The sequence below is a fragment of the Pagrus major genome, chromosome 22 (assembly GCF_040436345.1).
Source record: "Pagrus major chromosome 22, Pma_NU_1.0".
In the NCBI taxonomy this organism is placed as follows: Eukaryota; Metazoa; Chordata; class Actinopteri; order Spariformes; family Sparidae; genus Pagrus; species Pagrus major.
In genome coordinates, this window is record NC_133236.1 from 7,616,976 (window position 1) to 7,761,154 (window position 144,179).

The following is a 144,179-nucleotide window of genomic DNA, read 5'->3' on the forward strand; positions in this document are numbered from 1 at the left end:
TCCCAGATGGACTCTCAGCATAGTACTTCCTGTTTGTTGTTTTTGGAGAAGATGATCAATTTACATTATTGTGTTAGAAAGACAAATATTTGTCTTACTTTTCTAGTTGTATTCTCATGTTCTCCGTCCCTCCTCCGTCTGTTCCAGAGAGCAGATAAAGCCAGAGAGTACGACCTGTTCGTCCTGAAGATTTCGAAGCTGGAGAAGCTGTGTAATATCCTCCAAAAGGAGAGGGTTGTCCTCTATGCCAAGATCAAGCAAGTCCGCACCGCCAACTCCAACATCCCATCAAAGGTGTTTGGCAGCTCCAACCCCGATGACGTCCCTGACGCTGAAAGTTCTGAGTCCACCCTGCTGACCCCTGTGGAGCTCCAGGAGATCCAGGAAGAGGACCCAGTCCTGACAGAGGACATGAGCCGTCTGAGGGAGCAGCAAACCAAGCTGCAGGAGTTTGCCGACTCCTTGTTGGCTGCCAGCAGTGACAATGATGATGAAAAGGATAAGGATGATTTAGACCCTGAAGAAGATCTGATGGCTTCTGCGTTCACCCAGTTCAAAACCAAAATCCAGGTCAAGGAGGAGGTGGTCTCAGTCGCTGAGCAGGTGGTGGAAGTAAAACCAGAGGCCACAGAACCAGTTCTCTCACAGCCGGAGGTCCCAAAGCCAGCCGTGCCTGTGGAGAACACTTCTGAAATGATGCCCGCAGACATAAAAAAAGAAGCAGTAGAAGTTCATCCCCAGGTGGAGGAGAAAAAGGTGGAACCCGTGAAACCAGTTGAGGAGATCCAGCAGCAACCTTCTGTAGCAATATCAGAGCCTGAGAGAGTCGAGACCAATCCACCAACCGACCTGAAGCCAGAAGCAGCAGAGGCTGAGGTATCGGTCGAGACTGGTGAGGTCAAACCAGTGATCCCAGTGGAAGAAGAGAAGGTCCAGGCTGAACCAGCACAAGCAGCAGAAGAAGCACAAACCAAGACAGAGTCGGAAAACTCACCTGAAACGACTGCCTCCTCCAATGCCAACTCTTCTAAGAAGCAAACACCAAAGAAGAAGAAGAAGAGGACCGCCAAGAATGCAAGCTAAAGTTAAGGACGTGCAGGAGGTGTGTGTGTGGTGTTATTTGAGAATAGCGTGTGTGGTTGTGTAGCTGAAACTGTGTGGTGCTTTTGTGCCTTTTATAACGGTTTAAATCTTTAGTTTGTCCCGACTGGTGCAGCTGAAGTTTTCAATGTTGTTTCCTCAAGATTCAGTGTCACCAGATGAGGACGGACAAATAAAGCAACTGTATTTTCCAGTTTAAACTTCTGAATGAACAGAGTCTCAATGAAGTCTAAATGAAAGAGAAGTAACACTAAAAGTTTCTGCCAGAAAACTTTCAACAAAAGTGTCATACGGAGTAAAAGTGCTCAAAATACCAAAACAAATCACTGCTTGTATCTATGGAGTGAACCCATGATGCATTATAGCAACTCCAATAAAGTGATTTTTTGACAATTTTACATTTTTGGCATTTGTTATTTTATTTTGTATATAGAATGATATAATATATGAACATGTTTCTTAGTGCCGTACTTGTGAGGACCCTTAATGATGCACGATCTGATATCACTTTATTGTGTATAATTAATGTTACTCCAGGTTCATCACTGCCACTCAACAATCACGTTTTTGTAACCTCATAGCTCTGTGACTTGGGAAAAAGACGTCAAAACACTCCTGGGAGAGGTTGTCCTTTCTACCACGTAGTAAAGGGGAGTATTTTAACCCAAAGCATCTTTTCCTAAACCTACATAACATTTTCTCCTGAAATTTCCTCTTTTTTTTTGCTTGGTTTCACAGATGAAAAGGTTCTCCTGAAAACTCCTTTCACTCAGTTTTATTAATGAACATTTTAGTTTTTTCCCCCTGAAATAAAAAATAAAAATAATTCACTCTAATTCATACATGGTCAAAATGAGTATTACAATAACAAACACCAACAATAAAAAGAAACCTTTTTTTTCACTGTTTCACACATCAAACTTTTTTTTTAAGTATTAAGACCTGTACTGTCAAAAGCTTGAAAATATATTCCTGATGATCCAGTACAACATTATGTCCACTAGATGGAGCTGTTTTCACGTACAGGTGAAGGGTTTTACACCTGTCTGTTATTCCATTCAGACTGCAGTACAATCTTACAGCCACTAGATGGAGACATTATTCTTCATATCATATCTGTACTACATGATGCAGGTTTGGAGGTTTCTCATTGATTTTCAGGGAATTTCTGGACAATTTCAAGGTTTTGGACACATTTAATGCTGAATCAGTTTTATTTTTATCATGAGGTTACAGGAACTGAAACACCACTGAATAACAATGAATCCTGCCACCATGGCAGTATTCACTCATTTTGTGAATATCTATAAATATATATAACTTACTTACAAACACATACTCTATACTAATACCTCTATGTTGGTGGTTAATAAGATGAATTGAATTTTTTTGTAGATGTTAATATGAAGGCAGTTTAGCTGCTAGCGTATCCCCTGACCTTCACCAGCAGGCGACATCTAGTCTGTTGTTATTTAATGCAGATGCTCCAATTTTCATTTGAAGGTCTTCTCCGGATGACTGCATCTGCTGATGAAGATCATATGATATCATCAACGGTTCCACAACAGCCACTAAATGAACCTCAGATGAGGCGCATTTTCATACTTAGCACCTTGGTCAGGGAATAACTTGCAAAGAGATCTTAAATTAGACACATTTATGTGCATTGATGAATTTAACGACATCATTAGGAATGTGGTAAAGGAGGCACATGGTTGTTTTTATGGAGAGGCCACTGTGTTTGAATAGTTGCTCTTCCATTTTATTGTGGACTACTTCACAAGTAGCCCAATTATGCGGGAAAACCATGGACCTGGCAACCCTGATTGACAGTCTACAATGTGGTGCCCATATACAGTAAATCATTTTTTAAAACTATGATAGTCAATTTTCTGTCATTTGACGCAACACTTTGATTAGAGATGTACCGACACCATTTTCTCTTTCCGAATTACGATAATGCTAGCTAGATAACGCTTATAGATGTGCTATAACCATGTATCACCAGTAGAACGTGCCAGAGCACACTAACTGTGCATCACACCAGTCTATTTAAATAAATGAAAATTACTCTGCTTGGAACAGTATTGTTTGTCTGATATGGTTTTTCCACACAAAACTATAATTACCACATTAAAATGACCCTCATTAATAACTCAAGAAGTTTTGCAAACACAAATTCCCAGAGCCCTGCTTGTCAAACCATCAGTCCAAAACCTAAAGACTCTTCATTTACCATCATAAATGACAAGAAGAACAGCAGCAAAAAAAATATATTCAAGAAGCTGGAAACAGCAATTTCTCGACATTTTAGCTTCAAACAAATTCATCACTCCTGATTTCTTCAATGATGGCTCTCTCAAAACTGAGAGTTCATTCTGTCCTGTATCAGATGTTCCTTTAAACACAGCAGCACCCTGCACATGTTCTGGTACTGCTGCATCTAGTGATGCTACAAAATCCACCAGTCCTCTGAAAACACCCAGATCTTCTGAGCGTACACTTTCATCATGGTCACGCAGGGCTAGCTCAAACGCACCACAGAACATTACAGTCTATTATTTTAGACAACATGTGCCTGTTTTTGTCAACCTCCTCGATGTCTTCAGATCCCTAACCCACAACTCACTCTATCACACAAGGCTTCTCCAACTCTCTACGAACTTCTACGACATCTGCTCCTACATCAACTCCTTTTTGCACTGTTTGTCGCGGCCTTGGGGTGGTGAAAGTCAGCGCCCAGTGAGCTCCTATGTCTTGTATTATAGCGAGTGAAGTGAGCATGTACAACTTAAAACAAGGAGCTATGGTCAAAGACTTTTGTGCCCGGGTCACCTCTCAGTAACTTTACACAACTTAGAACTTAGTTACTCACTAACTGTATAATATTAAGGTTGCTCAATTGAAAATATCAAGTCTTATTCAATGATTCAATGAATTATATGATTCTTCTTCATGTGGGACAGTAGGGGCGGCGCCCTAGCATCCCCTATTGATGAGGGTTAGGTAAGTAGCAGGGTACCGTTTCTAATAGATACGTTTTTTGTGGATCGGACCGATGTGTGGACTTGTGGATAAATTTGCTGGATTATTATTTGTACTTTTCAGAATTTTAGTAAACAATTGTTTTGCTGTCAATAAATCTCTTTTCCACTGGTCGTAGTTAACTTTTCAGGTGAAACACTGAACTGTAAAACGTGTAAAATTTAAATACCTATATTAAATAATGAATGTGTTTGTGTGCTGCCAGGCAAACTAATACAGAAGCATAATTTAGCTTTCAAAGAATGAATGTGTATATACTGTATATATAAGGTTATTATTGCATTTTTAAATAGGTCAAATGTTCATTCAGAGCCACTGGTGTGGTTTTTATTTCTGGCGCTAAGCTGCAGATCTGATCCAGAGTGACTCAAATGAGTTTAACAGTGGAAAAATCTTTAATTTCTTAACAATAACTGAGTGCAGGGGTCAGAGGTTACTCTCACACAGGAGAAAAGGAAGGGAGGTGTTTTTCAGACGTTTTGAGCGAGAAAAAAGAAAGTGGAGTATTACAAGAAACAGTTGAGAGGAGAAGTACAAAGGATTTTAAAAATGTAAGATAAGCGCCTAATAGAGGGAGGAGGAAAGGGGGACAGAGATATGAGAGGGGGATTTGATTCGAGGCAGAAGCAAAGAGTTTTTTTGAAGTGTTTCGACCTTGTGACAGAAGATAAGAGTGACTTAATGAGCCTGTGTGGATCTACGAGGCATCTGAGCAGAGACACTCTGATTTCCATGTTAGAGGTTAGTTAAGGAATAATCTTAAATAAAGTTTGTCATGTTGAGGTCCAAAGGTGCAATGTGTAAGAATTGGAATATTGTCGAATTCATACTCATAACAAATACAGGGCAGCATATCAACAGAATAACCTGTAACTGCTGCTATCTTTAGCTACTGTTAGCCTGTTAGCTCAGTTAGCCATGCAGCTACTGGTCCAGCCTGGGAGCTTGGGGCACCGGGGTACTGTTTTACACTGCTTGCACAGAAGCTTTGGACTGAGACCGTCCAAGCATGCTAACGTCAGTCTCTGCAACTAAATGCATGCATGTCATAATAGCACAACTGTTATTACTTCACCTTCTGCTGATAATTTTAGTTAATTCGTACTAAAGTTAGTACTAAGTTAAGTAAGAAATGGCCAGAATTCAAAAGTAGCTCCAAAACTACGCTAACTGCTGCTCGCTATACTATACTCTAATCTACTATTAGCTGCCTGGTTAGCCACGGGTCATGGGGGAGGTCACTGTGGGGAACGGGCCGGCCTCCCAGTGAACACGTCTGGAGAGCAGACCGGGACTGAACACAGCCTCTGAGAGTGACGGAGGTCAGTTTGAAGACAGGGGATGCAGTACAGAGGTGATTTACAGCAGCTCTGACCATGAGTATGACTCCGGGGATGAGAAGACACGGCAGGCGGGGACAGGAGGGCCATGAAGCAGCAGAGGAGAGAGAGAGAGAGAGAGAGAGTCGGACATCAGCTGCAGGTGAAAACGCCTATAGAGCCGGAATATTTTCACATGTGACAGTTGATTTAGTTTATGTCCAGTTTGAATGAAGTGTGTTTTACATTGACTTAGCGAGGCAATTAAGCTCGTAAAATAAACTTGAATTCAGACGGTGTATGGTTGTATTTTTCCGTTTAGTGAGGAAAATAGGTGTAAAAGTATTTACTTTCTTGACATTTTGTGAGTTTCTTGTTCGACTAAGTAGAGAACTCTCTGATGGATACATTCCCCAGCTGAAACTACTACCACCATCAGATGATTGCCTATTGAAGTACAAAGTTGTATCACGAGATAGGACGGGCCATGGCTAGCTGCTTAGCATGCTAATATGACATACTGTAACATTCATTTTCATGTTTTAAACTAAATTCTGGCCATATCTTTAACTTTTAATCTGATGACAGACATTCTTGTAACTGGATGCCACGTTCTTGTAAATGTGGCCATTGGACATTAACTACCAATATTTTTGCATTTAGGTAAAATAAAGGTCAACTTTTGCAGCAGTTACAGCTGCAGCTCATTTCAAGGAGGATTCAGCTTCAAAAATGGCTAGTGGAAAATGGAAAGCAGTCCTGAATCTCAAACACACTCCTGCCTATCTGCAGGAAACATGCATGACGCCTGCCTCCATGCAGGAGGAAAGTTTCTTCGGTGCAGGTGATTAAACTAAGCTGAGCTGCATTTTTCGCTGTCATGAGCCTGAAACATGCACGTGGGAAATTACAGTGACGGAGGGAGACATTAATGTTCTACCTGCTAACCTCTCTTTAATCCACCCGGCATCAAAGTCTTAAACAGACAGACACATTAGCTCTCGTCTGCTGGTGGAGGCCGCCATCGGCAAACCGTCCTATATCTGTGAAAATAACCAGCTTTACTTACACCACATAGCCAGAAGTATGTGGATTAAAACACACAGACACACCCAGCACATCAAAACGTCTTTTTTGAACGAGCACTGCTACTGAACCAGGAATAACTTGCTGGAAGCTAAATCACTGTGCAAATTAGTGTTGTCAGAAATATTGATGTATCAATACATCACAATTAAGAATATTTGAAATGGTTTCCACTCATTTTCTGCTGTATTGATTTACCAATACAATGGACACATACAGTACACTATTTTTAAAGGCCTAATCTAAAGACAAAACTGGAGTGGCACTCGGTAGAGCGCATACCTCTGCGAAGGTCATATATACCAGCCACCAAAATATGCAAAGATTTTTCATTTTCATCAAGATCCATGCATTAATCCCTGAGAAATTAAGCAAAATGTTAAAAAAATGTCCTCGCAATGTTCAAGAAAGTGAGAAAAGGTTCCTGGACCTGTCCCTTTATCTCGATCTGCACCAAAAGTTAATGAGGTCAATTGTGGGCTGAGACCCATCGTTCATCCAAGTTTGGTGGAAGTCTGTGAAGTGGCTTTTGTGTAATCCTGCTGTCAATCCAACAAACAAGCACACGGGTGAAACCATTACCTCCTTCGTAGAGGTAGAAATGAGTGAATGTTTCCTGTAGTATCAAATATGGTAATGAACATCGATATTTTTCAAGGTCAAGTATCAATAACCAAAATCCAGCATCGTGACAAGACTAGTGCAAATAAACTGCTTGTTAACAAAGACTTCATGACAAAGCAGCCCAGTCGCCAGAATAAAATGTTGGTCTTGTACAACAGCGCTGACTTCAATGTCATGAGGGGGAGGGGATTGTAGTGGAGAAACCGCCAAGTAAGATAGCTGCCAAGCCAGAGACCACTGTTCAAGAGGGGGATTGTAAGTGTGAAACCATTTGATTATTTTGACAAGACGTTAGGACATTTCCAGCTGTGTTTGTAACGACAAAGGTACAAAACAAGGTACTTTAAGGAAGATAGCTGCCAAGCCAGAGACCGCTGTTCGAGCTGATGTTTCAACATTTGTAAGTGTGAAACCAGAGGATGTTTTTAAGAGATGTCAGAGAGAGAGAGATTTCAAGATGTGTTTGTGGCAACAAAACCAGGTAAGCCAAAACATGTTCAGGTGCCTAAACCTGACCAGGTAAGACAGCTGCCAAGCCAGAGACCACTATTGGAGATGGCGATTGTAAGTGTGAAGCCACTGGATAATTTTGACAAGACGTGAGAACATTTTCCAGCCATGTTTGTGGCTGCAAAAGTAGGTATTTTAACAGGTTAGCTGCAAAGCCAGAGACCGCTGTTTGAGATGACGTTTCAACATTTGCATGTGTGAAACCACTGGATGTTTTTAAAAGATTTTAAGAGATTTCCAGCCTTGTTTGTGGCAACAAAACCAGGGAAGCTGAAACATGATCTAGTGCCTTAATCTGACCAGAGACTACTGTTTAAGATGGCCTTATTACATTGTAAGCATGAAACCGCTGGATATTTAAGTGAGACGTCAGGGCATTTCCATCCATGTTTGTAGCAACAAAGCCAGGTATGTTAAATGAGATGGCTGCCAAGCCAGAGACCACTGTCCAAGACAGCGTTTCAACATTATTAAGCATGAAACCACTGGATATTTTTAACAGAACATTAGCAGCAGTGTCTGTGGCAACAAAATCAGACCATGTCACATCCTGAAAATGAAAACTAAGCATTATGAAATGTAAAGTTTCAAAATATCTGCAGTTTTCAGAAACATACAAAGCCAACAATTACTCTGGCCACTGAGTTTAACAAAGAACTGAGTTAAACCAACATTTAGACAATTAAACATCTCTGTGTTTAATTACTTTTAAACATGTTATAGAGGTCAGGATTATAGATCTAAAGGGAAGAAGCACTGAATGATATTAGAGCAGTGAATCATGGGCTTGTGGATGACTCAGTGTCAGCTTCCATCCTGAGAGCTCAGAGCTCAACTACAGTTCCAGCATAAACAGACTTCAGGGTATTTCTCTCTCTGACTGCTCCCTTTGTTTATTAAAAAATCAACATGCGTGCTTCCGCCCAATAAAATCAACTCGAGGCATTCAAACAGCCTTTTGAAGAAGTCCCAAAATATCCCCACTCTACGATAATGTCCTCCACTATTGAGGTCCAACACTCTGCTTCATCTATTTGTGCAAAAGCAGCTGTTTCATGTGCTTTACATTCATTAATCTTTCTTCCATCCAGCGTGTTACTGTACAGCAGCACGGTCCGTGGATGACAGCGGAGCTGTGTGTGGAAGATTAGCTGGTGTTACACACACATTCACCTCTGTCAGATTCATGTTGCTGTCTGACAGCTGCTACACTACAGAGGAAATCCATCTCACACCGGGGGAGCTGTGTGTGAGTGGGTTCCTCAATCTCCTTGAGGACCTGAATGAGCTTTAAACTGAAACTGACAGCACTTCTACAAGTAATAAATAATGTAGATATTCTGGTTATTGTCTTGCTGATTACTTTTTTAAAGGAACATAACTGGTGAGTAAGAGGAGGTGTTTCCACCTGTGGTCCAGCTCACTGTCCAGTTTGTTTGGGTTTGGGTCTACGTTTTATTCCTGTGCTTGTGAATTTCTGCGGTCCCTGTTGTTATTGATGCACTGTGTAATGGTGTTCTATTGAGCGCCTTACAGCTCAGTGCACAGCCAATCGTGTGCGTCAGGACTGATGGAGACACTGTCGGCTGGATGCTGCTGCTGCTTGTAATGAACACAACTGTGGACAATGACACACGTACTGTACATACACAGTCTATGTATGTGGGGCTTTCTATTACATAAACTGATACAGGATAAGAGTCACATAGCCTGCACACAGACAGTGGTTATTTTTATTTTCTTAAAACAAGAGATTTTCTTCTTTGAAATGATCATGATTTGATTTGACCACTGAATGTGGTTGTCATTTCTGCCCGTCAGCCCTTCAGTACAGTCTGACAGGTACCATTTGTCCACTTTAGTGTCAGACAGAAGGACTGGATGGGAAATAATGTGACCTCCTGGAAATGTATGTAAAATCATTTGAAGAAGTCTATCCCAGTCTAGCCCAAAGTAAATTCAGAGTTGTTGTTGAACCATTTTCAGATGATCTGTTAATGCTTCTGTCATTGATCTATAGGAGTTTGAATTGTTTGTGTATTGCCGTCTTAATTTTTAATGCAAAAAAATAATCCTGCAGATGACCTGTAACTGCCCCTTTTACCTGGAAAACACAATGGGTCCCCATCATATAGTCTTACATCGTCACAGCACTGAAAATGAACACCCAACACATATTCGTCTAATTAAATATCCAGGCATCTGGCAAAAAAGAATATTAGTATGAGTATTAAACTCATTATAGTTCTTTAATTCCTTACTTACACTAACTTTGTGCTTATAAAATAATCAAAAACAAGTGCTTAGATGGCAGAACAGCCTATTCAAAGAGAAAATGGCATAACATAGCATGACATAAACTTGCATAATTTCTAAGCTTAGGGCTTTAAAACCCATAAAAATGATATATTCACAGATTTTAAATCTCATTGGCTACATGATGTGTTAATGATCTAGAGGCTGGTGTGTAAGTAGCTCAGGAGAGAGGAGAAAGAAGAGAGGGTTGGTCTATGAAATCACGCATGGCGGTTGCAGGCCACAGGGCGGGCCTAGAAGCACCCAACTGGTTGAATGAGGTGTCGATCAATAGGTCAAAGGTCGGCAGCCATCTTAGGTAACTCTGTATTGCAGTTTAATGGTGTTTTGCTTTCAAATATTGGAGTTTTTGACAAATAAATGCTGTGGAATCGACTGCTGAAACAGATTCATGAAGACATCCTGAACTTTCTGAAGAATGACACAGTCGTTTAAAGAAATAAATTCTTACAACTATTCTCATTGTTTCCTGGATGTTTGACTCGTCCAGTCTGAAGCTTGTTCTGTAGGTGAGAGCCGAGTCAGCTAAATGACCACATCTTCATGTAGGGAGCTGCGAACCATGTGAAACCACTCAGTGTGAATAGTGCTGCTGCAGCTCGTTGGTTGGGAAACACTTTAACACACCTTAACTTTGACTTTGAACACTCTGGCAAATCAATACTTCACTAAACCTGCTGGAGGTTTGAGAGGAGCAGCTCTCACACTGTCCTATGGACAAGTTAATAAAGACATCAGTGCACCTAAATATAATGTATTAAGTCTATGGTTTAGACCTGCTCTATATAAAAAGTATCTTCAGTTAATTTCTGTTGTGATTATCGATATAATAAAAAATTAACTTTTTTTAATGACTTAATTATGAATTCATTACTTGCATTTAGATCTTTAGCTTCATCTTTTTCTTCTACACATTCCCTGTGTTGTCTTCATCATCTGACTTATTGTTCACTCTGACTTCGAAAAAGTAAATTAAGTTACCAACCAATCGATCAGCATTAAAAGTGCAAATGCATGGTCCCCAAACATTTCAAATACTAAATTCAAGATGAAACAACCACAGTTTCAGATAAAAATCATGTTAAAAATATCAGCGTTAAAGGAAGTATAACGAAAGATTGTTGGGATATTTTTGACAAGATGTCAGGACAAAGCCAAAAGAGGAGGTGCTACCAAGCCAGAGACCACTGTTGAAGATTGCTTTTTAACATTTATAAGTGTTAAACCACTGGATATTTTTTCCAGCTGTGTTTTAGGTAACAGAACCAGGTTTTTTCAGCCAAATCATGTTTCTTTTCCTAACCTTTGTAGCCTAAACCGAACCAGACCATAAGCATAGCGTTGTCACAAAGAAAGTGAAAATGAACATAAAAGAAATAGAAACATCACAACAGATTGGGTTGGCTTGTCCTTCGTGTCTGTTGTAGCTCATTTTTGTCGTCTTGATGACACATCACAATGCCGTTCTCAGCATCTGTTGACGCTTCTATCATGTTTCACACGTTTATTTTTTCAGCTTTCTCTTTATTTTAAGGTATTTTTCTATTACAACGGAACTTAAAACCTGACAAGTCTCTTTACATTAATTTCACCATTATTCTTCTTCTCACTAACAGTGCTCAAGGTCCTTTTCTTGCTGTAGTGTGACGACTGAAATTATGTTTGAAGTGAGATATTTCTCTGCTTCCTGTTGAGAAACTTTTAGCTTCCAGCACTTTATTCTCCAAAAACATCAACTAAGAACATGCAGCTTTTCATCATCTCATTGTTTCCCTTTAAAGAAAAAAAAAAAAAGAACTATCTTGTGTAAGAACTATCTTACACAAACAGGTTTGCTTATTTCCTGCAAGTAAACATGTGCCTCCACAGTTTTCTCTTTTAAAAAATAACATTAGAAGAAATCCACTAAGAGGAAGCATTTCTTATGAACTGGTTTACAGGACAGTCAGTACAGAGCCAAAAATCTAATCCCTAAAAGCCTCTTCAGAAATGAAATCACAGCCTGCTCTCCTGGTGTCCAAAATAGAGGCTGTTTCTGTCTGAGTTGGAGCCAAATTCAATTCAATTTCACTGAAGAGATAAAAGCATGGTGTCAAACGTGTCCTCCCTCTCTCTACTTCACTTCACCACACCTGGTTTCTCTCTGTTCCCCCTCTTTTTCTTGTCATTCGCTCATTCACTCTCTTCCTCCTCCTCAACCCAACGGATGAGTCTCAGTCACTCCTTTCTCTGCAGATGGCTCGTTATCAAGAGGCAGACAACCTGCAAATTGTACCATTATGTGAAAGCGTGTGTGTGTGTGTGGTTTGTGTGTGTGTGTGAAGCGTTTGAAGGACAGTTTTCGGATGGAATTCCAGCAGTAAAGTGCTGAACGGGCCTATTAGCGGAACAATTTTCTCCTCATTCCTCACTTGTCTTTCACCCTTCTCCAGCAGCACCAGATCTGCTTTAAACTCTAACCTGAGAGTGTAGAGATGCAGTAGTGCCTCAGAGCAAGGCACTAACCCCCCACTGAACCAAGAGTGATGCTGCAGGTTGTATTGCAGAGAAAAGTTGAAGCTGCAGCACTAATTCACAGGGATTTCAGACAGGAGTGAAGGAAAATCAGTGATGTGGACTAAATTATGTCCCTTTTCTTTAATTCACAATATCTAACAATACTACACTACAACTTAGAGAAGTTACTTCAGCTTCAACATTATTTTTAAAGTAAATTAGAAATGACATGTCTGAAGTAAAAAGTGAGTAAAAGGTCTACATTTGACAAAGCTGTGATCTGAGCATGCTGTCCAAGATTTTTTTCAGAGGGAAATAAAATGTCAAGGCTTTTCTATCTGTTATACTTTTTGAAATATTCAGCTTTTTCTGCAAGATTGATCCCAGTCATTCTGATGGGGACATCTTCAAATGTCATACGTTCAGCCACAGAGACTACTACTACTAGTACCACTACTACTACTACTACTACTACTACTTCCTTCACTATGATACAGCACCTAGATACTACCACTACTACTACCACTACTACTTGAACTAATACATGAACTACTGCTTCTTCTTCTACTACTACTAATACTACTACTTGTACTACTACTACTACTACACACACACACACAAACTCCTCTACTTTGTACTACTACTACTAGTACTACTTGGAATGCTACTACTAGTAATACTACTACTACTAATACTACTACTTGTACTGCAACTAGTAGTACTGCTACTACTAGTACTACTTGTAATACTAGTACTAGCAGTACTACTTGTACTACTAGTACAAGTAGTACTAGTGTAACTACTAGTACTACTTGCACTGCTATTACTAGTACTACTACTACTGCTTTAACTACTACTACTACAACTACTACTTGTACTAAGACAACCAATGAGACAGATATTCATGCTTAGTTAGTAGACTTACTAGTACTATACAGCTAATACTCATAAATACTATGACTAATTCTACTTTTACTGTTACAGCGTATGCTACTACAACTATTACTACTAATATTACTCCTTCTACTACTGCTGCTACCACTGCTACTACTTATATTACTAGTGATACTACTACTACTACTACTACATATGTTATTCTAAAAAAGTACTAAGTGTCAGTCTAATATCCATTGCTGGCAACTCATTAAGCCATCTTTTTGTCAGCCATTTTGTCCCTCGCTCTCTCGCTCACTGACACATCGCTGTCTCTATGAATACCAGACACATTAAAGAGTTCATAATATTTCAAAGGGCTTTGTTAATAGTGCTGGCAACATTAGTATGGGAATATTTACCAAGCATCAGGCACAAGCAAAATTTCTTGAGAAATGTTCTAGTTTTAATGCTATTATCTCAAGATCATGAGTTCATTATTTTGTCATCTCAAGGCAACAAGGATCGTTTTCTCGGGATTACAGCTTAAGTTATCCTGTTATCTCGAGATAACAAGATCATTGACACGAGAAAATGACTTAATAAGATTCAAAACAGTGAAGGATGACATACTGCTCTGTCAGGTGGGTGACTGAAAATAATGTTCACATGATACATTTTGATTATGTTAATGTTAAAAGAAAAGTATAAAAGTATTTCCATCCCAGAGTTGGTGAAGTAAAAGTCCTGAAATTAAAAAATACTTCTCATAAAAGGAATTAAATCAACTGTTTATACTGTATGTCTATTTAATGTAGTCTGCTACCTGCATTAATCCACTGAATCACAGTGATGTGTCTTCTTTTTACTGACAAAAATTGTAATACATTTTCTCAGAGTTTTGGTTTTCAAAGGTTACATTTTATTTCAGTTTTGTCTTTCAAAAAACGAGCATCAATGAATATTTCAATTTATATCCATCATAATAAAGACTGGAGCTACATGCACAATGATCAGGAATAAAGCCATTCCTTCTATGAGTGTTAGAAATGGAAATGTGTTTTTAAGTCAAGACTCTGATAATGATGCAAAGAATTTGAAAAATGAATTTTTGTTTTTAGCCGACAAGAGGAGTCAAAGATCCTAGAAAACAAGAATAAAGCGTGTTTATTTTCCCCTGGAGGATGATAACGATCTCTGCCATGATGATGAAACATTCAGCTTCAGAGAGCAAAAACACTTCTGGACACCTCTGTTAACACACACACACACACACACACACACACACTCACCTAAGAACACACACCTCCTTATAAATACAGACATAATGACCCGTATCATAAATAGAATAATGTAATCATGTCTGCCTGCCTCCACAGTCCATCTTTGTGTCTGTATTTGGTGCAGTGAACCGTGGAAATGCCTCTGCAGACAGGACTTCCCCCGCACAGACACCACAACAATAAATATCCCACTGAGAGATTTCTTTATATTAAAAAAAAAGAGATTTTCAATTGTCTTTGTATTGCACATAGAGATTAAAGAGCAGACAGTCCTTTCACATCACCACAGACGCATTTTTGTTTTCCCCTAGAGAACCATACAGACTCAGAACACGAGCAATAACATCACATGCAAATACATAATAATAAAAAAAGTCCTATAAATTAAAATCAACCAACTCTGAGGAACACACCCTTCCCAGTCCGTGTGTGATCTTATACTGTTTTAGTGAAGACATTTTGTTCAGTCGTCGCATCCTTAAGATGTTTGTTTGAGAGTTCAGACTTCGCTTTAAAATGATGGTTAGGATATGTTGAACGTTAGCAGAAGATGTGGAAGGAAATTGCTTTTGGATCTTTTCATTTCTTTAATTTGTCGGTGGGAGCTTCTTACTTGAAAGCTAAATATTTGACTTATCGGCTGGCTGATTTAATAATTTGTTATATTCACATTATAAATGTCACGGTCTCTAGCGATGATGCCATTACTGTGGTAGAATGGAACTGATTGAAATTTCACAGACTGTAAAGCAGATATTTCTTGGGTTGAGTTAATCACAGCTGAAGATGATCCGTGTGAATGTTGAGATTATTCAGTCCCAAAATAACTTATTAATAATAATGATAAATAAAGTTTGTTGTTGGAGCAGATGATAATAGTGAGCATTGCCTCAGGTACATACACGCTCTTTACCACTATCATTCCCAACATGAAAACATTCTGAATTTAATACAGGTCACGAGAACACCACATTTGGATATTCCTAATTTTCCAGTTAAGACATGTGGGACATGTTGGTATTATTCTTGATTTAGTAGAATTCTCTGGATACGTATACAGCGTTTGCAAAACACGATCTCCTTCCTGTTTTCGGTCAGCTCTGTCTGTTGCCCAGAAAACAGTTTGCGAGGCTGTTGTAGAGAGGATTGTACAAAGAAAAGCCCATATTTGCTTTAAAACATTGTAAAAGACTTTAATATCAGGTTTCAAATGCCAACCTATTTAGAAAGCTGGTTGAACGGATGAAGGACAGCGGTTGGGTTCCTTAATCTGAGTATGCACGGCTGCATGTGAACAGGAATATTAGTCGAATTTTCATTTTCATTCCCCATCGACACAGCTTATAAGGAATACTGTCTTTACTTCTCGTACTCGTACTTCTCTACTGTCAGAATACGGGCAGAAAACAGAATAATTTGTGCATGTAAACGTAGTAGCTGATTTACAGGTAAATAGATGTGTAGCTGTCTTTAAAAGTTTAAAACATTTTGTTGAAAGGTTTATTTTTTCAGATGCAATGGCTTTCTACAGAATCTCCTGGACTCTGAGAAACCTAATCCTAACCCTAAGTCAGATGTAAAAGCTAGGACATCCAAATTTCAGAAGCTTCAACACTACAAATGTAATGAAGCAGAAATATAAACCACATTCACACCAGTTTTTTAAGCACGGGTAAACCTGCTAAAAATACCAACTTTTCCACTACCAGGAGATGAGCTTGCCTAACTGTTTTATTTTCTTTCCTTGTGTGTTATGTTCGTCATCACACGTGCTGAAGCAGATCGTGTACCTCATCAGACTTTATCCGGAAGACGTTAAAAAGTCTTAATCAATAACATTTCTTGAATTTTTTCCCCAAGCTGATGGTGCTAAAAAGTGAGACATCTGGCATCTCTCATCACTGTTGAGAGTTGCACATGCTCAGTAACAATCAGGCAGCTGGCAGGGATCACGACTTTAGTAACAAACTATTCTAACTCTAACTTTACAACTTGTACATTGATCAGTTTATGGAAAACATGTATAGTAATTGTGTACTGAGGCGCTTAGTGGTGGTGACATGTAAATCATGTGACTGTGATGTCGTCTGTTTATAGCCTAACATTCGCTTTTTACTGCTAGAGATTTAATTTACGCTTAGAAAATCATAAAAGTGGTGTTCATCTGTGAAGATTATCTTGCTGAACAAAATGTGTAAGTATCATAAACTTGTGTTTCTGCAATAATCCAAAATCCAACAGAATAAACCTCATAGGCTTTTTGTCGAGAGAACCAGGACGATGCTAACTTTCAGGTTAGCCTACAAAAATACATCATCCCAGAAGCACTCTGTGTGATGTTGGTCACTTTTTAATATCTTTAACTTAAGTCTTTCTTTTAAAGTCAGCGTTGACTGAGCGATGTCCGAGCTGCTTGAACAGAGACGATAATGTATTAAACCAGTGTCAGCGTGCATCACAGCACCGTGGCTGATGAGGGGCGGTGTCCTGTTTTTATCACAGCTGATCGCAGGTGGAGCTGATAAACACCTGTGTCTTCTGCAGAGTCAGAGATTATAGCTTCACATTGAAGACAAAAGATGTTAGTGGGTCTTTGTCCAGTGAATCCATGATAACTCTAAATGCATTTAAATATGTTATAAGGCCAAATTCTAATGTTCAATTTCTGTTGTTGAGTTGACACATTAAACTATAATGTAGTCTACGGTCAGAGCTTGTTTTTAGTCTGGGTAAAAGCTAGAATAAGTTCTCAGGTTAGGAAAATCATTATGTTAACGATGGTCCTCACAAGTATAGTACAGATTTGTGTGTGTGTGGGCCTTGTTAGCATGAATGCACAGTGAACTGCTCTCATTGACCTCGTCAATACCAAGCTGTCAATAAGAGTGACTGCGCAATAGAAAACATTAACCTCTGTCTTTTACAAATTAGCACATTGGCACATTAACATTCCTGCAGGCTTCACTGTCGCTCCAGAGGGACTTCAGACATGTTGATTTTCGTAGTAAATTCATGTTACGTTTTTGATTTCTGAGCAGTTTTGTTGGAGCTCAAAAATTCATCTTTCTTCTTAGTCCTTGTATCATGTCAGTGTTACAGTTAAAGATCCAAAACAGCCGTCAGTTTTATACTATAACACAGCTTAAGAGGACAAACTGCTAACACTAAAGCTACCTACACTTAGGCATGCATCAGCCTTTAAGAAAACACCCTCATCAATCACCGTGTCAGAAACATTCACACATCATGAAGCGGAATAAAGTGCGAACATCTTATTCAGCAAGGTTTTCCTTTTAATTGTATTTTTGGAATAAAGGTCAAATCTTCTTGCATGCAGAAGCGCTGAGTCGATGTTATCAGTGACCTACATGGATTTAATAATAAAAATGTGGATATGGCGTTGGAGGCGGAGCCCCGTTCATTCCTATGAAATCTGCTCAGTGGTGCATGAAGCCAAAAAAGCTTGACTACCCAGGTACGAATTTTACTGGATCTTCCACGCACTAGAGACTTCCAGTTTAACGCTAACTGCGCCGGCTAACTTGAATGTTACAGCAATGCACACTGCAGACTAGTTTAGCACCCAGCTGACTTGAATGGGGATCAAATAATTTAATCGTGCTTCTAGACTTTCCAAATGTTATTTTGTACCAAATGTTCACATTATATGCTTATTAGCCACCATCAGGAGGTGGAGTGTCACACCACTGGATTTTTTTAAGGACACCTGAAGACACTTAAAGCTGTTTTTGTGGCGACAAAATTGTTTGTTTTTTTTAGGACACTTGGGGATATGTCCACCTGTTTTTATTGCGTCAAAAGCAGGTGTTTTAAAGGACACCTGGAGACATTTCCAGACGTTTTTGTGGTGACAAAACCAGCTATTTTTCACGGGAAGTCGGACCATCTCCACCCCTGATTGTGGTGACCAGAACGGGTATTTTAAGCCAAACTATGATGTTTTGCGAACCCTAGCCAAGTGTTTTTGTGCCTAAAACTAACCAGAGCATAAGCACTGGGTTTTGACCAGAGAGAAATAGAAAATTCTACCTAAACAGACTAGCTAACATTTATCCTGGTGATAGTGTTGGAGAAAACAAACCTTTGATATGTGTGTTTTGTTCTAAGATTAGATTTATTTTATAAATCTAACTTAAATTTTATTTTATGTAAAGAAATCTGCTCGTTTCACAAAGTTTCATGACACCAGGCTGTTTATTTACTCGTCACTCTTCCAACATGCTGCTGTGTCCAAAAAACGATTTCATCACTTCGAATCTTTTTAGTCGGGGACAGTTAGAATACAGTACATTCACTTGAGCTCAAATTGTTTGTACAGCGAGAGAAACAAATGAACAGTAACACTGACAGAGAAACAAACATACAGATGTACCAATTTGCATTTAACTGCAACGAACACACAAAACTTCAACAGTAATTCCCATAGTAATTTTCTAGAAGGATTCCTGGAAAGAACAGTGATTAATTGTTGAGAAAATGTGAGTTGAAAGCTCCATTAAAACCCATTATTCACTCATTATTTTACACTTTTACTCTTCACATACTGTTCTCCTCGTACAAAACAACCAAAAATAATAATAAAATGGCTCCATACAGCCACGAGATCCCAAAGTGGTTTGAAAAGACATTTTTTACACCCTCTTAAAGCCGAAACTTCACTGCAGCTGAAAACTAAAAGTGTTAACTCCAAACCAGTTTATTTTGGCTCAAAAAAGGGTGTAAATAACGTCTTTTCAAATCACTATGGGATGTCTGGGCTTCCAGAGATGAGCTGTTTGGAGGCATTTCATGTTTTTTTGGTTGTTTTTACGTCCCCAGCTACTTTGTTGTATAGGAGGATGCTGCAATGCTGTTTTGTAGACTACGAAACTTCACCTGACTTTCCATCAGCATGAGGGAGGAGATAATGACAGAATTTTACTTTTTGTGTAAACTCATCCTTTAAACCTAACCCATGTTTAGCTGGCCTGCTGTGCACTGATTAAAAGACTCATAAAGAGAAAGATTATGGCAGCAATTCAGTGGAGTTAATTAACCGGAGGTGTGTTGATTGAACTCCTCATTTTCTTCCCAGGAAACATGATAGCAAATTATCAGGAAGTTGTCGAAGTGTAAACTGAATCTTAATTTTGCTGGCTGATGTGACCTACAATAAACTGATCTGGCTCTAATGTACTTTAGTCAAGAAAGGAGTGTCAAGAGCATTAAAGAGGGGAACCCTTAGAATGATTGAATGTCAGCTGCCTCACAAGAAACTTTGTCAGAATATGACTTGTACCTGCAGGTTTTCAGGTGCAATATGTAGGACTTTTAGTTTGAAACATTTAAAAATTAATTAGAATAATCAACACAATGTGAAAATGACAGTATTGGCATTATCTCACAGACATCTATGTATTACAGAGGTTTCTAGTGAAATTAGCATGCTAACCAGCTAGCCCTGGGGCTGAAAACCTCTTTTACCTGGTGGTCCAAAACTCCTGTGCCAGCAGTGTAAACAAGACTTCCTCGGTACCCCGGCTAGTTGCATGGCTAACTGAGCTAACAAGCTAACGTCAGCTACAGTCATGGATGTATGGTACAGTTAGCAGCAGTAAGCGGTTTCTGTGGCGATATGCTGCCCTCTATTTGTTTGGAGTATGAGTGGCCAATCTGATGAAGTGCACCTTTAAGAAGGAAAAGCAAATACATTCATGCACTTTTGGCGTCTTGAATCACATTTACAAAAAGTCTAAATTAATTCATTGGTACATGTTCACCCCTCAGTGAGGCTCCACCTCGGTCACAACATCCAAACCTTGACACTTTTATTGAAACATTACAAATCAGTTAATCGTGGTGGTGCCGCCCAGCTCACTCAGAAACACACCGAAAACACCAAACGAGTCACACATCATGCTTTCACAACTATATTTATCTTTTTAGCAAAAAGTTAATGGCCAGAACAACATGTGAACCAGGCTGCTGCAAACAGCCCACACCCTGTTTACTGCAGCTCGAGGGGACATCAGATCTTTTGTAGCGTTAAATGAAGTTTGGGGACTGTGAGAAGAGAAATCAATATCGATCAATATCACTGGTTGACAGCTTTCTTTCTCCACACAATTCAAGTCGCCGGTGGCTTTGTCTTTGTGGAAGGAGACAGGAGATTAATGTTTCCAGGTCGGAGTTAAATACAGAAACAAAGAGGCTGAAGACACAGGAGATAGAGTGCTGTGGATCAATCTTCAACACCACTACCTACACACCAAACTGTGTATCAAACGTGGGTATTTTATCAAAAACTGTCAAGAAACAAAGAATGCTTTGTGATTTTTCTTTTGATATTTCCTGATTTAAAATCAGTTTCTGGAGCAACACTCAACAGGTCATTGTTTTCTATGTAAGCCCCCACACCATCAACGTCTTGTCTCATTTCCAGACGCCGAACCAGATCACTTCTCAAGAAAAGCCCAATTTTATCACATTCTCTTCCCACAGTGGCAAATCCATGCAACCGTAACCTGACTACTGCTTGACATGACTGAGACGTAGCTGCTTCTTTACAACATTTTGCAATAACAGCCTCATATTCCTAATCGCCTGTCTTACAGTTTTACATGAGCTTCTAAACAGATTTGAGCTGCCTGCAACTGAGATGTCATCTTTTCTGTCCTGTCTGTTCAGGAAATCTTAAAACGTCAACATTTTCAAACAAGTTTGGTGGAAAGTTCAGGCATTTTTTTTGGTGAGGATGCAGAAACTTTTTAAGGGATTTCGCCACAGTTTAAGTATTATTTTATGAACTTCTCTGAATTTTCTTACTCAACAAAAATAAAAATGTAACACTTTTGTTTTTCTTCTATCTGTCACAGGTTGAAGTGAAGAATTTAAGGTATATTAATCCAAACCATGATGTTCTGCTAACCCTTACAAAGCGGTTTTTGTGCCCAAACCTAATCAGAGCATAAGCACAGCATTGTGTCAAGAAAGAAAGAGAAAATTAAACAAACGTAAAGTTACAACATGAAGAAACGTTCAGTTTGAACTTAACTGTGGTTGTGCAGAAATGTACTTAGCCAACATTTACTCTAGCGACTGTGTGTCTGTTTGAGACACAGAGGGAGCGACAAAACATCTGTATTTGATGACTTGGGAATGAGGATGATTCGTATTCTTTAACTTTAATTGAAAGCTAGCGTTTCCCCTGCTTCTAGTGTTTATGCTAAGCTAAGCTAACCATGTCCCAACTCCAGCTCTTTACAGTCATCCATTTGAACATTTAATTTTGACTTATATCAGGTTTCCTGGCTTGATTCTGACTCTCTGTTTAAGCTGCATCACACTGGATGTGATGACAAAATGGTGAATCCACCGTTAGTAGATTACACACACTTGCTCCCAGCATTAATAGTTTTTGGGTCACGTGGTCTAACCAGAGCTGCGACCTGATTAAACAGCAGCTGATCCCAGCAATCTACTTCCACCACCTTTTCTCAAGATGCCTGTAATGAATCAGGAGAGGAATAGGGAAGGGATAATCCTCAACAAGGTGTGCATTGGAGAATGTAACTGCACAACAAAGAGGCAACCACTCTCTGCTTTGTGTTGGACGCCTCTGCACAGACCTCACTGTGGGCAGGAATTAGTGGCAACTGAACTGGAGGTGAAAAAAAATCGTAATAAATGTTCACAGTCAGATTTATGGAATATTCACAGTAACCAAGACGTTTTTCCTGAAGGTGCCGTATTTTGAAAAGTGGCAAAGATGTCAAACCTTGGTACTGCAGCATTCACCGGCATGTCAGTAACCCTGACCCTCAATTTGGTCGAATGTATTGGACATAAGTAAAAGCTTATGAAGCTAATTTTAATAGGTTTGCTTTTGTTTAAGCACACGTCCGTGGTTACATGGACCATTTTCACACTTTCTCAATTCAGGAATGCTACACCAACAAATCTGATCATGAGAATGCTTTTTCCAAACTAACAGGACAGAACTCTGCTTTCTGTGTATTCATGTGTCACATCTCAATTGAGTGCACATTGTTTTTTAATAATTTGTGTATTTGTCCTCTTCTATGTGCGTGGCAGGTGATATTCTGCCTTGTAAGACCATTTGGGTGGTTTTATGAGAAGATTTCTCCTGGAAAAGTATAAAAATGCTCAATTATCACTGGCTGACTGGACTGTGTGAATGACTTTTGTGTTGATGACCAAGTTTTCATAAGAAATTACAGTTTCATTTTCTGGCTTTTTACTGGTAGACCTGGTGAATTTATTGGTTTTATTCAAAACCACGTCACAGTTTGGTTTGGATTTAGTTGATAAAACTACTCTGTTCAGGTTTTAGGAAAGATCTTGGTTTGGATTATATTAATAAATCAGCATTCACTTTTGGTTTTACATGGGACGGGAGCAGTGATGATCGCAACAAATAAAAATCATCTTTGTTTGACGTTAGAAGTGACGACGAGAAAGCACATCAGGCAACCAACACTGTGGTGCAGGACTTGAAGCGCGAAATACTGTGTTTTTAGGGAGTCCCGTGCCAGAAAGATGTCAATGCATGCTCATAATGTTCTTCTCTGGTGTTTGACGCATCGCGATGTAGACTCTATCACCACCTACTGGCCCTCCATGAGTTTTTCTGCGTTTGCAATCGTTTTTAGGTTCTTGTGTGTACGAAGATATTTTGTAAAATGAGTTCATGTGGACAGGATTTTTTTTAAAAACAGAGGGAGAAAAATATCTGCTTACAAAAATATCCATATTAGTACAGACCAGGCCTAAGAGCACTTGATTTCACCCAAAAAGGGGCATGGTCGTTCTGATGACATAAATTTGGCGTACACCTGCTCTTATCTAAGCTCCAGTCTGACTAGCTAGCAGTTACCTCGCCATGTTTACTGGTTTGCTATCTAGCCCTGTGGGTAGTCGTTACATCACCAATAGCACCACCTTCTTGGAGGAATTTTGCTGCATCACTGTGTGTCATGATAACTTTATTAGTGGCACCACTAGGAGGGAAACAAGAAAGATAAAATAAGTGACGTATGAGAAGAAAGTTACATTAAAGCCCAACATAATGCCACATTATTATTTTTTCACTCAATTTCTCTTCATACATCAAAACGGGTGCAGTAAACCAGCAGGAAACAAGTGTAACAGTGACCCTGCAGGGTACAAACAGACACAATCAGACTCATTCATACTCAAACAAACAACCCCAGTGTGACACAGCCATAGAGTAGTTAGCATTTTGTGGCCAGAGCATGCTTTTACAAGTGAATAACCTTGATCTGATCCACATCTTCATCCGTCCAGCCAGTCGGAAAACAAGAATTCACCCAGGTGACAACGTGACAAAAAGAAACTTTCAGTGGTCTGCTGTTTGTTTGCTGTTCCCTGATTGGATGCAATCCAATGCAATTTTTTTTAAATGTATTTATTTCTTTTTTTTACAAGACCTGTTGTTTGAGAGGCTGGCTAATCAGTGGGGGATGCAAACCAAAACCAAATCATGCTACACCGTGGTTAGCCTGGTCCCCGCCAGACGCCACGGAGCTGAAAGAGACAAGAGGCAGAATTTATCACCGACAGGCAGCTTCACCCAAAACTCTTCATCCACTTCTCTCCACCAGGAACCTCTTTTACCCTCGTCATGAACAAAGAAAATGACTTTCTGTTTCCTGCTTTCAACAAAACTGCAAGGCTGTTTGTTGCATTCAAAGCCTTGAGTGATGAAACTGAACTTTTAGCACTGCAGCGTGGGCTTTCATTGAGGTATCACAGAAACAACAGCAGTGTTTCCAACAAGCATTTGTCCAGCACCGCCAACGCTAATGAAAGAGATCCCCGGTGGAAACAGAGCTTTCGTCTTTATTTTTTCTTCTGCTCTCGTTTCTTCAGCATGTTCATGTTTTTTATCCTCTAATTCATTCCAGTTTTGTTTTCTAAAGTCAGTTCAGGTCTCTGTCCCACCCTTACGGACTCTGCTGCTCCATGTTGTCAATCAAAGGGTCTTTCTTCATAAACTGCAGATGTCTGATGGACCTCCACACCCCGACATAGCTGTCACTAACCGACTGACCAGGGGTGGTGTTCTCCTTTTGGAGGTGCTCCCTCTGCATCTCCAGAGCCTCCTTTTCTGTCATGACGCAGGATTTCACGCCTGAATCTCTGTCTCCGTGTTTCTCATCTCCTGTCCACACCTCTCCATTAGCCAATCCAGCTGGCGCTGCCTCCTTCCCGTCACCGCTCAGCACTCCCTCCGGCTCTGGATTTCCAGGATCAGATCCATCACCATCTGCAGGTCCATCGCTGCTCAGCGGTGGTTTCTCTCGGTACGGCTCCCCAGGTAGCGCACCATCCTTCCCAGCCTCCTCCAGGTCCTCGTACAAGCTCTTTTTCTTCATCTCAAAGTATTTCACCACACAGTAGGTGATGGAGCCGACGGTGTTGACCACCACACCGCCGATGAACAGCCCAGTCGGCGCAACGTCGGTGAAGGCTAGCATGCCGACTGTGATGGTGGCGATGCTCTTGACCACGCCGACGAAGCTGGTGGTGACGGCGGAGTTGATGTAGGTGCAGTGCAGCGTGGTGAAGTTCATGGCGCAGCCGATGAAGACGCAGAGGACGAAGATGCACGTGATGTGGGGGTCCTTCCAGCCCTCGTACGACCACATGCTGATGGTGTCCATGGAGATGAGGGAGCACACCAGAAGCACCTGAGAGAGACAACAAGAAAATGTGAGAAAGGTCGAGACAAAACAAGAGGACGGAGGAGAAGAGAGGAGGAAGAGAAAGAGACAAAGAGGAGAAAAAGCAAAGAGAATCAGAGAGAGAAGAAAAGAAGTGGACAGAACAGAAAAGAACAAGGACAGGACGTAGAGAAAGATGAAAAAAGCACAAATTAAAAACAAGAGGAAGAAAAGTGAATTATGAAAGACAGCAACAGAAGAGGTGGAGACACAAACAGTGATCAGACGGAGGACAGAGAAAACAGCCGGTAAGACGAAGACATGGATGTATAAAAAGAAAAGAAGAAAAATATTGAAGAGATGGATATAAAACTGAGAGATACAGTGTGATTAAAAAGGCCACGACAGTTAAAGAAAGACAGTAATTAAATAAAACTGAGTGGAGATAGAGAAAGAAAGGTAGGTGAAAAGAGACACAAGAGGTAAAGTTAAAGAGACGATCATGAGAGGCAGCAATGAATCAGATAAAGGAGGAAGAGAAAAGATGAAAGGAAGCAAAAGGAGAGAAACTGAATAGAAATGGAGTAAAGGCAAAAAACAGTGTGAGATTTAGAGGACCAAAAAGAAAAAGACAAAGACAGCAAAAGAGAAGTTAAAAGAGGAGGAAAGGAACTGAAAACAGAAAAAGAAGAATTTGAAAGGAAATAAAGGAGACAGAAGAGGAAAAGAGATAATGAAAGAGAAGAAAAGGAAGCAATAACAAAAAAGAAAGAGAGACCAATATGTGGAAGTAAAAGAGATGTGAAGTCAAAGAAAGAAACAAAAAGGGCAGTAAGGGAAAATGTAATAATGGAAGAAAACAACAGAAAAAAGGCAAAGAGGAGCAAAGACGAGCAAAAACAGAAATCAAAGAAGCAAAACTTTATTGCAAACTTCTCAGAGGGAATCAGTGCAGACAGTCCTCACCGGTGAGGCCATGATGGCGATGGCGTACTGCGCTGTGAGCGGCCCATACTCGCTGTCCAGACTGCTCTTCTGGATCAGGACCAGGTAAGAGGCGTGGATGATGACCGCCAACACGCCGGTGACATAACCGAAGGGATCGCCAGTGAGATCACCAGCACCTGAGGAGAAACGTTCAAATCGTGAGGATGCAAAATGAACAAATGTTTCTGTAATATTTAGTTTTAGTTAGTTAGTTAGTTAGTTAGTTAGTTAGTTAGTTAGTTAGTTAGTTAGTTAGATTTTAGGCACAAATATGTTAAAATCCATGTCAAATAAAATCCAACTCATACTGGAGGGAGTGGCCTGCTCTGAGGGTCGAGTTGGCTTCATTAGTACACGTATTGGACCTTTACATCTGATCTGTTCTCTGGTATCAGTCTTCTCAAAACAGGGAATAATAAAAATAGAAGAGGACAGACAGAGAGGAGGAGTGTGGGCGTTTTAAGGTGGGAAATATGAGGAAGAGATGATGAAAGAAGTCATAAAATGGAGCAGGAGGAGGACGAGACGGAGAGTTAATCCTGTGTGAGTCTGTGTGTAGGCTGGAAACTTGCATTGAAACTGGGAAAGCCACAGAAAACAGCTGCTCTCACCAAAAATAGACAAAAATCTTGACCAAACGTGCGTGTGACATTCAAAGTAGGTAAAACAAAAGCTTAGATTCAAACTGAGCTCCCATTTGGATTAAACTGTCATTTGCAAACATTTTAAAAATGTTTATACAATAAAAACATTCACATTTTGATTCTCGAGGGACAGCAACTTTCCACTGAAATCAAAGGCAGTAAAAATGAAAGATGTTCACTCGTGTTTTATGTGCAATCTGATTAAAATGCTGCATAAAATCAATCAGAATCAATAATTTTAATGACTTGTCATACATGAGCATTGTAGATCTGCTCAGTCAGACAATAAACATCATCAGATGAGATTGGCTCATGTTTTCAATAATGTGTACCGTGTACTTCAGTTTTATAACCATGATTGATCCCATAAAGACACGACAGACATTTATTTATATGCAGCAACAACACAACAGAGGTGGGGGTATCATGTATTTATAGACAACAATATTCCTATTAGGCGAATGAATGGAGTATTTAAATATGTTTCCAGGTATAAAGGGTGTGAAATAAAATGTATTTGGCGTCTGTTCCCTCCTCTTGTGTGAACACTTACCAAAGAGACATTTTGTTTTACTCAGCCAAGGTTCTTTTTAACCTTTAGGGCCGTGCACCTGGAACACTTAGAAGTTGGAAATTACAACCAGGAAATTTTGACACTCTGACTTTAACTGGAGCGCAGCATATCACCCAGGAGACAGCTGTTCTGTTCCCGTGTGAAACCATAAGTCAACAGTGAGTTATTTTCCCTTTAGCCCCTTTCACATATGACCACCGGACAATATCCAGAGAGTCAGATCAGGATACACAACAGGAGATCGTTCATGTCAGATATGTTCGCAGATATTGGAAATACTCTGTATGGTTTGGGCGAGGGACGGCACCCGGGTAGGAGGCTATGGACTGCTCAGTAATGATGACTGTTTTTACATTTATATAAAAAATGTATCTGCAATATCAAAGAAAGAGTGGAAAGTAAAATACGGGCAAGCAGAGAAGAGTATGAAGCAGCTACACTGCCTTCAAGAAGATCCTAGAAAGAAAGCTGCAGCATTTTGGATCTGTGTCCAGCAGCAGCGTGAGAGAACGAGCAGGGAAATATTATGAGCAGATGTCAGAACAGTTCAAACGCTATTTTTGCATGTCCCGATGTACATTTCAGTATGTGTTACAACTGATTAAACCAGCACTAACGCAGACGATTACACATTGTCAACATGTCCACTCCTACGGGTAAACTCTGGATAAATCCACAGTTACACTGTATGTGTGAAAGGGGCTTTAGTAATGTAAGTAATGTATGTTGTTCCACTGTGTTAACTGACGTTCCATAAGTAACTTAGTTATTTTAACACAAACCACAATTTTTTTTCCAAAACCTAACCAGGTACACCCAACAAAAATATAAACGCAACACTTGTGGGGGTTTTTTTGTTTTTCTACCCCCTCTCAGGAGGTGTTTTTTGGCCACTAAGGCTAAGTGATGTGTGATTTTGGGCTATATAAATATATATATAAAAAAAGACTGATTGTTTCTCCCATTTTTGAAGTTTGAACAAGATGTAAGACTTCTTTTTAATGCACACAAACATTCCTGCAGTCAACATGCAGACTTCATGCTCCCATGAAACTTGCGGCATCTGTGGCATTGTGTTGTGTGATAAAACTGCATTGTGAACAGTCCAAACACACCTGCGCACTAATCATGCTGTTTAATCAGCATCTTGATATGTCACACCTGCCAAGTGGATGGAATATGTTGTCAAAGGAGAAGTGCTCACTGACACAGATTTAAACACATTTGTGCTCAAAATCTAAACAAAATCCTTCTTTTGTGTGTATTAAAACATCGTTTACTAGCAAAGGTGGCGTTTTTTCTCACCTAAACCTAACCAAGCTGCAAGTGACGAGTTCACAATCAAAAAGAAAACAGGAATAACATTTATATATAACATTAAATTAGTCTGGAGATATTTTATATTTTTCTTTTCGGGAATTCATCTGCAGAAAAAGAGCCCAAGCCAACAGAATTTATCTACTAACAAGAACATATTACATGTTGACAAAATTACATTATCCCACTTGATTAATCCGCAAAAGATGTGTAGAAGATAGAGAAAAGGCGATTATCACCAAGATTAAACCCAGAATGATGAATATGTCTATTAGATTCATATTCTGCACATTTCACACTTCATATTTTCGACCCCCCTCCTGCCTGAGAAACACTGAGAGCAGTGGCTGTGGATATTGATTCAGGAAATGAATTATCTGTAGGTTTTCTGTTTGTGACTTCAGGATCATTAACAGTAATGAAAGAGAGAAATTTACTGCTGGGAGAGATGATTCAAGGATTTTTACAGGACCAGAATTTACTGCGACGGTTAAGCTGCTTCACATACGAGGAGAAGCTGTTCATTTCAGCCCAGTCTATATGCTAATATGATGTTAGCAGTAAACGCTTCTGCAAACCACAGATACGTCCTGACTCAAGGGACACGTTTGAAAATGAAAATCTATTTGTGTGAAGTTAGAAAGAAGCGAGCTGACCAGACCTCTGTCACTGCTCCTCATCTCTACTTGAGGCTACACGCTACATTAGCCGCTCCTGGCATAACTAAGCCAAATCTGTAACCCTTCTGTCTGCAGCTGGGTTGCATTGTGGGTTATGTAGGAACAGTGTTGTGGGTAACTTGTTACAAAGTAATCCAATAGAGTACTTCGAATACTTTTTTCTTACAATACTTGTTTCTAACGCAACGCATTAGTCCTGCAATTCAAGTAATCCATTATATAGTTACTTTTCTCATAAAAATTAATCCGTTACTGGACAAGTTGCTGTCTTTTCCTTTCCGGTGTCGCCACAAAAATAAAATAAAATCCCTGAAGAATTTGCTCTGTTTCTGTTTGTCTCTTGCTGCTCAGCTGGCGGCTGCGTGCCAGCAGAAGGTGGAAATATTCACATTATTTTTATTTTTGGACAAAAACAACATAGCGGTGAAATGCAAGTTTAACTGTTTGTATGAAGGAATGTGTTTTGAAAAAAAAAAGTCCTTCACTTTCATTGTATTTGTGCTTTTATAGTTTCTATGTAAGCACTCATAGTTCACGGGTTCATTAGTTCAATTTTTAGACATCATATACTCGGTTATAAGAGCCTGTGTTGTGTTGTTTTCATTGAAACAGCTGTGTCTAACACTGTATGCCTCTGCACAGTTAACTGTCAGATTGTTAGAGCTGTAAATGTTATATTGCATTTGTCATTCCTATTATTAGACTGCAGAGTTACTGATTGTAGGCCATAAAGAAGGCTACAACATGACGGTAGAGTCAATACGTTCAAAGGTACAGGTACATTTTCTCAGTATGTAACGCAGTAACGTAATGAGTTACTTTTAAAAGTAACGTTACCAAACACTGTGTAGGAATTAGGTTTTGACAAGGAAGAGAATGTGACAAATCTCTGGTTCTGCTCCATCAATTATGATCCATTTTTCAATAAACTGTCCATTTTCATCTGACGGTGCAAAGCTAAATCACAACAGTACAAAAATAGTGACAATTTTTGGAAAGCTAAGTCATTTCATGCTGCAGAGCTATCACAGAAAAACTGTGGAAAGACAGTGTCATGGGAGTGTGTGCTCTACATGTGGATGTGTTGTTTTTACCAGCCAGTGCAGCTCCAGCGGTGGTGATGACCACAGCGGTCACCACGCCGATGGACGGGACACCATTCCTCAGCACACACACTCCGATGCTGAGTGTGAAGAGCGGCAGGCAGCGTTTGAACACGACGTACATGGGCAGGCTGAGGCCACGCAGAGACCACAGAGTGAGAGTGGACTGCAGCGTGGAGAGGATACACACTGAGGCAAACTCCTGCACAGAGAAAAAGGCACACACACTTAAGAGGGGGTTGTGTTATCTTATAGTCGCTCTATGGCTGCTTACCCCGATGTTAATGACTGCAGCCCGTAATCTAGCCCAAAACAAGTTTAAACAGTAAGATTTATTGATTCACCTTGTGGGGACCAGCTTCAGGCTTCTATGGGGACTCATCCCCCCCATATGGGAGATACGTCCCCATAGTGTCGCTGTGTCCCTGCAATGTGAGTAACAAACGTAGATACAAATACATTGTGACTTTGTGAGGCTCTAATGCATACTTTTAAAAAAAAGTGCCACATTCAAATATCCTTATATACTATTTTCACTATGTTCAAACCAGATGAATTGCAATTTTACTCTAACAGTGCGTTTCATTTGGATGTCTGTTGTTAGAACTTCAGTAGAAACATCAAATGACACGTCAAAGAATGACGAAGGAAGTCTGCAAATGTGACTAAACATAACATGAAAAAAAGACTTTAACACATTATCCCCGAGTGGCAGAAAAGACATACTGTGGCTTTAAATCTCATGAGTTTACATTAGTTTCAAACAGACCTGTGTTTTCTTTTGTGAAATCAGAACAGGACAGCATTTTACAGTAAGCGGGATCAAATTCCATTAAACAAGCAAGTTGAAAGAAAAAGTTTCATTGGTCTGTTTTCCAAAAGAAGGTTAATGTGAGGTTAATCTGCCTCTTTAATGTCAACTTCATTGTGGAGATTCCATAACCAAGCTGTAGCTACCTGCTACCACTAGGACTGATTCAATTCTTCAGGACCTTGATTCACCAAGGAGCTTGAATCACTTCAGAGATCTATGTTGATTCAACCTCAATGCTATTTTTGAGAAAATCTTCATACATTTTTATGAAGCAACAGCAGTAGTAGCCTACTTTATCTTCATCCTGATGGTCATTTTTAACTCTTTGATCCAGAGTGAAATTACAATGATTGCCATTAAATTGTGTTCACACAGTCGTGGTCTCCTGGAGAAGAATTACAATGAATTTGTTGTTCACTTCATTTTTCATCCAGCAGGTCACAATTTTCTCTTGTCCATCACGTCAGTTTGCGACAGGCTACTGCAGCTCTAAGACCAATTCATGCTTATCCAGCATGCTAGTTGTGTGAAGAGATCTGATTGAGGATGATGTGGCAGATGTATAGCCAGAGGCGACACTTTCAGGACATACGCTCGATCATCTGTTGTATCTGACTGTGAATAAACTGTGTGGAATGATATTTTTAAGTCTTTCGTTCAGCTCACTGTCGCAGAATGAATAGCTTGTTGACTGTACTCACAATGTTTTTTTTCTGTTCTGCACATTTTAAAGTTTTGGCTGACTTTAGTCCAAAAATGACTTCATTTGGAGCCAGAGTCTTTCAGAGGTGGCTGGAGTCCACATATTCTCTCCTATCAAAGTAAAAAGTATCCCTCTGAGGGACATTTCTACCGGCCATTTCTGTGCAAAGCAAACCGAAGCGCACATCACATTGGATTGGATTATTACAGAAAATAATGACAAACACAAGTTTATGATACTTACACTTTTCGTTAGGCGAGATAATCTTCACCAATGAACAGCACTTTCGTGATATTCGAAGCATAAATGAAATCTCTAGAAGTAAAGCTAATGTTAAACAGGCTACATCACGGTCACCGACTTTAACGTCACCACCACTAAGCGCCTCACTAAACAATTACTATACATGTTTTCCATAAACTGATCAATGTACAAGTTGTAAAGTTAGAGTTAGAATAGTTTGTAACTACAGTGGGCCTGTAAAGACAGACTAGTGAGTAGATGAGTCTTGTAGGCTTTATAATTAAATTGTGGGACAGTTAATGATGTATTTTATGTCATAGAACAAAACATAAAAATATCTTCAGTCTGTGGTAACCACAGACCTTATTTCAGGCATTTAACTGAACACTAATTCATAAAACTCACAGACTTTGAGACGAGGGAACTGGATGTGCAAAAATGCTAACAGATTTCCAGGTTTTAGGACTACAGACTACACCACTATAGTGTTACCGTGTTGTGTTGGAGATGTGAGTGTGTCTCTAATGAGATTGACCACAAACATTCTCCCTGCACCATCTAAACTGTAGCATTTCATTAACTCACTGTCATTCAGTATTTGGAAATTACTTCTCCTTCCTCTTTGTTTTCCACTGTTCCTCCTCTACTTTGGAAACTAACGTCTCGTTTCCACACATGTATGTGACTGGTGTCCGTAGTTCAGAGGGGAGAAGTTTTGCAGGCACATTGGATATCAGGGAGATTCCCATAGGAATGAATGGACATCTTCTGGTTGCCTGCATACACATACGTATGTACAATAGCTCAGTTAGCTGTGTAGCCTGCAGACTGGACGGTGTGTTGGAGCACCAGGGGAGAGTTGGTGCTTACACCACTACCACGGGAGCTTTGGAACGGGAGGGGCTGGGGCCAAGGATGTTATATTACAGCCTGACACATTCATTCCTATGAAAGCTGCTCAGTGGCATTTTAAAGCCAAAAAAAGAATCGACTGCCCAGGTATGAAAATATCTGGATTTTTACAGAGAGGGATTATAAGACTAATACCAAACGTGTGTCATTGTCCAGTTTGACACATATCAGCAAAAATAAATACATAAAATAAATTAAATTACAAAATACTGTATCACCAGGGAAAACAAGAAAAACATCACATATATGAAATCAGAAATTTCAAATGAATTGTACAGTGAAACTAAATTCTACAAATCTAAAGTTCATCTTGATAAAGAGCTTTATTCTCACCTCCCATGCCAGTATAAATGTTTCACATGTAAACAGCCAGCTTAATATTCCTGCATCAATATCTGTTTTTATGTAACTGAACACAATTCTGCACAGATCGGAATAAAAAGGGCAGAAGAAAACAAAATGGAACTTGTTTCCTGTATCAGCCAAACAGCACACAGAACAATCCGCCTGTCTTCCTCCAGACTGACACACTGTCCAGTTTCAAACATAGGTGGTAAAATACCAGATCTTAACTGAGCTCATGAAGATCTTTGCTTTATAGTTCAATTATATAAAACACAATTCTCAGTGCCATATTCACATATTATCATCCTAAAGTCCATAAATCATCAGCACAAACTCTCTGAACATACAGATGTCATTCATTATTAAGAAATCACAGAACAATACACACACGTCTTGGCCAAGGCCTTTCTTCCATATCAAGTCACCTGTTCCATAACTAGGCTCTACATATCTCCCAGCGAGCCTCACATGGTTCCCAACCAGCGTCTCTCGCTACAGATAACTTTGGTGCATATTTTTACACGCCTTGAGAAACAATCTTATAGCGCTGTTATGGACTGATTCACACAGAGGGGCCGCAGCAGACAATCAAGCAGAGGACAGGACAATCCTGTGAATGTTGTCTAACAAGAAAAACTAAGCTGATGCAGGTTTATGTTTGTCTTTCAGATCAAATTTAAAGGTGCACTCTGTAGTTTTGGAGAACAAACCGTCTTTGTTTTCATGACTGAATAAATTGAATAAACAAACTGACCTTAAAGGACAACACAATTTCATACTGTCTTACTTTGTTTGTATTTGGCGGACCCTGCCACCTTTCTAGCTTCAAACAGTGTTGTAGGACCTTATTTTCCTCTGAGAACAGCTTGTTTATTCACTGTTTCACTCAAATATTCAATTTCTGATTTTTTAATTTTTATTTTCAAAAACTACATAGTGCACCTTTAAGGGCTAATATCATCACTAGGAGCAACTCTTAGTACTAGGAAGCTTCATGAGTAGGGGGGAAATACTGGTAAGACCTCTTTAAGAAATTTAGCAGGGATCATATCAACAGGGATCTTATTTTCCTCTGAGAACAGCTTGTTTTTTCAGTCATGGAACAAATACGTATTTCTGAGTCTGTATTATTACCTCATTAATATTGTAAATATTAAAAGTTTGAGTATCAGTTTGAATTCCTTCCCCAAAGCTACACAGTGCTCCTTTAATTTGAGAATAAATCCAACAGGCCCCAACTACTTTAACTATGATTTTTTTTATTAAAAAAGAAAAATGAAGCCGCTGAAGGTTTTTATTTGTCTTTTTTAACCAAATTTAAGCATATTAAGTACAACATTTAAGGAGATTCTTTTTTATTTTGGTATCGCATCATTTTAATGACAGAACTCGACCAGCTACACTTCTGAAGATGGACCTCTATCAGTTTCAAGTATGTTGTTATAATTTCAGCCTTGTACTATGATCATTTGCAGAGATAAACATCCACAGAAAGGTCCCTGCTCCGGTCACTTTTTACCTTGGACAGCTGCACGCTGAACGCCGGGATCTGGATCTTTCCGCACCGCCTGAGGGTCTCCAGAGTGAGCGCCGCGGTGCTGCTGGTCAGGAGCTGGATGAGCGTCAGGAAGTTGAAGTGATAATTACTGATGAGGAACTTGAGCAAGATGTTGAGGGAGCCGGAGAAAACGCCGTGCGCAACGGCCACGGAAATCCCCAACATCCGGCTCTTGAACACGTCCATGGTGCTTTGCTGGTTCCTCAAAGAGGACTGAGCACAGAGAGTCCGATCAGTGCCGGTGGTGCCCTTTACGGACCGGTTTGGAGAGGACTGGCCTGGGAGGTGAGGGGGAGGGTTTGGTTTTTACGCACAGCTGCGGCGCACTGCTGCCGGACGGAGGACCGGGAGGAGAGGAAGGACGTGAGGCTGTGAGAAGCCCACGTTTGTGCCGACAGTGCGGGGGAAAGAGTCTGCATCCAGGAGCTTTCAGTACAAAAGAAAAAGTGAGTTTCAGCTACATTTAATAAAAATATATAAAAACATTTTTTGTTTTAGTTCACGCTCACTCATCATCACCGGCAGCAGGAGACTTCATCAGGGACTTTTTCTTTGCGCTTCTGTCCCAGAAAGAAAAAAGAAAACCGATAAGTATCAGAGAGACGCAGAGGGGGAGAAAAAAAGGAGAAGAAGTGATTCCCCGGGAGTAGAAGCTGCAGGAGAGTACAGTAGAAGCGCAGGAGCTGTACAGTAGAGGGGAGGTCGTCTTCTGAGAGCGCTGCCAGTGAAATATGACATTTTGCCGCAGCGCTTGGCTGTGTACCCAAGGGGGGGTGAGAGAGAGAGAGAGAGAGAGAGAGAGAGAAAGGGCGGTGAGAGAGAGGGGGAGGGTTAGAGAGAGAGAGAGAGAGAGAGAGAGAGAGAGAGGCTTTGACTTTTAACCTCCTTTATTAAAACATGTCTACAAAATCCCAGCTGCCACACCAAGGTCTGTCACTCTGCAACTTCTTGTGGTTGAAAATGAAAGTTTTTATGACAAATTTTACTCTGTAACATAAAAGCAAAGACAAACTTTCTGCCTGAACTGTGATGCCGGGATTACATTACTGACTGCATTTCTTATCAGGCAATCAGTAACTGAATCAGAATACAGTTTTAAAGGAACCCTCCCAATCCTGCACGTGTTGTATGACGTTCACATTACATGTATATGAGCTGACTTTCATGAAGGTTGTTAAGCCAGAGACCACTGATCGAGTTACAGAACATATATACACATATTAATACACGAATAAACATCTTTTGAATCTGTGTCAGGGTGAATGTAAGCGGCATCTTCATACCAAAAGTTCGACATCAGGGAAACTGTCCATCAACTCTGACTGTGTGAGCACCAAGCATCGATGTTATAAACACAGAGTCCACCTCTCCTCGTCCAGCTGTAGTGCTGCGCTCTGTCGGCTCAGAACACTTTCCGAGTGCAACAGCTTGATCCAACATGTAGTGGTGGAGACAGGTTTCTGTGGGTACAACAGTCTCTGATTTCATGTTGCTTTGCAGCCTCAGTCCCATTTTTTTCCATTTCCTTTTCCTGTGAACAGACATTAGCCAGGAGCAGAACCAAGCCGGATTAGCATGGCTCCTATTATGACTCTCTTCCTCCCTGGGGCGGTCCCAGGGTGAAAGAGAGTAAAGTCAGGTTGGAATGTTCGAAAGACGCCGTGGGTCGTGATGGTCTCAAAGTCTGCTGCTCTTAATCCAAAACACCCGCTTTCTTCTCAAATGATGATGACAGTCATCGGTTGACGGTTAAAAAAACAAAAACGTATCTTAATTTGGAGGAGCTACCAGCCGCTGCAGCTTCAAGTGCTGCGGCCGCCACTGGCATAGTTGTTGAGATATTTCTGTCAGGACTAAAGTGGTGGACCGACCGCCTGCAGGTGGAAACAAAATCATCATAAACTAAGAACCAAAGTCTCACTGCATCATTCATCACACTTGGTTCGTTAGTTTCCTTGTTTTGTGCAAGTAAAACAGCGGTACACCTGTGGTGCTGCTGTCTCTGTGGAACACTGAGCTCTTCTTCTCTTTACCTTCACTGAGCTCTCCCATCGCTCTTCTAACAGTTCAATTAAGTTCAGTTCAAATCTGCTTTATTGGCGTGACGGATAAAGGATTTAAATCCACCAAAGCCTCTGTGGGGATTGAATGAATCAGAAAATGAACAGATAAAAGATTTAATAATCAACAGATTCTGCAAAAGCACATTAACATGTAGAAGCAGCTGAGAATGTTCAGTACGAGAGAAACTGGTGCACATAGTCTGTAAAATCTTCAAATGTCAGCCAACAGCCAATAATCACATTGGAGAAGCGAGAAACAGAAAGTCTGCTTGATTTGGTTTCATGTTTGGTTATATTTGGATATAGATTTGCTGTTCAGACTGAATGTTTTATATTTCCTCACGTTCATCAAGTCAAACTTGGTTTGTGCAGAATTTATTCACATCAGTTGACTGTGCTGCAGGTGGCGACGATAAAACACTAAAAATAAAAATGCTGCTGTCAGATGTTAATTCTTCACTGTGGAAGCTCCAGAACAGCTACTAAATGGACCTGTTGTGAGATTGTTTTCTAAAATATTAAATAATAATCAAAGGTCCAATATGTAGTATTCACAGCTCGTCAAATACTGACGCTTTGAGATGGCCGACCTTCAATCCCAAGGCGTCAGTATTAACTAGTTGGGAATGAGTCTGTGGCCAGAAGTATGTGGACGCCTGAACATTGCAGCCATATTGTGATCAGAATCTGCTTCAGCCCAGAAACATGGTCCTGAACACAAACGTCAACGCCTGGCGGCCTGGAGGTAATAAAACTCCAGTCCTCAAACTGGTGATACAGAGTTAATCAGTCTTACTTGGCTTGAAGCATCTGCATCCAGCCCAGCCTCCAGAATATAATGCTAGCAGTTAAGGTTTCTGCAAACCACAGATACATCCAAGGTTGACATTTGTACCAAATGTGGCATATCAAGTTCATATTAAATGATTATCTGCCATCTGTCACATCAGGAGCTGGAGGGGGAGACGGTGGTGTCATTACAGCCAACAACGTGCCAAACTGGATAATTTTAAGGACACCTGGAGACATTTCCAGCTGTTTTTATGGCGACAAAACCGGCTATTTTTCATCAGAAGTCGGACCATCTCCATCTGTGTTCGTTGTGACGTGGTATTTTTTAATCCAAACCATGATGTTCTCCTAACCCTTACCAAGTGTTTTTTGTGCCTGAACCTAACCAGAGCATAAGCACAGCGTTGTGACAAGAGAGAAATAGAAAATTCAATCTAAACAAACATAAAGTTGCAACATAAAGAAACGTTCTTCTGACTTATCTATGGTTTTTCAGAAACGTGCTTAACTAACATTTATTCTGGTGATCGGGTTGTTGCATTGCATCTGCATTCACGTACTTGCATGGACAATGTTTCAGAACTTATTGGCCAAGTTTGTGCTCAAATACAAATAATTTGGCGCTTTTTTTTTTCTCAGTGTACTTATATAGAAAGAGACGTAATGGCTGAAAACAAAGAAAACAAAGTTGAACAAATAAAGGAAAAGAAAGGACAGGGTGATTATTTACACTAGTAAGTAAGGAAGTAAGTGGAAAATATAGTTGTATGTATACAATTTATATTAAAATGTATATAAAAAGGACCAATGATAAACAATATAAATAAAAAGTATCAACATGCAAATGTTCTGTTAGTTATAAACAACACAAATAGTGCAACTAAATCTAAATTTCAATTGATATTGAATGTATACACATGGAGTGGATGATTGTTTACAGTTTGTATTGTACATGCATGCAGTATTTGCATGTATAAAAAATGATGCATATAATTTATAATGGAAATATATGATGGATGAATAAGGTGCGTTCATGTAGCGTTGGAATTATCAGAAAAATGTTTTTCCAACTTGGAAATACCAAACTCATGTATTGTATAGTCACTGTATCGTTTCCTTTGCTGTTCGCATCACTCTAATTCCTGAAACAGCGGTCAACGACTTGCTTAAACGCTCTGAGCAACATATCCCAAAACTACTCCTTCTTGGGGTCCATGCTGCTCCCACATTCAGACGTGATGCACATGAACACACCGAAGTCAGAAGAACGACTTTCCAACCCGAGGAGCACGTGAATGCAGCAAAACTCTCGGTCAGCATTCCAGTTCATCCTAAAGGTGTTGGATGGCTCGAGGCTGCAGACTCCAGGGATGAAGAGCTGGACTCGATTCCTCAATCTGGGACAACCATTCCCTTATGAAGAGTCCTGTCATGTTGAAACAGGAAAGAGACAAACACCCCAACTGCTGATACACAATCTGAAGAAGAGTTCAAACCTACAGATTCTCCTTCACAGAAAATGTAAAACAGTAAACAAATGATTTAAAACACCTGCAGCTTTTCTCTGTGTGTAAAATGTTTGGTTGTTTGCCATCGTGTCAGAGAACATGGTCTCTTTTTTTAATGTCTGAGTCTCTTTCCTCCTTATCAGAAACAGAGACATCACCATCACTCATAACAGGCGTGGAAATGGCTTGGACAATATTTTAATTGAAATACTTCATCAGAAAATCAGCTTCCAGGCCACGAGGGAGGAAGATCCGCCCTTATCGAGCACAGACCATTAGCTTCCAATTAACACGCGGAGACACAAGAGGACTTACAAACGTGAGGAGATTAAGACCGAGCCGAGGATTTAGAGCGACTCTGCTCTGCTGGGAGGGAAAAAAAATGAATGTATGCATCTATTATTCCACAAACTATAGGTAATATAGATTAGGCTGAGTAATTTAACTTTAAACACAGAGTGGAACAGGCCTGAAGCCATTTTAATATGGATTTCCACATTGATACGTTGCACACAATCACGGTGAATGAATGCGAAAACAGCCAGGGAGCAGAGTTTCATCAAGGTTTCAGTTTGTTACTTTCACCAATTTATCTCATGTATTTTCGAGGCAAATGCGTTTATTTGATAATGAAAATAACTAAATTATGAATCTTATAAACTAGGTAAAGTAATGATTAATTTTCCCATTTCATGTTAGATGACAGCGTGAACACACCTCTTTGTTCTGTCTCTGCTGCCTGCAGCGATTATCTAATTAGTTCAGAGAAGAGACTCAATAAACATTTTAATGACCATTTTCAAAAATGCTCTGTGTTTTAATATGCATGTGATGAAGTAATTAACAGACAACAGTTAAAAAGGCAAGATGAGTGTGTGGTCATTTGATGGTCATGTCTTCAGAGGAGGTGTTTGATGAAGAGCTCAGTCGATAAATAATGACACATGACATGAAGTATCAACATCCATGTTGGTGACTGTGGCTCCATAACTCTTCATATCAGACTTTAAAAAAAGGGGTTTTCTTTTCATGGTGTTACGCAGCCTATTTTCTGCAAAATGCACTCACCAGTTCATTTTAATTATGACAAAACTTTGATTTAAAAACTTAGATTTCAAGAAACAGGAAACACATCAAGTAATTCAGAGATCAGGATTCATAATGCACCATTGGAAATGTTGATTGGGAAACCATTTGGATCAGCCTGAACAATTCTGATCATAAACTGACAACATTTAAAAATGTATACATAGAATCTGAGGTTGGAAATACTTTTGCTAATTTTGTTACAACGTTTGACTTTTCCTCTCTACATGTGAACACAAATATCTGAACTTTCTCCTCCTCACATTTTTCAAAACAGGCTCTTTACTTTAGTTTGATGCATGTGAGGGGAATTATGGATTATTTTTATTTTCCATCATGGCACGCCGCCTTCCCAACATCACAAGACTGATTTCAACCTATCAGTGCACATCACGCACGGCAGATGTAGCGAGATGACACAAAGATGTTAGAAGACAGAAACAGACAGAGGGAGACTGGAATGGGGAGAAAAGGCGTGTTAGTGTCTCGTATCTGCAGAGACCCTGCAGCCCTCTGCCTGGATTTTCTTATTTTCTCACTTTGTTGCTGCTCGGGACGCTTTACCAACACAAAATGTGGCTATTTGACGTCCTGGGAATGAGACTCAACAATCAACTGTCTTTGTGGTGCGTTTAGGAACAGCTGGGACAAATCCTACTGATTCTACCTTTAAGTTTAATAGTCTTTGACTTATATTAATATGACGTGAGCTTCAGTTAGCTTTGACCAGAAATGGCCGCTAGAAATGTTCTTCAGGGGGAGACTTTTTACTTTTGATACTCTGAGTACATTTCAGAGCCTGTACTTTATTACTTTTACTTGAGTAAAGAAGTTGAATCAGTACAGGCTTTTTTTACACAAGTCTTTAATGAAACTTGCTCCCTCTCCTCTGATACCTTCTCACATTATGTTTGTACTGGGAGTATCCAGCAATTGCACATTTTGGGAGACATCTCCTTTCCTCTAGCTCTCATTGACAAATTATTACTATTGAAAGACATTTCCTCCCAGCAACAATGGATCTTATTTGTTGGTTTGACAGCTGCAGATTCTCGTGTCCAGAATCATAAGCTTGATGTTTTGCAGACAGTTTGGAGCGGAGTCATTTTTCTGTAAGAGAGTGAAGGAGGAGAAGAGAGGGATGAATACAGTGGGGGAGAAGATGGGTATTAAGAGTACAGGGGGGTGGGAAGGACGGAAAGGAAGGAAAATGAGAGGATGAAACAAATAGGAGAAAAATTCAAACAAAGGAAAAAAGACTGGGAAGAAAATGAAATGAGAAAAGAATGAGAAGGGAAAGGAAATGATTAGGGAGGAAAATGGCAATGGAAAAGAAAGGAAGGAAGGCAAAGGAAATGAAAGGAAATAGAGGGAAAGGTATGGGAAGGGTAAGGGGAAAAGTGTCAAGAAAGGGAGGAAAGGAAAGGAAAGGAAAGGAAAGGAAAGAGAGGGGACGAAAGGAAAGGAGAGCAAGGAAAGGGAAAGGAAAGCAAACTAAAGGAAAGGAAAAATGGGGAGGCAAGGAAACGAAACAAAAGGAAAGTTGGGAGGCAAGGAAATTAAAGGAAATAAAAAGAAAGGAAAAGAAACGGAAGGAAACGAAAGAGAGAAGAGGCAAGGAAAGGAAAGGAAGGAGAGGGGAGGAAAGGAAATTAAATGGAGGGAAAGGATGGGAAAGCAACGGGAAAAGAACAAGAAGGGGGGGACGAAAGGGGAAGGAAAGAAAGAAAGAAAGAGAGGTGAAAGGAGTGGGGGGTGGAAAGAAAAGAAGAGAATGAGAAAACAAAAGGACTGAAGAAAAGGAGACCCACTGAGCAGGCAACATCTGTGGACGTCCAAAACAGGTTGATATCATGTCCATCAGGCCAGGCCATGATCTGGACGTTCATTGACAGCCAGAATTAGTCGATAAATGACGTTGAGAAAAGACGTCCAGTCAGGCCATAACCTAGACATCCACTGACATCCAGAATTAGTCGACAAATGACATATAAACGTCTATACAACGCCCAGAAAAGACGTATAAAAAACTTTCGTTCTGGCTCCCCAGAGGACATCTTTTAGACGTCTTGGATGTCCATAAATGACGTCTAAAAGACGTGATCTAGACCACTTTTTGATAAAAGCTAAAATGAAAAAAAAAAAAACAGTGAGGAAGTGAACAAGTGGAGGAGAGGAGGAGGAGAGGAGGAGGAGCAAAACCGCAGAGAATTTGACTTCATGCTGTTTTGTTCCCAGTGGAAGCGGCCGGGTTCTCCCTGCAGAGAGGAACAACCCTTCACGCATCATCAGCAGGAGAGCTGTGATTGGCTGCGGGGCAGAGAGGAACCCTTCACGCATCATCAGCAGAAGAGCTGTGAGTGGCTGTGGCCAGGACGAGTGGGGGAGACACAGACTACCTTCATCGTCATCATGATCATCATCATCATGAGTGATAGTTACAGCCTGTCACATTCCCTTCGATCATCATCATACAACTAGGCTCTCAGAGGGGGGTGGACAAAATAATAGAAACACCTGAGGCTCATAATTGATTACTGGTTTGATTTTGTTCATATGGAGGCTGTAGTCTGCATTTTATAGATGTTTTATATTCACCAAATCACTGTGAAATATGAAAGAGTTACACAGAGATTTAAGTGTTTATCCTCTTTCAGCTCCTGGTTTTGATTTTATGCCACGTTTATTGCATGGTTGGTACTATACCTAAAGGCAGAGACATAAGAAGATTTAGTGAGAGAAATGTGTGCTTTTGACTCGGAGCTGATAAGCTGATATGAATACACAGTAAGAGCATCTCTCTCGATGATATTTGCATCTTTATTGAAGGCACTGCACACACAGATCATCTACGCTGATGCCATTTCAGAGGTGAAATTGGTCACAGTTGACATTTTTTTTATCTCCATATTAACAGAATATCACTGAGACAAAGAAGGAGCAGATAATGACATGGATGTTATGGAATTAAAGTCAACACGACCTATTAATCAAGACTGGAACATGCAACATGACACTCATAAAATATCATAACATACTCAAAGTACAAGAGTACTGAAATGTACTTCTTCAAATTAAATTAAAATGAAAAATCATGCTTTATACAAAAAAAAAAAAAAAACGTATTTACGTAACGTATTCATGTTTTACATTTTGAGGACAGAGCAGTTGTTTCCAAATTGAGGACTGAATATATTTTAGATGCTTTGGCACATCGTCAAAAAAGGATGGAGAACTTGTGAAACGTCTGTCAGGAAAATATTAAAATATGATAAGGCTTGATGAAAACTCAGCGTTTCATACATATCAATATTTCTACAATACAACATCTCTGTTCATGAGCTGACTTTCATGTCACAAGGTGGCGCCAAAGCTAGGTGGGATGGCGTCCAAGCCAGAGACCACTGTTCGAGACAGTGTTTCAACCACTGGACATTTAAAGACATAATATGTTACATTTCTGCATTAACATTTAAAAAACATTTTGTTTGTGTAGTGAAAATCTGGGGTGACATCGATCCATACTTCAAGGTAAAACAACATATTTGATAGCCCATTAGCTAACGTTAGCATTCAACCACTTCCTAGCTAACATTAACGTTGGATTACATCCAGTGTTTTAGGCTTTAAAAAATGTGTTGAAGTTGAGCGGTGATATTAAATATGGTGTTTTGCCTTGAAATATGGCCACAGATTTTTCACTTTCCATTTCCATCTTTTCAGACACTGATCAATCAAGAAGTGGTGAAATGATAACAATACGTCGGATTCCCTAAATTTAAACAAGGTTCATTCTGGAACGCATCAGTACAACATTTGAGCTTCTCACCCTCCCAAGTTCAAGTGCTGGGGTAAATAAAAGTATCCACAAACAGACAGGCAGAAAACGTTTGGGAAGCCACAATGAAAGGAACTTAATATCCCCAGAAATAAATCACTTCTTGTCTATTGTGTGTGTGTGTGTGTGTGTGTGTGTGTGTGTGTGTGTGTGTGTGTGTGTGTGTGTGTGTGTGTGTTCTACGGCGCTGTCCTGTGTGTTCCAGCTGACAGACAGGCAGGTGTGTAGATCTTCACCGTCTCATCCCAGGAACAGTCCACCACCTGCACACAACACAACACACACTGTTAGAGATGAGGTTTGAGGGGGTTAAGTGCATTGTTCAAGAGCGCTTCACCAACAGTAGTAGCTCATTAGGTCCAAACTGGAATTTAAACAACCTCCAACCACAGATTCCACGAGAGGTTTCAAAACACTGATGAGTCTTTTTACCTCATCTACTGTGACGAGCATTTAGCCTCTGGGACAAACAGCCAATGTGTCGGGCTTTTGGTTCAGCCAGTGGGTCTCTGGATATCCAGGCCAAGACTACATCTTCCATACACCTGTTATTGTTTACAGTCTGACTAGCAAACCCAAACAGTGTCTGTGGATTTTTAAAAAAAAATTTATCACAGTTTTCTGTGATGATCCACAATGAAAATCTGTATGTATATCTAACTGTATGTTCATGTTCCGAGTTTTACAAGCAGCGACTCTACTTGCTTAGAACAGAACAACTTTCGTCTTCAAGGTAACAAATGATCTCCTTGTAGCAACCAGCGGGGGGGGGGAGCACAATTTTAATTCTTTTAGCAGCGTGCAGCGACACTGATGTGCAATCCAGTGGCCAATTTGCCGTCTCCATATATATGTCTGTGTGAGACAACTTTTTGGCTGATCTCTATAAACAGATATCTGCATGTGAAAGCGGATCTTTTTAAACAGCTAATAAAAAAACTAAATTGTTGTCAGACGACAACGGGTTCCAGGTCACCTTCTGGCCAACGTGTTGCGCCTCTCTTGCTCTCATACAGACTGTTTACCTGCATGCAACCAAAGCTTGCTCAAAATTGAACCCTCAATTATACCCAGACTACAAACGGGCTAAAACAAAAAGCTTCTGAAACTGAAATCCTGTCCCTTATCATAATCATACGCACATACACATGACACGCTGTATTTGTATGATGGGAAGAAAAACAGAGATTATATCTGAAACAAATCTTTCATGGTTTGTGCACAAGCATATTAACTACGTCAATGAGAGACCATATGTCTAACGGTGTGCGGTGTACTGATGGGCTGGTGGAGATAACAGAATACAGTGAAAGCTTCTTTATGAACATATGCACTGAATGTACTTTTCTGTTAGAGAACACTGAAGTACTGACAGGAGGTGGATGGAAACACACACAAGGAGGCACATTATATATGTCAGCACTCTGTTCTCCTGTGCAATCACATGGAGCTCAGCTGAAACAAGCTAAACTCCTCTGTGCACTCTGCGTCTCTGCTGCAGGTGAAGTGTGGACACTCAGCGAGGACAGACGGAGAGACGAGACGTTCAGCTCTCTGCCTCCTCTGGCGCACACTTACATCAAAGTGTTCCACCTAAATTACTTTCCATTATCAGGTCTGGGACAAAGGCATTAGTCTTTACCTTCTCTTTCCTCCTTTTTGTTCTTCTTTCCTTCTCTTTCCAGGAGTGACCACAAAAGCAGAGGACACACTCTACGGCCGTGGTTACATAAACATCCTTATTTAGTCTAATTCAGCCTCTTGCTTTCATCATTCACCACTAATCTACGTGTCCCTTCTCAAAGTAAAGAATGCAGATTCACTGGAACCTTTACGAAGAAAAAACCTTAAGTCCAATCAGAGTGATGGAGGGTATTCATCTTGGTAGGACTGTATTAAAAAGGATTGGTATTATTATTCCACATTTTATCTACATTATTATATTTTCTGTCTTTTTACAACTCTGTGCACATTTCTCTTCGAATGCAGGAGTCTGGACTGATTTTACGTTGGTAATTGCGCGAAGAGAACATTCAGTCCACATAATGTTGAAGCTTTTCTCTCAATCAAAGCATGTTTTTACCTCTAATTGCTGAGCATAATGGTTCCCCACCAGCTTCACAGTACACACGCATGAACACGAGGGTTTGCGTACACGTTCACAAATCACAGCTGTTTTGGTTCAGGTGCAATCGCCGTCTCTGTTTATTTCCCGAAAACACAAATAAGCTGTTAAGAGCTCAAAAATGAGAGGTGAGTGTACAAGCACAAAAAATGTAACGAAACATACTGAAACTTTACTTTGAGTATTATTGTGATTATATTGAAAAAATACAGAAACACCTCTGAGCTAGTTTTAATTTAATTATCAAAAATTGTGAATTCAAAAGTTGGCTCCAAAAACATAGGGGGAAGCATGTGACCAGAGTGACTGACAACTGCTGCTCTTTGCTAGATATCCTTGGCTGTAGCTAGCAAGCATTAGCTAATTAGCTCATAGAGTTTGCCTTGACCAGGAATCATTGGTGTAGTCATGGTGGGCGACGGGGCTCAGCTAAACAGCAGCCTGCAGAGTGAACATGGCTGAACACAGTCTCTGAGAGCGACGGTTGGAGGTCAGTTTGAGGACAGTAAAGAGGGAATTTACAGCGGCTCTGACCAGGACTATGTCTCTAGGGACACAAAGACATGGCAGGCGGGGACAGGAGAGGCACGAAGCAACAGAGGAGAGAGAGCAGAGACATACGAAAGAGATGGACCACTTAAGTCATTTTGGATAGAGAAATCCATAACGCCAGAAGTGGCAGCTGCATGACACATATCCCACCCCTTCCCTCCAAAAGCCAATCGTAGCAGCCAAACCGAGAAAGATATCAGCGAATCGTGTTGTCGCACTGACAGGAGTGAGATTCACGGCAGTTTCAACCACTTTGGATTTGGAGGTGACGTTGCGGCTCTCTGTATTGAATCGTCAAAGGAGTTGGTGTTGTGAAACCGTGCGCATGCCAGATGGTGTACGAAAAATAGGTGTAAAATTATTTCGTCTCTTGAGATTTTGTGAGTTTATTTTGTTCATTTCTTAGACTAAAAGCCACACTTCCCACTGCATTGCATCCCCCAGTCATCGGGCTGTCAGACCTATTACCTCTCGAGGTACAAAGTGGTATTTGTTGTTTACACTGCTAACACACGACTGTGCATCCAGACACGAGGGGAACCAGATCATCAAGTTCACAGATGACACCACAGTGGTGGGACTAATTCATAGAAATGAGGGATCCATGTACAGAGAAGAAGAAATAGACAGAAAAAAAAAGAAAATAATCTTGTACTCAATGCGGACAAAACGAAGGAGATGATTATCGACTTCTGGAGGTCACAGCCCGAGCATGCTCCTCTCATCCTCAGTGGCCGCACAGTGGAGCGAGTGGAGACCATCAAGTTCCTCGGAGTGCAGATCTCGCAGGACCTAAGCTGGAATAAGAACACCTCAGGGATCACGAAACGGGCCCAGCAGAGACTGTACTTCCTGAGGAAGCTGAAACAAGCCCCTCTCCCCATCAGCATCCTCAGGACCTTCTATAGTGGTGTGGTGGAGAGCGTTCTGACATATTGTATCTCAACATGGTACTCCAACTGCAGTATGTCAGACAAAAAAGCCCTGCAGAGAATAGTTAGAGGAGCTGAGAGGGTCATCGGAGTTTCCCTCCACCCTCTCCACACATTCTTTGAACTGCTCCCATCAGGAAAACGGTTCCGGAGTCTAAAAGGCCGAACAAACAGACTAATCAACAGCTTCCTTCCACAAGCTGTTAGATTGCTGAACTGCTGATCTGGAGCATGTGCACTACTGCACTCATGAGCCTTAGTCATAGTTTTAAATTATTATAGTAATATATTGTGTGTATTTGTTGTGTTTGTGTTATGGGATCCCGGAGAGACGCAATCTCATTTTTGCTGCACTACTTTTGTAGGTACAGCTTAATGACAATAAAGCTTTGATTGATTGATTGATTGATTGATTGATTGATTGTTTGATTATTAGGAGACAGGACGGGCCACAGCTAGCTGGTTAGCATGCTAACTTTAGTAGACATCTCTGACATGTCAAAGACGTCTATGTCCTGTGTTGCAGTCTTCACATTCTGGTGAAAGTATCCATGTCTTAAACACTGCCCCTTTAGACAATTACTGTGACAAAATCTCCAAACAGTATCATGAACAAAAAACTACAATAAAATAAGCAATAAAAACAAAACAGGTCAAGATAAACTCCTGTATCAATAGATTCCTCAGCAGACGAAACTCATAATTAAATGTTCTCAGCAAATTTAACCTTTTTACTTTCTAAACTGATTCAGATGTTGCAGTGGAAGAGAACATACAGCTGTGTTTCCACCTCTTTCTCTTTACTCTATAATCAAGCCTAACATAGCTATCAGCTTAATGACATGCGTCAGTGCGGACGTGGCTATCATCTGAATGACACACAGCCTTTCCATCGTCCCTCCTGGCTGCAGAACACACAGCGGCTGATGAGTCTGGCCTCTGCTCACAAGCTTTCAAAGTAAAATACTGGTTCCACTTCACTTTCACCTCGAGGGATATAAAACCACTTTACTGCTCGCATCCTCACAGGTGTTTGGACTCGCTTTGTGTTTGGTTAAACAGTTAAACAGAACGGGGAGCTGCAGCCTGCTGGTTGGGGATGTGGGATTTTAACGATGACTGACGGTTTGAGCGCACACTGAGAGAAATCTTCGTCTTTACTGTCATTCTGCTGCAGGTCTTTTCCTGCATCGCTGGTGGCATTTTGGTGAGAAGGTCCTAAAAACTTGCCGGCAGCACAGCCAATCAGAAATAAGCAGTCAGAGGAAATGTATCAAGATGTCAGCGGGGGTTTTGCTATAATTAATTATAATCCATCACAGTGACAGACAGGAATGGTATAAAATCTGTCACAGCATATTTGTATCTGTCATATTTGTGTCCTGGTGTTATATAAACCTGTTTTCCGTTGTGTTTTGTAAGTGTGAATTATAAAAAAGCTTCATTCCCACAGCACTACGGGCTGAATCACAAAGACTGTGGTTTATTCATGCTGGAATTACATTCGTCTATCAGCTGGTTCACAGTTTGTGTTTGCACTCGAGTCATTTAAATGAGGAAAATTTCCCCAAAAAAGGTGGAATATTTTCGAAAGTATGAAAGGTATGAACGAGTAAAGAAATGCACCGAGCTGCACAGCAAAGCTACAACCAGTCGCTAAAATGAACAACTGTCCCTGTTCAGAGATTATAATATGGAAAAAGAAGCTTGAGGTGATCTATAGTTACTGAATTCCCAGTGATGTTTACTGTTTATGTGCACGGATACCATTTTGGACAGTAAAGATCAGTGTTAAACTGTAAAATATCCCGCTGCATTACATATCTCTTTCATAAGTGTTTCATAACCATATTTAAGGGATTATTGCAAAAATTCTGCGCATATTGGCCAATATGTTGTTATTGAATTTTAAATTTTTTACTTTCTAATATTAGTATCGGCCCAATAAAGAGTATCGGTCGGGCTCTACTGATGAGGCCTCCAAATCAAGCAACTACATATGTTGGGTGCTACTACCCTCCAGATCAACACATTTAAGCATTTTGTGATCTGACATTATAATCTTCTCTAAATCTATAAATTAGTTTATTACGTTTTATTGGTTGGACAGAAAAACATGCAGGTTGTCATATGGGTGGTCACCCCTTCTTACATCATGCGTTCAAATGCAGCTTTCCCTTCATCATCCCACTCCGAACACCTGATCAGATCTTTGAATCAGTGCGTCAACAAGCTGAACTGCCTTCAGAGCATGAGTAAGCAAAGTAGTCGTGCAGTGAGTCAGCCATGGAGAAGAGGAATGCCCTTCTTTAATTAACTTTAACAGCCGGCCGTAATGGAAAGGCACACGCACCGGCCAAGACTGCAGCAAAGCACAAAGAAAGTGAGAGAGAAATATACAAAGAGCAGAGACAGAACGACTAGATGTGCAATGAAGAGGGGAGGAGCGGCAGAAAGGAGGAGCAACACAAGGACATGCCACGAAAACAGGGAAACGGGAATATAAAAGCAAGACAAAGTTCAAAGTCTGACTGATATTTTTAAATGAGAAAAAGGTGAATGAAGACACAATAATTAAAACACCAATAAGCTTGTGGCAGATATGTACCCTTATAGAAAAGACACACAGCAGTCACACAGCACATATCACTGTTGAATTGTCATGGTAACAGAGCTTTTGATTGACACTTCCTCAGAAACAATATGAAAAAGGAAAAGAGGTTGTCAGCTGCCCAGGTTAGCAGCTTAAGCAAATGTATTTTAATTATTTCTATTTTGAAAATTCCAACTCCCAATTATGCTCAGTACTACATATAGTAGGGCCCAGACACACCAAACAGACTTCAAAGAACTACGACGAAGGCCAAACAGCTGCACTTGAACACACCACAAAGACTACAGCCGACGGCCAACTAACTTGTACGTTCTGCGCCTGCAGAGGAAGTACCTCTCCATACCACCAGGTGGCGGTAATCTGTAGAAATGGAAACAGGAAGACTCAAGACTGCTGATATACAAACGGTTGCTATGATAAAGCAGCGCTTGCCATTATTTTCACACCACTCTCACTAATATAGCCACTTCTAATCAAGAGTATGTCTGAAAAAAGTTGCAAATGTTGTCGCCCCTGGGGCTGCCAATCAGAGTGATTTCTCTGATTGCCAGTGTGCTCAGTCTGCTAAAAAGCTGTCCACATCGACCTTGCGAGGCATCTTGATTTGCAAGATCTTGTGATTGTGGGATCTCTTGTCAGTCTTGAGGCTATGCATTGTGGCTAAACACACTGTGGTCGAACCAGTCAGCGTCCTCTGAGGAACTACTGGCAGCTACAGGCATTGTTTAGGGGTGACGACCAGCAAGAGAATCAACAGTTCGTTTGAAAAATGGCAGCTCCTCACGAGGTTAGCATAGCTGCTATAGCATCAACTCTATCGGAACTGGAGAGTTTATTTCATTGAGGGAAGCGCAAAGAACGGTATTGAAGGCTTTTCTTGATGGAAAAGATGATTTACCAACTGGCTTCGCTGGTGGTAGCGCTCTCCTACTGCTGATCTGATTGGTTGGTGGAAGTTAGCTTGTGATAGACAGTGATAGATGGTTTGTCCAGTCAGTTTCTAGTGGAGACTTTCCAGAAGGTTGTCCAACCAAATCCAGCCAGAATAAATGTTGCCAAGTACGTTTCTGCAAAACCATAAATAAATTTAAACCAAAAGTTTCTTAATGTCGCAACTTTACATCTATTTAGGTTGAATTTTTTCTCTCTTGTCACAACGCTGTGCTTATGCTCTGGTTATGTTTGAGCACAAAAAACACTTGGTTAGGGTTTGGAAAAAATGGTTTGGCTTATAATACCTGCTTTGGTCGCCACGATCACAAATGGAGATGGTCTAACTTTATATTCATTGAAAAATAAGCCAGTTTTGGTTGACACAAAAACTGCAGGGAGTTTCTCCAGATGTCCTTAAAAATATGCAGTGGTGTGACTCGAACTGAGGTTGGCTGTTTGGCAGCCTTGTTGGCTGTAATAACTATAACTATACTGATACTAATGAAAAGAGTCACACAACACATGCAAATTGAACACACAATATCACAGCCACTGTAAAATGTTACTGTATTTGCAACATAAATACCACAAGATCAGAGTTCCCACTCTTTTCTTGAGATGATCTTCAAAGACTTTTCCAGACATTTTCACTGACAGTATGACAGACAGGGATCAACCCATATATTAATATGTTGCTCTCTGTGGAAGTCTGATTTAAAAGATTAAAATAAATAATCAAAATCAACTACTAACTGGTTTCCGTTAAAGAAATGTAAATGTATGGTTTAACATACTTAGTATACTACTAATACTATACTGTATAGTATACTAAAACATGCAAGGACAATTATATAGCTATACACTCTGTAGTCTCCCTCAATGTCCCACCCACGGCACTAACTGATTGGTTACACTTCACGAGTAATAGCCAATCAACACTGAAGGCTTTGTCACAGACAGGCAGGCAGCTCCAATCAGTGAAGAGCATCCCTGAACTTAAAATAAACATCACAATCTCTTCATCTATTTCTGTGATGGAAAGTTTGTCTGGTTTCCCAGTTACACTACTGAAAATGCCCAGAGTCATACCCCAGAGGTCCACTCAATGAAGGCGAGAGCGTAGGTTTTTAAATCAGTCGCTCCGTGTCACACAGTGTTGCGTTTCAGAGTAAAACACAGAGCGCATCTGTCTTGTCTTTTCACTGCAGCTCTGCATCAACATTTAGGGAATTAATAATATAAAAGTAACAAAGATGGTAAAACTGTATTGAACTATATGGTGGTTAAAAAACTTAAGTTGGACTCTAAAGTTCGAGTTGAGTTTGTTTAGAGTATTAACTGCCACTGACTGTGATCAGTTTATAGTTTATAGGAGTCTTTAATGAGGCACCCACCCACTATGAGACGCCCCAACAAAACTTAAACATTTCATATCATGTTACAATCCATTTACCATATCAGTGCAGCACTGTGTTTGAAGAGACAATACTAGCAAAAAGAAAAAGTACCCTTAGCCAGTATTTAGCCAGTGTTTGACTGGTTTACAAGTGGGCTGCCATTCATAGCTTTAACCCTGCCGTCCCATTCATTATCATCAAACTCTCTGAACAATGCCCAACACGTATTTGTAACCATTGCTCCGCGCCAGAGTTGAATCACAAACCTTAAACCTTTGCAGGCAAAACAAGCTAGCAAGAACGACAACTTCAGCAACTGAACCAAACATGCTAAGCAACTTAACATTATTCAGCAAGATGGGAAGAAAGCAACGTTAATCTATAAACTTAATAAAACTACCACAGTTACCAGCAAGCAGTAAGTAATATGTTCATTTTAAGCATAATGTGACTTACATTTTTAACAAAACATCAATGTCATCCATTCTGCAGGTGCTACTGTGAACCACTACCATTTGAACATTAATATGATCCTTAACCTAACTTAACTTAGCCCTTTCAGATGACAAAGTCATCCGTTATGGGGAGCCCTGATAGAAAATTAGGAAAATGTTTAAATACATTTCCAGGACAACACAAGATTTTCCAGGACATTTAGCTTTTTCACTCATTTTCCATGTGTTTTCCATGACTGGAAAATTGATCAACTATATTCCAGGTTTTCCAGGATGCGTGGGGACACTGAAGATGCTACAAGTAGTACTATACCACAGGATTTTTACAAAATGACCAACTTACAGACCTGTGAATGGCTGTCACCCTGCGTTCCATTAGGATCTATCACCATCCTTTCTCTTTCTCAGACACACACGCACAACCACCCACACTGCTGGAGTCTTCTATGCCTGATTTGGCCTGCAGAGACATAAGGAGGGTGATCCATCAGACACATGTGGCTACGCTTGGATAAGACCAGAGACCACACTAGTGAGGGAGTGTGTGAGTGAGAGATAGATTGAAAGAGAAAGAAAATAGCAAGTGATCAGAGCAGGAAGTGATTAAAAGAAGAAAGAGGAGATAAACCAGTTCACAGTGATATTAGAGGGAGAAATTAAGTAGAAGTAGAACCTAAAGGAAAGTAATGACAGAGAAGTGGTAAGAGTAGAGATAAAAGAAGAGGGTTTGATATCTCACAGTGGGACGGATAATGTAGCGTTGTGGAGTTTCCAACAGATTAGCCTGATGTCAGGATTACTACACCAGGCGGCCGTGATGAGTTCACTGTGAGTTCTTACAACAAAATGCTAATGCAGCATAACATTTCCCTAAAATCTTTTACTGCATCTCAGCTTGGTGCAGCTGGATGCTCAGCACACCTGCAGGGAACATTTTTTTATTATGATTCTTTATGTCAGTATACTGAGTTCTTCCACTCACGCACCTGCACTCAAAACTGTGGATGGTCCTCTGGCGGCCATGTTTGATTACCCCAGCTCTTGACAGCATGGCTGAGAACTGCTGATTGTTTTTTTTTTTTTTTTAAGTTAAATCACAGCTTGGAGTGTTTCATTTCTTGACATTTTGTGAGTTTATTTTGTTGACTTATGCAACTAAGTAGCAAACTCAACTACTTATTCAACTAAGTAGCTGAAACTTTGGGGGCTATCAGAGGTACAAAGTGGTATTATGAGACAGGACGGGCCAGGGCTAGCTGATTAGCATGCTTACTTCAGTAGACATCTCTGCAACACAGTGCAAAGATGTCTTTGATATAACGTCAACACTGTTGTTTCTTCACACTGTTGATAATGTTAGTTCATTTTTTTAAGGTTTAAACTAAAATTCTGGCTTTACCTTACAAAATGCAAATTAAACAGTTGGTTGGTGTGATCCAACCTGTCTGACTCCAACATTACTTGACATCTTTGAAGTTATGTCATTGTGGTCTCAGATCTTATAAATTATCTTGGTGAGTGTGATGTTTTTACAGATATAAATATTGACCAAAGATAATGAAAATAAGACCCAAGTTGTAATAAACAGGAATTATCCTTTGAGAATATTCTTTGGTTGGTGAACTGCTGCAGCTGATAAACTAATATGCTGATGACTCTTTGGTATATTTCATAATACTCTGGTTGTTGTTACAGAAACAGTACTCAACCTAACCTAAGTCATTCTGTTGTGGCAGCAAATATAACAGTTACTTATGGAAGACACTAATGATGTTTGACATGTTCTGTTTGTTGTGTGACTCACTGTTGAATGGTTCCTGATGGCTGCCGCTCTTGATGATGGTGATGGGTTTTATTAATTTAAAAAATGCATCAAAAAGCAAGACAATTTCCAAAAGTAGCAAAATAACTCTTTAAACTTAGTTTCACATTACATTTTTACCTCTTGGGACACTTAACACATCACTAAGGTCTTATCTTTGTTCATAGATCAGTGCTAATTAGATACATATTTAAATCATTTAATCCTCGTGAGGCTATTTTGTACTCATGATGATGAAGATGGGGTGCAGTCACACCGTGCAAACGTTTTGTAAAATGTCTTAGCTTAGGTAAGAAGACACCATGTGGTCCTCTCTTCTATTGTGCAGAAGCTTTTACAGTCAAGATATGTCTTCTTGAGGATGAAAGGACGCACACGTACATGTAACCACCCACACAGACATGGCACCCCGGTCAGTGGTCTCCATGGAGAACAAAGAGCTGACTCAGCCAATCACAGTGATGAGGGAGGAACGGTAGATCACAGCTGTCAATGTCACACACACACGCTGACACACAATATGAACTGGAAGGTAACTGCACTGTGACTTTACACTCAAAAGAAGCAGATATCGATAATATATAATGTCTATATTCATGAGTTTGTTCACATGTTGATAAAAGATAAAGTCAGACAAATAAAAAGGAAAAAAACAAACATGGTTAAAGTAAATAAAAATCAAAGGAATTGTAGAATACGAGTTTTTAACCAATCTGTGTATTAATATTAAGTACACACAGTAGAGAAATAAGCACACACTACTATGGTTTAAACAAGGTTTCATATTTGCTCATGTACTATGCATATAAATTATACTGTAACCAACACATTTATTTGCAGTAATGTCATACATCTTCAGTCTTCTCAACTGTGGCAAAAGGTCTAAATTTCATTTTAAATTGATTTAAATTAAGTGCACTTGCCATTTATTATTTAAATGCACAGCAAAGAAACTGCTGGACTAACTTAAAACAGATTCAAATGTCAAATCTCAAAGATTTTCATTTAAATAAAGGTCTGTTAATATACAATTTATCGCACAATGAGGTAACACTGATTACTGATAAAAGCCCTTGCACATGCAGTGTTATGATTTGGATGTCTGTGGCTGATTCTTGAATTGAATCTTTGAATTATTCCACATTATATAACATTTTATATTGCTATTATCATCATTTATTATATTAAAATAGATTTTTTTATTATTCTGATATCACAATGAACATTACCTGGGAATTTGTTACATTATTATATCGTGTACGATTTTCAAACCCTACAGAGGGACTTTCAACTACTTGCTGATATGATTCACAAAAAAGAGACTCTCTGAGAGGGCGATATGAAGATAAAAACAATAGAGAGAGGTGAAAAATATCAACCAGAGAGAACCAGAGGAAAATGAACATGGAGATGTATTCAGAGACAGAAAGTAGGACAGCAACAGTGAAAACAGAGGGGAGATCTGCTCTGTGACCTCATTGTGAGGGTCCTCCACACTGTCACAGCTATTTGTTATTTTACAGCGTGCCTCTCTGTAATGACATGTCTGATAACAACATACACTAACAATACAGCTCATTACTGTTGTTACCTCCTCCCACACACCCACATACACACACACACACACGCATATTCTACAACAGTGACAACAGGAACAATACAGCTCATTACTGCCTCGCTTTATAGACACACACACACACAGCTCGAACACTGTCACACTGAAACCTCGCTCTGCAGACGGGACAGCCCTCTGTGATTGGTTGCTGTGGGAAACTGACTGTTTACTGTGACATCATGGGTTTTAGCTCCAGTTTGCGAGGTGCTATCACGTACGCACTTCCACTTCGTCATTATCGGCATCCTGGAAAAATGCTCACTCTGATTTTCCAGTGAGCTATTTTTGGTTCCAAGTGAAACTCTTGATAAAGGTGAACGGTGAGATAATAGAAATGTAAAAAGGTTCACGTAAAAGGCAATTCAGTAGCAAAAACAAGTCTGGTTCTCTCCGATATTTTTGTTACTGTCTGCAAATCTCATGAAAAGACCAAAACAACATGTTCATCCATCTGTCAGTACTTTCTACTTTGTGTGGCCCAGACACCAGAATAAAATATTGGCATTTTACCTTTCTGCAAACAATGGATATGTTCAAATTTGCATGTGTTTAATGTGTAATATGTATCATATCATGTGGAGTTACAGCTAGCTGAGACCACTAACAAGCCAGAGGCCACTGTTTGAGGCTGTGTTTCTGAGTGTGACACCACTGGATATTTTTATTGAGACGTCTGGGCATTTTTCAGTTGTGTTTGTGGCGACAGAATCAGGTATTTACATTTGTAAGCATGAAACCACTGAATACTTTTAAGAAGACCATTTCCAGCCATGTTTGTGGCAAAGGAAGCCAAAACAGCCAGACGATTGCATGCGATTCAAAACTGTGTTTTTGTAAGCATGAAACCACTGCTTATTTTGATTGAGACGACAGCACATTTTACAGTTGTGTTTGTGGTAACAGAAACAGGTATTTCAATCCGAAACAGGAGAGACTGCTACCAAGTGAGAGACCACTGCCCGAGATAGCGTTTCAACATTTGTAAGCATGTACCCACTGGATATTTTTAATGAAACATCGGGACATTTTCCAGCCATGTTTGTGGCAACAAAAGCATTTAGTATTTTAAGCCAAAGTAAGTGAGATGATCGCAAGTGAGAGACCACTGTTCATGAACTACGTTTCAGCATTTGTAAGTGTCAAACCACTGAATCATTTTAACATGACGTCAACCAGGTATTTCAAGCCAAAATATGATCTTTTCTAAACCCTATCAAAGAGTTTTTTGTCCCTAAACCGAACCAGACCATAAGTACATTGTTGTCACAACAAAAAATTTAAAATTTAACCTAAAGAAATATAAAATCTCAACACGTTGGTTGCAGAAAGAGCAACATTTATTCTGGTGATTGGGTTGGTCTGTGGCTGATGTTACTGGGTCCTTGAAACTCAAAAAGGTTGAGAACCACTGGTCTGGTGAGTTCCAGCAGCAGCACAGTGTGTGGGATTGAGCCATAATAAACTATAGTGTGTTTGTTCATGGTAATGAAGGAACAACAGTGTGGCTCACTGATGTGTATTTAATAGTTTTTGGACAACAGTGGCACTCTAGGACACAGAATAGAAGATGATATATCAGGCTGTGATCCACACACAATACTTGGTTGTACATACATTCACTGTTGCTTTTTATGTGTTTATGGGATTTGATGATAATAACAAAAATACTGAATAAAAAAAGACTCATCCACTGTTAGAAGAGCAGCTTCAGCACCACCGACAGCTCCATATTTCTTCCGTGGTTTGTACTTTTTTTCTCGAGGACAAATTGCAGCAATTTCTGCTGTAATTTCCAGAGCAATTCTTGTCCCGAGATAAAAAGCCTGAAAGACTGTGTCCTGGATAATTTACCCTCGTGCAGCATAGGAGCTCTGCACTACATTTTAATAGATCTTTTGATCATATGATGATTTAAAGTGATGTCTACTCCCCACAGACTCCAAATGTTTGTCTGTTTGAATGTTTTTTCCAGGGTTGAACAGGTAAAGTCAGGAAAAATAAACAATTTAAGTAGCTTAAGTTCTTTTCTCCACTTATCTACTAATCATCTTTCAACCTCTCAGATTTACCCCGCAGCGGATTCAGGCTCCGGTTTTGGAAAAACTGACAACAAACATTTTGTGACCTTAATTTTCCCTCCACTCGAGTAAAAGCAATAGATGGTCTTTTTAGTCAATTCATCACAGAAAACACTAGATTTGCACTCAGTAGAGCGTATACCTCCGCCGATGCCCAACAGTCCCCTTTAATTCAATCAATCCAATATCAAATAAAGCATATTAATATCAGCGAGATCCAGATCTTTATTTGGATCCACATGAAATTGTACTCACTCATAGATACCAGCCACCTCAAGATTCATGCATTATTCCCTGAGAAATGAACAAGAATATGGTTAAACGCCCTACCACACAGCGTTATGGATTCGTCCCTTTTTCCATATCAGCACCAAAAGTTAATCCTCCATCCAAGTTGGATAGAAATTCGTTCAGTAGTTTTTGTGTAATCATGCTGAAAAACCAACCAACAAACCAACCAACCGGAGACACAGTGGAGGTAAATGTCAACAAACAAATCAAACTGCCATTTTATTTAACATTCACCTTCCCCAAAGCTGGTTTTCTCTTTGATAACCCAAAACCTTCCTTTCAGCACCACCATCAGATAAAAATTTCTCTTGACTCTTGGGAAGTTGTTGTTGAAAACTGTTTGGAAAAGGCAAACTAATACTCGGAAAGTGACTCAACAATCCATCTGTCTATCACCATCTATCACGGGCTAACTCAACAGTGGGAGAGTACTACCACCAGTGGAACCTGTTGATAAATCAAACTCTTACTGAAATCAGTCGAGAGAAGAGTGAAAACATCTTTCCCATCGAGAAAAGCCTCCAATGTCGTCCTTTGCTCCTCTTTCAATGGAATAAACTCTCCAGTTCTGATATAGCTGACACTATAGCAGCGATGCTAACCTCTGGAGGAGCCGCCATTGTTGTTTTCAGACGAACGGTCGCTTCTCTCGCTGGCTACCACATCTAGGAATGGGTGTTGGAGTCTAATGGAAGAGTTTTCAAACCTGGCTGATTGTTAAAATGTTACTGAAATTAACTGAATCCAAGGCTACCCTGATGGTACAAAATCAATCTCAAAACTAATGGTACGCTTTGGAGCATGGTCAGCCGAGGTTGCATGCACCATTAGCAGTTAATGGGCTAAAACATACAAAGCTTCTCTCTGTTCTCAAGGGGACGGTCAGATTAAAAGTTTAAACGGCTGTTTTGAAGTGTGGCTAACAAAGCAAAACTTTCCTTGAACCACTTTAAGTACAAGAGTTTCAAAATGACGCAGTAATGTGCGAGTGATGACCTCAGTTCGCTCTTTCCTTCTGCAGTATTATGTCTCCAAACATCTGTGGCTGATTTGGACACTAATTTCCCAATCACAACCTCGATCCCATGATGGTTTTTGTCACTATTTCCCACGCATTTATCCGGTGACATATAGCTGAACTCCGTTGGCAGTCATTGTCACCACTTTGCTTTGGATTGTCCTCTCTGCGAGGGGAGCGGAGTGAGAGATACCGCCTCTCCAAATTAGCCGAAAAACTGAATTAGACAAGAGTGGCCTTTTCAATTCAATGCTTCTTTACCCCGACACACTGGAACACACAGCTCGCTGACAGCCCTGTGTTACTGTGTGTGGGTTAACCCCGGTCGGCTCGTGTGCAGACAGAGTGATGGATGGTCCTATTTCAAGAACTACAGCCAACACTCAGAGAAAACCGGATGTGGACACAGTTATTCAATGATTACCCACGCACTCGTCAGAAAGACATAGGGAGGATGAGATGTTCCTAAATCTGAAAAATACAAATACTGCATGACCCAAATATAACCCAATACCCAAATCTTTTTGGGTGTTAATTACATTTAATTCAGAATAGGATGCAAATTAACACTTGAGGTTAATCATCAAAATAGTCTCTTTCTGTCATTATCTAATGCAGTTATGTTGCTTGCAGATATGAAAAAATGGGGGATTTTCCAGACATCCATTGTCCACAGCTCTGGTTCTGGCTGACAGCAGCCTAGAGGGCGACCTCTCGTGTTTTTTTATGTTTTTTCAGTCTAATTTGTTTTCTCTGACATGTTTAGCGAAGCGTATCCTCCGTAGGCAGCAAATCTCCTGCTGTCTTCATGTGATGAACGTATTAACTATATGTATAATGATGGACCCCGAGTTTTACTGTGGGCATACAGAGCTGCAGTAGCAGGGAAATAAATGACTGGATTAACAGAAACAAAGCAGTTCTCTAATACTGCTTTCACACTGGTCAAAATACCCACTAACACCCACAAACATCTGGCTTTTGTCTTTAATTTGAACGTGTACAATCTGCGTTCACTCCCAGGTCAATTGAGTCTGCAGTATATCGTCTCCGAACACACACATTTTCTCTCCTTTTCAGGCCCGATGCTATGACGTGCGTTGAAATTAAGGCCGCTGGCTTGTTAATACTTTTCCGTCTCATTGAACATCATTCAGACGCCGCTGAGTTTGAAAGAGAGGCTGAAGTAAAAGATATTAAAGGTGACCACCAGAGCGTCTTCTGTGCCTGTCAGCTGCCTGATCGGTTCTGAGCATGTGCAAGTCTCAACAGAGATGAGAAAGAAGCAAGATGACTCACTCTTGAACATTTTCCATCATCAGCTCTGGGAGAAACGATGTGTCTAATTCAGAATTTTATTGATTAAGACTTTTTAAAACAAGTTTAACGTCTTCTGGATGGAGTTTGATGAGGTATATGGTCTGCTGCTTTCTACTGTTCCCTGTTCTTCCGGTAAGGTCTTGATGGCAAATGTGACACAGAAGGAAAAAAAACAAACAAGAAAGGCAAACTTGTCTCCTGGCAATGTAAAAAAGAGTTAATCGCCTATTTAAAAAACCCACGTATATCCGCTAATTTCAGTGTAAAAGTGGGATTATTACAGTATATACCTCATAGAGCCCACAGACATCTCTTTTTTTAGTTGCAGGACATATTGAGTTGACAATCCATATGCAGCTCTCTTACTAGATCTGTGGGTTTCTTCACAGGAAAGCATCCAGAACCATCTCAAAAGGTTCATTACACCCCAAATACATGAACTCCTCTTCATGTCCTAAAGTGCCCTGACACACCAGGCAGACAGTCAACCATTGTTGGGCCATCTGTGAGCATCTGTATCCTTAATTTTGATGGTGTTGTTGGCTCTAGTCGGCCCCTGTCGGCGGATTTTTGCCTGTCTGTGTGCTCATATTGGCTGTTTAGCTAAGCAAATCAGTGCAGGAGAAGATACACAGAAAAAGAAAGTGAAAGCCCCTTGAGTCAATGTAGCATCCATGAGTTCACCCGTTTAGTGCGGTTACTTCTAATATTTCTCCAGTGTCTTTTACAACTCTTTAACAGCCATATTCTTGATTAGAAGTGGCTATAATAACGAGAGTGGTGTCAAAAAATGCTGCTTTATCATGGCAGATCGTATATCAGCAGTCTGGAGTCTTCCTTGTTTTGAATGACAGAGTTATTTTTACTTACGAGCTACTTGGCCGTCAGCTATAGTCTTTGTGGTCTGTAGTGCAGCTAGTTTTTTGATGCCGGTTTGGCTCGTCTTGGCTCTTAAAGTGAGCCAAAACATCCTGAGACAGAAACTTATTTCATCTGCTTTTATCTTCGTTTAACTTATGTGAACTTAAATCATCTGCTTAGTCAAGAGCCTTGTCTTTAAGGTCAGGTTCTGCTAGAATAGACTTCTTACGACGTTTGCAAAAACATCGATCCATAGATTTTTTTGTCCTGCTGTTAGTTCGCCCCCTGGTCCCTCAACTGAGATCACTCTGAAACCAAAGCAGGAGCTCCAACAACACAGCTCTGAGGGCCACAGAGGTACTCTAAAGTGGCAGTTCTCGGAGCACGGTCTCTATAATGTCTGGTCACATTTAACATCAGCCAGCACCAGGATTTCTACAATTACAGTTATACTTAATATTGTTATGAAAAGTGTGTGTGTTACCTGATTTGGGATGTGCAGGTTGAAGTCTAATCCACAGACAAACTCTGAGTGATGTTCCACAGTGTCCAGAGGCTGGTTGCTGCTGTAGTCCCAGAACCTGCAAACACAAACACAGATATCTGACTTACATTCCAGAAGTGGTAAAGATCCACGTTACATAAAAGTAAAAAGTGTCTCTTTTGGCAGAAAATGACTCTTTTTCAGAAAGATTTAATTTACCGCAACGTAAAGTTTCTGAAAAGGAAGGTTCCTTTCGGGGTCTCATTGATAAAACATTGCGTAGGATCCATACTAAAAGTGTATGTGAAAATATTCTGATCTATAAAACCTGCCATACGCCCAACAATGCACAATTTCCTTTTATAAATCCCAAATCAACCTGGAAATGTGCGCACATGGATCCGCCTCATATACCGCCCTCTGCACACCCACGTTCATTCCAATTCAATTATATTAAATTTATTTATTAATTGAAGTTTAGTTACGGTGAACACAGACTGCATTATTATTAGGACTCACAATGAGGATATGGAGTGTAACACTGTGTGACACCTGGTATGTGTGGGGGTGAAGATGTACTGGGTGAGCTGACTAGAGAAGTGTGTTTGTGTGGCAGCCATGGGGCTGTCTCCAGTGCGCTCCGTGTGGCGCAGTGTGCGCATGACAGCACAGTCAATAGTGTTCACTGCAGCGATTTTATAAATTATATAATATATTCAGAGAGACCTTGATGTAAATGGATTGCAGCCTGCAGAACATATGAATATCTTTTGTTTCAGCTTCAGTTGGTCACAATGGGAGAAAAATTTGGTCTCAGCAACCAAGTCAAGGACAAAATATGGCTTGAGATCTCCCAGCAGCTGCGATACAGTGAAGATGGTAATGTAGCTGATATTCACTTGATTACGTTATTAGCTGATCATGTAAAATTAGCATCAAATGTGGGGTCCAGAAAGGGCCTCATTCATGAAACCTGAATGAGCTTAAGACCTAATCTGATGGTGAAGTGTCCATTTTATGTTTCCACAAACACGAGGTACGAAAAAAAAAAATGACACCGTGGAAAATCTCGCAATAGACCCGTTGTGCATAGTTGTCATGTGGAAAATTGCATGCGGAAATACTACAAGCAAAATTACACACAAGACATCTCGTCATCTAATAGGCAGACTTAACTGAAATTTCCCTGAGCACACTAATGTTACTATCTTTTCTCTTTTCTCATTCTTCGTGATGATCACTGCTATCTTTTTATAGACAAAGCCTTGACTGGAAAGCTACCACATTATCTCACAGAACTGCTTAATTCCTCAGATGGGCTCTATCAGACCCGTTCTACTGACCGCCTCATGCTTCAAGTTCAGTCCGGACTTGGAAAGAGAGACTGCTTTTAATTTTAGTGCCCCTGACACAGTGCAAAGAAATAAAATCAATATTCTTATACTCTAAACCATTTCAGAAATTGGATTTTAAACCTCCCAGCCACTGGTTGTAATTGTTTTAAGTAACTGTATTTTATTACCATTCACATTATTTAAATTGTATAACATTTTACATTACTGTACCTTTATTCTACTTCCAACTATTTTATTTTATCTATTAAATTATCTGGCATAACTGCAACATTTTAGGGGTTTTACGTAACTGAATATTATTTTACATTATATTCATTTTTTCTTTGCTTTTGTCAGTATTTCTCCTTGTTATTATTCTTACTTGTCTTTGTTTTGTTTGTCTCGATATCAATGTAAATGAGGGTTAACCCGCAATGATCGCTCATATATAAATAAAGGTTGATTGATTGATTGAATTTCATATAAAGAGAAATTTTGAAAATATGAGACCAAGTAACCAGGTGTATGTGGGCGTCTGTCAACTGACTGACTGCTTCTACCTCCCTCTGTAAAAAACAAACACATCACTTACTTACTTACTCGACATTAGAAATCATCTTATCCAGTTATACATGAGCAGGATTCAATAAGGACAAGAAGGGAGGATGATGAGTCAGAGAAAGAGAAGGAGAGATATGCTAAGAGGGAGAGGATTTAAGATATATGGCGAGGAGAGGATGTACAAGAGACAGCAATCTAGAGAATTTAGATTATGAAAAAAAGATGAGTAAGAAGTGAAAGAGAAAAGAGCAAGAGAAGAGAGAGACGAGAAGTGGAAAGAAAGAGCGAGCCAATAAAATACTGCCTCCAGACTTCAGGCAGCAGCGGCCAATCAGACTAATTGAAAGACTGTTTCTCTTCCTGGTCTTGACAGAGTGGTGTGTGTGTGTGTGTGTGTGTGTGTGTGTGTGTGTGTGTGTGTGTGTGTGTGTGTGTGTGTGTGTGTGTGTGTGTGCGCCAAAGCCCTGACACAGCAAACACTCCCTCCAGACTCATCCACTTTGCAAATGTAATTAAATCATTTTCAGAGGGAACACTGCAGCTCCCATTGGGCTCCATTAGGCCTGTATTAATACTGCAACACACTCACACACACACACACACACACACGCACACACGCACACACACAATGAGTGATGGCCGTCTGGGGAGAGTCATGCATTGAGAGATATTATATATTGAGTGCCCTGTTAGTGTAAATCACTCCTAACACTCATGTGCCCTGTTTGTACATTTACATCTGTATGTGTGTTTGTGTGTGTGTGTGTGTGTGTGTGTGTGTGTGTGTGTGTGTGTGTGTGTGTGTGTGTGTGTGTGTGTGTGTGTGTGTGTGTGTGCGTGTGTTCTAAAATACTGCAGTACAGATGGGTCTACGTTCATCTTAATGGGGTTCCTTTCTTGACTGTGGCACTGATTGATAACTCAAACTGTTAGAGAAACAAACAGAAAGTTGGAGGAGAAGTCAACATGTTGGCTGAGAGAAGTTCGGCTTCAGTGCGGCAAAATCCATCAGTGTGTTGAAATGACTGACACGTCATTTATCCTCGCGGGGAGATCGGGATGTTGCATATGAGGAAGGAAACGATCCAAAAAGGTAACAGGATTCAGCAGCAGGTACAGCCTTCTCTCTTCTCTGGCCAGTTTAATCTGTTCTGTTAATCTACACCTGACTGAACCAATGTACTCCTGCTAAGGCTTTCACTGGTTTTTGTATTTATGTTTGGAACTGGAACTAGAAGAAAAACGCCAAACTATCCAACAAAATCATTTGTAGAATCCTGCTTCATTTGAAATAATTATCTTAGAAAATCATCTGTTCATTCATGACTTTGGAACTAGTATATGTGTCTAAAGAAAACTCAAGAATCACTTACTGGCATTTTTATTAGCAGTGCCTTCAACTAGGCTTGGGCCGATATAAGATATCATCAAATTTTGCAATATTTGCAGTCATTCACGTTATATTTGACATTATCGAAGAGCAGTTATAGCATCTGCAGGCTTTTATTTTGAAAAGAAAACCCACGTTGAGCTGTTGTGGCAGTGGAGGCATATAATACGATATTTGACAAGGTGGGAATAAAACCGGGCTGGTGGAGGTAACTACAGGTGATGTAGCGGCGTGCATGCAGAGCTTTAACATACTGACATGGAGGACTGGGCTTCCAAGAAGAAGGCCAGCTCAGCAGTTTGGCAATATTTTGGGTTTGAAGCGGAAGTAAAAGGTGAGACAAGGGACTTAAATTAAGGCTCTTTTCTGGAGCGTAATGATATTTAAAGCCTCACTGAGATAGCAGAGTAGTCACAGTGTGACCATGAAAACATATAAATACAGAGAATATAGATATAAGTAAATGTATAACAACAGTGAACAGGGTTTATGTGCTCACTCATTCACAAATATATGCAGAAAGTCAAACTCGAACACATTCATCACCCGCGGTGCAGAGCAATATGTCTGCAGCGTAATGAAGTGCAGCGGAAATAAAAAAAACTCAACTAAAATGAATGCATTTCTGTCACAGCGCTCCCATTCAGTGCATTAAGAGGCAGAGTAATAATCCAGCAGCTAAGAGCCACTGTAGCCTTGATTAGCTTTGTAAAATGAGCAACAGCAATGATTTACTGCCGACTGCAGTTTACAGCTCAACGCTGTGAATAAGATGCAGCTGCAGAGCTTCAGTCAGGAGATGAAGAAGCAGAATTTAAATGTTTTTACTCTAAATAATCACAACTCCCATGTTTGGAGCCACTGATGTACAGAACCGTGGTTTAAGGCATAACTGGACTGATTGGTTATTAATCCATTAGTAGAGATGTCCTGGTCTGAGTATCAGTAGCAGTTCTGATCTGAGCTAAAATAAAAACCCCTCAGCCTGCTGGTGCTGCAGTGCTGCTCTCCTTTCCAACAATAGGAGTCAATTAAATTAAGATACAAAATGGCCACCAGAGGAACAAGACTGGGCTCGTTAAGGTACAAACCACAAGGCTACAAATAAGTACCCAATTTCAAGGGTACAACGGCTGCACCTTAGAGGGTACTGCCCCAGTGACAAGCCAATGTTCTCCTCAAGGTACAAATATAAACCTTATTTTCTGACAGTGTACTGTGCAGCATTTCGTTCTGTATATGAGTGAAACAGCCTGTCTGCATCCACAAAAAACAACACTGGTCGATTGTGTAAGGGGGTTAAAACAACCCATGTTTATGCTGACAGTGACCTCTAGTGGCTGTAGTGAATATGACGGGAGCGAAGGAGGAAGTGACGTGACGCGGTAAAAATAGCAAGACTATGTAGGGAGGAAGTTGGTGTGATAGATGGGTCAAACACAGGACACCTGAGAGTCACATGTTCAGGAGAGGAGACCTGATGCAAACACAAAAGTCACACTGAATTATTTCATCTTAATTTTAATATGTAAAGTTTCCGCAACACTTGACCTCCGCTAAATATTTTGTTGAGTTGTGTATAATTCAAAGACTGTTAAACTTAAAGGGGCTCTATGTATCAATTAGTAGTGATTTACAAGTATTAATCACTTTTTTATTGTGAGCTGATCGTAACATGATGTGAGAAGTTAGACCTTCTGCGTCTCTCGGTTGCCTATACAAGCCTGTGGATGATTTGTTCAAGTTGTTTAAAGGTGCGGTCTGTTAGAATTGGCCACCGATTAAATTCATAGTCAAAACAAATACGAGGAGCATATCACCAGAGTAACCGCTAACTGCTGCTAACTACAGATGCCATTAGCTAGTAGCTCAGTTACCTTAATTCTCCTATGCCTGGACTGCAACCTCAGAGCAACGAGGGAGTGATTTTATGTTTTAAAGTAAAATTCTTACATATTGCAACCGTTTAAAGGTAGAATCAGCAAGATTTGTCCCAGTTGTTCCTAAACCCACCAGAAAGACAGTTGACTGTTGAGTCTCATTCCCAGGTCGTCAAATAGCCACATTTTGTGTTGGTAAAGCGTCCCGAGCAGCAACAAAGTGAGAAAATAAGAAAATCCAGGCAGAGGGCTGCAGGGTCTCTGCAGATACGAGACCAACATGCCTTTTCTCCCCATTCCAGTCTCCCTCTCTGTCTGTTTCTGTCTTCTTACGCTTTTTATGTCTTTGTTTGGTCCTGCTACACCTGCCATGCGTGATGTGCACTGATAGATTTAAATCAGTCTTGTGATGTTGGGAAGGCGGCGTGCGATGACGCCAAATAAAAATAATCCATAATTCTCCTCAAATGCATCAAACTAAAGTAACAAGCCTGTTTTGAAACTGTAAGGAGGAGAAAGTTCAGATATTTGTGTTCAGGGAGGGAAGGGAGGAAAAGTCAATGGTGGTCAGAGAAATAAATACTCAAGTAAAGTACAGATACCTGAAACGTCTGATGAATGAACGACTTCATTATCGTACTTCCCACCTCTGCTTAATATCAAAGGACTCAGGTCAGAGCCAAAAAACATAATCTTGGCCACCCAATCAATTTGTCACTATACGCAACTATTTTGATGAATGGGTCATTTTTTAAGCAAATATGCCAAACGTTCACAGGTTCCAGCCTCTTAGATTAATATCACTGTATCACCTTCGCCTCAATATTATACAGGACATTTTATACACAAAACAATTAATCATTATTCCAGGAAATTGTCAGTTGATTAATTTGTAATAAAATTGTAACGTTTTTTGTTAGTGAATTTAAAAAAACACCTGTGTGGAAGAGAAAGTCTGTCTCATCACTTCTTTTCCACAAAAGCAAGTGTCACACTGATGTGATTACAGGTTAAGATGACGTCCATGTGTGAGTGTGTGGAAGTGTGTGTGTGTATAAGACCAGATGACTGTCCCAGTTAGACAAATACACCATGTTAGTTCTATAAATGAGGCCTGCAATGTCTTTTGTCTGGAGTTTCCATGGTAGGTAATTATTTAGCTTCTATTGTGCTTCATTTTGTGGAAGCCTCCATTCACCTGCCAGCTTTGTGTGTGTGTGTGTGTGTGTGTGTGTGTGTGTGTGTGTGTGTGTGTGTGTGTGTGTGTGTGTGTGTGTGTGTGTGTGTCTCACTATTACTATGAAACTCATTAAGTCACAGTGGACTGAGAGAAAACGAGAGGGAGGGCATGAGAGGATACGAGGACACAAAAGAAAGCCATAAAACATTTAGAACAAGGGAGAAGTGACAAAAACAAAGACAGACATGTAAAGAGAGTGATTCCATATCACTGATGCTTTTAATCCAAACAGGAAATTAATGTGAAGTTGTGAATGTGCGTTGTGAAGCAGTGAACATGTTATCTAAAGCAAACATGACAGGTCTGACCTGCTGTTAAGAAACACGACCTCACTCATGAGTCTCAGTTTAATATTAAATACCAACTCTGACTTCTTTAAAGTGAGTGTCCACAGAGAAATGACAACCAAATAACTTCTTCAAACCCACTTCTAAGAACCTACTTTTATGTGAAGTCAACATTTATAAATTGATTTTTATCTTTCCATCCTTTCATTCCTTTTACTTTATTTATCTGTTTCTAATTGCTCTCCTGTGGTGTCTTTTTCTCACTGCCCTTTATTGCATTTATTTGTTAACTGTTAAATTATCTTTTATTCTTTTTACTGCTCTTAATCTTTTTCTCTGTTCTTAATTCCTCTGATGTAATGTCGTGTTCTTATCACTTTTCAATGATTTTATTCTTTTATTTATCTCTTTATTTGCATTGCTTTTTGTGATTTTGCCTGTTTTATTGCTTTTATTCCTTTTACTTGAAATGACTCAAACTAACATCAACTGAGACTTGGCTTCCTTGTTTTTGGCTTGACTATTGACTGTTTATTCTGTAATATTGTCTTCCTGTGATTCCTGTTTTTGCTTTTCTGTCAAAGCACTTTTTAAACTGTGTTTAATGGTGCTATATAAATAAAGTTTATTATTATTTGACAAGTGGCCTAAAAGCAAGAGATGGCCTAGTGTTTATTCTTAAATAGTCAAGGCTGGAAAAATGTAGCTCTGCCATCACAAACAGAATGACAAAAACAAAATAATAAGATAGCAGAGTTAGAGTTAATGCCTGAAAATGAATTTAGTCTGGTCTGGTGCCTCTGACTGCAGAGCAACTTGCGAAAGTTGGGATGCTGTGTTAAACATGAATAAATATATATTTTGCAAATCATTTTTGAGACTTACTCAATTGTTTTTGTAAATATATGGTAATTCTAAATTCGATGTGAGCAACACAAAGTTGGGACAGGAGCAACCAAAGACTGAATCCTCGAAAGGCTCAGTAGTTCACAATCAAGGATGGGCTGAGGTTCACCACTGTGAAACACAAGACTGTATAAAGGATATCACTACATGGGGTCAGGATCACTTCAGAAAACTCTTGTCAGTAAACACAGTTCGTTTGCAAATGACTGAATCCTGTTTTTATTTTCTAATGTCCCAGCTGCCAAGCTGCCAAGGAGTGTCACAAAACTGATTACGATTTTGGGCAGTCTGATGTCAATGGTAGAATAGATTGATAAGATTGGTACCCCATTTACATCTGGTATTACAATGTGATCTGTAGGAAAAACACATGTGTATGCAGGTGTAAATGCATCGTGAACAGAATGTGATTGGATCTGCCTGAGAACATCTGGAGGTAGTCCTGCTCGCATTGTGTTCAGATCTTAGGTAGATGTAAACGCAATCTGTACAACATGCTGGTACGCACCATAACACTGATACAGATATTTGTTTTTAGCTAAGTAAAACATAGGTTGTTCAAATTTAGACAGTCTGCAAGTGAGAAAGACACAAACTGACTAACTGGTTGCATTATTTAACAGAACAGCATGAAAATGAAAGCGACGCAGGTGGAAAATGAATGATATTAAGTCAGAAAAATTGTGTTTGCAATCTGTGTCTGTGCAGCCGATCTGGTGTTAGCAAAGCAGGACAGTATATTTCTAGTCACACAGCAGCCCACACATCGGTTCTGCAACAAACCAGGACAATCTGAAACAGTATTTCTATAAGAAGAAAGGAGTAACTTATATGCCGAATTTACAAGAGGCGACTAAAATGCAAATGCAAGGGCAAGAGATCGGATCATGTTTTATCCGTGTAACACATCCAGATAGAGAGCTCTTTTTAATTCCAGGTGTAAATGGGGTCTGGTAGACAACAGAGCTGGTATCTGCTCCGTGAGGCTGCACTTCAGCATGCTAACATGCTCAACATGAAAATGCTAACATGCTGATGTTAACCAGAGTTCATTTCCAACGTCTTAATTTAGTGTGCTACTTAGCAGTAAATTTATGGCAAGGTCATCAGCTTTGCAGGTATTTACTAACAAATCAGAGTACTGGACAAACTCACCAAAATTATTAGGATTCACAAATATATTACACAGAAATTTCCATGGAAATTGATACAATAGTTGAGATATCTCAGTCTGGAGTGCTGGTCCCGACTAGCTTGGAAAACCATATCACAACTTTTTAAAAAATATTTAAATAAATGTAAATGGATTGTGCAGCCTCAGCAGACGTGTGTGCTTGTATTTTGCTTTGTGGCAGGAATTGTCTTTGTCTTATTGTCTTTTGGTGCCGCTGCTCATGACATTTACCAGCTCATTACATTTGAGTTTCTTTAGAAAAATGCAGCTCATTGCCCTGTAACATAAAAGATCAGACGGGGTCAAGGATCACTGATAAATCAAAAGCTTTGTTACATAAATGAATCAGAGGAACTGTTGATGATATGATCATAAACTTCAACATGACAGAGGGAGGCGTTACGACAAAATAAACAGAGAGGAGAGAAGGAGTGGGTGGTGAGCGGAAACAAGGTATGAAAAAGGATTAATACTCTGTGTGTACATTCATATGGGGATATAGAGGAGTGTGTGCTCAGATGTATTTGTATATGAGTGTATTCATGCCTTCTTTCTGTATGTGTGCAGGTGGATTAGATCAGTGTTTGTACGTGTTGCAACCAGTGTTTAAACACACAGGAAGGCCTGTATAAGCAGGTGTGTGTGAGCAGACTGAGTGCTGAACACACTGACAGGTGGATGTGGGAGCGCTCAGATTTAAGACTTAATACGTGAGCTACACAGTTACATTTCTAAATGTTTTAGTGGAACCTGTACAACTACGGTGAATCTGATATGCTGTCGTGGCTGAGCCGGATGTGTACATGACTCTGTGATTCTTATCCCATCTGCAACATATTGTTATACTGTTCACTTAGTATTACCTTCACCGAAGAGGTTTTGTTTTCACCTGTTTATTGGTTGGTTGGTTTATCAGCAGAATTACAAAACTACAGAACAGATTTCAACCAGACTCGGATTAAGGATTGGTCTCGGCTCAAAATAGACCCCATTAACTTTTGTCATGATCCCGATGAAGAGATGAATCCAGGATTTTTTTCTCACTTTCTTTAACATTGTGAGATAGGGTGTTTTTTGACATTTTCATTTCAAATAATGCATGGATCTTGATCAAAAAAATCAGGCTGGTGTCTCAACCCAGTCACCAGAATAAATGTCAGCTAAGTACGTTTCAGCTAAACCAAAGATAAGTTCAAGATTTATGTTTCTTTGTGTAGAACTTTATATTTGTTTTTCTATTCCTCCCTTGTCACAATGCCGTGCTTATACTCTGGTTAGGTTTAATCACAAGAACTTCTTGGTTATGGTCAAAAAACGTCCTGGTTTGTCATGTTGGTTTGGAAAGGTTTTTGTGCCAGCTTTACTCAAATGAAGGTTACAGTTGTTGTGTTTGTTCCACCAATAGAATGAGCTGTGCTCAGAATTTAGTATCAATGTATACCTCCAAAAGTTTTATTTAGCACTTATTGTGTAACAAAAGAATGCAACAACTGAGCAACGGTGAATATATAAATAAATATATACACAGCAGTAATTATTACGGTCTTTACAATTTTAACAACTTGCAATAACTAATTTGCATTGAAATTAATGAAATAAAGATAAATGGAAAAAAGGGTTTGAACTAAACATTGAGAAAGGGAGAAATACTGCCCTTTAAAAGCATAACTTCTGTCTTGTGTGTATTTTCCCAGTCTTTGGCACCCGAACTAATCTATAACCACCATAACATAACCACAGCTAACCTATAACATTCCAAAAGTGATCAGGTGATATCAAATTGTGCAGACAACTACAGCCATCCAGGTGCGTGGAGGTGGATTATGTAACCTTTGGATCGAGCAACACTAGCTGTTTTCCAATTTCCAGTCTTTGCGCTAAGCTGCTTTAGCAAGCTGCGATCGGTTCATATTTACATAATATGTAAATATGAAGAGAGAATAAGAGTGGTATAGATCTAACTCTCTCCAAGAAAGGGTATAAGCTTATTCCCAAACATGTTGAACTTTTCCTGAAGAGGACTGTATGTTTTTGTGAATCGTGTTGGCAGTGGCAGTCTGGACCACCTCCACGATAAAACATAGCAGCAAACCTATGACTTAAAATACTTTTTTTTTTTACAATAAATCAGTACCAAAGCTAAATAATCATTTATTTTAACACTGACAGGCTTATTGAAATATCAGTCATCTATTTTACATGATACATGATTTTAGATTCTATTCATAAAATGTGTCATGATCACATTCAACAACAGTGAAAAGCTACAGAGAGGCTGCTGAACGGCTAACGATCTGAAGAGACGACACTTCTGTTAATGATGTGATCAGAGCCTCCTGCTGTCAGTCATGATCGATGCTCCGAGTGTTGACACATACATGAACACACACAGTCAGTATCCATGCACACTTAAGTCGAGCTACGGTCAGAACTCGATTAGGCCATTTAATTGGACCGCCATTGTCCCAGTATACACGCACCAGGGGAGAGTCGATTTATTGACGGAAGTATGTCCGACTCCATCATGATATGCATCGTTTTAGCTAGTTGCTACTGGACCTTCTACCGGTTGACCTATTACGTCACATACCAAACAAGTTAAGAAGCGGTTGATAGATTTTAAAAGTCTGGTTTCGGTCGGACTAACACAATAGCCTGACTTTTTCTAACATCATGTAAACGTACTGACAGTCTCAGGCTGGATAGGCGTTCAGAAAAGGTGATAATTAACTTGACACTTTACGTGTTTGGATTGTTTAACACAAAACAAACCTATGTGTTGTTGCTACGCAGGAAAGCACGCACACACACACACTCAAACACATGAAAAACAACAGGATAATTTGTAGCCTGGGCGTCCGTCCCATATGTTAATAAGATAACATCAGATGAAGTAAACCCACTGAATCCGTGTTATCACAGCAGTAATGAATGGATTAAGGATTATCTCAGAGGACGGACAGTAGGCAGACTAATAAAGGAGAAGACAGAGCGTGAGATTAAATTAAAGATACTGCTAAAAAAAAAAAAAGTTCCTCTGTACTGACGCGGTCTGGTGATGTTTCGACAAAACTCACTGAGAATAAGTTGTCGAGGGGAAACTTAAGTTGTTCTGGTTTCACATCATTAACATTCAGCTTCAGGGCAGTTTGGTGTCTGTGTTCTGTCAGGCCTTATAAAGTTGTTATGTGCTAACGTGTTAGCACATAACAATGTAAAAGTTTGTTGCAAGTTTGTTGCAAAGGACAGAGGTTGTGTCGCTAAAAATATATCATGTCAGGAAGACTTAATGATGTGGTAATGAATTTATTCAGTTGTGGATGATCAGGAAACGACTTTCTCAGCCTGTGAAGACTGTTGTTAAATGCGTTCCACTGCTCTGCTGGTGCTTCCCATTCTTAAAAAATGAACCTAATGATGTCACAGTGATGTCATAAGGGTTGTCTCAGTCTTGTCTCAGACTACAAATAAAAGAAAGCCGAACAAAACAGTTCACCCAAAAATAAAAATTCTGTCATCATCTCCTCACCTCCATGCTGACAGAAAGTCAGGTTAAGTCTCGTAGTTCACGAAACATTTCTGGAGCTTAACAGCAAAACAGCGTTGCAGCATTCTCCTAAACAACTGAAGTAGCTGGAGACTTGGGTGGGAGGAGATAATGACTGAATTGACAATTTTGGGTGAACTGCTTCTTTAAGCCTTGAACCCTCCTGGTACATTTTTGAGTGAGAGAGGCTGCAATGGGACGAAATGGTCGAAATAGGAATGGGACAGGACTCTGCAAGGTTCACTTTACCTTTAGGGTTTGGGATTTTACATTTTAAAACAGATAATAGTACAAAAAACAAAAATAGGAATACACGTACACTGTAAATAACTTGGGGCTATTTCAACTTAAAAGTCTAAGTTCAACTGCTGCCTTAAATATTTGAGTAAACTCAATTTAGGTTGAATAGTTTGTTTAAAATCTTTTAGGATTTCTTTTTTGTGAAACACAATTTGAAGTTAACTGTACTTGAAAATACATCTTCAGTTAACTTAAGATATTAAGTTGAATCAACGACTGTTCAGTGACAACAACAATCATCAATTAAATTTGATTTCCTTACATTTGAAGAGTTCTTTGAAAAGTCAATTCTTCATTTCACAAAATAAACAGCAGTAGCTGCTCCTATTGCTGCTATTTTGTTCCAACATTAGCAAAGACATAATGTTAGCCAACTCACAATGATTTGACAGAAAGTGTAAAAGTTTGACAGAGAAGGCTGAATTCAATACTAATCTTTATCATGGTTAGCATGTTTTAGTTTTTTCGTCATTGTGAAAAAAAAGAACCATGACTTCTCTCAAAATGTATTAAAGACAAGGAGCAAGTTCCCAAAACATATGTTTTCTTCAAACTATAAAAAAGACGGGTCTCGGGAGAGTTTTACCTCTCAAACAATGCATGCTGGGAAGTCTGCCAATATGCTGATCATGTTTCTTCAGAAAATAGTTCTATAATGTCTATCTATCCCCGACCTCCTCATTATGCAGACTGTCTCTCTCTTTATACAACGCTACCTGACTTCCTCTTTTGCTGCTGTAATAATAACTACGGCCACTTGAGGTTGCTGCCTGCAACCTCAAGTGGTAATCCGCTGCCTCGGGCTGCAGACGCTTCAGTAACGGACAGGTAGCAGGGTTGAATGTGAGGAGAGTAGATTTTGTATTCACCAAATCACCCTGGTGAAAATAAAGTATTAATAAAGTGTGTGTGTGTGTGTGCGCGTGCCCGCAAGTGTGCGTGCGTGTGTGCGTGTGTGCGTGCGTGCGTGCGTGCGTGCGTGCGTGTGTGTGTCAGGGCATCCTTTAATGAAATCAGTTCTCAGCATAGAGTATTTGAGCCAATGAAAGCACGGATCAATAAAACTGTTTGGCAAACAGCCAGCTCTCACCACTTTTATCTTTCAGCCTTCCTGCTTTCCCTTTGGCATTCCACTCCCTCTCTCTCTCTCTGTCTCTCTCTCTCTGTCTCTCTCTCTCCATAGTTTCACATAACTAACATCTGACATTTATATCAGCATCACGCCTCTGTCAGCCTGCCACCAAACATCCTTCCATCTTCATTTAAGTCTCGACAGAAGAAGTCAGTCATTTAGATACATCTGCAACAAAAATGAAATGATTTTGCTTCTCTCTGAAGATTTTACTTCTGATTTTTAGAGTTAGGAGATTTGTTGACACGTGAGAAGAATTTCACATAATGTTTTTGTATTCATCCCTCTAATACCTCTGGGTGTCCAAATGTTTTTGGTGTGATCCGTTAAAAAGAAGGAATGTCTATTTGTGACTCCTTGTCGCATGCTGTATATTCACTTCAACCAAAGAGCAGCTGTTTTTACTCTTGTTTTACTTGCGGGCCTGTCTCCAGGATATAGTGTCAGCAGTAAACGTTCCTGTTAACCACAGATACAACCAAGGTTGACATTTGTACCAAACATGTCATATCACGTTCACATTAGATGCTTATTAGCCACCTTTCACATCAGGAGGTGGAGGGTAAGGTGGTGTTATTGCAGCCAACAAGGCTGCCAAACAGCCGACCGCAATTCGAGTCACATCAGTCAATATTTTTAAAGAGTGCTGAGGCCATTTCCAGACGTTTTTGTGGCCTTTTGACACAGGAAGTTGGACCATCTTCATCTGTGATTGTGGCAACTAAAACAGGCAACAAATACACACCTGTAATGAGAGTGTTGAGTGTTTTTGATTTTAATGATGATCTATTGCCAAATATCTGAATAATTTAAATGATTTCCTGTTGATGAGTAATCAAACAATCCACTAATTATTATCCATCTCATCCCATCTGTATATGGGTCATTCCATACCAGTTTACCTGGGCTTCTCCAGTTCAAGTCATAGATGTGATGTCTAGATGTGATAGAAGTATATTAACACTACACAAAGTCAAAATACAGTTTAGAGTAAGATTAAACTAGTGGAGATATGAATACTTTATCCGGGTAACAAATTAATTGTTGTTATTAATTTGATGCAAATGTCCTGCAACAACTATTTAAAGGTGCAATATGTAAGAAGTGACCACCAGTTGGATTCAAAACACACAGGGGGTGGTATTTCGCAAGAGTAACTGTTGCTAACTGTAGCTGCCATTAGCCAGTTAGCTCAGTTAGCCATGCAGCTAGCAGTCCGGACAAGGAGTTTAGAGAACCGGGGGAATGTTGGTGTTTACACCACCAGCGTAGGAGCTTTGTACTGGTACGGGTGGGGGCTAGCTAGTTAGTATGCTAACTTCAGTAGTTTATATACATTTGCAACACAATACTTCATAATGTCATAATGTCAGAACTGTTACTTCTTCATATTTTGTTGAAAAATGTTCAAATGATTTCAACTTAAATTCTTACACATGGCACCTTTAAATGAATAAATGTTGTAAATTATCCATAGTGTCTCTCTCAGGACAAATTTCAACCCAATCCAGTGCAAAAGAAGATGTTGGTGAGGCTGAGAACACACATACAAAGAGTCACAAAATGATTACATTTAGCGCCGAGGGCAAAACTACTAAAAAAGTATTGGGAGTATTTGCGAGGTCCCATGAATGTTATAAAAGTTTTTACATGAATTTCTTTGAGAAAATCCATGACATTCTGGGTGACTTGGCGTGGAATGACCCATGTGTATTCGTCCATCATCGACAGACAGGTGATAACAGATTCATCAGGAGCTTTATAGAACAGAACAGACGTTCCCAGAATCCTGGACTGCTGTAACTCATGAACACTATCGCTACAACAGAGACAGAGAGCGAGAAGGACTATGAAGTATTATGTTCTCCAAGGACACACACAGAAGCAGTCGTGCCTGATATTACAGATTTTATTAACTGAGCCTCTGCAGCTCGTCTCATCTCCATATTTCTCTCCATCTCACACACCAGTTACCTTTATCACACATTATCACAATGTCCTCGCTCATTACTACTTCTAGGATGACGCCATTGATCTACTTTGGCTGGTAATTGAAAGAAAAGGAGTGTAAGCAGAAATACGACCCCATCCATCGCTACTGTATTTTGACCCCGAAATATCAAATGTGTGTATTTAAACACATAAAACATGCAAAACCATGAGTACTGTCCTTTAATCCTTTCCTTGTGTTGATTTCTGTGTCAGATCTGAAACACTGATTTAATCTCAGATTTTAATATAACATAGGAAGCTAAGACAGAGGTAATACAAGCAGGACTGCCTTTGAAAATATCAAGAAAAATGAAGTTCTGCAGAGTAACATCAATATCGTGAATTTTTGTCCATGTGTGTCATCTTGATTTTCTTCTTCAATAAGCTCTGCGGGGTGTCTCCCTCTAATGTTCACCATAAATTACTTTGTGCAAACTCTATTAAACTTCAACCTGTAAAAGCTCCTTCATTTTCCACGGCTCATTAATGTGAAATGAGTTACACACAAACTTCAAAGTCTTGACTGAAGCACTGACATGTTGGCCCCTTTAGTTCTGGTGTTTCTCACAGAAACACAGCCGCAAGCAAGCCAACGGAAACTTAATTTGTGAAAATGTACATAGAGCTTCATGATTAGGATGAAAAGATATAATATATCAAAAAAAAACATAAAGGGCAACGAGCAAAGAAGAAGAAAGTAATAAAAGCAGCAGAGTCGATCTTACCTGACACTGAAGTCGTACGAGCAGGACGCCAACAAGGTCTTACTGAACGGAGAAAACTGCAGGAAGAACAAGCGAGAAGATTAGATTTTAAACTAGAATTAACACCATGCGGTTTTATGCCTCGCCACGCCTGCGAAGTTGCTCTTCCTGTACTGTGGCGTTGAATAATGTGCAGAACATTTCTTTCAGGAGTGACAGTATCAGTTGTTTGCTCAAATGTTACCCATGTTTATGTTTTATTGACAGCAGCTAAGCTAACTGGAACTGGTGCATTCTGGGGGGATGCAGAGGCGGCGATACCCATTGTTTTTTGCCCCAGCTCCTCAAACATCTCAAGTCCACCACTGCTAACCGGCCTTTTTCTGTAGCTAATGGCAATGTATCTAAACATAACTGTCAGAATGGATGCTTAAATTCTGCTTCAGGTGCTACACACCAGCTGGTTTTTAAAAGAAAATATGTTTGGAGTTTAGATTTGCACAAAACTATAACAGACATCATGAATATTACTCTTAATCTGTTTTGAAAAACTTAAAAAATGTGTTACAAAATAAATTTGTTCCCTCGCAAAACAAGATTTTTAGTGAGCTGCTGTCACAAGTCCAGTTATCTCACATTTGTGAGTGACATTTGGTGGTGTAAACAACTTTCAATTCTCAATTTCTTCCTGTTGAAAGTTAAAAAGAAGAAAGAAACATGCCTTGAATCTCTCAAGAAGAAATTAGCAAACGTTCGAAATACAAATTACAAAGCAGAAGACCTGCTGTGCTGTTTACAGTTTGTTGTGGTGAGAAAGAAACTAAATGTCTGGGCTCCTCGGGGACTCCTGGCTAACACACTTTCATGTGTTCAGAGCGTTTTTTTGATGTTGTACTGAAGTCATTTTCTGGGCTGCAGCTGGAGGTTTTCCCTCATCTTGTAAAAAGGTGTGAATGTTAAAAAAAATGAGACATTTTTTCCATCTGAGTGAAAAATGTCTTTAGGCGGGTTGAGCAGAGTTTTTCTGCTCAGCAGTTCCAGGATTGTGCCGACACAGAGAGACCGAGAAGAGTCCGCAGAGAGTCATTTCACTGACTGTCGGCTAAGCACTCTTAAATTAATTTATTCGTTCATTTGTTCCCCCTCTCTGCTTCTGACGGTTTCACCGTTTCTTATCAGGCAGATTCGCTCTGTGCCTCGTTTAACACCTCTCTTTCTCTCTCTCTCTCTCCTCCATCTCTCTTTCTTTCTGTCTCTCAGTTATATTTTCAGCTTTATTGGCATCATCAGCAGAAGTCGTTTGTTACCAAAGCAAAAACAACAAACATCACACGACTCTGAGCAGCTGTGGTGACGAAGCACAATTCCATCAGGGAGAAAAACTACATCAGTTAATTATTTTCTCCGAGAACATTCAACCGACTTTATTTTCAATATTTTTCCTCTAAAGTACTAAGTTCATCTTTGTCTGGCTTAAATTTTCATCCAACCTTCATCAGGTAGGCTGATGTTCGAAGGTTGGATGACCAAAACATGATAGTTAATAAAGCTGATAAATAGCTCACCTGGTAAAGTGCACGCCTCATTCAGACTACTGAGGTTTAAACAAGGGGATCAAATCCTCCCTGTAGATTTTGCTGCATGGAGTAAAACATTAGTCATGAAAACTTTGAACTGTTGTATGATGTATGTTTTCATATTTGCTTGTAATGTGTTGCTTTATGATATCTGTCTCTAGTGTAATGCTTTTATGTTCACATGTAAAGTTCTGGCTCTCCACTGGACATCTTTTTTTCAGCGTCGGTAAAGATTTTGAAAAGACGTCCTTTGGATATGTTTTTGCTCGGTGGGAAGATATTTTACAGTTTGACAATAAACGTTTATTGGCTAAAATAACTTCAGTGAACTGAAACAGTAAACTTCAAGCATTTTTTACTACACTGTGTTCTTTAAAACCAAAATGTTTTCATAACGGCCGATACTGGCACCTTTTACGCAGATAAGTTTAATAATTGACATATAATTGAATAATTGTTGCAGCTCTAGTTTAGTTAGTTTAGTTTTAAAATAATCACCTGCCTCAGCACATTTTGCAGCAACATTATTCATCAGCAGTTCGTCCACTTCAGCCAAATTGTTGGCATTCACACTTCACTGCACAGGAACACTGTGTGCGTATAGTAACAGGAGAGCATGTCAGAGCTGCGATGGATGTTTTAAACTGACGATTTAATTAATACTTTTACTGTTAAGAATGAAGCCAAAACTATTCAAATAAGCTCCAGTTACAAAAAAGGAAACTATCTTAAAATTAACAGACAGTTGGACGGAACGTGTATCTCAGTGTCTCTCAGTCTATTTTTATCTTTTTTCTTCTGCTGATCGTGAATCTCTTCACCTCCTCTCTGCTCGCTCCAGTACATCGATACAAGCCGACAGATTTGCAAACACTGACAAAACACAGATACACACACACACACACACACACAGTTTTAGAGAGAGCTTCATCGATCGATCGGTGACACCGGTCCTGAAAAACACAGCTTGAGTAAGACAGTTCCCTGATTGGGTGAACTCAGGTGAGAGTTTGTGTGTCACAGTTTGTGATTGTGTGTACGTGTGTGTGTGTGTGTGTGTGTGTGTGTGTGTGTGTGTGTGTGTGTGTGTGTGTGTGTGTGTGTGTGTGTGTGTGCATGCGTCTGTATTTGCGTATTCATGACGTCTGTGTGTGCGCGTGTGTGTATGTGACGTGGCATGTGTCTAATCTGAGTAAGTGGGATGTGTCTGGGGACTCCTCTGCAGCTGTCTTTTCTCATATACACACATACTTCTTTTTTATGTGCGTGTGTGCGTGAGTGTGTGCGTGTCTGTGTGGTCTTATTAGGTCCATTTAAGTGGGTGTTTTGATGCTGTCAGGCACGGCCCCACACACACTAATTCTGCTCTAAATTCTGAGAACAAAGTGTTGTAACAAGACATTTGACAGCGTATGTGAAACCAAGCTGCGTGTGTGTGTGTGTGTACCTTGACTCTGCGGATGGCGTAGGTGTGGCCCTGCAGTTGACTGACAGGCTGTCGGACGTTCCTCAGATCCCACACACACACACTGCAGTCGACCGAGCCTGTGGCCACAATATTCTGCACACACACAACAAATTACTATTAATATACTCACAATTATTTATCAAATGTAGTTAAAAGACCTTTATCACATCTCTTTAAGGAAGAATATAGCTGATAAAATGCATCTTAACAAACCTAAAGTATAGCTCCTTTAATACATAAATAAAAAAAAAATAAAAGGGCTATAGGGCATTTGATGCCCAGTTAAATATATTTCACAATAAATATTTTACATGAAATAAAGTTGACTTCTTAAAAAAAACATATTTGGGTTAATGCTTTTATTTTGGATGTCTATTATGTTCAAAAAAGCACATTATTTCTCTCAGCACCTCTATGCTCTTTAAGCCCCCCCATCTATAAAGCCCAGTCTGCCCTAATTGGTCGGTTCTCCCAGGCATGAGCAAGCATCGCCCATCGTGTTTCTGTATCAGCTCTGTCCGTGTTTTAACCAAGAATGTTACATTAAAACCTGGACACAGCCTTGGAGACGGAGCCCCATTCATTCTATGAAGGCTGCTCAGTGGCGCATGAAGCCAAAATGGTTCGACTTCCCAGCGATGAAAATACCCAGATCTTCCATGTTGTGCGGCCCATAGAGTAAGGGGCAGTCTCTCATATGGGCAGTATGGGCAGCCGCAAAAAAAAAAAGAAAGAGAGTGGACAGTTGGCCACAGTAACCTCTGGGCTTATCTCGGCGGATCGCCCCTGTTGCCGACCCATACCGGCTGCCTTAAATTTGGGTATAGGTTCACCTCTGGACCTCAGCTCTCCTACTGGTGCGGGGGAGGGCGTCATGCAAGCTAGGACAACCACTGCATAGAGTGTGGACACTAGAGGTGACTGCCGTACGAGCCAGCTAACCTGAATGGGGATAAAATAATTTACTCGTGCGGCTGTTCTAGACTTTCCAAATTTTATTGGACCCTAATGGCTCAAATTATGACAGTGAAACAAGTCATTTCGCAGGGGTTGTGATGCTAAAAAAAATCCACCGTTTTACAGGCGCTTCTTTCACAATGTAAGTGGAATGTGAAAAGTCTTTTTGGGCCCCAATGCACCATCTCTAAATACGAGCTCTGTGCATTTCTCGGGAGATTAAGTATTTTTGATACTTTCACAGTATTTATACAGCACCTTGACCTTTATAATGAAAAAAGACATGAAATCCAACGTTCTACAATATGGGATCTAAAAATCAAAATCTTAGCTGGATGTATTAATACTTCAGGTACATCCAGTCCTGAACTACACTTGTCAGGATAAAATCTCAGTAAAGGCAAAGCTGCAGCTTTAGGTGGGTGCTTACCTGGTCATATTTGCACCAATCACAGCTAAGGATCTCAGCCTTGTGCGCTGGGATGGCCAATCGACACACGGCGCTCTTCACATCCCAAACTCTAAGCGTCCCGTCACCTGAAAGTGGAGATACAGCAGAGACTTACCCAGCATGCCCAGCACAACTACAGCCCATACTGATGACCTCTGAGGAGCTGCAGCGCTCTGCTCATCAGCACTTACAGGATGTATTTCTGCCACTAGGGGTCTCTTTATTGAAACGACGAAAACAAAAGATGTAGTCTGATGATCTCATGAAGTAGAGAGGGATCATGGGAGTCATAGCTATCACTGTTAAATAGCCACCATTGCTGATTAAATGTGGAGGTAATGTTTTAAAGTTTATTCATGTTATTTTTACTCCTGATGGCTGACTTCTTTCCTCACTCTCTCACTCTATTCCAGAAGTTATCGAGATCTAACTAATTGACCAGAATTTCCCCCATTTTACCCTCAGATTCCCCCCAATCTGAAATCCTGGTGGTAAACTTGATGGCAATCCATCATGAAAATTGTAGTCTGAATCAAAATGGTGGACCAGCTGCCAACATGCTGCTATTACCAAAAATCGCTTTTCTGTCTTTTACAACATTTTTCAGGTGAACCACCAAAAGTCTGACATGATACTGTTGTTTCTGAACGGACATTTTGTTTTCTGTTCAGGGTGCAAGTGAAGAGATGGAAGCAACACACAAAATATTATAGGAATTTCATTAAAAGGCATTGAACATTCCTATAATGTGAAGCTCTTTGGCTTTTTTAGATAGGTAAGCACACACTGAACTTTATTTATTTATTTATTTTAAATAATAACATCAGATCAAGACTCTGTGTAGGCAATGATATCTCAGCAATATCTAAGCACATTTGTATTAATAAATGTTTATTTTCAATATTCGGTTTAAGTTCATTTGGCAACTTAAATGAAGAAGTCACCTGAGCAGCTATGAAGTGAAACAAATGGAAAGGTAGAAATGGTAAATGTACATATCTATAGCGCTTTTCCAATCTACTGACCCCTCAAAGTGCTTCACAACACTTGTCACATTCACCCATTCATACATCAATGGCAGAGGCTGCCATGCAAGGCACCGACCTGCTCATCATCATCGCCCCTGAATCGAATCAGCGACCGTCCAGTTACTGGACGACCCACTCTACCTCCTGAGCCACAGCCGCCCAGAGAGAGAAAGATAGAAAGAAAATGAAACAACTGAAGAGGGAAAAAGAGAGCGAGAGAGCAGGAAAGTGACAGAATTTAAAAGGAGGGAACTATAGGTGAAGGTGGATAAAGAGAGACGGAAAGAAGAAGAAGAGGTTAATAGAGGGGAACACGACTGACGGTGTTTTCACTTCCTTCAGATTTCAGTGTGTGTGTGTGTGTGTGTGTGTGTGTGTGTGTGTGTGTGTGTGTTCCTGGACAGAGGTTGAGGGTCTGCCAACACACTGCGACAACCATACAGCAGAACCTTTTACTCCATTTTCTCCTCCCTTTTGCTCCTCCTCCTCATTCACTTCACAGCCAGCAGGTTCTGAGAGGTTTATTCAAACACTGCAGTCTTTCGGTCTTAATGAATGTCAGTGATACCACTGAGAATGAAGAACTCAGTATGCTTCATAACAACTAGAGGGCAAAACCTGATTCCACCTGTTTAAGTTCAAACATGGGACATTTGAGCATAAAAAGTTGGAATACTGCAGAAGAGTTTGAATAGAATTGATCAAGTATCAAAGTGTCCCTCTGAAGGACATTTCTAGCGGCCATTTCTGTGCAAAGCTAAATGAAGCTCACGTCATATTAATAGAAATCAAAGACTATTAAACTTAAAGGTAGAATCAGTAGGATTTGTCCCGGCTGTTCCTAAACCCACCACAAAGACAGTTGATTGTTGAGTCTCATTCCCAAGACGTCAAATAGCCACATTTTGTGTTGGTAAAGCGTCCGAGCAGCAACAAAGTGAGAAAATAAGAAAATCCAGGCAGAGGGCTGCAGGGTCTCTGCAGATACGAGACACTAACACGCCTTTTCTCCCCATTCCAGTCTCTCTCTCTGTCTGTTTCTGTCTTCTTACGTCTTTTACGTCTTTGTTTCGTCTCGCTACGTCTGTCGTGCATGATGTGCACTGATGTTGAAATCAGTCTTGTGATGTTGGGAAGGCGGCGTGCAATGATCCATAATTCCCCTCAAATGCATCAAACTAAAGTAACAAGCCTGTTTTGCAAATGTGAGGGGGAGAAAGTTCAGATATTTGTGTTCATGTGTAGGGAGGAAAAGTCAAAAGTTGTCAAAAAAGTACAGATACCTGAAAAATATATTTAAGTGCAGTAACAAAGTATTTGTACTTTGTAACTTCCCACCTTTGCTTCAAGTGAAGAGCTGAAAACATCAGATCTGTGTGGAGCGATGAGGAGACTGTAACCTTCTTCACATTAAAGGGGTAGTATGCAAGACATGACCAGAATTTTAGCTAAATCATTCAAAAAATGGATCAACATTATCAACACAGCATGAAGAAACAAGTGTTGGCGTTACATCAAAGATGTCTGTATGTGTTGCGGAGATATCTACAGAAGTTAGCATGCTAACCAGCTAGCTCCAGCTTATCATATTACCACTTTGTACAGCAGGATGTGGTTCGAAGTGGTATTTTCAGTTTCCACAATCACCTTTGGTTCAGTCGAAATAAATCCTTAATTCTTCTCATCCCTGGAGTCATAGTCCCGGTCAGAGCTGCTGTAAATCACCTCCAAACTGTATCCCCTGTCTTCAAACTGTGTTCAGAATGTGTTCAGATGTGTTTACTTGGAGCCGGTGACTCCCTCTTCATCCGTGAGCTGATAGGGCCACATAGCTCCATGGCTAACTGAGCTACCTGCTAATGGCCGCTAGTTGCTTCAGCAAAGAGTATAGTGAGCAGCAGTTAGTGGGTATGCTGCCTCCTGTAGTTTTAGAGCTACCATTGAATTCTGGCCATTTCTTACAGCGAAAGGCTTTATTTCACAGCTGCCTAACTGCATTTTTATTTTAGTAAGGTGTGCTTGGCATACACTGGCATCTTGTTGCTCTCCTTCAGTGAACAGAAGTTAGAGCCGTAACACTTTGTTTTGGCAGGACTAAAGGCCTTTATTGGAACTAAAATAATGATGCTTGTGTGGTCCAAAAAATAATGAGGAAGGATAAAAGTTCCTCGAAGCCTCCAACAAAATAAATTAGCTCAATAGGATTAAGTGACTGGGACTCAGGAACAGAGCACGAGCCAAACAAGAGGACTAAACTGAATGGAATATTTAGGGAATCTGAGCTCTGTGAGAGGCGGGAAAGAGCAGAGTTTGAATAAACAGCTCCGAACAAATCCTGACTGTTGCAGGGAACAGATTAAAGAGCACAGCGAGGGAGCTTCTTCCTGGCTACAACTCATGTTTACTGACCAGCACATTTATCCTCGCCATCCTGCTTCCACTCCCCCCATTCACCACTTCCTCCTCATCCTCTTCACTCCGTCCACCTCCTCTTTAATCCCAACGATGTATGAAAACCCAACACAGCCTCCCAGCATCAGTCTCTTCCAGACCACCTCCTCCCACTCTTTATCGATTCTTCCATAACTGTTTTAACCCTTCACATCCTTCTTCCTTTTATTTATCATCTTCCTCCCTCTGTTCCCTTTCCTCACTCACACACTCGACTTCTCAGCCATGCGTGGAAGCTGCTCTGGCATCAGCAAGCGACAAACATGCCAGCTCGACACTGTGTGTGTATCACCATTTACAACATCAAAACAGTTTAACATTGTGTGTACAGCAGCAGCAACGAGCGTCTGGCTGTGTGTGTGCGTGTGTGTGTGTGTGTGTGTGTGTGTGTGTGTGTGTGTGTGTGTGTGTGTGTGTGTGTGTGTGTGTGTGTGTGTGTGTGTGTGCATGTGTGTGAGTGTGTACATTCTGCAGCACATTAGGGGCTGACTTTTGTAAAAGGGTCTCGCTCTATTACACCTGGTATCTCTGCTGTATCAGCAGGTTCAGCCCACACACACACTTCTCTACCACATGCAGCTACTGATGTGAAACAACTTTAACATTCTGCTAACACACACACACACACACACACACACACACACACACACACACACACACACACACACCTGAAGCCAGAGAAATAATCCTGGCAGATGTGAAGAAGAAAATAAATCAGATTTTTTCATTTAAAAAGAATAAAATGTGAATTTATCACTTTATTTTTTGGAAATTAAAAGAATCAGAAATTTGATTTTCAAATCCAATTTGCACAAACCAGGTTTCCTCAAGCAAAATCTGGTAGTCAAATCAAACCAACGTCTCAAGTAATAGCTGTGGGTGAGGTGGTGATACCAACAAATAATGGCTTGGAGAAAATAACGATGGTGCATAAACTCTGAATAATTAATCAATATTATCACGCTATTTTGTCCGTTAATGTCTGTATTTTGTAGTAATGTACAAGTGCAACAAGATGGCAGAAGCTACATTTGAAGTCACACATTCCCACAAATATTTCAAATTAAAAGCCTTGTTAAGACATGAAGGGATTCTGTCCACTGTAATGCTAAAGGTCTGTTAATCTGTTGCAATAGAGTTTATTGTGTTATCCCAGTCAGCAACCTCAATAAACCCGAGTTGATCCCGGGATCAGAATGAACAGGAGCTCTCAGGGCTCCTGGTTTGTGCTGTTGGAGATCTCAAGGAGTCTCCACCTATTCTCTTAAAAAAATCACCCGTGCCTGATCTCATAATCGTTTTTAAATCACACAGAATCATTTGTCTTTATCTGACCCAATGAATTATATCTTTCTATTACCTTTGTTTGTTTGCAGTGGCTTCACATTTTCTCAAAACATACAGTATATATATATGTATAATTTACTTTTACTTGTACTCTTGATACTGAATTCTAAGTGCTGTATTGTAGGCAACTGGACATGTTTCAGTTTCTTGAAGACCTCCCATCTCATCCGAGAAGCTTCTTCAGTTCTAACTAACTGGATGGGAGTTGCAGGCTTAAAACCCTGTGTGGGAGTGTCCTTACAGAGTCGTTAAGGTCACGTGTGAGTCGTTGACCCAACCAGCCTTCATGGGGGATGTTAGGGCTACGTGAGCCCGGATGTGAATGGTTGTTAAGCTGTCTGGGGAGGGGACTCAGTACAGGCCACCTCCTCTGTTCAAAGATGGTCCATAATTTTTCTCCTTTAAATGTAAGTGGACAGCAGAGTCTTGACCTGAGGACTTGGCCCTCATATTGTTCTGCTCTGACTGTAACTGATATAGAAATGAAGTTTACAACAGTTGGATTCATTGTCACCTTTTCATCAACTCGGTACCAAACATTCGGAAGCTGTGCAACCTTTAGAAACAGAAGCAGAGTTCAAAATGGAGGAATATAAGCTGAACTTCCAACAAAAACGTTGTTGTAGTTTGTGTTTTACGTGTGTGAAGAGTCACTACATGCCAATTTTATGACATACCAATTTGTGTCATTACTATGACTACCATCATTTTCAGATGTCACCATGAACACAGCACAGCGCCCCTGCTTTCATTAGCAGTTTCATTTATGATTAGTCACAAGGAAGAGCCTTTCTACCAATCAAACAGAGGCAGAGACACTCATAAGGACAAGGGAACAAGGCTAAGCGGCTGTGGCCACAACGTGTTATTTTAACATTTGCTACTTGACCTACTGGTGAGCTGCTAGTTTATGATAACCTGAACCATCCTGAAAGGCAGTACCAGAAACTTTCAAAAAATACTTTGCAGGTGATTGGATAAACCATCCGTCCATCAGGGGCTAACTCTAACCAACTAGAACAGTCAGAGAGTGCTACCACCAGTGGAGCCAGCTGGCAAATGAAACTCTTAATGAAGTCAGTAAAGAGAAGAGTGCAGACATCTTTTCATCGAGAAAAGCCTTCCGTGTTGTTCTTCGCTCTTCTCTCAGTGAAATAAATTCTCCAGTTCTGATATAACTGATGCTATAGCAGCTACGCTAACCTCTTGAGGAGATGCCATTGTTGTTTTTAACCAGTCGTTAAATGGTTCAACAAGTGCTGAGCTTGAAGTCTGGCAAGATGGATTTAGGAGATCACATGATAACAGAAATCTAGCTGCTTCACAAGGTCAGGGTCAGTAACTTTAAGCATTTTGCTGCCAAAAAGTGACCTCAGGAACACTTCATAACACTGTTTTTCAGTAAAAGCAGTTTCTTTGCAAATTATTGCATTCTGATTTTATTTATGTTTTACACAGGGTCCTAACTATTCTGGAATCACGGTTTTAGAGTTAGAGTCCAAGAGTTTGAAATCCTAGACCAACCTTCTTTATTTATGGGGTTTAAGTGCTGCTCGTTTTCTGATATAAAAAAGAAACTGGAATGCAAAGTTCTTGTTTACTGAAGCGCTGATTTGTTGCAGAGCTGAGAGCAACTCGAGCTGGCACTGCAAATGACACTGGAGGAGAACTGGAGGGCAGATTGAAGCACAACACACACACACACACACACACACTCTTCTCTCCTGCGGATGCTGGAGGAGGTGATCTTGTATGGCACTGAAGCAAATTGGGGGGGGTGGAGAGAAGATGAGAAGAGAGAGGAGAAGAGGAGGAGAACCATGAGAAGATGTGAGGAGGAGAGGCAGCGAGGAGCATGGGAAACCCCGATAAGCTTATCGGAATGAGATGCCATCTGCCCCCTGCTTCTCCCATATCTCGGTCTTCTTTCTCTCTCTCTCTCCGTTTCGCACTTCCTTTTTAAAGCCAGCAGTGGCTGTGGCCTCTCATGTTAACTGCAAAATGCTACCAGAGGGGGTGCCTCCACAGGGAGATAAGGCAGCAATTTTCCACCATGCGCTAATGCTAGCTAGCACTGTTTGACAACTCATTATCATCCATCCATTCATCCGCCCATCCATCCATCCGTAAGACCCACCAGAGTAACACATTGCTGTTGCAGCTCCTACTAAATACATTCATCACATTTCATTTTCAGCAACAGTGATATTCATATTTAAAACAGGATTTGTGTGTGACGTAACCTCTCTTTTGGGCTGAATGCCTGTTACAGTGGTTATGTAAAACAGCTGGATGCCCCACTGGAGGTTAAGACGACAAATCTCAGTAATGTCGAAGCTTTTAAAATAAGTGTGTGCAAACTGCTTAATAAGCAGGCAATTACAAATGACCTATACATTTACAATTACTGGGTGAAACTATCTCAGTTTATGCAAAGGGCAGTCTGCATCTGCACGTGACCCATTAATCACAGAAGAAATCATAAATGCATCATGAGTGTTTAACAGCAGGAGGCTGTTTTTTCCAGTGGTGTAAATAAATGCTCTGCCTTATTACTATTTGTCGTTTATTGTGTTTAAAATTCTAAAATATACAAGTGTGTATATAAACATGAACCTACTTGTAATTCTGAGCAGTTTCAGCCAAAACTTAAAGGTTCAAGCTGCAACTAAAACTTTTCTGCTATCAGTTATTCTTTTTTTTTTTTTTTGGAATCAATTGATAATGTGGTATATAAATATAAAAGAATATTTGAAAGAACATTCAAATGTTCTGAAAGTCTGTGGTGTCAAATTGCTTGTTTTGTTTGACCAACAGTCCAAAACCCAAAGATATTGAAAAAATAATAATTCACATTATATGCTTATTAGCCACTGGTCATCATCACAACACCACAGCAAGTGTAGAAGGCGACATGCAGCGTATTTGATGTTTCAGTAATTGAAGTTCATTTGTAAAACAACAATTTACAGGGATTAAGAAGCAAGTGGAAAGAATAGTTACATTTTTGCACACTGATATTCTCACAGTTCATATCTACAGATATGATGATGCAATAAGTGAAAATGTCTTCAAATGTGTAGATAATTTAGTTTAAAAACTTGTAAAATCTCACTTAGATTGCTGGTACTGTGGATTTTTTCTGATGTGGATGAAGATGAAGGGAATCGTCAGAGCGTCAGACTGAGGCTTCATTCAGTGCAAACCTACGGCAAGTTTCTGAGTTACAAACATCAGAAACACTTGGTTTCTACCCTTTAGGGGAAGTTGGCTGTAGCTCTGCCTGCCTTCACTTTTATCACTTCAGTAAAATCAGAGACCTTTGTGGGTTCACAGGGCAGCTCCTCTGAGACAGCTCACGCTGCAGGGAACAAGCAACTTCAAGATAGACTGCAGAAAGGTCGATTTTCTTGCACAAAGCAATACCACTGAGACCCACTTAAGTCCCCAGCCATGACTCTGGAAACTACACCATTACACACTGTAATTCAGCTGTCAGATAGACATCTGGGAGAATTCGCGGAAATTTGTCTCTACAGCCATCAATGGACGCTACAGAGGACTTTCCAGCTTCTTCCTCTCAGGCGTTTTTCTGTACTCACTGCCCGATCTGCTGGCTGAGAGCATCATTTGGGCAGCAGACTAATACATAATATCCAAATACTACCTCATAACTTGCAGACCTTTTGCACAGCAGATAATGTGACTTGTTATGGCAGGAAAAGCCAAAGTGGATTTAATGACATTAATGTTGGCTTATGCACATAAGTAGGGCTCTGGGACTGGAAGACTAAATGAGATGCGGCCATTCTTAATGCACCGTCGCTTTTCTTGTTATGACATCTTGTGAAAAAGGTCTGTTGGCTGTACAAAATACATCATCATGGAGCTATTAAAGACAAATTTTAAAAACATAATACAAATATGGTACAAAGATAGAAATGGTACACTTTTGTTGATAAGTGCTTTATTTTCCTGTTGCACCAACAAGCACTCAATGCCTGCTGACATATTTAGAAAACAGAACATTTGAGTGGACTGTAATATTAACCTGTAAAGCGACTCATCGTGGCTCATTGATGCCATTTGTTGCTGCTCAGTGCACTACTGTTACGTCTCCATGTCCCGTTCATTATTTTCTCATCAAACCAGCTCAATTAGATGAACCCAAGACACTCGGTCACATTGGTAGCATGTTTCTTTTAATCATGCCATTGTTATTTGTATTTTCGGAGCTGAGCCTCCTCAGTATACAGCCCAGTCGTCAGGATATAATGTTAGCAGTTAACGTATCTGCAACCAGAGATATGTCCAAGGTTGAACTTTGCCGTAAACATGGCATATCACGTTCACGTCATATGCTTATTAGAAACCTGTCACATCAGGAGGTGGAGGGGACAGTGGTGACGTTATTACAGCCAACAAAGCTGCCAAATGGGCAACTGCAGTTCGAGTCGCACCACTGGATATTTTTAAAAACACCTGGAGATATTTCCACCACTTGATGTGGTGACAAAACCGGCAGTTTTTTCATAGAGACCTGAGGATATTTCCAGCTGTATTTGTGGTGTGAAAAGCGGGTGCCGAACTGGGAAAGATATCAGCCAATCGCGTTTTTGATTCACAACAGTCAAAGTCACCAAACCTTTTTGAGTGGTTTTTATCAGATTTGACTAGTAATCCTATACATGCAGTCCAGGTGACCACTGACAGTGAAGTTGTGACTCTCTCTTCATTCATTTAGATAGGAGCCTGGTCTTGCCAAGATGCCGGGTGGCAAGACTTGCCTTAAAGAACTTTGCTACAGTGATGAGCTAATGAGCAACTCCAGCCTTACAGCAACTCTAAGGGGACACACTACCTCAGCTTTAGAAACACATAGTACCCCCCCGCCCCCGACCTGCCAACAATGATGTCGTCCTTCTCAATGTTTCACCGCGGCCATCGTCATATGCCAATTCGTTAGACATCGCCCGACCCTTGAGTAGCCCCTGACCTTTCTCACCTCACCTTCTGTCTTTTGTCTCTCGTTTCTCTTGTAACGTGAAACAACTATGGAGAGTAAATACATTCAACGTGTTACTGACTTCTTCTCACAGCTTATTGATTCAGAAAAAAACTCTGAAGTGTGATATCACGGGAAGCTCCCCTCTCTCTTTATCTATCGATCAATGTCCGTCTTCTCATTTCAGCTGTGACCAGGCCTGCAGCAGCAGCAGCACCAATCTGATGTGAGACAGAACCCCTCGATCAACACAATCCATCCTGTTCATCTGTGTGTGTGTGTGTGTGTGTGTGTGTGTGTGTGTGTGTGTGTGTGTGTGTGTGTGTGTGTGTGTGTGTGTGTGTGTTATCACAGCTGTGAGCCCTCAGATATGGTTCGCATGTGTGTTAAAGTGGTTCTTTATCCTCTTGTCCGTCATCATTTCGTCTCACTCTTTTTTAGTGCTACAGTTACAGATCATGTTGTGCTAAAGTTTCCCTTGAGGCCAGAGTGTGTGTGTGTGTGTGTGTGTGTGTGTGTGTGTGTGTGTGTGTGTGTGTGTGTGTGTGTGTGTGTGTGTGTGCTTGTGTGCGTGTGTGCGTGTGTGCGTGTGTGCGTGTCTGATGGATGCTTGCTATCAATTATTTAACCAGACTCTACCTGGTATCATTGAACAAACACAAACAAACCACACACAGAATTAACAGGACTTTGTGTGTGTGTGTGTGTGCGTGTGCGTGTGTGTGTGTGTGTGTGTGCGTGTGTGTGTGTGTGTGTGTGTGTGTGTGTGTGTGTGTGTGTGTGTGTGTGTGTGTGTAGTGTGTGTAGTGTGTGTGTGTGCGTGTGTGTGCTTTGGGGCTCTGTAGAACATCATCTGGCTGACGAGCACTTTCCCCTCTGGCAGAACACACACAGATGCTGAACATCAGACACACAACAGCCACTTAGTGGTCGAGGTAAAGGCTCAATCACAAATAAAACTGGACAATAACTATTAATGATCAATCAATAATTCAGTGGAACCGATACATGATAATATGACCAAATCGTTTGACGAAATTTCTTGTTAAAAACATGATCGTTTGGTTAGATATGTGTCCCGGGTGGTGCACATTGGTGGAGGTGGAGTTTGATTATTTAAACTTTGTTACACTTCAGCACTTTAACTGACTCTTCAACTGACAGTTTAATTAATTTCAGCGCTTGAACTTCACTTAAGCCTCAGTTCCACCTGTACTTTCGGTAGCATACCCTTTGAACCTGCATGTAACCCATAATTAAAGTAGCTAAACCCAAGATTTGTTTTGAGTTTCAAAGGCAGGCAGAAATCTTGTTAATGATTAATGATTAATAATGTTAGCAGTCGGCTTTGGGGGTGAAGGTTGGGGGAGACTTTTCTTGGTTTTGACTCTTGCTGCATTTATTAACTGACACACTGAGACCTTTCCTGTGCATTACAGCCTGACTGACATCATGTACAAACTGTTAACTTGTTTTTCATCAGCTTCGTCGCATTCACCATCTCTTTTTCTGACACTCTCTGCAGGTATGAGGACAAAAGACCCCTCATAAAACACAGGAGTCTCGCAGACGACAGTGCAATCAGTGCTCTGCAGTGTTTAACTCCACTTTTTGGAATCGGATTAGTGTGTTGGGTACCTGAACAGATGGGTAACAACAAAAACAGGACAGCAAATTGTCATCTACAATGCCCTTCCAGTAGAGAAAATGTGACACAGGGCCATAAAGGCTGTCCTACATGCTAGAGAATAGTTTGGAACCATTTCACCATAAATGCATCATGACTTTCCCAACCACATGGAGCTGGAGCTCTTTTTTTTTTTTTTGCCTTTATTGTCACATTTTTGTGCATATAGTTTTCTTTTGTGGAGGACTCACTGGCTCCAACAGTGTCTCCTCAGCACCTCAGTATTTCCTGATTGCATTCATCTGAGCCGTCACTTTTCATTCTGAATGCAGGACAATTTTGTTGGGCTGACGGAAAGTGATGGAGCCTTTAGGGAAGAGAGAAGTAAAAATAGAGCTGAAAACAGCGGAAAGAAATGGAAACAGAGAGAGAAACACAAACAGAAAGTAAAGCAGAAGTAAGATAAATGACTGAACTGGATTCAAGTTAATTGCACAGAAGTGAAGCAGGCTGCAGGAGAGGGAGATAAACACAGAGGGTAATTTGTTCTTGTGTTTTATCACTCGTGCTGCAGGTCAGAAAGCAGAGTGGAGCTCCTGACCTTCACCTCAGGGTGCTGCAGTAAACCACCCATCAACAGCTCGTCTCTCACGTTCAAGCTCATTTTCAGACCTGACCCCGAATAATTCAGCCTGGACCCAGGTTGCTTTCTTTAGTGGTTTGGGAGGGAAATCATTACTACAAGAACTCTTCTTGAACTTATTGTGCAATGTGCAATCTAAAGAAACACACTGTATCCCCTAGACTCCACCAGGCCTGTCACGGCCGCTGATTGCAGCCGTTCTAGACAATGCTCGTGTTTCCATTGGCTGCGCCACAACACGTCTCAGCAGCATCTAAGAAGCAGCTCCCGGCTCTGATACGTGCCGAGTCTATTGATGACAGAAGCGGACCTAAGCCACGTCAATCTGCACAGAGCAGATCGAGCCAGACAGGAAGTCAGACAGCAGAACGGCAAAATACTGTGTGCAGACTCGGAATCTACAGCACAACACAATAGGAAATATTAACAATAAACACACTTAAAACAGACAAATAACTAAACAATTAAACTACATTGCCTACCACAATAGAAGCACAAAAACCAAGGAGAAACGATGAACCCACAATTGTGAATAAGACCCGGAGATACCCGTTGCTGCCCCGGGTCTCGCTGCTGGTAATTGAGGCCTATCAACATAGCAGCTTGTTAGACTGCTCTCTCCAGGTTAGAAGTAAGTTGCTGCCCCGGGTCTCCAGGTATCTCCGGGTCTTATTCACCAGTGTGAGTAAAATGGAGCCTGAGATCCACAGACAGATTGGTGCGGTTTTACCAGGCGGCTGTGGTTCAGAAGAAGTTGATCCGGAAGGTGAAGCTTTCAATTTACCAGTCGAACTACGTTCCAACCCTCACCTGTGTTCATGAGCTCTGAGTAGTGATCGAAAGAATGAGATTGCAGATACAGGCAGCCAAAATGAGTTTCTTCTGTTGGGTGTTCGGGCCGAGCTATGGTGTGTTCACACTACCGGTGACAAAGCAACAGGTCACCAGTTATTATCAGGTAGCCAGCAAATTGAGGAAACAATTTGATGCCCGACTCTTGACACTGTGTGACAGGTACTACAAATCAAAGTTCAGCTGACCTCAAATCTTAACGGCAACTTGGTGAAAATGATCATATGACATCCTCAGACATGCAGAGAGAAAGTGACAAATACTTTGTTACTGCACTTCAGTAGATTTTTCAGGTGTCTGTACTTTACTTGAGTATTTATTTCCCTGACAACTTTTGACTTTTCCTCCCTACATTTGAACACAAATATCTGAACTTTCTCCTCCTCACATTTTCGTCCTGGGAATGAGACTCAACAATCAACTATCTTTGTGGTGCGTTTGGGAACAGCTGGGACAAATCCTACTGATTCTACCTTTAAGCCTAATAGTCTTATAGTTGAATTACATTAATATGACATGAGCTTCAGTTAGCTTTGACCAGAAATACTTTTTACTTTGAGTACATTTCAGAGCCTGTACTTTATTACTTTAACTTGAGTAAAGAAGTTAAATCAGTACTTTACCAGAGTCTTTTTTTTACACAAGTATCTGTACTTCTACTGGAGGAAATAATGTGTGGACTTTTGACACCTCTGTCGGGTTTCCTCCTGGGTGCCTCTTTTTGTAGGTTTTCCAGGTGTGTCGTCAAACTGGTGGGAGACCCCGGTTAGACCCAGAACACACTGGAGGGATTATAGATCTCATGTGGATTGGGAACTTCAGGAACCTCCAGGAGGAGATGGAAGATGTCTTGCTTGGCCTGCTGCCATTGTCTCCGATTACGATGCAGAAAATGGATCTGCGGCCATGTATTTTTACTCTGTATACTAACGGACCAGCTTTGGCACAAACATATCTTTCAGAATAAATGAAGTTCTATCTCATCTCTTTTTCTGGTATTTTTCTGGTATTAAATAAGTACTAAATAAACCAACAATAAGGGAAACAGCCTGCGAATTCTTAGCTTTCAGCTGTCTGTGACTGTGACAGGCTGTTTTGTTGCAGCGTTGTCTGGCTGAGCTGTTGGCAGGTTGATGCATCAGATCAAATGTGAACATGGAGGTAAGCAGCTGTCCACAGTAATGGTTTCATTATGGAGGTCAGTGCTCAGTAAATCATTTAGCAGCGCTCCAGAGCTCCACCGGAGGACTTATCTGATCTGCTCACAGAACTACTGAGCTCTGTGTGGCTGGTCTGAACCTCAACGAAAAACACTTAACCTCTGAATCCTGCAATTCAATTTTGTTTTAAATAAATCTTTAGCGGACTGGCTTTTCTGCCGGTGTGTTCACATTATTGTATTTTAGTATGGTAAAGTTTGTTTGGATTGAATCAATCCCACATTATGAAAATCTGTGAAACATACTCCGGGTGGTTCACTTACAAAATGATTATTGTGTTTAAAGTGTTTAAAGTCACTACAACAGCATCTACAACATGAGACACTACTATAGAAAATTAATCAGAGACAATTAAATGATTTGCTTCTTTTCTCTGATTTACATAAAGATAAATACCCTGGGACATTTTTCACTACTTTGTGATATTTAAAAACTATGAGACTGATTAATCAATTAATCATCATTTGCAGCCAGAACTGAAAACTTAAGTATCAGAATTATCTTTTTTAATAATTAAATATGATTATTGTAATTTTTGTCAAGAGGAAAATAAGGCCAAAATGAAATGGAACCCCATTCTCCCGAAATCAGTTTCAAAGTCGCACCTTCAAATGTAAATCATTGCAAACTACTATATAATAAAAAATCTCAGGTCCAAAGCTGCAACAATTAGACAAATAAAAGTTACATTTATTTTACTCTTTAATCAACAGAATGTGTATTTGGTGGATGAATTAACTAGACTCGCATGTTGTTTATCTTAACTCTTTATTTCTGTGAATATGATGATGAACCATTAAAGGTCAGGTGGTTGAGCTAAGAATAACCTCCTGAACTACAGGAGCTTTAACATCTTCCTGGTTATGAAATCTCATCACAGATTTCCGCTCGCTCTCGCAAACCAATTAACCCGAAACTCATTAGTCAACGTGTTTAAGCACGCAACACAAAGTGAACTGAGGACAGCTGCTGCATTTTGACTCCAGCCGGTCTACAATCTGAACTGAGAGCTGACGAAATGCACATCCATCACCAGCACGGCTCCACCCCTCTGATAAAGTTAGCTTTTTCTCCCACACAAGCGGATAAGATAACCCCAGCTCTCCCTCTGGGTACAAACTCATTGACGTAATCGTCTTCTGAATGAAGCTCGTTTCTAAATCTCGCTTCCTCAGCGGAGCAAGAAGAGCTGCATCTTAGCCAGTAGCAGTACTCTTTCCTACAATCTATATCACTGAGGTGCTGTTGTTTTTTCTTTACAGGATGACTTGAAAGAAAACAAGTCTGGTGTGGGAAGCTGAGTCTTCTTAAATGGGAAACACGAGGAGTGCTTCAGGACTTAGCCTACACATAAAGTAAGTGTTAAGAGGAGATTTGCTCTTCACCAAATGTGAACAGGTTGGAAAGCACCAATAGTTCCTACACAAAGGCCTCTTCACACCTGGGTTCAACATGCATCCTTAGGGAACTGATCACAAGTGGACAGCTACAAGAAGAAGAAGAAGGAGGAGGAGGAGGAAGAGGAGAAGAAGGAGATTAAGGAGGAGGAGAAGAAGAAGAAGAAGAAGAAGAAGAAGAAGAAGAAGAAGAAGAAGAAGAAGAAGAAGAAGAAGGAGGAGGAGGAGGAGGAGGAGGAGAAGAAGAAGAAAATAGACGAAGAAGGAGAAGAAGAAAATAGAAGAAGAAGAAGAAGAAGAAGAAGAAGAAGAAGAAGAAGAAGCCCATCACCAGACTCCCTTTACAAATCATCTGATTTTAAGAGTTGTTGAGTGAGGAGAAAGTTAACAAACTTGATGAAACAGCAACAACAAATTCTAAATCATTGGTGCCTTCTTGCAAATTCAGCATTAAATGCAAAACATGAAGTTGTTAGTTTCCTTTAAAAAGTGTCAGTTTGTGGCAGCATGGCTGTGGCAGCATGGCTGTACCAGCCTGTTTCTGAAGTGTGTCTTACCTGCCAACATTAAGCAGCTGTTTGAACACACTGTTTCAGCTGATTTCATCATTTATTTTGGGGGTAAGTTATTGTATTTATCCAACTGTATCTTCAAGTTTTTGCATTTTGTATGACTTCAAATACCAAAAAAGCCCTTCATCAAAAAAAGGTCATTCACAAAAACAGACATATCCCAAATAACAGAACCTCATTAATATTTCCAGCATGACTACTACCAACACATATCTCTCCATATATGCAGACATAATAAATAGAATAAAACAAAGTCGTACTGCAGAAACAACAGAGGCACTGTCACAATAATAGAACTACAACGCCACCTAGTGATAAGACTATCAAACAAGCTGAGTAAATCAGTATTGGGATTGAATTTAGTAAAAATAAAGAGACATGAATCATTGATCCTGCTAATCAGGCTCCATGTGTTGCTGCACGTTCTGCATCTTGTGTATCCAAAAGAAATATTAGAGCACTAACGAAATTATGTTTCTCTTCCTTCTCCCGTGTATCCCTCTTTTTTCCCCAATATACAAAACAAAACTCTGCAGCCTGGGTTGTGTGTGGGCTCACCTGAGGCTGAAGCAAAGCATCCTGGGATGTGAGGCGACCAAATGGTGCTGTAGATGACCCCTTCGTGACCCCTAAACGTGGTCAGCGATCGGTTGAGAGCAGGGTCCCACTGCGGTTGCGAAACAAGAACAACAAAAACACATCGCAGTCAGGGGAGAGAAAACAAAACTGAGAGGAGACAAAGAGAAAAAAAGTACAAAAACAAACAGATCTCACCACTTTCGCAGTTTGATCCCACGATCCAGAGACGATGAGGTTCTCTCCTCTGGTCTGACTCCAGTCCACAGAATACACCTTCAAAATACACAGTCACAATACAGCATCCGCATGAAAGGCCACACAGCTTGATTCTTCTGTGAACGAGTGTGTGTGTGTGTGTGTGTGTGTGTGTGTGTGTGTGTGTGTGTGTGTGTGTGTGTGTGTGTGTGTGTGTGTGTGCGTGTGTGTGCGTGTGTGTGCATATTTTACCTCCTGTGTGTGTTCTTTGGCCACTCTCAGCGGAGCGTCGTGATTGGCTGTGTCCCACAGCTGCAGGCTGCCATCCCCAGCCCCGGTGACCATGACATGCTCGTTGGTTTCACTCCAGGATATGTCGAAGAGACCGTCACTCCACTCCCAGCTGACACACACAACACCTGTATTATTTTATTTAAACTAACTTGATGAAGTTGTAAGATTAACATTAAAAAATATAAAAACAGGTGAAGGAAATGTACAGGTAAGACCAAAAATAGAAATAAATAAAAAGAGACATAAGATTCTTAAAAGTAAAAGAAAGAAAGAGTAGTAGAAAGAAAGAAAGAAAGAAAGAAAGAAAGAAAGAAAGAAAGAAAGAAAGAAAGAAAGAAAGAAAGAAAGAAAGAAAGTTTACCTTCTCACAAGAACAACTCCTGTCTCTGTCTCATCTAGGACCAGGAGGGTGCCACAACCTACAAATATGCATAAAATGTATTTATTTTGGTTGATTTGATTGTATTTTTCAGAAAATATAACTCAGAGAAACATGTGACAAATGAAAGGAACAAATATAAAGTGTGAAATCTCTCCACAGATCAGTTCAGATGGCTGGTAACAATTTGGATCTGGTTCCTGGTCAGCACTATATTCAGACTCATTAAGTTCCAGTCCTAATGAATCTCCTATTAAACCTTTAATCTGTCCTTGCTTTTGATAACGAGCAGACAAAGATGTAAAATGGCCGTTGCCTCCATCAGTGAAAGTCACAAACAGATTATATTGTCTGTCACTTATTAACATTAATTCCATAATGGCTATAACTACACGTTTGGCTGTTGTTGGGTTTGTGGTCGACTTACAAGTCCAAACCTAAAGACTCACAAGTTGTGAGTGTTTCTGTAGTTCACGAGTGCCAACTCTCCTCTTGCTGCTTCACATAGAATTTTATGAGAATTTCCCAGTTAAACTTGTATATAATATCAGCATGTAATAATGATGCAGAGGGATAAAGTAGCCAATGCAAGCAGCTCTTATAAAGTCCATAGGCTGTTATTCTAATGTGTCAGATAAATTTAATTATCGTTTCTTATCTTCTGCTGCTCGTTTCAGGTTGTCGCTCCAGGCGGAGAACATTAATTACACTGTTGAGTTTCAGCCAATAAAAGGTGATACCCATCTAAATTGAGTCTTTAAAGCTCATAATGTTTAATAAGATTCAGATTTGATAAGTGGTGTAGTGGTTAGCAGTGTCGCCTCACAGCCAGAAGGTTCTCATCTCATCTAAATGTTTCTACATTAATTTATGATTTTGGATTTTATTTGTCACCATCTTACATGTTTCCTGTGTGTTTGTTATGCATTTTATGAATCATTATAACTTTACTACTAACCAGCTATGCCATAGTACTGAGAGGCAGCGCAGGCCACTCTGTTGGGGATGAACGGAGACACTTCCACAGCGTAGCCATGACGAGCCGGACAGCGAAACACCTTCACCATCCTCAGCAGCCGCCTGCAGCCCAACTGGGCTTCCTGCTAGACACACCAAGAACTGTGTTAGAGATGAGGAGTTAGTAAAGCTCGACATAACAAGGTGTGAAAGCTGATATCAAAGGGAATCATATCATACAGATAAATCATGAGCCTTACTTATACTGTTTTCCTACAGCTGCGGGCTGAGAACAACACTAAACAACTGCTGGATGAAAACGTCATACATAATTGACTGTAATAATACAAGTACTGATTAAAAAAAATGGATGAAAATGATTCATGAAAACCTTCGTATGATTTTCATTGATTTCATTTTTGTGTTTCAATTAGATAAACCTTGAATGAAATTAAAAATGTTCCTTTAGAAACGAGAAAAGAAAAGTTGCAGTGGAAGTCAGCTCATCTATAAAGATCTGCTGCTGGAGGCTATCACCTCTCAATAATCAAATTAATGAAGCAGACGCTGGCACAACAACAAGCCCAAGATGATGTCTTCAGGATATTCAGTGTACTGTCATGGAGGAGGAACGAAATCAGAAAATATTCACATTTAAGAAGCTGGGTTCAGAGAATTTTGACTTTTAATTCTTAAGGAATTACTCAGATTATCAAAATAGTTGGTGATGAATTTAATAGTTGGCATTTAATCGATTTGTTTTTGCAGTTCTGATGTTAGATGATATCAAAATCTAAAGTTTTTCAAGCAAAAAAGTCCGTTAATAATTTAAAGTTAAGTCTCATTTGTTACATTCACAATCATCACCCTGACTCAAGATCTAATTCTAAAGATTTTTAGAATTGCTATCCAAAAAAGTATCTTTCAGGAACAGGTATCGAAGTCGAGGTATTGGTAAGGAAAATATTTTAACGATACCCAGCCCTTTGGGTTATAATCATGTTTAAGTTTTCAACACATAACATTGTTATGACATAATGAGTCTTGTCTGTAGTTAGCTCCAACATTACAGACATGGGTTTGTATTGATGACACTGGTGCTGCACTCAGAAACTGTTGGGGGCACCAAATCACACAAAAGGCCAATTTCTACATAATGTTGCTTAAATGGACAAGCAGTTTAATACTTGCTGTATGGCTTATTATGATCAAAACTGAACTTTGTATGATAATTTCTATGTACAAAATGTGGGAAAATTACATGGCCATGGTAGAGAGTATTCACATTTAAGTTCAAAAGTAGGATCCAAGAGTCAAGAAACCTCAAACTTTCTGATTTTTTTATGCGCTCTGTTAGCCCTTACTGTACATGATTCGGGTTTTATTTGTCCACTTATGTGATGATAAACAGAAAGTACAACATTTCTCTTCCTATTACTTACTTACCTATTACTTAGCTGAACTATACTGGGTGAGTAACTCCTTTGTCATACTCAGTATTCACATAGGGGTTTTATATATGAGTTTAGCGATAAATTCACGCTTCTTTGAGATACTTCACATCTCCTGTGGTAACTCAAATATTCCTCCAGTTGGTTTATAACCCAACAAAAATGACCAAATGACCTCTATAGCACGTTAAAAACTGAAACAAACAACCGGTAATGACTCGCTCAGCACTCACCGATGACAGAAAACCACTTTCAGACTTAAACGTCTTCTCAAACTGTCAAATTTAACAGAAACGGTTCGTTAAATCCATAAAACGACAAGTTACTCCTCATTGAGACAAGTGACAGGTTCAAAGACACAACTGCTTCCGTGTTTTGGTCAGCTGACCCAAACTACCCGGATGAAAGCGGGTGTAGCTGTAAGTCTCGCGAGGTTTCGGTAGATGGCGATGTTTCCCCTAAATGACAACAGAACCACTGTCCGATCTGACTTTAATAATCATACCGCATGTTTTTGAAATGTTTTAGAAAATAAATATGATAATAATCAGAACTTCTCCCTAAATCCGCACTCTGTCTGTCACAATATGTGTTTATTGACTGTTTAACAGCATATCTAGTGCCTAATGTGGCTTTATTCAGACCATATGTCTTGTATTGTGTGTATATTTTAACCTTTAATTAATACCTTACATTGTAGTATAATGGTGACTCCTTCTCCTTCAACTGTGTTGTAAAAAGTACCCAAAAGTATTATAAAAGTAAAGATACTATGTTAAAATATAACCTTCTGATTGCCACAAAAATGAATTAATTTGAAAAGGTGCTACTATGGTTCTGATGCTGCATGTAATCTGCAAAGTAACAAGTAACTAAACTTATCAAATAAATGTAGTGGAGTAAAAGTACAATATTTACCTCCAAGTGGAAGTATAAAGTAGCAGAATAAAGAAATACTCAAGTACAAGTATCTCAAAATTGTACTATATCCAGTACTTGAGTCAATGTACTTAGTTACTTAAAGGTCCAGGTTAATGGAAAGCCTCAGTTAAAGGTTAGTTTCCTGCAACAGAAAAGGGCGGTAAGTGGCATCGTCATGTGAAAATTTGGCTTGAGGTGGAAGGTAAACCCACATTATCCATTTTAAGGAACAGTTCAACAAAAAATCATTCATCAATTCATTATCAAGTCATTATCACTTGTGACCACTTGTGAGGAAGGTGTAGCTTCCCTGCTATTTATATGGTGGATTCACTTGAAGAAGGACCCGCTGTGGGTGATCGATTAGAACCACACGTCTTCAATTCCACTATTGTCACCAGCACCACAACCTCCTTCTTAACTACCTGATGAATCAGAGCTTCTGCATGAAGTAACAATACACAAACATACACATGTGAGTAACACAAACCATGTAAACAATGCTCATATAAAAAAGCTACAAGTAGTTGTAGCCACTGTTCCCAGGGAAATGGGGGACAGGGCATCTGAGAAACTAAAACAGCCTATTACTGCCCTCTACTGGTCGATGATTGATGTGCTGGACATCTCACTGGTGGTTAATGAGCTACAGGCTCTGTACATGCTAATTGGGTTAATTAACGAGCAAATAAGGCAGCCATTCGGTACATTGTTTCAGTAACATTGCACTCTCAATTATGATACTACAGTCACACAGAAAACATATTATGTTCTTACACATTACAAAGTGTAATACAGTTGGCTATAATATGTAGGTACGCTGTGTCGAACATGAACCTGGGCTCCATTTGCTTAGCAGACACAAACTATACCAAGTATTGAGGACTAATACCTGATAAAACATACACTAAAGAGCCTCAGGCGTAAGAAGGTGAGTGCCTGGTCAGAGTCAGTGTAAACATGAGGCAGGTGGGGAGAGAGAGCGTCTGCCAGAACATGCCCTTTTCACACTGGTGATACAAGAAACTTTTGATTAGTTCTTCAGAGAGAAACATCACACCACAACTGTTTCCCATTAAAAATCTGCTGTAATGTATTTTGTATATAGATCAATATATTTCACTGTTTCTGATCAGTGAGCCGATACCTCAAGTGCTCCTTTTCTACACATGAAGCCAGATTAAAGCGGTGTTTACTGCACTTTCTTTAATAATTCATTCATGTATAAAAACAAAAGTGACTGTTTCAAGAGTATTTTATTAAAAACAGCACAAAAACACAGGAAAGCAGAAGTATTATAGTACAGCATTATAAAAACAATGGAAACTCCTCTGGAGGTGAATTACTATTGAAGTCCACACTTTGTATTTCATACAGTATTTATAAAAACGTTAAATATTTTGGAGTCACTGGATATTTATCGGACCAAACTCGGCCTCGTGTAGAAGCTGCTGTATTTTGGTTCTGACCCACGACTGTTTCTCTGCAGGAAGTCGTCTCATGGCCGGAGCCAGGCTGAGTAAAAACAGCGTGACATCGTCTCTCTGGTCCACATCCCGGTCCTTCTGAGCCTCCCTGGCCTCCATCCTCCTCAGGTACTCCTCCAGCAGACTGTCCGTGCTCCTCCTCCAGCCCCGGGCCAGACGCGGGGATGCATCACGACTCTCCTCCTCTTCGTCTGTTTGGTCCAGCAGCTCCACCTCCTCGACGTCCTGCTCCTCTGTTTTCAGGTGGTTCAGCCTGGACGTGGTGCAGGACGGCTGCTGCATCTGCTGGTCCAGTTGCAGAACTTCAGGGGACGACTGCGCAGGAGGCATCAGCTGGTCTGAGGGCTGCGAGGAAGAGTGTGAAGAAGCTAAGGACGTGGCTAGAGATGTAACTGACTGCATCATCATCTCAAACAGTTCCTTCATGTTAACCTGTTGGACTTGTTGTGTTTGAATACTGTAGTCTGAAGCAGAATTTTCTGACGGCACCTCAATCTTTGCTTCTTTCAGTCTGATGATGTCTCTGTCGGCAGACGACGGTCGCTTCCTCTGAACAAACTCTGACGATGATGATGATGAAAATGTTGTGGTTGTAGCGTCTGCTACAGCGATGCCTACAGAGACAGACAAAAGGATTACATTTGATTTTCAGCCCACAGCTACAGAACCACACAGCTACTGTATGTGTGTGTCTAAAGCTTCAGTATCTTTTAATATTCAATATAAGGGCTTTACTACACCTGTGTAATGAACTCAATACTTACAGGTCCATTTGTATGTCAAAAACATTATTTGCTTGTGTTTAGATGTAGAAAAATAAGTCTTACTATGATCATCCTAGCCGTTTTTCAAACAAAAATGTCAAACATTTGTTGGTTCGGGGGGGGGGGGGGGGGGGGGGGGGGGGGGGGGGGGGGGGGGGGGCTCAGTAAATGAAGAGTCTTTGGGTTTTGGACTGTTTGAAGTAAAAGTTTCATAGTCCACAAAACATTTCTGGAGCTGCACAGCAAAACGGTGTTGCAGTATTCTCCTAAACAACCGAAGTAGCTGCGGACTTGTTTTAAAACATAAAAAACAAAATGGCTCCATACAGCCGTCATTTACACCCTCGACGTGCGGTTCAGCTTGTGCACCTGCGGCGGAGGGGATGCATGCTAACACTTTTAGCTTAGCAACTACATTGAAGATTTCAGCTTAAAAAAGGGTATAAATAAAACCTTTTCAGATCAGTTTGGGATCTGGAGGTTTTCTGGAGACTTGGATTACACCGGACGAGCTGTATGGAGCCATTTGATGTTTTTTTGGATGTTCCTAAAGTCTCCAGCTACTTCAGTTGTTTAGGAGAATGCTGCAACGCTGTTTTGCTGTGAAGCTCAGGAAATGTTTTGTGGACTATGAAACTTCACCTGACTTTCCATCAGCATGGGGGGAGGAGATAATGACTGAATTTACATTTTGGGTGAATTATTCCTTTAAAGTTGCTGGTTAATTGTCAGTCTAAAAAATTGTTTGGCTTTTTTTGGTACCTGCTTTGGCAACACTGTACTTAATGGATATAACTAAGAATTTAAGAAACAGTCAGGATCGGGATCACACTGCCTCTTCAGGCTCAATCTAATATTTGGAGAAATTCTGCACATCTTGATCTACAAACCGTAGTTCTCGTCGTCATCGCTCCGTGTTTCGGTGGTCGTACTGCAGCCAACCGTGTCAGACGTCTGGAAGCGAGGGGGCTGCGGGTTCAGAGCCCAGCCGTTGGTGCCTGCGGCTCTGGCATCAATAAACGGGTTTAAAAAGGACAAGATGGCGGAATATCTCCAAGGCCTGTAGTTGAAGAGCCCAACGCCGCTCTCACGTCTCTCTTTCTCCCGCTGCCTTTCCCTCCGGTGTTGGTCCCTCAGCATCTTCCACTTCCTTCTGCACTCAGACTCTGATGAAGACAAGAAGAAGATACATATTCAACATTCAATTTTGTCGGACAATATTCAACAAATTCAATGTACAGATTCAAACCAACACTTCTCACACTGCCAAAAAGCTGCACAAATGTCCCTTCTTCACTTTAACATCTGGTGCAATCATCTTTATGTCTTTAATTTAGCTACTTCTGAATGAAAAATGTATTTATATGAATATAAATTAAGCATATACATATTATATTTATATATTTTAAACAAAGAGGCATAAGAAGAACATTTTGACAGAAAAACAAAATTGACTGATATGTCTGTCACCACTTAATCCTCTAATACTTCACGCCAGGGCAGCTCATTGTGGGGCTGCCGTAAGGGTCAAAGTCACCCCAAAGCAAACAATATAATAATAAGAAGAATTAATAAACATTATTAAATCACTCTTAATGTTGCTTTTTTTTCTTTTTAAATGCTCCATACAGTGGATCCCTAATTATTAAATATTTGCCATAATCTGAGTCCTACTAGCAGAGTGGCACTTGAGATCAGAGTATGATCGATGTATCAGTCAGATTTATTGGTATCGACATGAGTTGTTCAATATTAAGCAAATACAAAAACTTTATTCTTTAAAGATTATAACTAATAATTTAAAGTTCACTGGTTCAGTGCATTCATGGCATTTTAGATAATAGCTTACCCCATCTTTACAATACAACCAGTAAAAAGTTTACTCCAACAAACACATTTAGTTTTGAAAACCTTTAACATGTCGGAATTTGTAGTTCTGTAACTTTAAATGCCTTTAAGAAAACAAAGAACATCACATAGTGTTAACCTCTTCAGTGTTTGGAAAGGCAGGACAGTAACACAGGGAGGGTCCAAAATAAATCTGGTGAAATGTAATCTATACAGCCATTAGAAGCTCACACAGTCCATTTAACCCGCTGACAGTAAGACTGATGTTGCAGAGACGAGCAGCAGACACCCACCGGGGACCCCGACTATCAGAGCGACCTGCCTCCAGGCTTCGCTCCTCATGTTCAGGTCTCTGTAGGTCACTGAGTTGCTGTCGTACAGGCTGGGGAAGCCGGACACCGCCATGATTAGTTTGTACTCCATTTTGTGTCACACTCCCGGAGGAGAGGGGCGAGAGGAGGAGAAAACAGCCGAGGTCTCCGAAAAACAACAACTGCCTCCTCCTCCTCCTCCTTCTTCTTCTTCTTCTCCTTCCTAACAGAAAAAAAACCGTGCGCTTCCGCTTCCGGTGCGAATCTAAACGGCCGCTATTGGTTCTCACTACAGTACGTCACGATTACGTTTCAGAGGTAATTTGCATAAAGTTAAAACACTTTCACCACGATCAGAATCAGAATCAGCTTTACTGGTCAAGTATGTGCACACAAACAAAGAATTTGACTTGACTTGAATTTAACTCCGGTTAAGTTTGCTCTCAATGAACAGGGAATAGTTTTTAAAACAAACAGTTATAACACAAGAAAAAAAACTGTGCAGAATATTCAACAGTATTTACACAAGAAAACTGTCATCTACACTGTCTGGAGCAGGTTCAGCTCCAGATGGTTCTGACCACACCAGAGGGCCAGCTGTTCCACCTCCTGTCAGTATGCAGACTCATCACCGACCATGATGAGACTGATGACTGTGGTGTCGTCTGCAAACTTCAGAAGTTTCACAGAAGGTGCAGTCATTCGTGTAGAAGGAGGAGAGCAGTGGAGAGAGGACACATCCCTGGGTGCTGGATGTGATGCTCCCCAGTCTCACCTGCTGCCTCCTGTTAGTCAGGAAGCTGGTGATCCACTGACAGGTGGAGGCAGGCACAGTGAGCTGGGTGAGCGTCTGGTGGAGGTTCTCAGGGATGATGGTATTGAGCGCCGAGCTGAAGTCCACAAACAGGATCCTTGCATAGGTCCTTGAGGAGTCGAGGTGATGCAGGATGTAGTGCACTTCCATGTTGACTGCATCTTCCATCGACCTGTTTGCCCAGAATAGTACTTGAGTAAAAGTCTTAAAGTAACTAAGTACATTTACGCAAGTACTATTTTGAGGTTGGATATGTGTACTGTACTTGAGTATTTCCATTTTATGCTACTGTGTACTTCTTCTCCACTACTTTTATTAAGCAACAGTGCTTTTACTTGAGTGAAAGTAAAGATATCATGTTAAAATATTACTTTGTTACAAGTGAAAGTAGTACTTGAGTTAAAGTCTCTGATATTTGATGTATTAAGAATCAAAAGTAATTTTCAGCAACAAATGTAATATCAAAAGTAGAAGTAAAAGTAAAGCTACTCTGGATCGACCAATTATAGAACCTGATATTCAGCCAATTTCTAATTTAAATTTTTTTTCCACTTTTGTTTTTTTTCATCAGTTTGTTGAATTAATTTAAAAAGTGTTACTTTGGCTCTGATGCTGGATGTAATCTGCAAAGTAACTAAAGTTATCAGATAAATGTAGTGTAGTAAAAAGTACAATATTTACCTCCAAAATGTAAAGAGGGGAAGTATAATATAGCAGAAAATAAAAATACTCATGTACAATTCAAATACCTCAAATTTTAAGTAAAAACGTATTTAGTTACATTCATCACTGTTTGCTAAGTTACTAGTTACTTTGCAGATTCAGATATTATTAAGCTACAGAGCAGTAATTAAATAAGCTTCACATTTACCAGTTGCAATATGAATGCATCTATAATCCAATAATTGTCCCATTCTGTATGTCAAGTACTTTTACTTTTGGTACTTTAAGTATATTTCAATGCTAATATTTATGCACTCCTGCTTAAGTAAAAATGTTATAATAAATGTAATAATACTTTACTTAAGTAAAAAGAGCTGAGTACTTCCTCCACTCCTGGTTTACAGCAGGTCAGAAATCATGCTACCAAATTGTAGCATTTTGTTCACCTAATTTTATTTTATTTTTAATTACATTTTTCATAAGACAAAACAAAATACAAACCAACTACCAAACACACATATCTCACATTTAAAAACAAAACAACAACAAAAATTGTGTTTATTTACCTACCATATCTATAATTGTTTTTGTTTTAATCATAATATTGTTTGTGAGGTATTTTGTTTGTATTTCTTGTATGTATTTTATTTTGTAAGTCATCCTGATGTGTAATTCCTCTTCCTGTTATTCAAGCATGTGGAGTCTGATTGTTGAATATTAAGGACCTCTCCTTTTCTCAGTGTGTTCACACTAACAGGCTGACTTCTGTCGTCTGGATTGTCACCTGTGAGGTTTAGTTCAGTGCTTCAGGACATTTACATTACTTCCTGTTCGCGCCAACAGCTGCAAAGATGCAAAGAGTTTTCAGTGCAAACAGGTTCATTAGTGATGCAAATATGCAAATATAATGTAAATGCTCTGTGTTGCTCTGTGCAGCAACAAACCTGGAGAACAGTGACGTCTGCAGGTCTCATAAAGTGCCTGTAGGGGGCGACACTGCTCTAAAATGTCCTGAACTGTGCAGTTAGGTCTGATCTGATACCAGCATCATGTACAGCCAGAAGATGTAGATGTCCACATGATCAGTCATATTTTTAAGATATATTTATCTGGTAATATAATAATCTACTGGTTGTATTTATTGAGCACTTTCAGATTATTTATTGCAATAAATTAAGAGAGGTTCACTCAAAATATTACTTTTATACATGTGACAAAACTTAATATAAATGCTAAAATTTCTCCTTCATATGCAAATTGTGTAGAAATAGAGTAGATATATAAATAAACAAACTGCTCCTATTCCAAAACAGATGTTGCTTTGAGTTACTGTTTTATTTTTGAGAAAATAGGTTTTTATTTTCATCTGCTCATACTAACAACAACATATAAGAGAAATGTTCAACTTCTTTCACTGTTTGGTAAATATCATATTCATAAATAAAGTTAAGAAAAAAAAATGTTTTTTGGCATGTCTGTTGTTTACAATTTTCTTAAACTAAATTTAGTCTGTTTCTCCAAGAAACTGTAGAAAATGTTCAGTTAGTTGTTAAAGTGAATTAATGTAATAAATGGATTTTTATCTCCATCATTTATTCTTTATTCAGACTGAGTCGCTGCAGTTTGTCAGAGATCAGCTGTGCTCCTCTGGCCTCAGCTCTGAAGTCCAACCCCTCCCATCTGAGAGAGCTGAACCTGAGCAACAACAACCTGCAGGAGTCAGACATGAAGCTGCTGTGTGATCTGAAGGAGAGTCCAGACTGTAGACTGGAGACTCTTAAGTCAGTAGAGGGTTGGAGTCAGTTCATGCTGGTTTCAGCAGTATTGTACTAAACACAGTATCAAAGTAAAGATCCAGTATTTCCTGCTTTCCTCAGTGAAGCTGTGAGAGGAGAACGGTGACAGGCTTCATGATTGGACAGAAAGACAGAGAGAACAGTCAGCCAATCAGACGAGCCAGAAGCTTGTTGTGATCATGTGTTTGAGTTGATGTGAAGACGACTGTTGTTGTTGTGTTCATGTCTACAGGAAGTTAAGCTGGATCACAGCTGACAGCATCACAGGATGTATAGAGACAGTGTCCTCATTCATCAAACTGTCGGAGCATCAAATCTGATCTCAAAGTGTTTGTTCTCTCATTTCAACACTGAACAACTGATCAGTTCATCTTTGTCACAGCTCTCAGATCAGTCTGACCGAAGCCTGCAAATCACCGGCTCTTATTTCAGAGAACCATCATTACATTTAGTAACCATGTGGTCTGTATACAGACCAGAACCTCTGCTGATGTTTTACTGTTCAGTGTAGGACCTTTAACGTTATTTTTATATCTGCCCATGTGTCATTTGATTTTTCCAAATATTTTTATAACAGACTCCATATTTACATATTTGTCATGTAATGTTTCCAAAGTAGATGAAATATTTAAATGTGAGTGAGACTCTGGTTTTTGACAGCAGTGAACCATCATTAAAGTGAGCTGTGAGTATCTCTGTTTCTGCAGTAATGATGCGTTCAGGGACTGTCAGCAGTTTATTTCCACTGTGTCCTTCAGTGAAACCTGCAGAGTAAACACACTTGATGTCCAAAGTGTCTGCAACTGATGACCATGAAAGGAAGAACATGTTGATTTCACTGAAGTTATTTAGTATTTTTTATAGTTTTGTAACACAGTCTTCTCATATGATGGAAATGTTGTAAAACAAACAATGCACAAATATTAAACACCAGAGTCACATATTTTGGTGGTAATGTTTTTTATTAATGCTTTAAATTCTGTCTCGGCTCTGCTTTGAATTGAATTGAAAAACATTGTTTACATGTAGACAAAGTGACCATTTAAAAAACTTGATTTCCTCACCACAGAAACACACTTCAAATGTGTCCAACAACACAGAACAAGGTTGTGATGCACAGTTACAGTTTCAGTCCCACTGGGACCATCAATAATAAAACATAGCATCATGAAAAAAGTATGTAAACGTAGAAACCTGATTATATTTATTTTACATTATAACGTTTTTAAGGGAAGATTTTTGTTTTCAGGAATATTTTGCTAAATATTGTCATTTTCCACAAGAAGAAATCAGCAGGAAAGACCAGGAATCTGGAGACTTGGATCACAACAGACGAGCTGTATGGCGCCATTTTATATCAGAAAAAAATCAACATTGTCTCCTAGGAAATATGTTTTAGTTGCACTAAATAGTTTTTCCAGTTACATTAGCTGACAAACATAATCCCTGCCTTGTTTCGTAAATATAACGCTATATTTATTAACTGCACCAGAGATGTACAGGAGGCCTGTGGTCAGAGTGGATGTCTGACATACAAAGTTCAGGACATTCACATTCAGAGTCTTGTGTTAGAACACAAAAGCACTTTGTTTCAGTTTAGCGCACATCAAGGTTTTGTTTCAGTGTGAACACAAGTTGAGTGTGGAGTCACTGCAGACTGTATGATGATCTTTTTCTAAAGTCAGCGCTTCTGTCGCTTCAACAAACACTAAAAGTTAAATAACGCTGCAGTCAGTGAAACAGAAAATATCCTGCAAGATTGGATACTTAGGTTAAAAACTAGATTAAATGTTGTTGTTTAAAGATACCTTAAAGTAACATTTTGTCATTACATTGAAAAAAACAAACACAAACCAAGGCGGCATCACGTTTCCTTCAAAACTCATCTGCTGTTGCAAATTAGGTGTATATAATTAGTAGGAGACAGGAAAACACTTTGAAGAAGTCTGTAATGAATTAAGAATATATTGATGTAAGTGTGAAGATGATTTAAAGCGTATGTGTAGTATTTACATGACCATAAGCATTTTAATGTGTCTGTGTGTCGTCTTTTATCAAGTCTTACCAAGGTTAATTAATCAATGTGTAATCACCTTTCTGGCTTCAGTGTTCTGACTGGAACTAAAGATAATAAGTAAAAAAAATCATAAAACTTAAAATTAAAACAAGAATGGTACATACCTCCGCCGAGGGCAACAATCCCCTGTATACACAACAAATGATACTCACTCATAGACACCAGCCACCTAAATATGCCTGATTATTTTCATCAAGATCTTTGCATTATTCTCTGAGGAAATTAACACAAATGTTGCGATTTTAAAGAAAGTGAGAACATATTCCTGAATCCGTCTCTTTATCCGGATCCTCACTAAAAAGTTAACAATGTCTATTCTGGGCTGCTCCAACGCTTCCCCTCGAGTGGCCACTCTTCCAGGATTCATTCTTTTTAACGGCGTCATGACCTGTAAAATATATCTACATAAATGATGACAGATTGAGGGACAGCACAACCTGGTGTAATATGAACAATGAGAAGTGAACTTACAGTTTAGGACTGAATCTAGAAATGTGGAGGATATCCTTTACTGCTCGTCCTCACGCACACAAGTCTGAAATTAGATTTAAAGATCAGCACATGTGATATTAAGTTCTGCATGAGGCCATAAAACAGACAAATCTACCAGTTCATCAGACTCATCTCCCAGATCTATTGTGTCACTGAGAGCTGAAGCTTTTTCTATGGAGGATGATTTCACCAAGAATTACAATTAAACACAAAGTGGCACATAAACAATTGTTTATTGCATTAGTCTGATATTTGGCTCATAATTACATGTTAAAGAGAAATAATAACCTTAAAAAGGAAATTGACAAATTGCATTTAAATTAGTTAGATGTAATTTGTAAATGGGAGGAACTCCTGAAATTGAAGCAGTTGGTCATCTTAGTACAAAGAGTGGAAAGTGGCATTGTGGGTAATGACACTGCTGGACTCATTATGGACAGTTTAAAAACAAATGATCCAAATCGATACAGCAGAACCAGAGATATCACCTTTTTTATTCCACACATTCTTCTTCCTTCTCAAAACCTGGTGCCTACATTACCCACAATGCAACTTAGCCACTGAGTGACATCACGGGAGGCAGTTTCAGATTACATGCCGCTTCCTCTGAAGGCTTTATACTACTTTTTTCACATATGCAGTTGTCCTGTAAACACACTGTAATGTGTAAAAATGGTGGAGTTGCCCTTAAACAAATACTGTAGACGTGATCTCACTTTGTGACTGAAGGCTCCAAGTTGAAGTTGAAGTGGATCAGCTCTGCAGATTGATTCTGTGTCATCAGCAGATAAATGACTGTTGTAAACTCCACTCTGCTGATGTGTTTGTCGCCACTGAAAGACAATTTAAAGTGACCGTTACTTATTCTGAAACAGTGAGATGTAGTGAAACAGCCACATAAAGTCAGGGAAGTGACTCCGTCTTATCAGTTATAAACCATTAACTACTGGTCATATCAGACCAAGGAAAGCTGCAGCAGCAAAACCTGAGTGTACTGAGCTGAGCCAGGGTCTGTTTCATTGTTGAGGAGTTTAAAGGAACAAAGATGAACATTCAGTCATTATCTACATAAAGTCAGGTGACGTTTCATAGTTTTCAAAACATTTGTGGAGCTTCACAGGAAACAGCGTGGCAGCATTCTGCTAAACAACTGAAGCAGCTGGAGACTTGATTTAAAATGTAAAAAACAACCAATAATCATCAAATGACTGGGCTTTAATCAGGCCTCACACAGGCTATTGATCAAGTCATGTGATTACTGGTGAATGTTGAGCCCTCATGTTGATGTAAAATGAAAATGATGAATCTCACTCTGCAGGCAGGAGGTGACGGCTGAGAGGCGACAGCTTGAGCCGCTCGGTGTTTCTGCAGCAGCTGGAGGCTGCAGTCTCTGCCGCCTGCTCGTCTGCAGGGTTTAAATCCTCAGATTCATCACAGAGCCTCATTCTCACGCCAACTAACCACCTGATGAACAACAACAACAACAGTAACACAAACAGGACTGTGGTTCAGTGGTGGAGGAGTATTCACATTCTTTAATTAAGTGGCTTCAGTGCAAACAAAGGAGCAAAGGAACTGAGATTAATAAGATTTCAAGGAAATTAAAATAATCCTTCCTGGAAAATCTACAGTCAAAATTACCCAACAAGTGTTTTTTTTAGCTCTGAAGCTGCAGTTTATTTATCAAGATCTGTGACACTGAATTTTGAATGCAGGACTAAATAACTTGTAGATGTGACGAGACCTCGGGACCTCTCCTTCATGTTGGTGGTGACCAAAACCAAAACCCAGCGGTTTTTGTGCCTAAACCTCACCAGAACATAAATAATGCATTGTCACAAGATAAAACTGAAAACTGAACCTAAAGATATGTTAAGTCTCAACATTATTCTGGATTGACAAAAAGTGCCTACATGTTCCTTTATGAGCACTTTGAGTGACTTTTAAAAGTTTGTTCAAGCAGCTGTTTCTGTGCGATCTTCAGCTCGTAGTAACAGCTCGTATCTTCTGTAAGTCGGCAGCTTGGTGAACTTATATTACTCTTGACTCTGAGTGTGAGCAGAATAACAGCAGTAACCTGCACACGCTTCTGCTGCTGCAGCCAAATGTAGCTCTGAGGTGATATCTGAAATCAAATTACACATTAAACACTCTGAGGTGACCTCATGTGATGCTTTTATAATTATAATAATATGTCACATTTAATTGTCAGTACCTGTTTCCCTTTGCTTCCAAATACGGATCATTCATCAGTGCAGATTTGAAAAGGCTTTTCTTGCAGTGGAGGATGTAGACCGATCCTTCTTTAAAAAGTTGCTTCAACACACTCTGCAGATTAAAACGTCTCCGGAGCTTCAGATATGTTTGTCTTCCCTCCTGTTCTCTGCTGAACTTTGTCCTCTCGTATCTAAAAATGAAGTCAGAGGACATTTATTTCCTTGTGGCAGGATGTCATCACGTAAATGAATGACACAGACGCAGACATTTTAATGACGCACTCTGGTCAAACTGGAAGAAGCGGTTTGTTTTTTACTGACAACATTTTAACAACAGGCCAAATAATGTGAGAGCATCATCAGAGTCACACCTGTCCAAGCTTCACTGTCACGTTGTGGAAGTGATTTTCATTTTTAAGGGACAATGTTTTTCTTTCATTTGTGATCTGGATGATCTGAGTCTCACTTTATTTCACTTTTGTTCTAATGATTAATATTCTGCAGTACTGCACTGTAACTGTTTTTCTTTTTAACTGTTCACTTGAAAAAATCTGACATTAACTACAAGTTATTTTCTTCGTTTAGCTTCATTTCATTAATATGTATCCTGTTTATTAATGATTGTATTATTTTATAGTCTGTCTTGTGTTTTATGGATCTTGTCTTGATGCCTTTCTGTGTCTCATGTGAAACACTCCAATGACCTTTTTGCTGAATGATCTTTTCTCTGCTGTCAATCATCCATATTTCCATCTGATAAGAGAGAAGCTTCCTGTTTGTCCACCTCAAGATTTTCATCCAACATTCCAGTTTGCACCTGCACACATAGTTTCCACTCCAAAACATCTTGTGCCCTGCAGATTATTTCCTCTGCACACAAGATAAATTCCAGCGTGCAGAAAACACTATTTAAAGCAGCAATATGTGGGGTTTTTTTGGAGACAGATGGTTGATTGTTGAGTCTCATCCTCAGGTCGTCACATACTGACGCTTTGGGTTGGTGACTCGGGTCTGACGCAACCGAAGCTAAGTTTAACTGTAATGCTGCAGTTTAATTGAATGAAGAAAAAGAAAGTGTCCATGTGTTACATGAATAAATTGGTTTTACAATAAAATCACTGGATCTTCTCTCATAGATGCAAACCTCCGCTTTAAGGAACAGTTCACCCAAAAATGTCAGTTCAGTCATCATCTCCTCCCCCATGACTTGTTTTAAAACTAAAACACAATCAGATGTCTCCAAACAGCTCGTCTGCTGTAATCCAAGTCTGCAGAAGCCCCAAGATCACAAACTGATCTAAGAAGATGTTATTTACACACTTTATTTAAACTGAAGTCTTCCCATTAGCTGCTGAGCTAAAAGCGTTAGCATGCACCCCGTCTGAAGTGGGTCCGCTTTGAGTGAACTGTTCCTTTAATGTAATCCATCCAGTGAATATGTATCTCAACACAGAACTGCTGAAACACACCAGGAGTTTATAAATGTCATTTCTTGGAGACAGGGTTGCTACAAGACTGGGCCATGAAATGAAGTAATGCAGCCTGATAAGTGGAAGAAGTTGTTATTGTTCTTTATTGATTCAGATTAATGAAGGAATGTGAGCTTCATTTCATTTTCTCTCAAAAACCAGCAGACGTGCAGTGAATCCGGGTTTCTCTGGGCCCTTTGGCCTGTGCCTGGTTTGTGATCCGGTCTTGGTGCCGTCCTGACAACAAGCCTTTACTCCAGTGAACTGGATCACGTTAAGCACACACCACATTCAAACCACTCAGAATAACAGCACTTTCATCAACACCCACCGTCTGCTGTAGTCTGGACTTCAGCTTCTCCTCCGTCATGGCAGAGTGAAATCAGAGAGTCAAGTCCTCACTGTTTTTTATCTTTCAGCTTGACTGGAAAGAACTGGTTTCTTTGCTACTTGACATTTTTGCCAGATTTTTTTTTTGCAAGATGTCTGATTAGCTGTCACCTAATGCCACACCTACAGAAGATAAGGCAGGTTTGTTTATACAGCAGCATTCACACACAAGGCGATACCAAGTGCTTCACAGGAGCATAGAAATACAGCAGAATAAGACTTCATATGCATTTAAAAGACGATAAAAACAAGAAGCAAATATATAGTGACAGATTTAAATAAAGTTATGTATGATACTTTAAAATCTATCCTTTGACACAGGAAACCTCTGTGGTGATTTAAGGACTGGTGTAATGTGCTCCACCCTCTTGGTTAGCGAGGAGAATCTAATGCAGGGATGATTGATCTTTTACTAAGATATGTGAGCACTTCACAAAGTGAAAGTGAAGTTGATATTTCCAGTTCAGCCTCATACTGACTCTCTAATAAACAGAGGGCTCATGAAGTTAAAGCTAATGTTTTTGTAAAAGGTTATTATGTAAGTTTAAAAAAAAATGCTCTTTGGCTCTGATGCAGCATGTAATCTGCAAAGTAACTAAAGTTCTTGAGTAAATGTACTTAGTTACATCCCTCACTGTCTGATTAACAGTAGAAGTTTATGTTGCAGAGGGAAGTTCTGCTTATTACCACTAATATCAGCTGTGTCATTTTATAATAAATGAAGTGGATAAAATCTGAACACAGTCTGGATTCAATCGAGGCTTTACTGAATCTTCTGGACTGACTTGTGTCTGGATTTTGGTGCAAAGTCAGCAGCTTCATATTTCATCTTTATATAATGTTTGATATTAAAAAGATGTGTTTAACATGCTGACTCTACACTTTATATTCATTAATCACGTCTGTAAAACAATTAGAAGTACACAGAAATATAAATGTATCTTGATTTTTACAGAAAACAAACAAATCCTGTTTTTGACTTTAAAGTATGTGAAGTTTATCAGAGTTTTATGTGAGACCCTGCTGGTTTTCACATCACATGATCAACACAGACAGATGAAGTCAACCTGTGGAGCTTTTTCTCACACAAATCATTGTTGAAGCTGACGTCATCAGCACCGTTCATGTTCTGTTGCCCCTGCTGGAGCTGCTTTCTGCCAGCAGATGTCACCATTTCCACTGTTTGAACCCAGACTGGTTTGTGTGAATGGATCCAGGTTCTGTGTGCAGTGAGAACTGAACTGGTGATGTCGATACTTTCTTTCTGCCTGACTTCATTTTACAAACATCTCAAGTGTCATTATAATTTAATTGAACTTGATTTAAACAATTGTTTTGGTGAGCTTGTGCTGGGTTTTAGTGTTTGTTTGACATATTTTTATTATATTTTGATGTGTTTTATGTTCACGTCTGTTTATGTTGAGTGCTTCTTCATGCTTTTTCCCTTCAGAACAACAAAGTTAAAGTCCCAGTTGAAATGATCAGTATGGAGCCGTGATCACTACATGCAGTTACATGATAATTGAAATCAAGTGTAAAGTGTTGTCACTGTTTTTATGAACTATTGAGTCTTTGTTAATGTTATAAAGAGTCCAGTTCAGACCTGGGGTCCGTTTCACAAAGCAGGTTCAACAAACTCTGAGTCTAACCCTAAACTCTGAGTTGATCTACTCTGAGTTAGGAAACTCTGAGTTTTCGGTTCCACAACAGCTGATTTGAGTTGAGTTGATCAACTCAGAGTTGTTTTACCCGGAGTTAAGCGCGTGCACCACAACTATAAAAAGACAGCATCAATGGAGCCCCGTTTCGACGAGTCACCATGGCAACAGAGAAGCGGAGGGCCGCGTTTTTCACGCCACTTGAACTGGACATCTTAACGCGCTCATACGGCGAGTTTGAACACATTTTTAGGAAGAAGTGCAACACCGCTGCAGCTGCAAAACAGAGGGAGACGGCGTGGGAGAACATTGCTGCTCGGGTCAATGCGTAAGTTTAAATGTAGTCCTTTGCAATCACGATAATATTACAGGGGAACACTGCTTGAATGGTAACCTATTAATTTATTTAATTTAGGTGCAATCCCGCGGGGGAGAAGCGCACTTGGCAGCAGCTGAAGATGAAATATAAAAACATTGTTCAAACAGGTAAGACCTCGGCATAATCTTATGGAGGTACCTCATTTTGATCATGTTTTATATTGAAAGTAAATATTAAGTGGCTGTTTGACTGTGCAGTTGTTTTATCCCCAACAAATGCTGTTTTCACACTGTTTTAAATGTCTTCTGATCTGTATCATTTTCTGTTAAGTAATTAGGCCTATTTAAACTAACACAGACTTCTACTCAGCCAACAGAAAAAAGGCAGATGCACGCAAAACGGGTGGTGGCCCAGCACCGCCACCTCTAACGGAGGCAGAGGAGCTGGCCCTAAGCCAGAATTTTGGAAGGCCAGTGGCTGAGGGAATCCCTGGAGGGAGCTCATCCTCTGAGCTCACCCCCCAAGACACAAGTGCCTTTATAAAATCTAAGACCTATAAAATGAATGCCTAGACCTATCTTTTTTAAAGCCTATTCATAAATATATTTATTTCCTTTTCATGTCTTTTTGTCCCAACAGATTCTGATGGTGCCATTTACCTGGTGGAGCCCCCTCACGCCACAACAGACCCTGTAACTGTAAGTAGGCAATACTCCAAAGATTTTACCAAATGGTAGTTTAAGTATACTGAAACATATCACTCATCTAGGATGAGGAGCATGAGGAAACTCTGTCTGCTGCCTTTACAGAGGGGGATCCAGAAAGGCCTATAGAGGTAACATCTTGATATGTTACTGATAGTTCTCTTCTCATTTACATTTCTCAACATTCTGGTGGAATATAGTGTGACATTTAGCTATACGCTTAAGTATTAACACATTCTCATCCTTTTTAACAGGGCATGTCTGGGCAGCAGCAGGAGGGTCCCTCAACACAGATTGACACAGTGAGATGGATGTTCAGTAAACACCAGAGGTTCACTCTGTGGAATTCATGTGCAACTGTATAATGACCTCCATGTATGTATTCCCAGTTATCCGTAAAAGAGATTTACAAAGTTCATCTGCTGAGAAAAATCAAAAAACCGACAAAGAGATGGAATACTTGGACCGCCAGATCAGGAAGGCAGATTTAGAAATTGAAATACTGGAGCACAAGTTAGAGGTAGGTGCATGGTCACAGGTGAAATATGTTGATGTTAACTATTGGAACACTAACTAAACTAGTTCTTGTATTTGTAGGAAATAAAGAAGACCAAATGAAATTTGTTTTATGTCTTTATTGTGGTGGTGGTGGTGGTGATGATGATGGTGACTTAGTCCCTGAAGTGGTTATGGCATATGGTGTCTCTGACTGCTCTGCCGTCCTGCATAGCTGGCAGGTGGATGGGGTCATCATCAGGGTCTTCGGTTTGTAGGGCAGGGTGTTGCTCTCCTCTAATAGTGGCAATATTATGAAGAACAACACATGCCGCAATAATATCACAGGCCCTCTCAGGGGTCACCCTGAGGTGATGTAGGCACTGGAAACGGGCTTTCAGCAGGCCTATGGTCATCTCCACCCGGGCTCTCGTCCTGCAGTGAGCCCGATTGAAGTTCTGTTGGGGGCCTGGGTCAGGGTCAGGGTAAGGGGTCAGCAGCCTAGGTTGGCATGGGTAACCCCTGTCACCCAGCAGATGGCCATCAAACTCTCCTGTAATGTTTAGTGGATACATTAGAGTACATTAAAGGAGGGAGACAAGTGAATCATATTGTGCAAATCTTTAGGCTGCTTACCACGTTGCAGTCTGTTGCTCAGGTTAGACTCGCGATAAATCCTTGAGTCATGAACAGACCCAGGCCACTATGATGCAGTCTTTAACATTTTGAAACAGTCAATCCACATGTACCTGCACATTTATGCTGTGAATGGACTTCCTGTTCACATAATCTGCCTCATTGTGTGATGGCGCTGTGATGGGGATGTGTGTGCCATCTATGCAGCCAATCACACTGGGAAATCCTAAAAGAAATTTAAATTAATAATCCCAGTGAGGTTGCAGCACAATGCCATTAACAGAATATAATTTAAAAATCATTTAATGGATCTCTACATCATTTACCTGCAATCCTGTGGAACTCCTCCTTGATGGCTCTGACAGGTTTATGGCCAGGGAAAACAACAAATATGGGCAATAGCCGTTTCAGGGCGAGGCACACTTTTCTGACCGCTCTGCAAACGGTTGCCTTACTCAGGTGCTCTGCATCTCCAACGTTGTACAAAAAACTCCCATTTGCAAAAAAACGCAGTGCAACACATAATATCTGTTGGGATGTTAGGGCATGACTCCGGTTGGTATTATTGCAAATGTAAGGACGGATTAAGTTGTGTATGTAGATGATGGACTGAGAAGTGAAACGATACCGCTCAAAAAGATAACTGTCTGGAAATGCAAGAGCATCAATGCGCGGTCTGATAATTATCTCCCGACGAATATTTAATTCTCTGCGCAGCAATGCTGCACCTTCATCCACGGGATCATTAACAAAAGGACACGCCATGCCAGTAATAACTTAACTTAATATATATATAATGCCTAATGATTTTTTGAACTGACAGACGGCAAAACGCTACGGCAAAAGTCGCCTGCTGACTGAATGAATGAGGATATCAAATACCGTGTGTGGCTGAAAGAGGGCGGGGACAGAGAGAAACTCTAGTTTCTTTGATAAAACCTGCCAGCGAGCAGGTTAGGTTCACAGAGTAAGTTACCGCAGTAACAGACCCAGAGTTTAAGTTACCTCCCTTTGTGAAACAGGCTAGAGTTACTCCTCTTTCTCTGGTTTGAGTTACCTCCCTTTGTGAAACGGAAAACTCAGAGTTTCCCTCATCTCAGGGTTAACAAACTCAGAGTTTTCACTAAACCTGCTTTGTGAAACGGACCCCTGCTCTATATGAAAAGAGCCCTGAGATAACTTCTGTTATCATTTGCCTCTATAGAAATAAAAGTGACTGGACTATTCTCTTGGTCTGTTCTGACTTTGAATAAAACTTGACCAGGCTAAGTCTCACTTTGCTAAATCCAAATCAAAAATCAATTTGTGTCAAATAAAAGTAGCTGGACTGTCATTTTGAGCTCAATCCAACATGAGAGTAAAAGTGTGGAGCAACAGCTGACACTAAACTGTGTTTAGAGAAAACTATAGATTTAAAGAAATGTTTCACATGAATCTTGTTCAGACACCAGAACACTCAGCAGGAATTAGTCTCATGGACATTTGTGGTACCTTAAAATAATATTTCTTTCTCCTGTTTGTTTCTTAAATACAAAACATGTTGACGTTTTCTCTGGTTCCTCAGTCTTCATTCTGTCTCCACAATAATATCCATGTTTGCTTGCTGCCAGTCGTCTTCTTCACTGTGTTTCCTGACACATCGCTGCATCTGTTGGTGTGTTACCACCAGAAAGTGCCAGTCAGCACACGTGTATTTACTTCCTCATGCGGCCCACGTGTAAAAACATCGACCCATTGCACTACGAGTGGTCACAAACAACACAGAGTGCCTTTAAGGATGAATGAACTTTCAGGAGAACTTCAGATCAACATGGACATGTATTTATAGTTTCAACATGAATCATTTGATTGATTTCATATCAGAGACTTGGACCATGTCAACATTTGCGGAATTGACTGAACGTCTGACCTCTGCTTTGACCTGGCAACCCAGGTATCTACAGTGACCCTTAGCCTACTTGTTTTTATTTTTTATTTTTATATATATTTATTCAACAAGGCAAATGTAGACATAAAAAGACAGTTTCAACCATCATATCACAAACTCAGTTTCTGTTTAAGCAAGAGAGACAGAGAAAAGGTTCAGTGTATGAAATGAAATACAACTCGTTCACAGACAAGTAAAAAGGACACAGATGAAAAAAACAAATAAGTAACAAATGAAAAATAATCATAATAAATAAATAAATAAAATAATAAAGGTAGCAGGGCTCATCTCAAATTAATTTGTACAGAGTGAATAAAGAGAATACTTTGACAGTTTTTTTATCTTCATGATCAACAGAGATTTACTTTGCACTTTTAGCTCATTCTTCATGTTTATCAGACAGGGTTTAGTTTTGAAGTATCTGCATTTATGTATCAAGAATTTACTTAATAACAGTAAAATATTGATAACAAAATCCAAATCCCGATTTTTATCATAAAGTCCAGACTTGACAGTTTTCTGTGTCAGTGGTGATAGTTCAGTCCTCTTGGACTGTAGCCAGCCCTGCAGTCAGTCCAGAACAGTTGGACTGATTCACAGTGAAACAACATATGATCCAAACTTTCAAACCACAGTTATTCACATCAAAGTTAAACCTCAGTCTCAAGAATTGGTTTGTTTGATAAATCTCTTTGAAGATGTTGAAGTTCAGCTCTTTCACCTGAGGAGGGAGAGGGATTGAAATGTATCTCCTCCGTATTATCTTAATCTCATCACCTGAGCCCACTTGTTGTTGACAGGCTCATCATGTTTGTCTCATCCAAACCTGGCAACAATGACCGTGACGGTGACGTACGTACGTAACGTGGCACGTGGCCGGTGGGCGGGGCCAGAGAGTCAACGTTTTTACGAGTTGGACAGCGAAGATGTGTCAAAGAATCAAACCGTGGAGAAAAGGAAAAGGACGAAGTTTGAGGAAGCAACAAAACAAGAACAAGGTAATGTGAAGTAATGCAGTGCTTACCAGGTGATGAACGTTTAGGGACAAAACGTCTGTTTTTAATTCAACATGTAGAAAAAGACGTCAACGGCTGCTGCTAGCTAGCTAGCTGTAGACTGCGTCAGGCTCTGTCGCCACCGGCGGTCGTCTCAGTTCTGTATCCGAGATAAACTTGAACTCAGAAGGTGGACGGTTGTATTTTTCTCTTTATTAAAAATAAATAAAAAAATATATATGTGAATTTTTCTTTTCTCCACATATTTTTGATTTTATTTAGTTTAGTATTTTGAGTGAACACGTTAAGAGATGTCCTGAAACGTAGCTTCCATCTTCCAAATGAGTTTGTGATGTGTGTTTTTATGAAAAGAGTTGATCAGGAAAGAGACAAAGTTGTTCTTGTGTTACAAAGACGACTGCAGCAGCAACATGTCTGTGAAGAAGCTGTTCCAGGAGAAAGCTCACGTTGAAGAGCTGAACGTTACCAAATACTTCTTCAGCTGATCTACAACCACAAACATTGTTCAAGGGAGGTAAACTCGGCTGACTTGGGGAAGTTTGTCTAACAGCAATCTTAATCAAGTTCGCTGTGTTTGGTTTATTTATGTTAGTTTGAGCTGTTCAAGTAGAGGGAGGTCATCATGGAGAAATCCTCGACTAAAATAGAACACATGTGATTTCCAGTAAATGACCAGAGGAGGAGCAACACAGGGAGTGGACATGAAAGTGTTCAGACTCCATTTTACTGTGGTCAAGCCCGCCATCACTCCGAAAACCACAGTCAAACTAGCCCCCAGTTATTTTGACGTGCCTGTATATAGTAGATATTACGGTAATGCAGTTCAAGAACAGAATTCAAAATAAAAGCATTGACCTATGAACGCAATTTCATATGTATTCAGTCAGTCAGTCGGTTAATTAATTGATCGATTAGTTAATAAATTCAATGAGCATTTAAGTAATTTATTCATTGATTATTTACTTAATTCATTTTACCAATTGATCCCCACAGCCATCAGACTGCTTAACTCCAGCACCACCTGGACACTTTCCACCCACTTGTTTGCTTTTGTAAATATCTTATTGATTTTTGTAAATATCTTGTGTTTTTCTATTTATTTTCTATTTAATATTTCTATGCATATTTTTATTCTTACTTGTACTTTGCACCTCGAGCTGTTGTAATATGTGAATTTCCCCGTTGTGGGATAAATAAAGACAATCTTAATCTTAACCACTGTAATTCTGATCACATTCGAGCCTTAGAAGATGGAGGCCATGGCATTTCAATTGTGTGAATAATGAGTCAAATGTAAAAATAAACACTATCAGGAGCTTCTGATGAGGAACTTCAAAATTGAAGCCCACTAGTTTCACTTTAGACTGATAGTGCTCCACCTCAGAGTGTCACTCAGGTAATACCAGGAAGTTCTGATGTGGAGTTTCAAAATGAAAGCCCTCTTAAAAGTAACTTACTATTAAGTGGGCTTTAATTTTGAAGTTTCTCATCAGAAGCTCCTGATATTGTGTTAATTTTTACATTTGACTAATTATTCACACAATTGAAATGCCATGGCCTCCATCTTCTAAGGCTTCAATGTGATCAGAATTATGATGGTAACATGAATTAAGTAAATTATTAATGAATGAATTACCTAAATGCTCAATTTAAATTAACTAATGATCAGTTAATTAATCAATTAATTAATTAACTGACTGACTGAATACATGTGAAATTGCGTTCATAGGTCAATGCTTTTATTTTGTATTCTGTTCTTGCACAGCATTACCGTAATATCTACTATATACAGGCACCACAAAATAGCTAGTTTGACTGTGGTTTCCGGAGTGATGGCGGGCTTGACCACAGTTCCATTCTGAGTCAACAGAGCAGCAGGAGGAGGAAAAGACATCTGAGGCAGGGTGAGTTTTATTTCAACATTATTGTTTTACAGTCAAAGTCTGATTCATCTGTGAGTACAGCGGGATTGGCTACAAAATTCACATTGAACAAGAGACAACAAGCTCATATTTAAAGAAAACTTACCAGGAGCTGGAAGTTTTGTGTGTGTGTGTGTGTGTGTGTGTGTGTGCGTGTGCGTGTGTGTGCTTTGGGGCTCTGTAGAACATCATCTGGCTGACGAGCACTTTCCCCTCTGGCAGAACACACACAGATGCTGAACATCAGACACACAACAGCCACTTAGTGGTTGAGGTAAAGGCTCAATCACAAATAAAACTGGACAATAACTATTAATGATCAATCAATAATTCAGTGGAACCGATACATGATAATATGACCAAATCGTTTGATGAAATCTCCTGTTAAAAACATGATCGTTTGGTTAGATATTTGTCCCGGGTGGTGCACATTGGTGGAGGATCACCGTTTTAAACACAAGTTTGATTATTTAAACTTTGTTACACTTCAGCACTTTAACTGACTCTTCAACTGACAGTTTAATTAATTTCAGCGCTTGAACTTCACTTAAGCCTCAGTTCCACCTGTACTTTCGGTAGCATACCCTTTGAACATTGAACAAGAGACAACAAGCTCATATTTAAAGAAAACTTTTTGTGTGTGTGTGTGTGTGTGTGTGTGTGTGTGGGTTGAGCCTCTTCAACAGACTTTTCTCATGACTCTTGTGATCTGACCTCAGTCAGTGTTATGTTGCTTATTTCTCAGACTGACTCAAGTCCAGAAGCAACAGCAGTTTTGTTTTATGAATTTTATTCATATATCATAAAAAATATTGATATCATATATCAATATTTTGTCTGTCACTTCAGGTTCACCTGACAAAATAGTTTAACAGTAAAAGGTTTTCACTAATAAAGCCTTGATTGAAGTCTGTTTAATGGACTTGACCTTCACTGTTCACTCATTGAAGATATTGTGTTGTACCAAAGTAGATCCTGTACTGTCCTGTTGGTCAGAAGGATCCAGATTGCTGTTTCAGTATTAACATATTTTGTTATAACTTAACATTAAGAACTATATTCTTTTAGACATTTAACCTCTGACATTTAAAAGCTGAAACCCAGTTGCAAAGACACAAAATGTTTTCTGTAGAAATTTCAAGTGAAAGATTCCGGAACAAACATTTTATTAGATTTTTTGCATCATTTCCAATTTAACATGAGTTGTTATAAAACTTGTATGTATTTAAAAACATATTAAAAGCTGTTATATATTCAGACCTGCCAACATATACGCCTTTTTCGTACTCAGCATGCATTTTGACCCTTAAAGCTGGATTTGTAGAATATGTGAAAAACGCATGAGACTTGGATGGAAACAACTGCGCTCCCCCCTGCGCTCCCTGTTTCGACTCCGTAGCTCCACACCGTTCTCGTGGACGCACGCGACTGTAGCGCTTGGAATATTCATGTCGAAACCTTTCTGTCATACACTAGCCATGGCGAATTGCAAGTAAGAAAGTACTTTACCTTTCTCTCCTGAACAAATTGAACGTATGAACAAACAAACATTACTTTTGCATTGTTTAGAAGAGCGATAGAGACCGACAACAATTATTTCTTGCTAACGTCTCAGCATGACATAGCCTACATGTCTGGCACTAATAAAGCCACGATATTTGTCATACTGACGTGATACTTATACAACATAATCTAATGACAACAGCAACACTTATATATCACGGGAAAGAGGTGTGAATGCTAAGAATAATAAACCAACATAAGGCTAAAGTAAACAATTACCCCCACATGCACGGACTATCAGAGACAACCACTTTATTCAGACACTTCTTTCTTTTCACCACAACCGGAAAATAAATAATAACTGTCACATCCATATTTACACAGCACACGTCCTCTGTATGTCGTGTATATATAACGCTACTGACAGTACATTTGACGTTGACTTTGGCTCTGACTTGCTTGTAGCTGTCGTGAGCCTTTGGCTACAGTTAGCATAAAGCTAATCACCTCACAACATTACTCGTCAATTGTGAACACAAACCGCCTGCTTTATTAGATTTACGGTCATTTCAACTACACAGCCAATTACTACCACACATTTAGATTATTAGCTACGTAAAACTTGCATTGGAGGCTCACCTGTCCAGGAGAAGAACAGCAAGCTCAGTATCCAACTTCAGCTCAATGCTATCGCTAAGCTCTCTCCACCTCGGATATGCTTGTCCAATATTTACACGCGATTTATTCCGTCTATTGTCTCTCTCCCTCTTAGACTCTCGTTTCTCTACATCGGTCTTCCTTTTTTTGGCTTGCTTAGCCGTGTACGCTTTTGTTGGTAATGCCAGGATAGCATCTTGCATCTTCACCACCGGTTTCAGTTTCTATCCAAGCTCAATCTATGAAGTTGATTCTGCCGCTGAGCCACAACAATCTGCGTGTAAGTGGAGTGAAAAGCTTTTGGCCAATCAGAGCGCTACATTTTAACACCCTCGCCCACCTGCCCCTCCTAGCCAAATGCTTCGCGCGTTCAATTCAGTGCCTCAAGGAAGCCAGGGTGTCCGGATAACCGATCCCTCTTCGCCCGCTTGCTGTCACTCCTTATCGCCTGCATCCCTATAGTTCTCAGCCAATGCAAACAGCATTGAAAGGTAAAATTAAGACGTTGAGTTTACACGACGGTGTTGTTAACCACTCGTCAAAGTTACCGTTCATCAATGTTGTGTGTGTGTTGCAAATAGTAGGCTAACCCTAATGTTTCCCCGAATCAATTACTAGCCCTTTTCACACACAGACGCCACATAAAAGACGTACTCATAACATTTCTTGAAGGTTGGCAGGTCTGTTTATTGTAGGACTATTCAACAAATTTAAAGTAGACAAAACAATTATTGTCATAAAGTGACCTCACTAAAAACCTGAGCAGTGATCCACGTCCAAAGAACCACCTCTGGTCTTCAGTAATGAACCTGGACCCTCAGACACACAGTAAGAGGACTGCCATGTTTTTATTCACCAAACTGTCAGTATCAGCAATATGTGTATTTAGAACTGCATATTGATAATTTAACAGTGATTCACATCAAATGAATACAAACATGTTGGTGTTTCCAGAAGTCAGTACCACAGACGGAGAGAAGAGTCTTCAGTCTCCAATTTTCTGTCTATGAAGAGTGACCGGTCCAAAGAATTTCTTCCGAACTTCAGTAATGAACCTGGACCCTCAGACACACAGTAAGAGAACTGATACTAACTTCAGTTTATATAATTAAACCATTACCATTATATGACTGTAGTTGCCCAAATAAAGGCCAAAATTATTTTTCTGGAAATTACATTTTAAAATGTTGGGATTTGTATTATACGTGAGGCGAGACAATTATGTGTCAACATCAAATATTCTTTTTGAATACACCGGAGTGTTGCATCATGGGGTATAGCCTAAATATTGTTGGCTAGTGAGATACTTCAAGTTCATTCATTGTTTGTCTGTTAGAGAAATTTAGTCTTAAAAGTGTTTAGTTTGCTCAGTTAAACCTTCAGGAGTTTGATGGCTGATGCAACGTGTTTTGCTGCGATGGAAGAATTACTGATGAATGAAAACGAGCAAAAGTCATCCTAATGTCTTTACTGCAGATGGCTCAAATGATCTGTTAAAAAGCCAAGAATTACAACTTTCACTGAATGTCAGGATGAGGAGCACAAAGTATTTTACAAATAAATAAATTACACAAATGAGGGATTTATGCTCTGCTTTAATGACAAGTGAGGATTTCTTCTATATCTTTGCAAAAGAAAAGGCTCCATTGATGAGGGCTGGAAGTATCTCATGGAAACTGTCCCAAAATCTTCACTCTATTGATTGTTTTTATCTTCATAAAACCTTTTTTATCAAACACAGTTGTTGAAAAAAGAAAAAAGATTTTCCTTTATCTCTTCAGAAAGACAAAGGGAAGTGTTTCTGTGGAGGAGCAGCTGTCCTGTTGTGCTTTGTGTGAGGACGTCCTGAAGGATCCAGTCGCTACCAGTTGTGGACACTGGTTCTGCAGACAGTGCATCACCTTATACTGGGACCAGTCTGCTTCACCAGGAGACTCCACCTGTCCCCAGTGTGGAGAAAGATCCAGAACGAGAGCTGCAATGCAGACAGTCAGTCAGACTAACACTGTACAAAGTAAGACTTTACATCTGTCCGCTGATGTCTTCATGTCTGAAAAAAGGAACTTTTTATTTAATCAAGATTCTTGCTCTCAATTTAATCCCAGAATATTTTTTTTCTCTTTCAGCTGATAGTGTTCTGCAGGAGGCTTTAGATGAGCATAAGATCAGTCTGAGGAGGAGATGTGAACATGTGACTGAAGGAAGTGATGAAACAGGAAGTGGAACCCTCCTCAACAGGCTCTACACTGAGCTCTACATCACAGAGGGACAGAGTGAAGAGGTTAATACCCAACATGAGGTGAGGCAGCTAGAGACAGCTTCCAAGATGGAGACCCTCCATGACACTCCAATCAAGTGCAGCGACATCTTTAAAGCCTCACCTGACCAACAGAGACACATCAGAGTCGTTCTGACCAACGGCGTCGCTGGCGTTGGAAAAACCTTCTCAGTGCAGAAGTTCACTCTGGAGTGGGCAGAGGGCTCTGAAAACCAAGATGTCTGTCTGCTGATTCTGCTTTCATTCAGGGAGCTGAACCTGATCAGAGATGAGCAGTACAGTCTTCTCAGGCTGCTCCATGTTTTCCATCCAACATTACAGAAGGTGACAGCAGAGAAGCTCGCTGTCTGTAAACTTCTGTTCATCTTTGACGGCCTGGATGAAAGCAGACTTTCACTGGATTTCAAGAACAATGAGGTCGTGTCTGATGTCACACAGAAGTCATCAGTCAGCGTGCTGCTGACAAACATCATCAAGGGGAAGCTGCTTCCCTCGGCTCTCGTCTGGATAACTTCCCGACCTGCAGCAGCCAATCAGATCCCTCCTTCATATGTTGACAGGGTAACAGAGTTACGAGGCTTCACTGACGACCAGAAGGAGGAGTACTTCAGGAGGAGGTTCAGTGATGAAGATCTGTCAAGCAGAATCATCTCACACATCAAGACCTCCAGGAGCCTCCACATCATGTGTCTGATCCCAGTCTTCTGCTGGATCACTGCTACAGTTCTGGAGCACATGTTGACGACAGACCAGAGAGGAGAGCTGCCCAAGACCCTGACTGACATGTATTCACACTTCCTGCTGGTTCAGACAAGGAAGAAGAAGAAGAACAAGTACGATGAGGGACGTAAGACGAGTCCACAGGAGCTGACGCCGACTGACAGGGAAGTTCTTCTGAAGCTGGGTAGGCTGGCATTTAAACATCTGAAGACAGGAAACATCATGTTCTACCAAGAAGACCTGGAGCGGTGTGGTCTTCATGTCACAGAGGCCCCGGTGTACTCAGGAGTTTGTACAGAGATCTTCAGAAGAGAGAGTGTGATCTTCCAGAAAACAGTCTACTGCTTTGTTCATCTGAGCGTTCAGGAGTTTCTGGCTGCAGTCTACATGTTCCACTGTTACACCAACAGGAACACAGAGGTCCTGGAGGACTTCCTGAGAGACTCAAATCCAAAGTCTGTTTTTGAGAAGTTTTCTGAGTGTTTTGGTAGAGGCATTGCTTGCCATGAGACCCGCTACTCATCCCTGGATGGCTTCTTGAGGAGGGCCATGAAAAAATCCCTTGAAAGTAAAAATGGTCACCTGGACCTGTTTGTTCGCTTCCTCCATGGCCTCCCTTTGGAGTCCAACCAGAGACTCTTAGGAGGTCTGCTGGGTCGGACAGACAACAGTCCAGAAATCATCCAGAGAGCTATCAACAACCTGAAGGAGATGAACAGAGATGATGTCTCTCCTGACAGAAGCATCAACATCTTCCACTGTCTGATGGAGATGAACGACCACTCAGTTCATCAGGAGATCCAAGAGTTCCTGAAGTCAGAGAACAGATCAGAGAAGAACCTCTCTGTGTTCCACTGCTCAGCTCTGGTCTACACGCTGCAGATGTCAGAGGAGGTTCTGGATGAGTTGGACCTGTGGAAGTACAACACATCAGAGGAGGGACGCCTGAGACTGATTCCAGCTATGAGGAACTGCAGGAAGGCTGTGTGAGTCAAGATGTGATTATCAACATTATAAATCAGTGTAGATTAGCAGTTTAATTCTTCAGATATACAAACTATAAAATAATTTATTTTGAAATAGCGCCTACATTTTTAAATACAATTGTGATTATTTTTAAAAAATGTTTCACTTACCATGAGTGCAACAATGTAGATTTTTCAGTTGGATGCGTTTATAGCTGCCAGGTTGTTGAACTCAGTTATTCCATTTATTTCTAATGATCATTAAATTTGACAGTTTTTCTTCTATTAATCTTTCTTTGGGTGATAGAAGAAAACCCTGGTGAAACTAATGAAAGAGGTTTTTTTTAACCACTATACTGAAAAGTTTAAAATAAGATCTGTATCATTTTTCATGTGATGTTTCTAAAATCATTGAGAATTTCTTTCATGCAGTTATTGTTATCATTATGTCGGTTTAGAGACATTTCACAGTGAGCAAATGGACCAAAAAGTTCCAGCTCAAATTAAAGGTTCTACTTTACCTTTTATACATGACATGAGATTTTTTTCTGAATTGACTCGTATTTAGTTTGAATCTTGTACATATTTTTGTTCTGTAGAATCAGAATCAGTGGACATACAAGGAATTTGACTGCAGTTTATCATTGCTCTCAGTGTAGTTACACAGAAGAGACATACAGCTGGAAAGGAATACACCAAAACTGAACAAACAAATAGATGAAACGTGAAGAATAAAGAGTTGTGAATGGTCAGGACTGCAATGTACAATAGCATTTGAAAAGACAGTAGGTGTATAAATCAAAATCACCAATGGCAACACCAAAAAAGTGTAAATCATATAAGTCTTTATAGAAGTCAACTGTTCTGAATCACGTCTGTATTAGCTGGCAAAATATTAATCACTTAAATGTAAATTTCTAAGATGGTTTTTCAAACTTCAAACTCATCCATGTTGAATTCGGGAGGTGCACGATCATTCAGCACCATGATTTGTGGAGCCCACATTCTCGACACAAGACATGTAATGATGTTAATTTTGGCACTCTCACCCTCATGCTAACACTGTGTTGGGCATAAACTTATTTAACTTTTTGGAAAAAGACATAGGATCAGATCACACTGACACTGTGGACATTATGGAAACCCAAATGTAACTACATTTTCTCTTCCTTCATCTGCAATATTAAAATAAAACAAAGATTTAAAGTCTGCAGGTTTAGAGAGTGATGAGAATAACTGTTTCATGTCAAACACAGATAAGATGAAGGTTTGCTGAACCACTGATGTAAATAGCAAATGTTAATCAGAACAGAATGTTTCAAACTCTTTTGACATCAAATGCATGAAGTAAATATAAAGTGTCCTCTTTCAAAATAACATTTTTGTAATATCTGTGTCATGACAGACTTTCTGGCTGTGGACTCTCAGAGACTCACTGTGAAGTTGTGGTCTCAGCTCTGAAGTCCAAGTCCTCCCATCTGAGAGAGCTGGACCTGAGTCACAACAGCCTGAAGGATTCAGGAGTGAAGCTACTGTCTGTTGGACTGGAGAGTCAAAACTGTGCACTAGAGAGTCTGAGGTCAGTTCATTGTCTTGTTTTTCCATATATTCAATACAAACCCTTCACTGAGACTTAAACAGTTTAGTTAATTCTTTGAGACATTTTCTGTGTATCTAAATGGCTCCATCCTGTGGTGTTCAGAGGATGCTACACTTAAGGACTCTATTCAGTGTTTTTTATATATATATACATATACATATGTACATACACATATATATACATATATATATATATATATATATATATATATATATATATATATATATATAGAACAAAAATATAAACGCAACACTTTTGTTTTTGCTCCCATTTTTCATGAGCTGAACTCAAAGATCTAAAACATTTTCTATATACACAAAAGACCATTTCTCTCAAATATTGTTCACAAATCTGTCTAAATCTGTGTTAGTGAGCACTTCTCCTTTGCCGAGAAAATCCATCCCACCTCACAGGTGTGGCATATCAAGATGCTGATTAGACAGCATGAATATTGCACAGGTGTGCCTTAGGCTGGCCACAATAAAAGGCCACTCTGAAATGTGCAGTTTTGCTTTATTGGGGGAGTCTGGGGGAGTCAGAAAACCAGTCAGTATCTGGTGTGACCACCATTTGCCTCACGCAGTGCAACACATCTCCTTCGCATAGAGTTGATCAGGTTGTTGATTGTGGCCTGTGGAATGTTGGTCCACTCCTCTTCAATGACTGTGCGAAGTTGCTGGATATTGGCAGGAACTGGAACACGGTGTCGTATACGACGATCCAGAGCATCCCAAACATGCTCAGTGGGTGACATGTCCGGTGAGTATGCTGGCCATGCAAAAACTGGGATGTTTTCAGCTTCCAGGAATTGTGTACAGATCCTTGCAACATGGGGCCGTGCATTATCATGCTGCAACATGAGGTGATTGTCATGGATGAATGGTACAACAATGGGCTTCAGGATTAGGGATGCACCGATCCGACTTTTTCAGTCCCGATACCGATACCGATGCCTGGGCTTTGTGTATCTGTCGATACCCGATACCGATCTGATTCTGTTGTTGAATTAATAATAAACTGTATACCTTCCACCTTATACCTTCCTTCCACCATGTGGAACTAAACATTACTTTCCTAACTGTACAGTTTTATTAAACCAACTACCTTGATCTAATAACTCCCACCGTATAGGGTGCTTTAACTGATGAAACAGTGTCACACTCAAGCTCGGACATCCGATTACTGTCTTTCACGTTTATTTTCGCATAAGCATTCCTGTTTCACACATGCTATGCTAACTAGCACCTGAACAGTAACCGTGCCGTTTGCCAGGTAATCAACTGAAATGACACAAAATAAAACAAAACCACAATATTAATGACACGGACATATTATCCACTGTATAATCCGCATACATGAACATATTTATAGTATTCAACATAAGTTGTAATCACATTGTATACATCTCTTAACTCACCAGCTCAGCTTCACCAGTCAAAACAATGGCATCCATATAAAAGAAGATCCGGCAGGTTAATACATCCGCCCCAAATAACCTACAGGGGGAATTGCTACCACAAGAGGTCGCTATGAAATTAACAGATGTGGGACAACTTCACACTAACTAAGACAAAATAATCAAACAGTTACCAAACATTGTAAACATGTAAAAAAAAAAAAAAAAAGAATTCTTATTTATTTGTTATTAAAAAAACAATTGTACATTCAAATCTAAAACAGAATGTAATCAGACTTAAATAAAATGTAGCCGCAGAAACAAAACAGTATATTGGTTGAACATACAATAGTAACCAAACATTATAAACATGTAAAAAATATATTAAGTGCAAAGTCCTGCAAACAGGAATTCAAAATAAAACATAGCAGCTGAACCTGAGAATAAACTAATAAAAAGTTGGTCAAACAACAACTTGGTCACACATACAAATAATAACCAAACATTGTAAACATGTAGTGCAGTGTCACACCACTCATGACCTGTGAATGCTCACTTAACCTGTGAATGCTCACTTAATCAGCAACAGCAAATTCTTTCTCATGAAGACAAGCATTTCTGCTCTCTCTGCTGTAAGTCTATTTCTCTTTTCATCCACAATGTTGGAAACTGTGCTGAATACTCTCTCGCTTTCTACACTAGTGCAGGGGGCACAGAGTTACTTTGTGGCAGTGGCAGCAAGACAAGGTAATCGGAATTTGTTGACTCCCCAGTACTGGTATGGGTTGTCTGAGGCAGCGATGATTTTCTCTGTAAGATATCCATGTAGTTCTTCCTTCACAATTTGGTCAAACTCTTGCAAAAAGCTGCTCTTACTTGGTCCCGCTGCTGCTTCCACCCGAGGGGCCTTGTGGCTCTGCAGCCTCTGATGCTCCAGCTGTGCTGCTCCTCAAGTCTTCCTCTAGTTCCCCTGTCAGTGCATCTTTTGCACGCTTTGCAGATTGTGCACTTGTAAAGTATCTGAAACAGAAATAAAACATACGTTAGGCTAAATATGAAAAACCTGGTGACACTAAAACTTGAGGCTGATTAAAGTAATATACAAATTAATATATATATATTAATTTGTATAAACTATATAAAGAATGTAGGTCTATATAATTTATGTTCTACATGTTTTAAAAATGTACAGCATGGCATCTCATCAATAACAGTAGTAGTACCTATAATATAGACCTAATGTAATTAGTTAGTTTACAATCTTACCTGTCTTTATATCTCGGGTCCAGCAGGGTGGCAATTGCATATAGGGGTTCATCTTCCACAGTGTCAAAGCGCTTGTCGACAGCTTGAAGCAGGTTTTTTTTCATTGTTTTGATGCCAGTATCTGCATCGCCTTCTTTAGCCAGGATGCGTTGGAGGACGGTGACAGCTGGAATGACGTTGGCGGTGGAGGCAGTCGATGAGCTTACTTTCCTTGTAGCTCTTCAAATGGTGCTAGAACAATGCTCGTTTTTTCTAGCAAAGCCCACTGGTTAGTGGTCAGTGTACTGGGCAGGTCATGGTCAGCAATGTAAGCTCAGAGGACTCGCTTCTGTTCCAGAAGACTCTGTATCATCAAGTAGGTACTATTCCACCTTGTTTTGACATCTTGTTGCAGGCGGTTAGGTTGCGTTTGCATCTGGAGCTGGATATCTTGCAGCCGTGAATATGCAAGTGGAGAATGTTTAAAATGTCCCACAATTTGTCTACCGATTGCAATGGCATCGCTCACACTCCGTTGTGACAGTAGTCCCTCATTGGCTACAAGCTGCGATGTGTGAGCAAAGCAGCCTAAGCTCCGCACCCCCATGTTGTCCATGGCCTTTTTCATGTTACTTGCATTGTCCCTGAGTATGACATGCACTTTATTCAAAGGAATGTGCCACTGGTCAAGCATGTCCTTAATTGCAGCCGAAATGGTATCGCTGGTGTGTGAACCATGGAAGTTTTTAGCTTGAAGCATTGCACTGTGCGGTGTACAGCTCGTGTCCAACCAGTGGACAGTTAAACTTAAAAGCGACATTGGACACACAGCAGAGCTCCATATATCTGTAGTGAAGCTCATTGCCTTTATATCTTTAATCTCTTTTGAGATGTGTTCGCACACTTTTTTGTAAAGTTCTGGCAGTGCGGTCTCAGAAAAAAACTTGCATGATGGAAGAGAGTACCTTGGCTCGAAGTATTCCAGTAGGCGACGGAAGCCCTCATCTTCAACAACTGACATTGGTTGAGCATCTAAAACAATGAATTCCAAAACTTTCTGTGTTATTGCAGATGCTTTCAAGCTTTCCATTGGAAACTTTTCGCGTCGTTGAAGTGCATCTGCCAAAGTTAGTTGCTGGGCTGTACTGTCTCCTGCTCCTGGTTTTGTTGAGCTGCAGGAATTCAGCGTGCTCCTTAGCATGGTGCTTTTGGATGTGCTTGATTAAATTGGTAGTATTGTACTTTGCAGTACTACCACCACCCCTCGAAACAATTACTTTGCAGACATTGCAAATAGCCGTCGAACTAGTTGGCCTGGCAAGCGTGAAATATCTCCACACAGCCGACTCCTTGGCTCGCTCCATGTTGCTTAGCGGTTAACTCAACTCTTCCAGCATGCGACACACGTGCTGCTGGCAAATGACGTAGGATGTGCGGCGACGGAGGGAAAAAAACAAACTGGATCGGCCCGTGGATCTGTTATTTTTTTCCGATCCCCGATTCAGCTATTTTGTCAATATCGGGGTCGATATCCGATCTTAATATCGGATCGGTGCACCCCTACTCAGGATCTCGTCATGGTATCTCTGTGCATTCAAAATGCCATTAATAAAATGCACCTGTGTTCGTTGTCCATAACATACGCTTGCCCATACCATAACCCCACCGCCACCATGGGCCACTCGATCCAAAACGTTGACATCAGCAAACCGCTCACCCACACGACGCCACACACGCTGTCTGCCATCTGCCTGAACAGTGAAAACCGGGATTCATCCGTGAAGAGAAAACCTCTCCAACGTGCCAGATGCCATCGAATGTGAGCATTTGCCCACTCAAGTTGGTTACGACGACGAACTGCAGTCAGGTCAAGACCCCGATGAGGACGACGAGCATGCAGATGAGCTTCCCTGAGACGGTTTCTGACAGTTTGTGCAGAAATTCTTTGGTTATGCAAACCGATTGTTACAGCAGCTGTCCGGGTGGCTGGTCTCAGACGATCTTGGAGGTGAACATGCTGGATGTGGAGGTCCTGGGCTGGTATGGTTACACGTGGTCTGCGGTTGTGAGGCCGGTTGGATGTACTGCCAAATTGCCTGAAACGCCTTTGGAGACGGCTTATGGTAGAGAAATGAACATTCAGTTCCTGCAGTCAGCATGCCAATTGCATGCTCCCTCAAAACTTGCGACATCTGTGGCATTGTGCTGTGTGATAAAACTGAACATTTTAGAGTGGCCTTTTATTGTGGCCAGCCTAAGGCACACCTGTGCAATAATCATCCTGTCTAATCAGCATCTTGATATGCCACACCTGTGAGGTGGGATGGATCGGCAAAGGAGAAGTGCTCACTAACACAGATTTAGACAGATTTGTGAACAATATTTAAGAGAAATAGTCTTTTGTGTATATAGAAAATGTTTTAGATCTTTGAGTTCAGCTCATGAAAAATGGGAGCAAAAACAAAAGTGTTGCATTTATATTTTTGTTCAATATATATATATATGTATGTATGTATATATGTATATATGTGTATGTATATATATATATATATATATATATATATATATATATATATATATATATAAATATATATATAAAAAACACTGAATAGAGTCCTTAAGTGTAGCATCCTCTGAACACCACAGGATGGAGCCATTTAGATACACAGAAAATGTCTCAAAGAATTAACTAAACTATTTAAGTCTCAGTGAAGGGTTTGTATTGAATATATATGTATATATATATATATATATATATATATATATATATATATATATATATATATATAGATATATATATATATAGATATATATATATATATATATATATATAGATATATATATATAGATATATAGATATATATATAGATATATAGATATATATAGATATACATATATACATTGCTTCCAAAATTCACATAACTTTGTGTGAAACTTTCCCCTTTATTGATAATTGTCTCCTCTCTCACTTGTGTGGGACACGCAGGAGGCTGACCTGCTGTGAAGTGCTACCTACTTGTTTTGGGTGTCCAACTGGGCTGTTCAGACAGACCGCCTCGGCTGTGGTCCTCCATGGCCAGCTTATGATTTCTACTGATCCTTTTATGGAGCCAGATGAAAAAATAAGACCTCAAATATGAAATGATATAAGTGAAAATTGAAAATAAATAATTTATTCAAAAGACTATCAGAATTAAATCCAAATCATATTTAAATTGAAATGAACCTTTTCCTTCACTTATTTTTATTTTGAAAATGTTTTTGATTTTTTTATGATTCACGATCAAAACTTGAACTTTCAAGCTCAAATTTTATTTTCTTCAATACATTTATTTTTTACAAATGAACAAACCTTTTGGCCTTGATCTGGCTCCATATCCTTTCACCATTTCTCCTATTTTGGCAGGATTCTGTGAGTCAATCTGACAAAACACTGGTAATTTACTAGAAATAGTGTCACTGCTGTTTGTGATTGTGTTTTTCTGTATTTGTTCCTCAGAGTGTAGCAAACACACACAGGCACAGGCCACAGGCTTAAGAAAACCCCTCCCCACATGTAATCACACAAGTCTATGGTCCTTTTAACTTGTTACAATTGTTACAGAAGAAGCAGCGTCCTGCTTATCACATGAAAGGCTTCATGTTATCAATTCATGATCTTTATTATAAAGATGCTCTTCGTGTACGTCTAATTTAGAAAAGAGCCGAAGAGCAGAATTTAAGTGAAAAACGTTTCATGTGCTTGAAATGTTACATGTTGACTTTTGATCACTTTTGTGGACTTAGTTTTACTTTTTTGACTTGAAGACTTACATGAAGTCTTTTTACTCACTCTGACATGTCAGGATATAACCTTTTTGATTAAAACAGCATTAAAATATCATGTGATCTGCTACTTCAGTGCACGCTAACAACAAATATTACTGGGACCATAATACAATTTTTTTTTTCAGCTTTTTTAATATCCAAGAATTCAAATCATAAACTCCAACACTGACTTCCTCAGTAATGAACTGGACACATTTAGGCACCTTAAGGAACCGTATACTTGTTTTGTCACTTTTTATATTTGACAGTGTTGAACCTGCATCCTGTTGGGTTCAGGTGTTTGGAGTTTCCATTTTCTAAACTTCTTCATTCTAAACCTTCTTCAGCTCTGAACAGATTACTAAACACTGAATGATTTCAAGCAGGAACACTGTCTACTAAACTTACATCATTTATTCTTTATTCAGATTGTGGAACTGCAGTTTGTCAGAGATCAGCTGTGCTTCTCTGGCCTCAGCTCTGAAGTCCAACCCCTCCCATCTGAGAGAGCTGGACCTGGGCTTCAACAAGCTGCAGGATTCAGGAGTGGAGCTGCTGTGTGATTTTCTACAGAGTCCGAACTGTAGACTGGAGACTCTGAGGTCAGTTCACTGACTGTTACTGCTAACTAATATTTGAGTTTACATTCATACATAACTTACATTGATAAAGTTATAGATTTCCTTTGGTTCATATTTTTAATTTTCTTGAACTAAATTTCTTCTTCAGTCACAAAAGACTTCTGTTTCTTCAAGAAACTGTAGAAAATGTTCAGTTAGTTGTTAAAGTTAATTAATGTCTATAATTTAATCTGGTAACAGAAGAACTGAACTAACATTTGATTTAAATTGATGAAGTTGAGAAGCTGAAGTAGAAATATTTTGATTTCTGTTGATGTCAATGTGTTTTCACAAATAATGTCTGATCATTGATATTGATCCTACAGAACACACACAGATCAAAGCATATTTTCAAAAGAAGATGTTTAAAAGAAAATTCAGTTTGTTCTCCTCTAATAACAGACCTGGCTGAGATCAGCAGCATGTTATTAATCTTTGTTGACATGAACAGCTGCATGAATGTTGTGCTTACATGTGGATGATTTCGGTAGAAGGCTGATGATGATCCACATTAACACAATGACAAAGTTACTCTACTCATTTTAGAGAAAAGCTCATTGATGAGGACACAGTAATGTTGAGCTACACATTTAACACCTGAACATATCTGATTGGATTATCAATGGATTTTTATCTCCGTCATTTATTCTTTCTTCAGTTTGATAGACTGCGATTTGTCAGATATCAGCTGTGCTTCTTTGGCCTCAGCTCTGAGGTCCAACCCCTCCCATCTGAGAGAGCTGGACCTGAGGAGCAACTACGTGAGGGGTTCAGGATTGGATCTGCTGTTTTATTTTCTACAGAGTCCAAACTGTAGACTGAAGATTCTGAGGTCAGTTCACTGACTCTGTTACTTCTGTAAAGGACTTCAACATAGGGCATGTTTGTTTTTATTTACTATGTATTAGTTTAGATATTTTATTTTGACACTTCCTGTTAAACATTTGTATTTTATTTTGAAAGGGTTTGGTAAACGGAAAAGGAGCTAATTGAAGGTAAACTGATAGAGAAAGGTAAACAAGCATGAAATGGATATAAGGAAATTCACAGATAGGGGAAAATAACTACAGTGTTGAACTAAACTACAAGAGTGATTTATTAGCCTGGTTGAAAGTGGCAACAAGGTAAAGGCTTATGGTACATTTATGTTTATGTTGAAATTTAAGTTAATTTTATGTAAAGTAAAGCTAAATGCCACAAGCTCATTATAGATGTATGGACTAATGGCTTTTTATTTGTTTTTATTTTAGCTCTTACGTTGTTGTTGTTCTTGTTGTTGTTCTTGTTGTTGGTCAGATTGTAAGACAAGGTCATAAAGAATTGCCGAAAGGGATAAAATACTTCAGACCACCACCAGTAAAAGCTTCATTAATTTCAACTGGTGCTACAACTGCTAACTAATATTTGAGTTTACATTCATACATAACTTACATTGATAAAGTTATAGATTTCCTTTGGTTCATATTTTTAATTTTCTTGAACTAAATTTCTTCTTCAGTCACAAAAGACTTCTGTTTCTTCAAGAAACTGTAGAAAATGTTCA

General features: G+C 39.9%; 5 protein-coding genes across 11 annotated transcripts in view; 2 read left to right on the forward strand and 3 right to left on the reverse strand.

Moving 5' to 3' along the window:
* The window catches only part of LOC141018354 (beta-taxilin-like), a 13,141-nt gene extending 11,642 nt beyond the window's left edge, over positions 1 to 1,499 (forward strand). For both annotated transcript variants that reach the window (XM_073493307.1, XM_073493308.1), the window contains exon 11: positions 148 to 1,499. In XM_073493307.1, coding sequence (XP_073349408.1) covers positions 148 to 1,083 — 936 coding nt within the window. In that variant the 3' untranslated portion in view covers positions 1,084 to 1,499. The remainder of the gene's footprint in view (positions 1 to 147) is intronic.
* Positions 1,500 to 24,639: 23,140 nt separating this feature from the next.
* On the reverse strand, positions 24,640 to 35,425 carry slc35d3 (solute carrier family 35 member D3). 2 transcript variants are annotated; one of them, XM_073493315.1, is made up of 5 exons: positions 35,201 to 35,425; positions 30,656 to 30,866; positions 26,326 to 26,483; positions 24,912 to 25,386; positions 24,640 to 24,833 (listed from the first exon to the last, which is right to left on the reverse strand). In XM_073493315.1, exons 1-5 carry the CDS (start codon positions 35,423 to 35,425, stop codon positions 24,640 to 24,642), a joined length of 1,263 nt encoding a protein of 420 aa, XP_073349416.1. The 2 variants fall into 2 exon arrangements, with proteins under 2 accessions (XP_073349416.1, XP_073349415.1); XM_073493314.1 differs by having other exon boundaries at positions 24,640 to 25,386.
* Positions 35,426 to 43,488: 8,063 nt separating this feature from the next.
* Positions 43,489 to 104,290, reverse strand: pex7 (peroxisomal biogenesis factor 7). 3 transcript variants are annotated; one of them, XM_073493323.1, is made up of 11 exons: positions 104,154 to 104,290; positions 102,471 to 102,615; positions 101,495 to 101,552; positions 101,092 to 101,242; positions 100,840 to 100,917; positions 100,624 to 100,732; positions 83,903 to 84,009; positions 82,495 to 82,608; positions 79,492 to 79,547; positions 63,024 to 63,120; positions 43,489 to 44,789 (listed from the first exon to the last, which is right to left on the reverse strand). In XM_073493323.1, exons 2-11 carry the CDS (start codon positions 102,577 to 102,579, stop codon positions 44,706 to 44,708), a joined length of 963 nt encoding a protein of 320 aa, XP_073349424.1. In that variant the 5' UTR covers positions 102,580 to 102,615; positions 104,154 to 104,290; the 3' UTR covers positions 43,489 to 44,705. The 3 variants fall into 3 exon arrangements, with proteins under 3 accessions (XP_073349424.1, XP_073349425.1, XP_073349426.1); XM_073493324.1 differs by having other exon boundaries at positions 102,471 to 102,631; positions 104,154 to 104,265; XM_073493325.1 differs by having other exon boundaries at positions 102,471 to 102,612; positions 104,154 to 104,239.
* Positions 104,291 to 106,078: 1,788 nt separating this feature from the next.
* Positions 106,079 to 109,432, reverse strand: LOC141018361 (uncharacterized). 3 transcript variants are annotated; one of them, XM_073493322.1, is made up of 4 exons: positions 109,234 to 109,432; positions 107,983 to 108,258; positions 106,818 to 106,942; positions 106,079 to 106,673 (listed from the first exon to the last, which is right to left on the reverse strand). In XM_073493322.1, the coding sequence occupies exons 1-4, from the start codon at positions 109,361 to 109,363 to the stop codon at positions 106,248 to 106,250; spliced, it is 957 nt and encodes a 318-aa protein (XP_073349423.1). In that variant the 5' UTR covers positions 109,364 to 109,432; the 3' UTR covers positions 106,079 to 106,247. The 3 variants fall into 3 exon arrangements, with proteins under 3 accessions (XP_073349423.1, XP_073349422.1, XP_073349421.1); XM_073493321.1 differs by having other exon boundaries at positions 106,761 to 106,942; XM_073493320.1 differs by having other exon boundaries at positions 106,079 to 106,942.
* A 21,556-nt stretch (positions 109,433 to 130,988) lies between these two features.
* LOC141018367 (protein NLRC3-like) overlaps positions 130,989 to 144,179 on the forward strand; it is a 13,994-nt gene continuing 803 nt past the window's right edge. Inside the window, exons 1-6 of the mRNA XM_073493329.1 lie at positions 130,989 to 131,079; positions 131,787 to 132,019; positions 132,132 to 133,989; positions 135,374 to 135,547; positions 142,445 to 142,618; positions 143,295 to 143,468. Of these exons, the coding sequence (XP_073349430.1) occupies positions 131,012 to 131,079; positions 131,787 to 132,019; positions 132,132 to 133,989; positions 135,374 to 135,547; positions 142,445 to 142,618; positions 143,295 to 143,468 (2,681 nt within the window). The 5' untranslated portion in view covers positions 130,989 to 131,011. The remainder of the gene's footprint in view (positions 131,080 to 131,786; positions 132,020 to 132,131; positions 133,990 to 135,373; positions 135,548 to 142,444; positions 142,619 to 143,294; positions 143,469 to 144,179) is intronic.

Excerpts from the sequence above, each read along its gene's own strand:
- LOC141018361 (XM_073493320.1), bottom strand. The coding sequence starts at position 109,363 with ATGGAGTACAAACTAATCATGGCGGTGTCCGGCTTCCCCAGCCTGTAC. Across the intron at positions 108,259-109,233 it reads TCTGATAGTCGGGGTCCCCG|AGTCTGAGTGCAGAAGGAAG; the intron begins GTGGGTGTCTGC and ends TGTCTTCATCAG. Across the intron at positions 106,943-107,982 it reads CGATGACGACGAGAACTACG|GCATCGCTGTAGCAGACGCT; the intron begins GTTTGTAGATCA and ends CTGTCTCTGTAG.
- pex7 (XM_073493323.1), bottom strand. The coding sequence starts at position 102,579 with ATGGTGAAGGTGTTTCGCTGTCCGGCTCGTCATGGCTACGCTGTGGAA. Across the intron at positions 101,243-101,494 it reads GGAGTTGTTCTTGTGAGAAG|CTGGGAGTGGAGTGACGGTC; the intron begins GTAAACTTTCTT and ends TGTGTGTGTCAG. Across the intron at positions 82,609-83,902 it reads ATTGGTGCAAATATGACCAG|AATATTGTGGCCACAGGCTC; the intron begins GTAAGCACCCAC and ends GTGTGTGTGCAG.
- slc35d3 (XM_073493314.1), bottom strand. The coding sequence starts at position 35,425 with ATGGACGTGTTCAAGAGCCGGATGTTGGGGATTTCCGTGGCCGTTGCG. Across the intron at positions 30,867-35,200 it reads TCAGCGTGCAGCTGTCCAAG|GAGTTTGCCTCAGTGTGTAT; the intron begins GTAAAAAGTGAC and ends TTCTCTGTGCAG. Across the intron at positions 26,484-30,655 it reads CGCTGGAGCTGCACTGGCTG|GTGCTGGTGATCTCACTGGC; the intron begins GTAAAAACAACA and ends GTTTCTCCTCAG.